The sequence below is a fragment of the Pleuronectes platessa genome, chromosome 2 (genome assembly GCF_947347685.1).
Source record: "Pleuronectes platessa chromosome 2, fPlePla1.1, whole genome shotgun sequence".
NCBI classification, from domain to species: Eukaryota; Metazoa; Chordata; class Actinopteri; order Pleuronectiformes; family Pleuronectidae; genus Pleuronectes; species Pleuronectes platessa.
In genome coordinates, this window is record NC_070627.1 from 2,466,448 (window position 1) to 2,597,263 (window position 130,816).

Sequence of the window (130,816 nt, forward strand, 5' to 3'; positions counted from 1 at the left end):
AAACTCCTGAAGTTCGCGGATGACACCACCCTCATTGGGCTCATCTCTGGTGGGGATGAGTCTGCCTACAGGTGGGAGATTGACCGTCTGGTGACCTGGTGTGAGCAGAACAACCTGGAGCTCAACGCTCGGAAAACAGTGGGGATGATTGTGAACTTCAGAAGGAACCCAGCCCCACCCACCCCCATCACCCTGAGAGACGCCCTAGTCGTCACTGCGGAGTCCTTCCGCTTCCTGGGCACCATCATCTCCCAAGACCTCAAATGGGAGCTGAACATCAGCTCCATCACCAAAAGAGGACAACAGAGGATGTACTTCCTGCGGCAGCTGAAGAAATTCAACCTGCCAAAGACTATGATGGTGCACTTCTACACCTGCATCATCGAGTCCATCCTCACCACCTCCATCTCCATCTGGTTCGCTGCTGCCACCGCTAACGACAAAAGGAGGCTGCAGCGGATCATCCGTTCTGCTGAGAAGGTGATCGGCTGCAATCTGCCATCTCTACAGGACCTGTTTGCCTCTAGGTCCCTGAGGCGTGCAGGTAAGATTGTGGCTGATCCCTCCCACCCGGGTCACAAACTATTTGAGGTTCTTCCCTCAGGCAGGAGGCTGCGGTCCATCAGGACCAGAACCTCCCGCCACAAGAGCAGCTTTTTCCCGTCTGCAGTTGGCCTTATCAACAAGGCCCGGGCCCCCATCTGACTCGGTCTTCTATTCCGCCCCCTCACACCAAGGATGTGTTAAATTAACACATTATATCATATCATATTATATTATACTGCATTCATTGCATATTACAATCGGACACTGTTTACTGTTTTGCATTTTGCATTTCACTTTTTACTTCACTTTTTATATCTTTTATCTTCTACATATTTTTATCCAGAAATGTTTATGTAAAAATAAATGTTACTTTGTATAAATATCGGAAAAAAGTGAGTAAATAAGAAGCAAACAGTGAGTAAATATATACTGGTTTTCTATTTTTTATTGCCTTTCCTATGTATGTTGTATTTATTGCGTTTTTATGTTATTGTGTTTTTATGTCCTATGTTTATTGTATGCACCTATTACCAGAGCAAATACCTTGTAGGTGTAAACCTACTTGGCAATAAAATACTTCTGATTCTGATTCTGATTCTACTGCTGAAGGCACGAGACATCGCTTTCAGATCAGGTGATGATCAGGCCTACAGTTCATCCAGGGCTGACCTGAAGAGGGGCATCAAGAAGGCCCAGCCCTGCCACACGCTAAGGATTGAGGAGCACTTCAAAAACAACTCCGACCCCAGACGTATGTGGCAAGGCATCCAGGCTTTAACTGACTATAAACCCACCAACACCACCCCCCAAAACAGTGATGCCTCCTTCCCTGACGAGCTCAACAGCTTTTATGCTCGCTTTGACAGGGAAAACCAGGAGGCGGCTATCAAGGCTGTGCTCACTTCAGACCACCAGCCCCTCACACTCTCCTCCATCGATGTGTGCAAATAGACAAACGCGCTGCAAATAAAGGAGAAACGACAACGGAAGTGTTTCCAGAGGACAGCTAAAAGTGATGGACACTGCTGCCACAGCAGACACAAAAACGTCCAATACACCATACAAATTCGGTTCCACACAGGGGTCGGCCACCCGCAGCTCTGGAGCCGAATGCGGCTCTCAGCCCTTCTGCAGTGTGTGTGTGTGTGTCTCAGTGTCTGTGTGTGTGTAGCGGGTGGACCGGACCCCGCCCACTCGCTCAGAAGAGGGGGCAAAATTTCTCTTCTGATAGTAAAGGTTTCAAACCCCTGCACACTAGTGACAATGCATTGCCTGACAAACAGGGGCTTGCTTGTTAGCGCTGTTTATTCAGTTTAATAGGAGAAGACGGCATGTCTCTAGATCGGACCATCTTCCGTGATCAGAGCTCAAGGCCAATGTATGCTTCTCCGTTTTGACGGACACGGACAGATAGGACCGCCTTCTTTGCCGTGGAACGCCCTCTCCGGGGCTCCTCGGAGAGCTTTTCGTGCAGCTCGGATTTTTACACGTCGGCATGGAGGAGAACCCATGGATAGCTCTTGGCTGTGATTGGTCCGCTAACGACATCATTTTCGGACCTCAAACTTCCTGTTTCATTCCCTAAATCACAATAAACCTAAATCACAACTACAACTCTATGATTAATGTGACAAGTGTGTTAAACCAGCGGCGTTGTCCGGCTGACGGTGGCTGGTTAGAGCACTTACGGCATGTGTGTACGGTCACATACGGATATAACAAACTTTGATAACGGGGATAGCGGGCTAGCCACCATGCTAACTGCGGTGGGAACAGCGCAAAAACCCGCTGACTTTAATCCCACGGCTCTCATGACACTGTTTCTCAAACACCGTCAGGTTAGAAGCAAACACTTGGTAGTAGTTAGTATCGGGTGTCCCTGCTGACTGTGTGTGGAAGCTGGGGGGAAGCTAGCTGCCTCCGTGTAGCTTCAAGCTGTTGCAGCTGTTGAATTAGCAACGCAGTTTGGAAACAAGACCGAGGTACTGCTGCGCTAAGACACGATAACATAAGCATTATGACTCGCTGGGTGTCACTTTATTTCAGCAAAAACTGTCGCGTCATCAACATCCCTTTTCTGTTGTCATCGTTCACTGTGTGTGAGGAGCCGGGAGGACGTTAATAAACCAGCGTGGATTTCTTTTCTTACTTTGCTTGTGTTTTCTTAAGTTGCTGTTCGTTGAGCTCTCAGGGCCACCGTACCATTCTCTTGGCATTGGAAAAAATAATATTGTGTTCCTGCTTTATCAAAACATTGTCAACAATGTCACTCTGTCCATAACAAGACAGGTGTGAGACCAACAATGTGATGCACACACATTTCTAGGTAATTTCAAGATTAAACACTAGGAAGGAAAAGGTTATTTCTAAATCATTTGTGTGAAGGCCATTTATCTGGCCCAAACTGTTCATGCCCCCACCTCCGAACTTTATTGCATAGAGTTCAATCAGACACAGACTAGATAACATTTTAATTCCTAACAGTATTTGATGAATGTGTTTGTGTATGTGAAACAATATTATTGACCTCATGGGCAATACGGTTTGACTTTTTATTGATGATGTCGTCAAAATAATTCATAAAAGGACAAGTTTAGGATTTGTAATTTTAGATTGTTGTTTTTTGTGTCAGTAACTTGTTTGTTGTGGACTTGCAGTTTCCTTTTTGTTTGAGTTTTGTGTATTTGGGTTTTTGGGGTTTGTCTTCGTCTGCTCTTTGAGTTTTTCATTACCTGATTTTCAAACTTCTTTCCTTCTTTGTCTCAGAATCCTTTTATTTCACTTTCTTCTTCTTTTATTTTTCACAGCATTCACATAATACTGAGCAAATCAGCTAAAGTTGCTAATTGTTGCTGTTACATTGGAGGTTTCAATGTCACTGACTCCATCAGGTTTGAGATTTCCCTCCAGTGACGGGTTCAGCATCAATCAAAGTAATAGATCTGCATGAAGATGGACCCATTGCCAGTGAAGATGGGAGAGTAGTTGTAGATGAGCGCTCTCTCTTCCTCCTCCTGACTCGGGAAACGATGGGTGCTCTTCCTGGCTGGAATGGAAGTGAGAGAGGAAGTGAACAAAAGAAAGAAAAGGACTTCAGCAGCTGCTGGTTTTTCCTTAATGTTCTGGAAAAGTTTGGAGCTTTTCTGCAACGATTACTTAAACAAAACGAAATTCAAATGAAGGAGTTACATGACAACTGTGTTACAGCCGAATACATGTAGAGAGTGAATCTCTCTGAACAGGTGGATCTAAATGAGATCCCTGGTGTTACTGTTACCTTCAGAGACGAAGAAGCTGCCAGAGTAGAAGGAGACTCTTATTGCAGCGGTGGAGTGAATCATCCCCGGTTTGTCGATCCACTCGAAGGGGGTTTTCTCCGGATGCCACTGTAATCCATAAATTGGATACTGGTAGGCTGGAAACCAGCAGAGACAATGTCAGCACACCTCACTCATGCACGGAGGAATTACAGTCAGTATTAAACAAAGAGTTATTTCTTATCAGATGATCGTCTCTCGATCTTCTAGGACTCGTTGTGGAGTTGGTTTCATTAAAGCTGTTTTCCAACATGAAACTGATTCATCTGCTCTGACCTTCGTGCTCACGGTCACTTTACATCAAACTACACTCAGATTACCGTGTCTAGGAAAGAAAGGTACCTTCGATAGTGGAGATGAATTCTAGCTTCCCATCGTGGTTCGTCGACAGGACCTTGTAAAACTCCTGTAGCCTGGAATTCCCGTTGAAGCTCTGAAATCCAAAGAGTTAACATCAAAAATCAATCAAATACCTTGGACGTCAGAACTACTACATTATCTTAGGAGGATGATGGCTGATCAATATCTCGAATATCTCAACCCAGTTCTGAAAACACCATCATTAATCAATGTCTGGATTAAAATGCTCTGGTCTCATAGATGAAAGAATCCAAGGGGATTTTGTAAATCCAATGTGTTTAACTCACAAGGTCAGATACGGGGTGGTGACCAAGTGGTAAGGCATTGATCTGGTAAACCAAAGATCATGGGTTTGATTCCCATTCATGCCTTTAAATTAGTGTTCACAGGTTTGTCCTTCACCTAATACATATTGCATATGAAGCAACGTCATCTGCGCCGCGGCAGATTTACTATGAAGTCAAAGTATTTATTTTCTTCATGTTGATTTGTTTGTGTTCACGATATTACACAATAACAAATCTTTCTTCTGCACAGGAAACATCTGTACCTCTCCTTTGCTCACTCGTGCCGACACATACAAACACACTTCTGAACTCAGACTGTGTTTGATTCACTGAATAAAATAATTGATTTGCTGCTGAATTTAGCACAACAGAGGCGTGGTGGCCAAGTGGTAAGGCGTTGGTCTCGTAAACCAAAGATCATGGGTTCAATCCCCATCCACGCCTTTGAACGGTGCTTCTATAAGCTGTATATCTTCTATGGAGGACCATACATGACTTAAGTAGAAATAAATAAAAAAGGAAATAAATAAATATGTTAATAACAATAGAAATGTCTTAAATATATTTGCACATTTATTTATTTATACTTAAGTCATGTATGGTCCTCCATAGTCTTCTACACTACTTTCAAGATAAAGAAAAAATGTGTTGTATTCAGTCTTTTTTTGTTTACAGGAAATGATACCACAACTTAATGAATAATGAATAAGGTGAGATTTACACTGTCAGGTTATTCTAAGTAGAAGGATGAAGAGACAAATGTGGAAAACCAGTAAATGACCAGTAGGAAATACCTCGGCGGACAGACTCCACTTGTGGAAGTGGGGGCAGATGTTTTCCTCGGTCAGAGACCTCACCACATCTTTGGGGAAACTCTGAAACAGACGGCTGGAACGGGCCACTGCAGGACGGACACAGATTTGTGGTGAGGCAGGAGGATCTGTTAAATCCTGGACTCTAACATCATTGGACATTTTGACTGGAGTCAGTGAGGGACAGCCAAGGTTCCTTCAACTCAATGAGATCACATGTGGAGTTCAATGTCACAGCTGTTGCTGCGGAAAACTTAGTAGAACTGAAAATGTGACTTTACATTGATTATAGCTGTAAGAGTGAAGGTGTGTCTCATTTGCATTGGCTCCGCCCACATCATACAACACCAAACACCATGAATGAGGAGGCTGGGGATAGAACACAATAACATTTTGAATCCAGAATTTTATCAGGATAATTTGCTCTTACAGATATTTTTCCAGCAGGATTCCTATAGGATTCCTTCTCCTGGGTTCAGTCTTTCAAACCCGTTTCTTGCTGGACCTGAGTATCAATATAGATTTGTACACACTGTATGTAAATGTACTCAGAAATTCAAAACCCATGGGTATAGTGTCCAAGTGGAAAGTTTTTGCTCCTGTGAACCAAACATTATGTGTTCAATCCCCATCATCCCTTTAAATTAGATCACTTTACAGAACTGTTCATATCATTCAACATTTTAGACGTATGTCGTCCCAGAGGACGTGTGAAGTAGTTTTTCTAAGAGAAGTGAAGAAAAGAAGAACCATAAAAAGAATTCCGCATCTTCCCACAGACTTCAAAACATGTTTCCATCAAATAATCAGAAAGGGAAAAGATTAGGTCATTTTAAAACATGTTTAACCAACAGGGGAACTGTCCAAGGTGTTGGTGTTCTATTCTAAAGGTCATGGGTTCAATTCTCATCCATGGCTTTAACTTGTGTTCAGCTCAAATTAGAACTGTCCATATCATCCCTCATGATATAACTTACAAGTGAAAAGTCTTATAAATCAAGGCATTGACTTCACGAAGGACGTGAGACGTCCCTCGTGTAGGAAAAACAGAAGAACCCTTCATGATGTGAGGTCGCTCAAAGAGAGAGAGCAGAGGACAGGGAACATTACTTGGTGTGAGGTCGAGCGGCAGAGCCACAGCCATGGTGTCAGTGAGCGAGAGCAGGTGTTCCTTCGCTGTTAAGACAGTCAGCATCTCGAAGCCAAGACAAGATCCCAAGATGGGGAAGTAGTCTGAGGCATCGTTGGCCTGCAGGAGGAGAGAGAGAGGAGAGCGGGAGGTGAAGATGAGGGAGGTGGAGTGACATTTAAAACTTTTCATGATGATTTGATGCTTGCAGTTTTATCCATTATTTATAAAGTTCTTTTTAACTTCAATCTCAAACTGTTCAACATATTCACCAAGGGATCTTCCCACTGCAGCAACATTCTTACAATGTTCTTAAGACCAGAGTCATTAGTCAAACAAATGTGACAGAATACATAGGAAAAGAATGAGAGCTCTAAGTTTGCAATGCAAGAAATATAGGAAAAGCTCAATGCAGATTTGCATTGCAATAGCAAGGATTGACTGATGACAACTGGGTTGAGGCTCTGATTGGAATCTTCACCGCAAAGGAAGGAAGTCACTTCACCTGGACTCAAATCAGTTAAACAGGTTTGATTGGTTTACCCTCAGAGCCAAGTTGAACATTATACCGGCGGCTCGACTGTAGGGCGACTCCAGCAGATCGGAAGATCCTCCCGGCAGCACAAACCTGCAGGGAGACCGGGTTCCACATTTATCCTGAACAGATCCTTAGCAGATGATGTCACTCAGAGACACTTCACATGTGTCTAAACACAATTCATGTAGATTTCACATGAGTAATAACAATGAGGAGCATCTACAAACATACAGAGAGCAGAGCAGTGGTTAACTCACCCGTTTATTGAGTTGAATATCTTAGTATATTCTTCTTCTGAGAGATTTAATCTGATGAAGAAAAAATATGTTTAAACATTTAAACTGGTCGTCCACATCACAACAATTTGTTTTTGTTGTAATTCACATGTTGTGTTAAAGCAAATGATTTGTTTAAAAGAGGAGGAAACAGAAAAAGAATGCAGTTGAAATCTGAATCTCAGGAACAAGCCATAAAACTGAACTCTCCGGCAAAGAGTGAAGTCATGAGTCTGATTCTTCTTGAGTTGTTCTACCTGACCGGTACGACTCTGGCCCCGGCTGCCTCCAGGAATTTCACATAGCAAGCAGGGATGTAGGAATAGCCCCTTGTAGCCTGACTCTCTTTACTGGCTTCATCTGCCAACACCCCTACAGAGAACAGGAGACAGTTAACGCACATACACAACTATCAGAGAGAGAGAGAGAGAGAGAGAGAGAGAGAGACACACACACTTTTTCTAGGATTTTGGAAAAAAGGGCAGGTTTGATATTGGTCTATAATTAGCTATGGATCAAGAGTGAGGTTTAATTACAGCTGTTCCAGCTAGAGTCATCTGCAGGCATCTGTTTACCAACAAATATTTAGCTGGAAATAAAAACCTTCTACTTCCAACTTCTATTACTCTATGCCAATAGCACCTACTGTGATTCTGACTGTTGGGGTCAAAAACTCAGAGTGTTACCTTTTTCAAAAGAGACCAAAAACCATGCATATTCTCCAAAAGGTTCAATAACTGCTTTCAATTTACTTTGGGTATGCCTTACATGCGTGTTTTTAGAGGAATTTCACCAGAATTTAAACAGGTTAACAGCTTGTGGTATGTGGCCAAGTGGTGGCCAAGCGGTAAGGTGTTGGTCTCGTAAACCATGGGTTCAATTCTCATTCATGCCTCTAAATTAGTGTTCATGTGGTTTCCTCTCACCCAATACACACCTGGTAGTATCATGGGGGTTTTATGGTGTTATCTCAAGTGAACAATTTAGGAACCAGTATGATCGCAAACAACACCTTCAAACAAAGAACACCTTCAGGGTGAATAAATATCCTTCCAGGGCTCATATGAAGGAACTTCAGCTGACGTCATCTGAGCCACTTCAGAATTACTATCAAGTCCAAGTATTTCTTTTCTTTGTTTGTGTTCACAATAACAAATCTTTCTTCTGCACAGGAAACATCTGTACCTCTCCTTTGCCTTTTTCAGAAGAGACCAAGACCATGCATGTACTCCAAATGGTTCAAGAACAGCTTTCAATTTACTTTGGGTATGCCTTAAATACCTGTTTTTAGGGGAATGGTAAGGCGTTGGTCTCGTAAACCAAAGATCATGGGTTTGATTCCCATTCATGCCTTTAAATTAGTGTTCACGTGGTTTCCCTTCACCCAATACACACCTGGTAATAACATGGGGGTTTTATGGTGTTTTCTCAAGTGAACAATTTAGGAACCAGTATGATCGCAAACAACACCTTCAAACAAAGAACACCTTCAGGGTGAACAAATATCCTTCCAGGGCTCATATGAAGGAACTTCAGCTGACGACATCTGAGCCACTTCAGAATTACTATCAAGTCAAAGTATTTCTTTTCTTTGTTTGTGTTCACAATAACAAATCTTTCTTCTGCACAGCAAACATCTGTACCTCTCCTTTGCCTTTTTCAGAAGAGACCAAAACCATGCATGTACTCCAAATGGTTCAAGAACAGCTTTCCATTTACTTTGGGTATGCCTTAAATACCTGTTTTTAGGGGAATGGTAAGGCGTTGGTCTCGTAAACCAAAGATCATGGGTTTGATTCCCATTCATGCCTTTAAATTAGTGTTCACGTGGTTTCCCTTCACCCAATACACACCTGGTAATAACATGGGGGTTTTATGGTGTTTTCTCAAGTGAACAATTTAGGAACCAGTATGATCGCAAACAACACCTTCAAACAAAGAACACCTTCAGGGTGAACAAATATCCTTCCAGGGCTCATATGAAGGAACTTCAGCTGACGACATCTGAGCCACTTCAGAATTACTATCAAGTCAAAGTATTTCTTTTCTTTGTTTGTGTTCACAATAACAAATCTTTCTTCTGCACAGCAAACATCTGTACCTCTCCTTTGCCTTTTTCAGAAGAGACCAAAACCATGCATGTACTCCAAATGGTTCAAGAACAGCTTTCCATTTACTTTGGGTATGCCTTACATACGTGTTTTTAGGGGAATGGTAAGGCGTTGGTCTCGTAAACCAAAGATCATGGGTTTGATTCCCATTCATGCCTTTAAATTAGTGTTCACGCGGTTTCCCTTCACCCAATACACACCTGGTAATAACATGGGGGTTTTGTGGTGTTATCTCAAGTGAACGATTTTGGAACCACTATGATTGCAAGCAATACCTTCAGTGTGAGCAAATATCTATGTGGCCGGTTGACAAAGACTTACCTATTATATATTTTTTTTTTCACATTATGTTGTGTTTACTGTGTTGTTTATTGTTGTGACTGAAATTTTCACGGAAACTGGCACTAGAATTTCCTACGGGATGAATTTATTTATATACAGATTCCTTTCATGTGTGTGTGTTAGTGTGTGTGTGTGTGTGTGTGTGTGAGGATAAACATAAGAGAAATCCCATGACCCAAAATGATACAATGTGCATTGAGTATAGTGGTAAATTAAATTAGGACATACTAGTAAGATAGTAAGATAATAACTCAAACACTCACCTTCTCTCGAACCTTCTCCATGATAAATGACATAAGAACCAACAGAATCCACCACCGCTCCCTGCCCGGACACCGACACACAGACGCACATGAAGCCGAGTCTTACCGATGATGGGTCGGCTGTTGAGCGGCTGGTCCATCGCTCCTCACCAGAGAGCAAGAAAACAAGCAAGAAGAGCCACCACAGCTGGAACAGGATCTGGGAGGTGCTGCCTGTCTGACATGACTGTGGTGACTGGGTGCTCACGAGAGGCGTGACCTTCCACGCTGGACCTTCACTCATGAGTCCATGATGATTCGTCTTGATGCATTTCAGAATCGTTATTATTGTAATTGATATTACAAGTATACTGTAATTTATCAAGGTTTTCAATTCAATAATCAGACTACATCCATAAGTCTGGTCACTGCTTTCACATTTATTCACTTTAAACTCCGGTTACAGCCTTTTCTGTATCAAGGTGGCTTCCCTGCCCCCTCGGGCCCCATGAGTAGCACCACTGCCCTGAGGCAGACTTAGTGCCGGACAGTCTAGTTAAGCCAACAAGCTTTTCTTCCGTTCTTTAGAACGTCAGTTAGGGGAGGAGGGACTGAGTAGGAACAGGTTTTACTATTTAAGTAGCTCATGGTTTTGCACCACCTGCTGCACCAACTCATTGGTCATCACCATGAACTAACCTTCATACAATTTTATTTCACCAGTTAATGTTACTGCTCATTGACAGTTATTCAAAGGCATGGATGGGAATCGAACCCATGATCTTTGGTTTACGAGACCAACACCTTACCACTTGGCCACCACGCCTGCATCTGTGGAAGTCTCTAATCATGTTTAGCTAATATTTACAGTTATCCTTTGTGTTGAACACATTTTGTAAAGTTATTGAAGGGAATTAATTGTCACCACAATATCCCCATATATGATTTTGTAAAATAATATCTGATCAGAAGTAACACATCCACCAGTCTCTAAAACAGAATATTATTTGTGATTGTTTTCTTGAGCATCAGACTGTAAGCAACGTCTCATTGTTAATTTGAGTCACATTAAGTCAACCAAAATCATTATATTTAGTAATTTGAGAAAGTCTTCTGTAGTTAAGGAGGTCCTGACATCAGCGGTTTTATCTGCAGCCAATCAAATTAAAACTGGCGAGAGAAGCAATGTCTCTTTACCAACGATGAGGACACAACAAGCAAGGACTGAAGGTGGCTGCAGGGAAACCACTGATGTCAGGGGTCTAAATACAAAAGACTTTCCTCAAATGATTAAATATGATGATTTCGGCTGACTTACTCTGACTCAAATTAACAATGAGACGGTCAGATTGTTTAACGGCTCATCTATGTAATTATTGATTTCTCCTTTTGGTTGAAGGACATCGTTACAAAATGAAACTTCAAAAACCATATCCCATGTTCTCTGCGCTGTCAGGAATAAAATGCTGCATGTTTCATTAATACTGGTGATCAGATTATTTTACACTTTTAAACGGATAGGGGATATTGTGGTGAGAATGAATTTCCTTCCATACCTTAACAAAATGTATTTAACACACATAACTGTAAATACGGTTTAATGATAATTAGAGGTTTTATGGAGACAGGCGTGGAGACAGGCGTTGGTCTTGTAAACCAAAGATCATGGGTTCAATTCCCATCCATACCTTTAAGTAAGTGTCAATGTGGGTTCCTGGAAAGCACTCAGATCTGTACACCACATTCCAAACTTGTCTGGGTTATTATCTGTAAAGGCTGAATTATACAAACACACAAAGAAGAGACGTCTTCTCCTTCGTCGACTGTTTATTTAGATCGCCACTCCGGCTCCTCATAGCCTATTTCTCGCGGACAAATCAGTCAGTGACAGGTTATACAAGTGGTCATACTTTCGGATCTCTTCTGCCAAGTGCTCATCTATTTGGTCCATATTCGTTCTTCTAAATCTTCCGTGATTTCCACGTATTGTGGGGCATGAAACCGGAAACTAGACTCCAGACGGGATGTAGTAAGCAGACTAGTCTACAGACAGTCTACAAGACTTTGTCGTGTAGTTAGAAAAATTGCCGGACGCATGCAAGCCGCCAGAGGGCACGAGAGGGGCGTGTTGCGTGTCTTGCGTGGATGCGTGCAACCCGACTATAATTCGGCCTTAACACTGTGAACCCTGGACGACCTCAAGTTTCTTGGTGATTGGTATGTGATCACGATATCATCACCGATCACCACATAACGATTTATACTTTAATTAAATTGCTCAAATCTTTCTTTTGCACAAGACTCATTCAGTCTCTCCTGACTCCCTCTCCTGAATAGTTTTACTTTTTTAATCACAGTATCCGGAGTCTTATGGATGTATGTTATGTTAATAATGTTATTTTTCGAACATTACACTTTTATTTCACTTTTCTGCTACTATTATTTACCACTGCATTCACATATTACAGAACTGTCGCTGTTCCATTGGAGGTCTTTACGGTCGGTGACTCCATCAGGTTGAAGATGTTCCCCCAGTGACGGGCTCCTCACCTCCATCAATCAAAGTAGTAGCTCTGAACGAAGACGGAGTCCATGCCTTTGAAGACAGGACAGAAGTTGTAGATGAGCGCTCTCTCCTCCTCCTCCCGACTCGGGAAACTGTGGTTGTTCTTCATGGCTGGAAGGGAAGTGAGAGAGGAGGTGAACAAAAGACAGAAAAGGCAGAACGTAGTCAGGAGTATGTGTTTGTGTTTTCTTTCATGTCTTTTTACAAAGACTACTTGAACAAAACCTCAAATGAGGGAGACACACGACCCTTAGTGTTGCTCAGTCTATTCTACGAGTGAAACTCCACGAACATCTGCAGGGTTGTTTGGATTCAGTCTTAATTTAACTTCACAAGAAAATGGTTCTGGGAATTATTATCAGTTTCACATGGGCGGAGCTATATTCTTATCAGATGAGTTAAAGAAGAAATTATTGGAGTGATACTGGTTTGCAAACCAGTCCTAATAAATAATACCACAACGCCATACAAAGCAGACGTCAAGGTGGAATCACCCTCAGTTATGATATGGTGGCATGGTCGGAAAACGGTTAGGTCGCAGGTGAAATCAAATCATCTGTTGTCTAGGTTTGTGTAAGTTTACGTAGTGTTATTAAAATGTTAAAAACAATGGATTATATAACAGTTTTCAACCAATGCCATAGAAATATGGATATGTTGTGAAAAAAGCTGACAGAGATCCCTGGTGTTACCTTCAGAGACGAAGAAGCTGTTAGAGTAGAAGGCGACTCTTGTTGCAGCGGTGGAGTGAATCATCCCCGGTTTGTCCACCCACTCAAAGGGGTTTTTCTCCGGATGCCACAGAACTCCATAAATTGGATACCGGTAGGCTGGAAACCACCAGAGACAATGTCAGCTGACCTCACTCATGCACGGAGACATTACAGTCAGTATTCAACCAAGAGTTATTTTCTATCAGATGATCGTCTCTCGATCTTCTAGGAATCGTTGTGGAGTTTGTGTCATTCAAGCGGTTTTCCAACATGAAACTGATTCATCTGCTCGGACCTTCGTGCTCACGGTCATTTTACATCAAACTACACTCAAGGTACCTTCCATGGTTGAGATGAATTCTTGTTTCCCATCGTGGTTCGTCGACAGGACCTTGTAAAACTTCTTCAGCGTGGGATTCGCGCTGAAGTTCTGAAATCCACACATTTAACATCAATAGAGTTTTAGTCGCGCTTTGCTCCTTTTGTGTGAATGAATACATGCACTTTAAACATATTGAATCCCTTTTGTTTTAAGCAGGAACATACAATCACGTGAGGCTGGCAGTGTGGTGCAATGATTAGAGCTCACAGGTCATAGACGATGTGTTTGAGCCTGATAACTGTGGTAAAAGTGGTAACCAAAATACTGACGATTCATCATCGAGAGACTAATTTGATTCCATAACAAGTCACAATCAGTGGTGTGGTGGCCAAGTGGAAAGGCGTTGGTCTCGTAAACCAAAGATCATGGGTTCAATCCCCATCCATGCCTTTGAAAAGTGTTGGGTGTGTAATCTGCCTTGGGGAAGAACATCCACACAAATTCAATGTTCTCATCTTGTGAAGAGCTTTGGTTACATTTACCTTCATTTAGGTTACAAGAGAAATACTTTGCCTCGATACCACAACTACAGGAGCTAGAAAAGGAAAACCAGTAAATGACCAGTAGGAAATACCTTGGTGGACAGACTCCACTTGTGGAAGTTGGCCGTGATGTTTTCCTCGGTCAGAGACCTCAGCACATCTTTGGGGAAACTCCGAAACAGACGGCTGGAACGGGCTCCTGTGGGACGGACACAGATTTGTGGTGAGGCAGGAGGATCTGTTAAATCCTGGACTCTAACATCATTGGACATTTTGACTGGAGTCAGTGAGGGACGGCCAAGGTTCCTTCAACTCAATGAGATCACATGTAGAGTTCAATGTCACAACTGTAGCTGCGGAAAACTGAACTGAAAATTTAACTTTTATATTGATTATAGCTGTAAGAGTGAAGGTGTGTCTCATTTGCATTGGCCCCGCCCACATCATACAACTCCAAACACCATGAATGAGGGGGCTGGGGATAGAACACAATAACATTTTGAATCCAGGAATCCGAATAACACGCCCTCTATGTTGGAGGCAGAGCTCGAGGTTGATGGTGTTTCGTCGTCAATTTCCCTGGTGGAGGTCACTGAGGTAGTCAAACATCTCCGCAGTGACAAAGCCCCAGGGATTGATGAGATCCAGCCAGAAATGCTAAAGGCTTTGGGTGTTGAGGGGCTGTCATGGTTGACACGCCTATTCAACATCGCGTGGGAGTCGGGTACAGTGCCAAAGGAGTGGCAAACCGGGGTGGTGGTTCCCCTGTTCAAAAAGGGGGACCAGAGAGTGTGTGCCAATTACCGGGGTATCACACTTCTCAGCCTCCCTGTTAAAGTAGACTACTACTTTACCAGAGGCTACTCCAAGGTGCTGGAAAGGAGGGTTCGGCCGATCGTCGAACCTCAGATTGAAGAGGAACAATGCGGTTTTCGCCCCGGACGTGGAACTACGGACCAGCTCTTCACTCTCGCAAGGATCCTGGAGGGGGCCTGGGAGTATGCCCATCCGGTCCACTTGTGTTTTGTGGATCTGGAGAAGGCGTATGACCGGGTCCCCCGGGAGAAACTGTGGGAGGTGCTGCGGGAGTATGGGGTAAGGGGGTCTCTCCTCAGGGCCATCCAATCCCTGTACTCCCAAAGCGAGAGCTGTGTTCGCGTCCTCGGCAGCCAGTCAGTTTCGTTCTCAGTGGGAGCTGGTCTCCGCCAGGGCTGCGCCTTGTCACCAATCCTGTTTGTGATATACATGGACAGGATATCGAGGCGTAGTCGTGGTTGGGAGGGGTTGCAGTTCGGTGGTCTGAGGATCTCGTCACTGCTTTTTGCAGATGATGTGGTCCTCATTGGATCATCGGCCTGTGACCTTCAGCACTCACTGGATCGACTGGCGGCCGAGTGTGAAGCGGCTGGGATGAGGATCAGCACCGCTAAATCTGAGGCCATGACTCTTAGCAGGAAACCGATGGATTGCTTACTCCGGGTAGGAAATGAGTCCTTAGCCCAAGTGAAGGAGTTCAAGTACCTCGGGGTCTTGTTCGCGAGTGAGGGTACTATGGAGCGTGAGATTGGCCGGAGAATCGGAGCAGCGGGGGCGGTATTGCGTTCGCTTTACCGCACCGTTGTAACGAAAAGAGAGCTGAGCCGCAAGGCAAAGCTCTCGATCTACCGGTCGATCTTCGTTCCTATCCTCACCTATGGTCATGAGGGCTGGGTGATGACCGAAAGGACGAGATCGCGGGTACAAGCGGCCAAGATGAGTTTTCTCAGAAGGGTGGCTGGCGTCTCCCTTAGGGATAGGGTGAGAAGCTCAGTCATCCGTGAGGAACTCGGATTAGAGCCGCTGCTCCTTTACTTAGAAAGGAGTCAGCTGAGGTGGTTCGGGCATCTGGTAAGGATGCCCACTGGGCGCCTTCCTTGGGAGGTGTTTCAGGCACATCCAGTGGGGAGGAGACCTCGGGGAAGACCCAGGACTAGGTGGAGAGATTATATCTCAACACTGGCCTGGGAACGCCTCGGGATCCCCCCGTCAGAGCTGGTCAATGTGGCCCGGGAAAGGGAAGTCTGGGGCCCCCTGCTTGAGCTTTTCCCCCCGCGACCCGACCCCGGATAAGCGGACGAAAATGAGAGATGATGATGAATGATGAGATCCAGGACTTCATCAGGATAATTTGCTGTTACAGATAATTTTCCAGCAGGATTCCTATAAAAGGAATCCCTCACTAACTGTGTCAAGTAAAACCTTCAAGATCTCCTCCAAGGACACTAAGTGGTGGAAAGTCTTTAAAAAGAAGTCTTACTGAATCTGCGTATCAATGTAGATTAGTAGACACAGAGACTCGTCAACCAAACATCAGGGTTCAATCTCTATTCATGCCTTCATTGTGAATATGGTAATTATGCCTGATGGTTAATATAGATTTGTAACAGTATGACACAGTCTAAATTCACTTATGGGTTCAATCCCCATTCATCCCTTTAAATTAGTGGAATTGACAGGATAACTGTTCACATGCCAGAGGACGTGTGAAGTCGTTTTTGTGAGAGAAGTGAAGAAAAGAAAAGCGTCCTGATGTGAGTAAGTTTAAAAAAGGAAGATTCAGATCAGTCTCATTCATTTTGGCTCCGCCCACATCATACATCACTAGACACCATGAGTGAAGAGGCTGTGGATTGAACACATATACTATTTGAGTCCTGCAGGTATGTAGGATAATTTTGCTCTTTATGATAATTTTCCAGCAGGATTCCTATAAAAGGAATCCCACATCAAATGTCCAAAACAAAAAACATCATTGTGCTACGGTTGTTTTGCAATAATATTCAAGATGCCATGAAAAAGACATCTTAACTGATTGAAATGGGTTCAAGTGTTAGTCTCACAAAACCAAGGATGTCTATAAAAACGTGTTTCCATCGAATAAGGACGTGTGAAGCTCCTCATGTGGGAACAGTAGAGATGTGATGATGTGAGGTCGCTCAAAGAGAGCAGAGGACAGTGAACTTTACTTCGTGTGAAGTTGAGCGGCAGAGCCACAGCGTGGGTGTCAGTGAGCGTGAGCAGGTGCTTCTTCGCTGTTAAGACAGTCAGCTGCTCGAAGCCCAGACAAGTTCCCCAGACGGGGAAGTAGTCCGAGGCATCGTTGGCCTGCAGGAGGAGAGAGGGAGGAGAGAGGGAGGGAGGAGAGAGGGAGGGGAAGATTTGAAAACCTTTTAATTACCCAGGATATGTTTCCATTGTCTGGCTTCTTTGTCTTCAACTGTTCTCGTCATGTGACAGAGGCATTAATGAGGAGGATTATCAGATTACATGTCAGGTATAAACAAGCCAGATTGAACCCAAAGAAAGAAACTGACAATCTGCACAGTGCACGATATAAACACTTACAAACACCGATCAGAGACATGTCACGTACCAGCCTGCTTCAAAACCTCCACCATCATCCCTGTCCGCAAAAAAACCAAGATCGCTGGACTCAACGATTACAGACCAGTTGCCCTGACCTCTGTGGTGATGAAAGCATTTGAGCGCCTCTTGCTGTTCCACCTCAAAGCCATCACTGACCCTCTCCTGGACCCCCTGCAGTTTGCCTACAGAGCCAACAGGTCTGTAGACGATGCAGTCAACCTGGCCCTCCACTTCAACCTCCAGCACCTGGACTCCTCAGGAACCTACGCCAGGATCCTGTTTGTGGACTTCAGCTCTGCCTTCAACACTATCATCCCGAATCTGCTACAGGAGAAGCTCTCCCAGCTGAGTGTGCCTGACTCCACCTGCAGGTGGATCACAGACTTCCTGTCTGACAGGAGGCAACGCGTGAGGCTGGGTAAGTATGTCTCTGAATTCAGATCCATTAGCACCGGTTCCCCTCAAGGCTGTGTTCTTTCACCTCTTCTCTTCTCCCTGTATACCAACAGCTGCACCTCCAGTCACCAGTCCGTCAAACTCCTGAAGTTCGCGGATGACACCACCCTCATTGGGCTCATCTCTGGTGGGGATGAGTCCGCCTACAGGTGGGAGATTGACCGTCTGATGACCTGGTGTGAGCAGAACAACCTGGAGCTCAACGCTCGGAAAACAGTGGGGATGATTGTGGACTTCAGAAGGAACCCAGCCCCACCCACCCCCATCACCCTGAGAGACGCCCTAGTCGTCACTGCGGAGTCCTTCCGCTTCCTGGGCACCATCATCTCCCAAGACCTCAAATGGGAGCTGAACATCAGCTCCATCACCAAAAGAGCTCAACAGAGGATGTACTTCCTGCGGCAGCTGAAGAAATTCAACCTCCCAAAGACTATGATGGTGCACTTCTACACCTGCATCATCGAGTCCATCCTCACCTCCTCCATCTCCATCTGGTTCGCTGCTGCCACCGCTAACGACAAAAGGAGGCTGCAGCGGATCATCCGTTCTGCTGAGAAGGTGATCGGCTGCAATCTGCCATCTCTACAGGACCTGTTTGCCTCTAGGTCCCTGAGGCGTGCAGGTAAGATTGTGGCTGATCCCTCCCACCCGGGTCACAAACTATTTGAGGTTCTTCCCTCGGGCAGGAGGCTGCGGTCCATTAGGACCAGAACCTCCCGCCACAAGAGCAGCTTTTTCCCGTCTGCAGTTGGCCTTATCAACAAGGCCCGGGACCCCCACCTGACTCGGTCTTCTATTCCGCCCCCTCACACCAAGGATGTGTTAAATTAACACATTATATCATATCATATTATATTATACTGCATTCATTGCATATTACAATCGGACACTGTTTACTGTTTTGCATTTTGCATTTCACTTTTTACTTCACTTTTTATATCTTTTATCTTCTACATATTTGTATCCAGAAATGTTTATGTAAAAATAAATGTTACTTTGTATAAATATCGGAAAAAAGTGAGTAAATAAGAAGCAAACAGTGAGTAAATATATACTGGTTTTCTATTTTTTATTGCCTTTCCTATGTATGTTGTATTTATTGCGGTTTTTATGTTATTGTGTTTTTATGTCCTATGTTTATTGTATGCACCTATTACCAGAGCAAATACCTTGTAGGTGTAAACCTACTTGGCAATAAAATACTTCTGATTCTGATTCTGATTCTACTGCTGAAGGCACGAGACATCGCTTTCAGATCAGGTGATGATCAGGCCTACAGTTCATCCAGGGCTGACCTGAAGAGGGGCATCAAGAAGGCCCAGCCCTGCCACACGCTAAGGATTGAGGAGCACTTCAAAAACAACTCCGACCCCAGACGTATGTGGCAAGGCATCCAGGCTTTAACTGACTATAAACCCACCAACACCACCCCCCAAAACAGTGATGCCTCCTTCCCTGACGAGCTCAACAGCTTTTATGCTCGCTTTGACAGGGAAAACCAGGAGGCGGCTATCAAGGCTGTGCTCACTTCAGACCACCAGCCCCTCACACTCTCCTCCATCGACGTGTGCAAATAGACAAACGCGCTGCAAATAGAGAAGAAACGACAACGGAAGTGTTTCCAGAGGACAGCTAAAAGTGATGGACACTGCTGCCACAGCAGACACAAAAACGTCCAATACACCATACAAATTCGGTTCCACACAGGGGTCGGCCACCCGCAGCTCTGGAGCCGAATGCGGCTCTCAGCCCTTCTGCAGTGTGTGTGTGTGTGTCTCAGTGTCTGTGTGTGTGTAGCGGGCGGACCGGACCCCGCCCACTCGCTCAGAAGAGGGGGCAAAATTTCTCTTCTGATAGTAAAGGTTTCAAACCCCTGCACACTAGTGACAATGCATTGCCTGATAAACAGGGGCTTGCTTGTTAGCGCTGTTTATTCAGTTTAATAGGAGAAGACGGCATGTCTCTAGATCGGACCATCTTCCGTGATCAGAGCTCAAGGCCAATGTATGCTTCTCCGTTTTGACGGACACGGACAGATAGGACCGCCTTCTTTGCCGTGGAACGCCCTCTCCGGGGCTCCTCGGAGAGCTTTTCGTGCAGCTCGGATTTTTACACGTCGGCATGGAGGACAACCCATGGATAGCTCTTGGCTGTGATTGGTCCGCTAACGACATCATTTTCGGACCTCAAACTTCCTGTTTCATTCCCTAAATCACAATAAACCTAAATCACAACTACAACTCTATGATTAATGTGACAAGTGTGTTAAACCAGTGGCGTTGTCCGGCTGACGGTGGCTGGTTAGAGCACTTACGGCATGTGTGTACGGTCACATACGGATATAACAAACTTTGATAACGGGGATAGCGGGCTAGCCACCATGCTAACTGCGGTGGGAACAGCGCAAAAACCCGCTGACTTTAATCCCACGGCTCTCATGACACTGTTTCTCAAACACCGTCAGGTTAGAAGCAAACACTTGGTAGTAGTTAGTATCGGGTGTCCCTGCTGACTGTGTGTGGAAGCTGGGGGGAGCTAGCTGCCTCCGTGTAGCTTCAAGCTGTTGCAGCTGTTGAATTAGCAACGCAGTTTGGAAACAAGACCGAGGTACTGCTGCGCTAAGACACGATAACATAAGCATTATGACTCGCTGGGTGTCACTTTATTTCAGCAAAAACTGTCGCGTCATCAACATCCCTTTTCTGTTGTCATCGTTCACTGTGTGTGAGGAGCCGGGAGGACGTTAATAAACCAGCGTGGATTTCTTTTCTTACTTTGCTTGTGTTTTCTTAAGTTGCTGTTCGTTGAGCTCTCAGGGCCACCGTACCATTCTCTTGGCATTGGAAAAAATAATATTGTGTTCCTGCTTTATCAAAACATTGTCAACAATGTCACTCTGTCCATAACAAGACAGGTGTGAGACCAACAATGTGATGCACACACATTTCTAGGTAATTTCAAGATTAAACACTAGGAAGGAAAAGGTTATTTCTAAATCATTTGTGTGAAGGCCATTTATCTGGCCCAAACTGTTCATGCCCCCACCTCCGAACTTTATTGCATAGAGTTCAATCAGACACAGACTAGATAACATTTTAATTCCTAACAGTATTTGATGAATGTGTTTGTGTATGTGAAACAATATTATTGACCTCATGGGCAATACGGTTTGACTTTTTATTGATGATGTCGTCAAAATAATTCATAAAAGGACAAGTTTAGGATTTGTAATTTTAGATGTTGTTTTTTGTGTCAGTAACTTGTTTGTTGTGGACTTGCAGTTTCCTTTTTGTTTGAGTTTTGTGTATTTGGGTTTTTGGGGTTTGTCTTCGTCTGCTCTTTGAGTTTTTCATTACCTGATTTTCAAACTTCTTTCCTTCTTTGTCTCAGAATCCTTTTATTTCACTTTCTTCTTCTTTTATTTTTCACAGCATTCACATAATACTGAGCAAATCAGCTAAAGTTGCTAATTGTTGCTGTTACATTGGAGGTTTCAATGTCACTGACTCCATCAGGTTTGAGATTTCCCTCCAGTGACGGGTTCAGCATCAATCAAAGTAATAGATCTGCATGAAGATGGACCCATTGCCAGTGAAGATGGGAGAGTAGTTGTAGATGAGCGCTCTCTCTTCCTCCTCCTGACTCGGGAAACGATGGGTGCTCTTCCTGGCTGGAATGGAAGTGAGAGAGGAAGTGAACAAAAGAAAGAAAAGGACTTCAGCAGCTGCTGGTTTTTCCTTAATGTTCTGGAAAAGTTTGGAGCTTTTCTGCAACGATTACTTAAACAAAACGAAATTCAAATGAAGGAGTTACATGACAACTGTGTTACAGCCGAATACATGTAGAGAGTGAATCTCTCTGAACAATTTGGTGTGGATCTAAATGAGATCCCTGGTGTTACCTTCAGAGACGAAGAAGCTGCCAGAGTAGAAGGAGACTCTTATTGCAGCGGTGGAGTGAATCATCCCCGGTTTGTCGATCCACTCGAAGGGGGTTTTCTCCGGATGCCACTGTAATCCATAAATTGGATACTGGTAGGCTGGAAACCACCAGAGACAATGTCAGCACACCTCACTCATGCACGGAGGAATTACAGTCAGTATTAAACATAGAGTTATTTCTTATCAGATGATCGTCTCTCGATCTTCTAGGACTCGTTGTGGAGTTGGTTTCATTAAAGCTGTTTTCCAACATGAAACTGATTCATCTGCTCTGACCTTCGTGCTCACGGTCACTTTACATCAAACTACACTCAGATTACCGTGTCTAGGAAAGAAAGGTACCTTCGATAGTGGAGATGAATTCTAGCTTCCCATCGTGGTTCGTCGACAGGACCTTGTAAAACTCCTGTAGCCTGGAATTCCCGTTGAAGCTCTGAAATCCAAAGAGTTAACATCAAAAATCAATCAAATACCTTGGACGTCAGAACTACTACATTATCTTAGGAGGATGATGGCTGATCAATATCTCGAATATCTCAACCCAGTTCTGAAAACACCATCATTAATCAATGTCTGGATTAAAATGCTCTGGTCTCATAGATGAAAGAATCCAAGGGGATTTTGTAAATCTAATGTGTTTAACTCACAAGGTCAGATACGGGGTGGTGACCAAGTGGTAAGGCATTGATCTGGTAAACCAAAGATCATGGGTTTGATTCCCATTCATGCCTTTAAATTAGTGTTCACAGGTTTGTCCTTCACCTAATACATATTGCATATGAAGCAACGTCATCTGCGCCGCGGCAGATTTACTATGAAGTCAAAGTATTTATTTTCTTCATGTTGATTTGTTTGTGTTCACGATATTACACAATAACAAATCTTTCTTCTGCACAGGAAACATCTGTACCTCTCCTTTGCTCACTCGTGCCGACACATACAAACACACTTCTGAACTCAGACTGTGTTTGATTCACTGAATAAAATAATTGATTTGCTGCTGAATTTAGCACAACAGAGGCGTGGTGGCCAAGTGGTAAGGCGTTGGTCTCGTAAACCAAAGATCATGGGTTCAATCCCCATCCACGCCTTTGAACGGTGCTTCTATAAGCTGTATATCTTCTATGGAGGACCATACATGACTTAAGTAGAAATAAATAAATATGTTAATAACAATAGAAATGTCTAAATAAATGTCTTAAATATATTTGCACATTTATTTATTTATACTTAAGTCATGTATGGTCCTCCATAGTCTTCTACACTACTTTCAAGATAAAGAAAAAATGTGTTGTATTCAGTCTTTTTTTGTTTACAGGAAATGATACCACAACTTAATGAATAATGAATAAGGTGAGATTTACACTGTCAGGTTGTTCTAAGTAGAAGGATGAAGAGACAAACGTGGAAAACCAGTAAATGACCAGTAGGAAATACCTCGGCGGACAGACTCCACTTGTGGAAGTGGGGGCAGATGTTTTCCTCGGTCAGAGACCTCACCACATCTTTGGGGAAACTCTGAAACAGACGGCTGGAACGGGCCACTGCAGGACGGACACAGATTTGTGGTGAGGCAGGAGGATCTGTTAAATCCTGGACTCTAACATCATTGGACATTTTGACTGGAGTCAGTGAGGGACAGCCAAGGTTCCTTCAACTCAATGAGATCACATGTGGAGTTCAATGTCACAGCTGTTGCTGCGGAAAACTTAGTAGAACTGAAAATGTGACTTTACATTGATTATAGCTGTAAGAGTGAAGGTGTGTCTCATTTGCATTGGCTCCGCCCACATCATACAACACCAAACACCATGAATGAGGAGGCTGGGGATAGAACACAATAACATTTTGAATCCAGAATTTTATCAGGATAATTTGCTCTTACAGATATTTTTCCAGCAGGATTCCTATAGGATTCCTTCTCCTGGGTTCAGTCTTTCAAACCCGTTTCTTGCTGGACCTGAGTATCAATATAGATTTGTACACACTGTATGTAAATGTACTCAGAAATTCAAAACCCATGGGTATAGTGTCCAAGTGGAAAGTTTTTGCTCCTGTGAACCAAACATTATGTGTTCAATCCCCATCATCCCTTTAAATTAGATCACTTTACAGAACTGTTCATATCATTCAACATTTTAGACGTATGTCGTCCCAGAGGACGTGTGAAGTAGTTTTTCTAAGAGAAGTGAAGAAAAGAAGAACCATAAAAAGAATTCCGCATCTTCCCACAGACTTCAAAACATGTTTCCATCAAATAATCAGAAAGGGAAAAGATTAGGTCATTTTAAAACATGTTTAACCAACAGGGGAACTGTCCAAGGTGTTGGTGTTCTATTCTAAAGGTCATGGGTTCAATTCTCATCCATGGCTTTAACTTGTGTTCAGCTCAAATTAGAACTGTCCATATCATCCCTCATGATATAACTTACAAGTGAAAAGTCTTATAAATCAAGGCATTGACTTCACGAAGGACGTGAGACGTCCCTCGTGTAGGAAAAACAGAAGAACCCTTCATGATGTGAGGTCGCTCAAAGAGAGAGAGCAGAGGACAGGGAACATTACTTGGTGTGAGGTCGAGCGGCAGAGCCACAGCCATGGTGTCAGTGAGCGAGAGCAGGTGTTCCTTCGCTGTTAAGACAGTCAGCATCTCGAAGCCAAGACAAGATCCCAAGATGGGGAAGTAGTCTGAGGCATCGTTGGCCTGCAGGAGGAGAGAGAGAGGAGAGCGGGAGGTGAAGATGAGGGAGGTGGAGTGACATTTAAAACTTTTCATGATGATTTGATGCTTGCAGTTTTATCCATTATTTATAAAGTTCTTTTTAACTTCAATCTCAAACTGTTCAACATATTCACCAAGGGATCTTCCCACTGCAGCAACATTCTTACAATGTTCTTAAGACCAGAGTCATTAGTCAAACAAATGTGACAGAATACATAGGAAAAGAATGAGAGCTCTAAGTTTGCAATGCAAGAAATATAGGAAAAGCTCAATGCAGATTTGCATTGCAATAGCAAGGATTGACTGATGACAACTGGGTTGAGGCTCTGATTGGAATCTTCACCGCAAAGGAAGGAAGTCACTTCACCTGGACTCAAATCAGTTAAACAGGTTTGATTGGTTTACCCTCAGAGCCAAGTTGAACATTATACCGGCGGCTCGACTGTAGGGTGAGTCCAGCAGATCGGAAGATCCTCCCGGCAGCACAAACCTGCAGGGAGACCGGGTTCCACATTTATCCTGAACAGATCCTTAGCAGATGATGTCACTCAGAGACACTTCACATGTGTCTAAACACAATTCATGTAGATTTCACATGAGTAATAACAATGAGGAGCATCTACAAACATACAGAGAGCAGAGCAGTGGTTAACTCACCCGTTTATTGAGTTGAATATCTTAGTATATTCTTCTTCTGAGAGATTTAATCTGATGAAGAAAAAATATGTTTAAACATTTAAACTGGTCGTCCACATCACAACAATTTGTTTTTGTTGTAATTCACATGTTGTGTTAAATCAAATGATTTGTTTAAAAGAGGAGGAAACAGAAAAAGAATGCAGTTGAAATCTGAATCTCAGGAACAAGCCATAAAACTGAACTCTCCGGCAAAGAGTGAAGTCATGAGTCTGATTCTTCTTGAGTTGTTCTACCTGACCGGTACGACTCTGGCCCCGGCTGCCTCCAGGTATTTCACATAGCAAGCAGGGATGTAGGAATAGCCCCTTGTAGCCTGACTCTCTTTACTGGCTTCATCTGCCAACACCCCTACAGAGAACAGGAGACAGTTAACGCACATACACAACTATCAGAGAGAGAGAGAGAGAGAGAGAGAGAGAGAGAGAGAGAGAGAGAGAGAGAGAGAGAGAGAGAGAGAGAGAGAGAGAGAGAGACACACACTTTTTCTAGGATTTTGGAAAAAAGGGCAGGTTTGATATTGGTCTATAATTAGCTATGGATCAAGAGTGAGGTTTAATTACAGCTGTTCCAGCTAGAGTCATCTGCAGGCATCTGTTTACCAACAAATATTTAGCTGGAAATAAAAACCTTCTACTTCCAACTTCTATTACTCTATGCCAATAGCACCTACTGTGATTCTGACTGTTGGGGTCAAAAACTCAGAGTGTTACCTTTTTCAAAAGAGACCAAAAACCATGCATATTCTCCAAAAGGTTCAATAACTGCTTTCAATTTACTTTGGGTATGCCTTACATGCATGTTTTTAGAGGAATTTCACCAGAATTTAAACAGGTTAACAGCTTGTGGTATGTGGCCAAGTGGTGGCCAAGCGGTAAGGTGTTGGTCTCGTAAACCATGGGTTCAATTCTCATTCATGCCTCTAAATTAGTGTTCATGTGGTTTCCTCTCACCCAATACACACCTGGTAGTATCATGGGGGTTTTATGGTGTTATCTCAAGTGAACAATTTAGGAACCAGTATGATCGCAAACAACACCTTCAAACAAAGAACACCTTCAGGGTGAATAAATATCCTTCCAGGGCTCATATGAAGGAACTTCAGCTGACGTCATCTGAGCCACTTCAGAATTACTATCAAGTCCAAGTATTTCTTTTCTTTGTTTGTGTTCACAATAACAAATCTTTCTTCTGCACAGGAAACATCTGTACCTCTCCTTTGCCTTTTTCAGAAGAGACCAAAACCATGCATGTACTCCAAATGGTTCAAGAACAGCTTTCAATTTACTTTGGGTATGCCTTACATACGTGTTTTTAGGGGAATGGTAAGGCGTTGGTCTCGTAAACCAAAAATCATGGGTTTGATTCCCATTCATGCCTTTAAATTAGTGTTCACGTGGTTTCCCTTCACCCAATACACACCTGGTAATAACATGGGGGTGTTATGGTTGTATCTCAAGTGAACAATTTAGGAACCAGTATGATCGCAAACAACACCTTCAAACAAAGAACACCTTCAGGGTGAACAAATATCCTTCCAGGGCTCATATGAAGGAACTTCAGCTGACGACATCTGAGCCACTTCAGAATTACTATCAAGTCAAAGCATTTCTTTTCTTTGTTTGTGTTCACAATAACAAATCTTTCTTCTGCACAGCAAACATCTGTACCTCTCCTTTGCCTTTTTCAGAAGAGACCAAAACCATGCATGTACTCCAAATGGTTCAAGAACAGCTTTCCATTTACTTTGGGTATGCCTTACATACGTGTTTTTAGGGGAATGGTAAGGCGTTGGTCTCGTAAACCAAAGATCATGGGTTTGATTCCCATTCATGCCTTTAAATTAGTGTTCACGCGGTTTCCCTTCACCCAATACACACCTGGTAATAACATGGGGGTTTTGTGGTGTTATGTGAACGATTTTGGAACCACTATGATTGCAAGCAATACCTTCAGTGTGAGCAAATATCCTTCCAGGGCAGGTTAACAGCTTGTGGTATGTGGCCGGTTGACAAAGACTTACCTATTATATATTTTTTTTTTCACATTATGTTGTGTTTACTGTGTTGTTTATTGTTGTGACTGAAATTTTCACGGAAACTGGCACTAGAATTTCCTACGGGATGTATTTATTTATATACAGATTCCTTTCATGTGTGTGTGTGTGTGTGTGTGTGTGTGTGAGGATAAACATAAGAGAAATCCCATGACCCAAAATGATACAATGTGCATTGAGTATAGTGGTAAATTAAATTAGGACATACTAGTAAGATAGTAAGATAATAACTCAAACACTCACCTTCTCTCGAACCTTCTCCATGATAAATGACATAAGAACCAACAGAATCCACCACCGCTCCCTGCCTGGACACCGACACACAGACGCACATGAAGCCGAGTCTTACCGATGATGGGTCGGCTGTTGAGCGGCTGGTCCATCGCTCCTCACCAGAGAGAAATGCTGCAGCACAAGCAAGAAGAGCCACCACAGCTGGAACAGGATCTGGGAGGTGGGAGGTGCTGCCTGTCTGACATGACTGTGGTGACTGGGTGCTCACGAGAGGCGTGACCTTCCACGCTGGACCTTCACGCTGGACCTTCACTCATGATGAATGATGAATCATCATGAGTCCATGATGATTCGTCTTGATGCATTTCAGAATCGTTATTTTTGTAATTAGTAATTGATATTACAAGTATACTGTAATTTATCAAGGTTTTCAATTCTCTGTTGAGAATGGTTTTCAATTCTCTGACAGTGGTCACTGCTTTCACATTTATTCACTTTAGACTCCGGTTACAGCCTTTTCTGTATCAAGGTGGCTTCCCTGCCCCCTCGGGCCCCATGAGTAGCACCACTTAGTGCCGGACAGTCTAGTTAAGCCAACAAGCTTTTCTTCCGTTCTTTAGACTGTCAGTTAGGGGAGGAGGGACTGAGTAGGAACAGGTTTTACTATTTAAGTAGCTCATGGTTTTGCACCACCTGCTGCACCAACTCATTGGTCATCACCATGAACTAACCTTCACACAATACAATTTTATTTCACCAGTTAATGTTACTGCTCATTGACAGTTATTCAAAGGCATGGATGGGAATCGAACCCATTCGCGCTGAAGTTCTGAAATCCACACATTTAACATCAATAGAGTTTTAGTCGCGCTTTGCTCCTTTTGTGTAAATGAATACATGCACTTTAAACATATTGAATCCCTTTTGTTTTAAGCAGGAACATACAATCACGTGAGGCTGGTAGTGTGGTGCAATGATTAGAGCTCACAGGTCATAGACGATGTGTTTGAGCCTGATAACTGTGGTAAAAGTGGTAACCAAAATACTGACGATTCATCATCGAGAGACTAATTTGATTCCATAACAAGTCACAATCAGTGGTGTGGTGGCCAAGTGGAAAGGCATTGGTCTCGTAAACCAAAGATCATGGGTTCAATCCCCATCCATGCCTTTGAAAAGTGTTGGGTGTGTAATCTGCCTTGGGGAAGAACATCCACACAAATTCAATGTTCTCATCTTGTGAAAAGCTTTGGTTACATTTACCTTCATTTAGGTTACAAGAGAAATACTTTGCCTCGATACCACAACTACAGGAGCTAGAAAAGGAAAACCAGTAAATGACCAGTAGGAAATACCTTGGTGGACAGACTCCACTTGTGGAAGTTGGCCGTGATGTTTTCCTCGGTCAGAGACCTCAGCACATCTTTGGGGAAACTCCGAAACAGAAGGTGTGTCTCATTTGCATTGGCCCCGCCCACATCATACAACTCCAAACACCATGAATGAGGGGGCTGGGGATAGAACACAATAACATTTTGAATCCAGGAATCCGAATAACAGGCCCTCTATGTTGGAGGCAGAGCTCGAGGTTGATGGTGTTTCGTCGTCAATTTCCCTGGTGGAGGTCACTGAGGTAGTCAAACATCTCCGCAGTGACAAAGCCCCCGGGATTGATGAGATCCAGCCAGAAATGCTAAAGGCTCTGGGTGTTGAGGGGCTGTCATGGTTGACACGCCTATTCAACATCGCGTGGGAGTCGGGTACAGTGCCAAAGGAGTGGCAAACCGGGGTGGTGGTTCCCCTGTTCAAAAAGGGGGACCAGAGAGTGTGTGCCAATTACCGGGGTATCACACTTCTCAGCCTCCCTGGTAAAGTCTACTCCAAGGTGCTGGAAATCGGCCGATCGTCGAACCTCAGATTGAAGAGGAACAATGCGGTTTTCACCCCGGACGTGGAACTACGGACCAGCTCTTCACTCTCGCAAGGATCCTGGAGGGGGCCTGGGAGTATGCCCATCCGGTCTACATGTGTTTTGTGGATCTGGAGAAGGCGTATGACCGGGTCCCCCGGGAGAAACTGTGGGAGGTGCTGCGGGAGTATGGGGTAAGGGGGTCTATCCTCAGGGCCATCCAATCCCTGTACTCCCAAAGCGAGAGCTGTGTTCGGGTCCTCGGCAGCCAGTCAGTTTCGTTCTCAGTGGGAGCTGGTCTCCGCCAGGGCTGCGCCTTGTCACCAATCCTGTTTGTGATATACATGGACAGGGTGTCGAGGAGTAGTCGTGGTGGGGAGGGGTTGCAGTTCGGTGGTCTGAGGATCTCGTCACTGCTTTTTGCAGATGACGTGGTCCTCATTGGATCATCGGCCTGTGACCTTCAGCACTCACTGGATCGGCTGGCGGCCGAGTGTGAAGCGGCTGGGATGAGGATCAGCACCGCTAAATCTGAGGCCATGACTCTTAGCAGGAAACCGATGGATTGCTTACTCCGGGTAGGAAATGAGTCCTTAGCCCAAGTGAAGGAGTTCAAGTACCTCGGGGTCTTGTTCGCGAGTGAGGGTACTATGGAGCGTGAGATTGGCCGGAGAATCGGAGCAGCGGGGGCGGTATTGCGTTCGCTTTACCGCACCGTTGTAACGAAAAGAGAGCTGAGCCGCAAGGCAAAGCTCTCGATCTACCGGTCGATCTTCGTTCCTATCCTCACCTATGGTCATGAGGGCTGGGTGATGACCGAAAGGACGAGATCGCGGGTACAAGCGGCCGAGATGAGTTTTCTCAGAAGGGTGGCTGGCATCTCCCTTAGGGATAGGGTGAGAAGCTCAGCCATCCGTGAGGAACTCGGATTAGAGCCGCTGCTCCTTTACTTAGAAAGGAGTCAGCTGAGGTGGTTCGGGCATCTGGTAAGGATGCCCACTGGGCGCCTTCCTTGGGAGGTGTTTCAGGCACGTCCAGTGGGGAGGAGACCTCGGGGAAGACCCAGGACTAGGTGGAGAGATTATATCTCAACACTGGCCTGGGAACGCCTCGGGATCCCCCCGTCAGAGTCGGTCAATGTGGCCCGGGAAAGGGAAGTCTGGGGCCCCCTGCTTGAGCTGCTCCCCCCGCGACCCGACCCCGGATAAGCGGACGAAAATGAGAGATGATGATGAATGATGAGATCCAGGACTTCATCAGGATAATTTGCTCTTACAGATAATTTTCCAGCAGGATTCCTATAAAAGGAATCCCTCACTAACTGTGTCAAGTAAAACCTTCAAGATCTCCTCCAAGGACACTAAGTGGTGGAAAGTCTTTAAAAAGAATTCTTACTGAATCTGCGTATCAATGTATATTAGTAGACACAGAGACTCGTCAACCAAACATCAGGGTTCAATCTCTATTCATGCCTTCATTGTGAATATGGTAATTATGCCTGATGGTTAATATAGATTTGTAACAGTATGACACAGTCTAAATTCACTTATGGGTTCAATCCCCATTCATCCCTTATGTGAGTAAGTTTAAAAAAGGAAGATTCAGATCAGTCTCATTCATTTTGGCTCCGCCCACATCATACATCACTAGACACCATGAGTGAAGAGGCTGTGGATTGAACACATATACTATTTGAGTCCTGCAGGTATGTAGGATAATTTTGCTCTTTATGATAATTTTCCAGCAGGATTCCTATAAAAGGAATCCCACATCAAATGTCCAAAACAAAAAACATCATTGTGCTACGGTTGTTTTGCAATAATATTCAAGATGCCATGAAAAAGACATCTTAACTGATTGAAATGGGTTCAAGTGTTAGTCTCGCAAAACCAAGGATGTCTATAAAAACGTGTTTCCGTCGAATAAGGACGTGTGAAGCTCCTCATGTGGGAACAGTAGAGATGTGATGATGTGAGGTCGCTCAAAGAGAGCAGAGGACAGTGAACTTTACTTTGTGTGAAGTTGAGCGGCAGAGCCACAGCGTGGGTGTCAGTGAGCGTGAGCAGGTGCTTCTTCGCTGTTAAGACAGTCAGCTGCTCGAAGCCCAGACAAGTTCCCCAGACGGGGAAGTAGTCCGAGGCATCGTTGGCCTGCAGGAGGAGAGAGGGAGGGGAAGATTTGAAAACCTTTTAATTACCCAGGATATGTTTCCATTGTCTGGCTTCTTTGTCTTCAACTGTTCTCGTCATGTGACAGAAGCATTAATGAGGAGGATTATCAGATTACATGTCAGGTATAAACAAGCCAGATTGAACCCAAAGAAAGAAACTGACAATCTGCACAGTGCACGATATAAACACTTACAAACACCGATCAGAGACATGTCACGTACCAGCCTGCTTCAAGACCTCCACCATCATCCCTGTCCGCAAAAAAACCAAGATCGCTGGACTCAACGATTACAGACCAGTTGCCCTGACCTCTGTGGTGATGAAGGCATTTGAGCGCCTCTTGCTGTTCCACCTCAAAGCCATCACTGACCCTCTCCTGGACCCCCTGCAGTTTGCCTACAGAGCCAACAGGTCTGTAGACGATGCAGTCAACCTGGCCCTCCACTTCATCCTCCAGCACCTGGACTCCTCAGGAACCTACGCCAGGATCCTGTTTGTGGACTTCAGCTCTGCCTTCAACACTATCATCCCGAATCTGCTACAGGAGAAGCTCTCCCAGCTGAGTGTGCCTGACTCCACCTGCAGGTGGATCACAGACTTCCTGTCTGACAGGAGGCAACGCGTGAGGCTGGGTAAGTATGTCTCTGAATTCAGATCCATTAGCACCAGTTCCCCTCAAGGCTGTGTTCTTTCACCTCTTCTCTTCTCCCTGTATACCAACAGCTGCACCTCCAGTCACCAGTCCGTCAAACTCCTGAAGTTCGCGGATGACACCACCCTCATTGGGCTCATCTCTGGTGGGGATGAGTCCGCCTACAGGTGGGAGATTGACCGTCTGATGACCTGGTGTGAGCAGAACAACCTGGAGCTCAACGCTCGGAAAACAGTGGGGATGATTGTGGACTTCAGAAGGAACCCAGCCCCACCCACCCCCATCACCCTGAGAGACGCCCTAGTCGTCACTGCGGAGTCCTTCCGCTTCCTGGGCACCATCATCTCCCAAGACCTCAAATGGGAGCTGAACATCAGCTCCATCACCAAAAGAGGACAACAGAGGATGTACTTCCTGCGGCAGCTGAAGAAATTCAACCTGCCAAAGACTATGATGGTGCACTTCTACACCTGCATCATCGAGTCCATCCTCACCTCCTCCATCTCCATCTGGTTTCGCTGCTGCCACCGCAAACGACAAAAGGAGGCTGCAGCGGATCATCCGTTCTGCTGAGAAGGTGATCGGCTGCAATCTGCCATCTCTACAGGATCTGTTTGCCTCTAGGTCCCTGAGGCGTGAAGGTAAGATTGTGGCTGATCCCTCCCACCCGGGTCACAAACTATTTGAGGTTCTTCCCTCGGGCAGGAGGCTGCGGTCCATCAGGACCAGAACCTCCCGCCACAAGAGCAGCTTTTTCCCGTCTGCAGTTGGCCTTATCAACAAGGCCCGGGACCCCCACCTGACTCGGTCTTCTATTCCGCCCCCTCACACCAAGGATGTGTTAAATTAACACATTATATCATATCACATTATATTATACTGCATTCATTGCATATTACAATCGGACACTGTTTACTGTTTTGCATTTTGCATTTCACTTTTTACTTCACTTTTTATATCTTTTATCTTCTACATATTTTTATCCAGAAATGTTTATGTAAAAATAAATGTTACTTTGTATAAATATCGGAAAAAAATGAGTAAATAAGAAGCAAACAGTGAGTAAATATATACTGGTTTTCTATTTTTTATTGCCTTTCCTATGTATGTTGTATTTATTGCGTTTTTATGTTATTGTGTTTTTATGTCCTATGTTTATTGTATGCACCTATTACCAGAGCAAATACCTTGTAGGTGTAAACCTACTTGGCAATAAAATACTTCTGATTCTGATTCTGATTCTACTGCTGAAGGCACGAGACATCGCTTTCAGATCAGGTGATGATCAGGCCTACAGTTCATTCAGGGCTGACCTGAAGAGGGGCAGCTAAGGATTGAGGAGCACTTCAAAAACAACTCCGACCCCAGACGTATGTGGCAAGGCATCCAGGCTTTAACTGACTATAAACCCACCAACACCACCCCCCAAAACAGTGATGCCTCCTTCCCTGACGAGCTCAACAGCTTTTATGCTCGCTTTGACAGGGAAAACCAGGAGGCGGCTATCAAGGCTGTGCTCACTTCAGACCACCAGCCCCTCACACTCTCCTCCATCGATGTGTGCAAATAGACAAACGCGCTGCAAATAGAGAAGAAACGACAACAGAAGTGTTTCCAGAGGACAGCTAAAAGTGATGGACACTGCTGCCACAGCAGACACAAAAACGTCCAATACACCATACAAATTCGGTTCCACACAGGGGTCGGCCACCCGCAGCTCTGGAGCCGAATGCGGCTCTCAGCCCTTCTGCAGTGTGTGTGTGTGTGTGTCTCAGTGTCTGTGTGTGTGTAGCGGGCGGACCGGACCCCGCCCACTCGCTCAGAAGAGGGGGCAAAATTTCTCTTCTGATAGTAAAGGTTTCAAACCCCTGCACACTAGTGACAATGCATTGCCTGACAAACAGGGGCTTGCTTGTTAGCGCTGTTTATTCAGTTTAATAGGAGAAGACGGCATGTCTCTAGATCGGACCATCTTCCGTGATCAGAGCTCAAGTCCAATGTATGCTTCTCCGTTTTGACGGACACGGACAGATAGGACCGCCTTCTTTGCCGTGGAACGCCCTCTCCGGGGCTCCTCGGAGAGCTTTTCGTGCAGCTCAGATTTTTACACGTCGGCATGGAGGAGAACCCATGGATAGCTCTTGGCTGTGATTGGTCCGCTAACGACATCATTTTCGGACCTCAAACTTCCTGTTTCATTCCCTAAATCACAATAAACCTAAATCACAACTACAACTCTATGATTAATCCGGCTGACGGTGGCTGGTTAGAGCACTTACGGCATGTGTGTACGGTCACATACGGATATAACAAACTTTGATAACGGGGATAGCGGGCTAGCCACCATGCTAACTGCGGTGGGAACAGCGCAAAAACCCGCTGACTTTAATCCCACGGCTCTCATGACACTGTTTCTCAAACACCGTCAGGTTAGAAGCAAACACTTGGTAGTAGTTAGTATCGGGTGTCCCTGCTGACTGTGTGTGGAAGCTGGGGGGAAGCTAGCTGCCTCCGTGTAGCTTCAAGCTGTTGCAGCTGTTGAATTAGCAACGCAGTTTGGGAACAAGACCGGGGAACCGCTGCGCTAAGACACGATAACATAAGCATTATGACCCACTGGGTGTCACTTTATTTCAGCAAAAACTGTCGCGTCATCAACATCCTTTTTCTGTTAGTTGTCATCGTTCACTGTGTGTGAGGAGCCGGGAGGACGTTAATAAACCAGCGTGGACTTCTTTTCTTACTTTGCTTGTGTTTTCTTAAGTTGCTGTTCGTTGAGCTCTCAGGGCCACCGTACCATTCTCTTGGCATTGGAAAAAATAATATTGTGTTCCTGCTTTATCAAAACATTGTCAACAATGTCACTCTGTCCATAACAAGACAGGTGTGAGACCAACAATGTGATGCACACACATTTCTAGGTAATTTCAAGATTAAACACTAGGAAGGAAAAGGTTATTTCTAAATCATTTGTGTGAAGGCCATTTATCTGGCCCAAACTGTTCATGCCCCCACCTCCGAACTTTATTGCATAGAGTTCAATCAGACACAGACTAGATAACATTTTAATTCCTAACAGTATTTGATGAATGTGTTTGTGTATGTGAAACAATATTATTGACCTCATGGGCAATACGGTTTGACTTTTTATTGATGATGTCGTCAAAATAATTCATAAAAGGACAAGTTTAGGATTTGTAATTTTAGATTGTTGTTTTTTGTGTCAGTAACTTGTTTGTTGTGGACTTGCAGTTTCCTTTTTGTTTGAGTTTTGTGTATTTGGGTTTTTGGGGTTTGTCTTCGTCTGCTCTTTGAGTTTTTCATTACCTGATTTTCAAACTTCTTTCCTTCTTTGTCTCAGAATCCTTTTATTTCACTTTCTTCTTCTTTTATTTTTCACAGCATTCACATAATACTGAGCAAATCAGCTAAAGTTGCTAATTGTGGCTGTTACATTGGAGGTTTCAATGTCACTGACTCCATCAGGTTTGAGATTTCCCTCCAGTGACGGGTTCAGCATCAATCAAAGTAATAGATCTGCATGAAGATGGACCCATTGCCAGTGAAGATGGGAGAGTAGTTGTAGATGAGCGCTCTCTCTTCCTCCTCCTGACTCGGGAAACGATGGGTGCTCTTCCTGGCTGGAATGGAAGTGAGAGAGGAAGTGAACAAAAGAAAGAAAAGGACTTCAGCAGCTGCTGGTTTTTCCTTAATGTTCTGGAAAAGTTTGGAGCTTTTCTGCAACGATTACTTAAACAAAACGAAATTCAAATGAAGGAGTTACATGACAACTGTGTTACAGCCGAATACATGTAGAGAGTGAATCTCTCTGAACAATTTGGTGTGGATCTAAATGAGATCCCTGGTGTTACCTTCAGAGACGAAGAAGCTGCCAGAGTAGAAGGAGACTCTTATTGCAGCGGTGGAGTGAATCATCCCCGGTTTGTCGATCCACTCGAAGGGGGTTTTCTCCGGATGCCACTGTAATCCATAAATTGGATACTGGTAGGCTGGAAACCACCAGAGACAATGTCAGCACACCTCACTCATGCACGGAGGAATTACAGTCAGTATTAAACAAAGAGTTATTTCTTATCAGATGATCGTCTCTCGATCTTCTAGGACTCGTTGTGGAGTTGGTTTCATTAAAGCTGTTTTCCAACATGAAACTGATTCATCTGCTCTGACCTTCGTGCTCACGGTCACTTTACATCAAACTACACTCAGATTACCGTGTCTAGGAAAGAAAGGTACCTTCGATAGTGGAGATGAATTCTAGCTTCCCATCGTGGTTCGTCGACAGGACCTTGTAAAACTCCTGTAGCCTGGAATTCCCGTTGAAGCTCTGAAATCCAAAGAGTTAACATCAAAAATCAATCAAATACCTTGGACGTCAGAACTACTACATTATCTTAGGAGGATGATGGCTGATCAATATCTCGAATATCTCAACCCAGTTCTGAAAACACCATCATTAATCAATGTCTGGATTAAAATGCTCTGGTCTCATAGATGAAAGAATCCAAGGGGATTTTGTAAATCTAATGTGTTTAACTCACAAGGTCAGATACGGGGTGGTGACCAAGTGGTAAGGCATTGATCTGGTAAACCAAAGATCATGGGTTTGATTCCCATTCATGCCTTTAAATTAGTGTTCACAGGTTTGTCCTTCACCTAATACATATTGCATATGAAGCAACGTCATCTGCGCCGCGGCAGATTTACTATGAAGTCAAAGTATTTATTTTCTTCATGTTGATTTGTTTGTGTTCACGATATTACACAATAACAAATCTTTCTTCTGCACAGGAAACATCTGTACCTCTCCTTTGCTCACTCGTGCCGACACATACAAACACACTTCTGAACTCAGACTGTGTTTGATTCACTGAATAAAATAATTGATTTGCTGCTGAATTTAGCACAACAGAGGCGTGGTGGCCAAGTGGTAAGGCGTTGGTCTCGTAAACCAAAGATCATGGGTTCAATCCCCATCCACGCCTTTGAACGGTGCTTCTATAAGCTGTATATCTTCTATGGAGGACCATACATGACTTAAGTAGAAATAAATGTAGAAATAAATAAATATGTTAATAACAATAGAAATGTCTAAATAAATGTCTTAAATATATTTGCACATTTATTTATTTATACTTAAGTCATGTATCGTCCTCCATAGTCTTCTACACTACTTTCAAGATAAAGAAAAAATGTGTTGTATTCAGTCTTTTTTTGTTTACAGGAAATGATACCACAACTTAATGAATAATGAATAAGGTGAGATTTACACTGTCAGGTTGTTCTAAGTAGAAGGATGAAGAGACAAACGTGGAAAACCAGTAAATGACCAGTAGGAAATACCTCGGCGGACAGACTCCACTTGTGGAAGTGGGGGCAGATGTTTTCCTCGGTCAGAGACCTCACCACATCTTTGGGGAAACTCTGAAACAGACGGCTGGAACGGGCCACTGTAGGACGGACACAGATTTGTGGTGAGGCAGGAGGATCTGTTAAATCCTGGACTCTAACATCATTGGACATTTTGACTGGAGTCAGTGAGGGACAGCCAAGGTTCCTTCAACTCAATGAGATCACATGTGGAGTTCAATGTCACAGCTGTTGCTGCGGAAAACTTAGTAGAACTGAAAATGTAACTTTACATTGATTATAGCTGTAAGAGTGAAGGTGTGTCTCATTTGCATTATACAACACCAAACACCATGAATGAGGAGGCTGGGGATAGAACACAATAACATTTTGAATCCAGAATTTGATCAGGATAATTTGCTCTTACAGATATTTTTCCAGCAGGATTCCTATAAAAGGAATCCCTCACTAACTGTCTCAAGTAAAACCTCAAGATCTCCTCCAAGGAAACTAATTGGTGGAAAGTCTTGTAGTAGAAGAACCTTAAACTCTATCAATAGAAAGTATATGACTGAACAATATTTAAAGTATATGTTGTGTGAGAAGTTGAGACTTATAAGTATGTTTTAACTACTATTAAGCTTCTCCTGGGTTCAGTCTTTCAAACCCGTTTCTTGCTGGACCTGAGTATCAATATAGATTTGTACACACTGTATGTAAATGTACTCAGAAATTCAAAACCCATGGGTATAGTGTCCAAGTGGAAAGTTTTTGCTCCTGTGAACCAAACATTATTTGTTCAATCCCCATCATCCCGTTAAATTAGATCACTTTACAGAACTGTTCATATCATTCAACATTTTAGACGTATGTCGTCCCAGAGGACGTGTGAAGTAGTTTTTCTAAGAGAAGTGAAGAAAAGAAGAACCATAAAAAGAATTCCGCATCTTCCCACAGACTTCAAAACATGTTTCCATCAAATAATCAGAAAGGGAAAAGATTAGGTCATTTTAAAACATGTTTAACCAACAGGGGAACTGTCCAAGGTGTTGGTGTTCTATTCTAAAGGTCATGGGTTCAATTCTCATCCATGGCTTTAACTTGTGTTCAGCTCAAATTAGAACTGTCCATATCATCCCTCATGATATAACTTACAAGTGAAAAGTCTTATAAATCAAGGCATTGACTTCACGAAGGACGTGAGACGTCCCTCGTGTAGGAAAAACAGAAGAACCCTTCATGATGTGAGGTCGCTCAAAGAGAGAGAGCAAAGGACAGGGAACATTACTTGGTGTGAGGTCGAGCGGCAGAGCCACAGCCATGGTGTCAGTGAGCGAGAGCAGGTGTTCCTTCGCTGTTAAGACAGTCAGCATCTCGAAGCCAAGACAAGATCCCAAGATGGGGAAGTAGTCTGAGGCATCGTTGGCCTGCAGGAGGAGAGAGGGAGGAGAGAGAGTGAGGAGAGAGGGAGGAGAGAGGGAGGAGAGAGGGAGGTGAAGATGAGGGAGGTGGAGTGACATTTAAAACTTTTCATGATGATTTGATGCTTGCAGTTTTATCCATTATTTATAAAGTTCTTTTTAACTTCAATCTCAAACTGTTCAACATATTCACCAAGGGATCTTCCCACTGCAGCAACATTCTTACAATGTTCTTAAGACCAGAGTCATTAGTCAAACAAATGTGACAGAATACATAGGAAAAGATTGAGAGCTCTAAGTTTGCAATGCAAGAAATAGAGGAAAAGCTCAATGCAGATTTGCATTGCAATAGCAAGGATTGACTGATGACAACTGGGTTGAGGCTCTGATTGGAATCTTCACCGCAAAGGAAGGAAGTCACTTCACCTGGACTCAAATCAGTTAAACAGGTTTGATTGGTTTACCCTCAGAGCCAAGTTGAACATTATACCAGCGGCTCGACTGTAGGGCGACTCCAGCAGATTGGAATTTCCTCCCGGCAGCACAAACCTGCAGGGAGACCGGGTTCCACATTTATCCTGAACAGATCCTTAGCAGATGATGTCACTCGGAGACACTTCACATGTGTCTAAACACAATTCATGTAGATTTCACATGAGTAATAACAATGAGGAGCATCTACAAACATACAGAGAGCAGAGCAGTGGTTAACTCACCCGTTTATTGAGTTGAATATCTTAGTATATTCTTCTTCTGAGAGATTTAATCTGATGAAGAAAAAATATGTTTAAACATTTAAACTGGTCGTCCACATCACAACAATTTGTTTTTGTTGTAATTCACATGTTGTGTTAAAGCAAATGATTTGTTTAAAAGAGGAGGAAACAGAAAAAGAATGCAGTTGAAATCTGAATCTCAGGAACAAGCCATAAAACTGAACTCTCCGGCAAAGAGTGAAGTCATGAGTCTGATTCTTCTTGAGTTGTTCTACCTGACAGGTACGACTCTGGCCCCGGCTGCCTCCAGGAATTTCACATAGCAAGCAGGGATGTAGGAATAGCCCCTTGTAGCCTGACTCTCTTTACTGGCTTCATCTGCCAACACCCCTACAGAGAAGAGGAGACAGTTAACGCACATACACAACTATCAGAGAGAGAGAGAGAGAGAGAGAGAGAGAGAGAGACACACACTTTTTCTAGGATTTTGGAAAAAAGGGCAGGTTTGATATTGGTCTATAATTAGCTATGGATCAAGAGTGAGGTTTAATTACAGCTGTTCCAGCTAGAGTCATCTGCAGGCATCTGTTTACCAACAAATATTTAGCTGGAAATAAAAACCTTCTACTTCCAACTTCTATTACTCTATGCCAATAGCACCTACTGTGATTCTGACTGTTGGGGTCAAAAACTCAGAGTGTTACCTTTTTCAAAAGAGACCAAAAACCATGCATATTCTCCAAAAGGTTCAATAACTGCTTTCAATTTACTTTGGGTATGCCTTACATGCGTGTTTTTAGAGGAATTTCACCAGAATTTAAACAGGTTAACAGCTTGTGGTATGTGGCCAAGTGGTGGCCAAGCGGTAAGGTGTTGGTCTCGTAAACCATGGGTTCAATTCTCATTCATGCCTCTAAATTAGTGTTCATGTGGTTTCCTCTCACCCAATACACACCTGGTAGTATCATGGGGGTTTTATGGTTCTATCTCAAGTGAACAATTTAGGAACCAGTATGATCGCAAACAACACCTTCAAACAAAGAACACCTTCAGGGTGAACAAATATCCTTCCAGGGCTCATATGAAGGAACTTCAGCTGACGACATCTGAGCCACTTCAGAATTACTATCAAGTCAAAGTATTTCTTTTCTTTGTTTGTGTTCACAATAACAAATCTTTCTTCTGCACAGGAAACATCTGTACCTCTCCTTTGCCTTTTTCAGAAGAGACCAAAACCATGCATGTACTCCAAATGGTTCAAGAACAGCTTTCAATTTACTTTGGGTATGCCTTACATACGTGTTTTTAGGGGAATGGTAAGGCGTTGGTCTCGTAAACCAAAGATCATGGGTTTGATTCCCATTCATGCCTTTAAATTAGTGTTCACGTGGTTTCCCTTCACCCAATACACACCTGGTAATAACATGGGGGGTTTATGGTGTTATCTCAAGTGAACAATTTAGGAACCAGTATGATCGCAAACAACACCTTCAAACAAAGAACACCTTCAGGGTGAACAAATATCCTTCCAGGGCTCATATGAAGGAACTTCAGCTGACGACATCTGAGCCACTTCAGAATTACTATCAAGTCAAAGTATTTCTTTTCTTTGTTTGTGTTCACAATAACAAATCTTTCTTCTGCACAGGAAACATCTGTACCTCTCCTTTCCCTTTTTCAGAAGAGACCAAAACCATGCATGTACTCCAAATGGTTCAAGAACAGCTTTCAATTTACTTTGGGTATGCCTTACATACGTGTTTTTAGGGGAATGGTAAGGCGTTGGTCTCGTAAACCAAAGATCATGGGTTTGATTCCCATTCATGCCTTTAAATTAGTGTTCACGTGGTTTCCCTTCACCCAATACACACCTGGTAATAACATGGGGGTTTTATGGTGTTATCTCAAGTGAACAATTTAGGAACCAGTATGATCGCAAACAACACCTTCAAACAAAGAACACCTTCAGGGTGAACAAATATCCTTCCAGGGCTCATATGAAGGAACTTCAGCTGACGACATCTGAGCCACTTCAGAATTACTATCAAGTCAAAGTATTTCTTTTCTTTGTTTGTGTTCACAATAACAAATCTTTCTTCTGCACAGGAAACATCTGTACCTCTCCTTTGCCTTTTTCAGAAGAGACCAAAACCATGCATGTACTCCAAATGGTTCAAGAACAGCTTTCAATTTACTTTGGGTATGCCTTACATACGTGTTTTTAGGGGAATGGTAAGGCGTTGGTCTCGTAAACCAAAGATCATGGGTTTGATTCCCATTCATGCCTTTAAATTAGTGTTCACGTGGTTTCCCTTCACCCAATACACACCTGGTAATAACATGGGGGGTTTATGGTGTTATCTCAAGTGAACAATTTAGGAACCAGTATGATCGCAAACAACACCTTCAAACAAAGAACACCTTCAGGGTGAACAAATATCCTTCCAGGGCTCATATGAAGGAACTTCAGCTGACGACATCTGAGCCACTTCAGAATTACTATCAAGTCAAAGTATTTCTTTTCTTTGTTTGTGTTCACAATAACAAATCTTTCTTCTGCACAGGAAACATCTGTACCTCTCCTTTCCCTTTTTCAGAAGAGACCAAAACCATGCATGTACTCCAAATGGTTCAAGAACAGCTTTCAATTTACTTTGGGTATGCCTTACATACGTGTTTTTAGGGGAATGGTAAGGCGTTGGTCTCGTAAACCAAAGATCATGGGTTTGATTCCCATTCATGCCTTTAAATTAGTGTTCACGTGGTTTCCCTTCACCCAATACACACCTGGTAATAACATGGGGGTTTTATGGTGTTATCTCAAGTGAACAATTTAGGAACCAGTATGATCGCAAACAACACCTTCAAACAAAGAACACCTTCAGGGTGAACAAATATCCTTCCAGGGCTCATATGAAGGAACTTCAGCTGACGACATCTGAGCCACTTCAGAATTACTATCAAGTCAAAGTATTTCTTTTCTTTGTTTGTGTTCACAATAACAAATCTTTCTTCTGCACAGGAAACATCTGTACCTCTCCTTTGCCTTTTTCAGAAGAGACCAAAACCATGCATGTACTCCAAATGGTTCAAGAACAGCTTTCAATTTACTTTGGGTATGCCTTACATACGTGTTTTTAGGGGAATGGTAAGGCGTTGGTCTCGTAAACCAAAGATCATGGGTTTGATTCCCATTCATGCCTTTAAATTAGTGTTCACGTGGTTTCCCTTCACCCAATACACACCTGGTAATAACATGGGGGGTTTATGGTGTTATCTCAAGTGAACAATTTAGGAACCAGTATGATCGCAAACAACACCTTCAAACAAAGAACACCTTCAGGGTGAACAAATATCCTTCCAGGGCTCATATGAAGGAACTTCAGCTGACGACATCTGAGCCACTTCAGAATTACTATCAAGTCAAAGTATTTCTTTTCTTTGTTTGTGTTCACAATAACAAATCTTTCTTCTGCACAGGAAACATCTGTACCTCTCCTTTGCCTTTTTCAGAAGAGACCAAAACCATGCATGTACTCCAAATGGTTCAAGAACAGCTTTCAATTTACTTTGGGTATGCCTTACATACGTGTTTTTAGGGGAATGGTAAGGCGTTGGTCTCGTAAACCAAAGATCATGGGTTTGATTCCCATTCATGCCTTTAAATTAGTGTTCACGTGGTTTCCCTTCACCCAATACACACCTGGTAATAACATGGGGGGTTTATGGTGTTATCTCAAGTGAACAATTTAGGAACCAGTATGATCGCAAACAACACCTTCAAACAAAGAACACCTTCAGGGTGAACAAATATCCTTCCAGGGCTCATATGAAGGAACTTCAGCTGACGACATCTGAGCCACTTCAGAATTACTATCAAGTCAAAGTATTTCTTTTCTTTGTTTGTGTTCACAATAACAAATCTTTCTTCTGCACAGGAAACATCTGTACCTCTCCTTTCCCTTTTTCAGAAGAGACCAAAACCATGCATGTACTCCAAATGGTTCAAGAACAGCTTTCAATTTACTTTGGGTATGCCTTACATACGTGTTTTTAGGGGAATGGTAAGGCGTTGGTCTCGTAAACCAAAGATCATGGGTTTGATTCCCATTCATGCCTTTAAATTAGTGTTCACGTGGTTTCCCTTCACCCAATACACACCTGGTAATAACATGGGGGTTTTATGGTGTTATCTCAAGTGAACAATTTAGGAACCAGTATGATCGCAAACAACACCTTCAAACAAAGAACACCTTCAGGGTGAACAAATATCCTTCCAGGGCTCATATGAAGGAACTTCAGCTGACGACATCTGAGCCACTTCAGAATTACTATCAAGTCAAAGTATTTCTTTTCTTTGTTTGTGTTCACAATAACAAATCTTTCTTCTGCACAGGAAACATCTGTACCTCTCCTTTGCCTTTTTCAGAAGAGACCAAAACCATGCATGTACTCCAAATGGTTCAAGAACAGCTTTCAATTTACTTTGGGTATGCCTTACATACGTGTTTTTAGGGGAATGGTAAGGCGTTGGTCTCGTAAACCAAAGATCATGGGTTTGATTCCCATTCATGCCTTTAAATTAGTGTTCACGTGGTTTCCCTTCACCCAATACACACCTGGTAATAACATGGGGGGTTTATGGTGTTATCTCAAGTGAACAATTTAGGAACCAGTATGATCGCAAACAACACCTTCAAACAAAGAACACCTTCAGGGTGAACAAATATCCTTCCAGGGCTCATATGAAGGAACTTCAGCTGACGACATCTGAGCCACTTCAGAATTACTATCAAGTCAAAGTATTTCTTTTCTTTGTTTGTGTTCACAATAACAAATCTTTCTTCTGCACAGGAAACATCTGTACCTCTCCTTTCCCTTTTTCAGAAGAGACCAAAACCATGCATGTACTCCAAATGGTTCAAGAACAGCTTTCAATTTACTTTGGGTATGCCTTACATACGTGTTTTTAGGGGAATGGTAAGGCGTTGGTCTCGTAAACCAAAGATCATGGGTTTGATTCCCATTCATGCCTTTAAATTAGTGTTCACGTGGTTTCCCTTCACCCAATACACACCTGGTAATAACATGGGGGTTTTATGGTGTTATCTCAAGTGAACAATTTAGGAACCAGTATGATCGCAAACAACACCTTCAAACAAAGAACACCTTCAGGGTGAACAAATATCCTTCCAGGGCTCATATGAAGGAACTTCAGCTGACGACATCTGAGCCACTTCAGAATTACTATCAAGTCAAAGTATTTCTTTTCTTTGTTTGTGTTCACAATAACAAATCTTTCTTCTGCACAGGAAACATCTGTACCTCTCCTTTGCCTTTTTCAGAAGAGACCAAAACCATGCATGTACTCCAAATGGTTCAAGAACAGCTTTCAATTTACTTTGGGTATGCCTTACATACGTGTTTTTAGGGGAATGGTAAGGCGTTGGTCTCGTAAACCAAAGATCATGGGTTTGATTCCCATTCATGCCTTTAAATTAGTGTTCACGTGGTTTCCCTTCACCCAATACACACCTGGTAATAACATGGGGGGTTTATGGTGTTATCTCAAGTGAACAATTTAGGAACCAGTATGATCGCAAACAACACCTTCAAACAAAGAACACCTTCAGGGTGAACAAATATCCTTCCAGGGCTCATATGAAGGAACTTCAGCTGACGACATCTGAGCCACTTCAGAATTACTATCAAGTCAAAGTATTTCTTTTCTTTGTTTGTGTTCACAATAACAAATCTTTCTTCTGCACAGGAAACATCTGTACCTCTCCTTTCCCTTTTTCAGAAGAGACCAAAACCATGCATGTACTCCAAATGGTTCAAGAACAGCTTTCAATTTACTTTGGGTATGCCTTACATACGTGTTTTTAGGGGAATGGTAAGGCGTTGGTCTCGTAAACCAAAGATCATGGGTTTGATTCCCATTCATGCCTTTAAATTAGTGTTCACGTGGTTTCCCTTCACCCAATACACACCTGGTAATAACATGGGGGTTTTATGGTGTTATCTCAAGTGAACAATTTAGGAACCAGTATGATCGCAAACAACACCTTCAAACAAAGAACACCTTCAGGGTGAACAAATATCCTTCCAGGGCTCATATGAAGGAACTTCAGCTGACGACATCTGAGCCACTTCAGAATTACTATCAAGTCAAAGTATTTCTTTTCTTTGTTTGTGTTCACAATAACAAATCTTTCTTCTGCACAGGAAACATCTGTACCTCTCCTTTGCCTTTTTCAGAAGAGACCAAAACCATGCATGTACTCCAAATGGTTCAAGAACAGCTTTCAATTTACTTTGGGTGTGCCTTACATACTTGTTTTTAGAGGAATGGTAAGGCGTTGGTCTCGTAAACAAAGATCATGGGTTTGATTCCCATTCATGCCTTTAAATTAGTGTTCACGTGGTTTCCCTTCACCCAATAAACACCTGGTAATAACATGGGGGTGTTATGGTTGTATCTCAAGTGAACAATTTAGGAACCAGTATGATCGCAAACAACACCTTCAAACAAAGAACACCTTCAGGGTGAACAAATATCCTTCCAGGGCTCATATGAAGGAACTTCAGCTGACGACATCTGAGCCACTTCAGAATTACTATCAAGTCAAAGTATTTCTTTTCTTTGTTTGTGTTCACAATAACAAATCTTTCTTCTGCACAGCAAACATCTGTACCTCTCCTTTGCCTTTTTCAGAAGAGACCAAAACCATGCATGTACTCCAAATGGTTCAAGAACAGCTTTCCATTTACTTTGGGTATGCCTTACATACGTGTTTTTAGGGGAATGGTAAGGCGTTGGTCTCGTAAACCAAAGATCATGGGTTTGATTCCCATTCATGTCTTTAAATTAGTGTTCATGTGGTTTCCCTTCACCCAATACACACCTGGTAATAACATGGGGGTTTTGTGGTGTTATCTCAAGTGAACGATTTTGGAACCAGTATGATTGCAAGCAATACCTTCAGTGTGAGCAAATATCCTTCCAGGGCAGGTTAACAGCTTGTGGTATGTGGCCGGTTGACAAAGACTTACCTATTATATATATATTTTTTTCACATTATGTTGTGTTTACTGTGTTGTTTATTGTTGTGACTGAAATTTTCACGGAAACTGGCACTAGAATTTCCTATGGGATGAATTTATTTATATACAGATTCCTTTCATGTGTGTGTGTTAGTGTGTGTGTGTGTGTGTTTGTGTGTGGATAAAAATAAGAGAAATCCCATCACCCAAAATGATACAATCTGCATTGAGTATAGTGGTAAATTAAATTAGGACATACTAGTAAGATAGTAAGATAATAACTCAAACACTCACCTTCTCTCGAACCTTCTCCATGATAAATGACATAAGAACCAACAGAATCCACCACCGCTCCCTGCCCGGACACCGACACACAGACGCACATGAAGCCGAGTCTTACCGATGATGGGTCGGCTGTTGAGCGGCTGGTCCATCGCTCCTCACCAGAGAGAAATGCTGCAGCAAGAAGAGCCACCTACAAGCAAGAAGAGCCACCACAGCTGGAACAGGATCTGGGAGGTGGGAGGTGCTGCCTGTCTGACATGACTCTGGTGACTGGTTGGTCACGAGAGGTGTGACCTTCCACGCTGGACCTTCACTCACCTCATGAGTCCATGATGATTCAGATTTGAAAGCACAACGATGCGTCTTGATGCATTTCAGAATCATTATTATTGAATCAATTCAATAATCAGACTACATCAGTAAGTCTCTGACAGTGGTCACTGCTTTCACATTTATTCACTTTAGACTCTGGTTATCGAGGTGGCTTCCCTGCCCCCTCGGGCCCCATGAGTAGCACCACTGCCCTGAGACTTAGTGCCGGACAGTCTAGTTAAGCCAACAAGCTTTTCTTCCGTTCTTTAGACTGTCAGTTAGGGGAGGGGGGACTGAGTAGGAACAGGTTTTACTATTTAAGTAGCTCATGGTTTTGCACCACCTGCTGCACCAACTCATTGGTCATCACCATGAACTAACACAATACAATTTTATTTCACCAGTTAATGTTACTGCTCATTGACAGTTATTCAAAGGCATGGATGGGAATCGAACCCATGATCTTTGGTTTACGAGACCAACGCCTTACCACTTGGCCACCACGCCTGCATCTGTGGAAGTCTCTAATCATGTTTAGGTAATATTTACAGTTATCCTGTGTGTTGAACACATTTTGTAAAGTTATTGAAGGGAATTAATTGTCACCACAATATCCCCATATATGATTTTGTAAAATAATATCTGATCAGAAGTAACACATCCACCAGTATCTCTAAAACAGAATATTATTTGTGATTGTTTTCTTGAGCATCAGACTGTAAGCAACGTCTCATTGTTAATTTGAGTCACATTAAGTCAACCAAAATCATTATATTTAGTAATTTTAGAAAGTCTTCTGTAGTTAAGGAGGTCCTGACATCAGCGGTTTTATCTGCAGCCAATCACATTAAAACTGGCGAGAGAAGCAATGTCTCTTTAACAACGATGAGGACACAACAAGCAAGGACTGAAGGTGGCTGCAGGGAAACCACTGATGTCAGGGGTCTAAATACAAAAGACTTTCCTCAAATGATTAAATATGATGATTTCGGCTGACTTACTCTGACTCAAATTAACAATGAGACGGTCAGATTGTTTAACGGCTCATCTATGTAATTATTGATTTCTCCTTTTGGTTGAAGGACATCGTTACAAAATGAAACTTCAAAAACCATATCCCATGTTCTCTGCGCTGTCAGGAATAAAATGCTGCATGTTTCATTAATACTGGTGATCAGATTATTTTACACTTTTAAACGGATAGGGGATATTGTGGTGAGAATGAATTTCCTTACATACCTTAACAAAATGTATTTAACACACATAACTGTAAATACGGTTTAATGATAATTAGAGGTTTTATGGAGACAGGCGTGGAGACAGGCGTTGGTCTTGTAAACCAAAGATCATGGGTTCAATTCCCATCCATACCTTTAAGTAAGTGTCAATGTGGGTTCCTGGAAAGCACTCAGATCTGTACACCACATTCCAAACTTGTCTGGGTTATTATCTGTAAAGGCTGAATTATACAAACACACAAAGAAGAGACGTCTTCTCCTTCGTCGACTGTTTATTTAGATCGCCACTCCGGCTCCTCATAGCCTATTTCTCGCGGACAAATCAGTCAGTGACAGGTTATACAAGTGGTCATACTTTCGGATCTCTTCTGCCAAGTGCTCATCTATTTGGTCCATATTCGTTCTTCTAAATCTTCCGTGATTTCCGCGTATTGTGGGGCATGAAACCGGAAACTAGACTCCAGACGGGATGTAGTAAGCAGACTAGTCTACAGACAGTCTACAAGAATTTGTCGTGTAGTTAGAAAAATTGCCGGACGCATGCAAGCCGCCAGAGGGCACGAGAGGGGCGTGTTGCGTGTCTTGCGTGGATGCGTGCAACCCGACTATAATTCGGCCTTAACACTGTGAACCCTGGACGACCTCAAGTTTCTTGGTGATTGGTATGTGATCACGATATCATCACCGATCACCACATAACGATTTATACTTTAATTAAATTGCTCAAATCTTTCTTTTGCACAAGACTCATTCAGTCTCTCCTGACTCCCTCTCCTGAATAGTTTTACTTTTTTAATCACAGTATCCGGAGTCTTATGGATGTATGTTATGTTAATAATGTTATTTTTCGAACATTACACTTTTATTTCACTTTTCTGCTACTATTATTTACCACTGCATTCACATATTACAGAACTGTCGCTGTTCCATTGGAGGTCTTTACGGTCGGTGACTTCATCAGGTTGAAGATGTTCCCCCAGTGACGGGCTCCTCACCTCCATCAATCAAAGTAGTAGCTCTGAACGAAGACGGAGTCCATGCCTTTGAAGACAGGACAGAAGTTGTAGATGAGCGCTCTCTCCTCCTCCTCCCGACTCGGGAAACTGTGGTTGTTCTTCATGGCTGGAAGGGAAGTGAGAGAGGAGGTGAACAAAAGACAGAAAAGGCAGAACGTAGTCAGGAGTATGTGTTTGTGTTTTCTTTCATTTCTTTTTACAAAGACTACTTGAACAAAACATCAAATGAGGGCGACACACGACCCTTAGAGTTGCTCAGTCTATTCTACGGGTGAAACTCCACGAACATCTGCAGGGTTGTTTGGATTCAGTCTTAATTTAACTTCACAAGAAAATGGTTCCGGGAATTATTATCAGTTTCACATGGGCGGAGCTATATTCTTATCGGATGAGTTAAAGAAGAAATTATTGGAGAGATACTGGTTTGCAAACCAGTCCTAATAAATAAAACCACAACGCCATACAAAGCAGACGTCAAGGTGGAATCACCCTCAGTTATGATATGGTGGCATGCTGGGAAAATGGTTAGGTCGCAGGTGAAATCAAATCATCTGTTGTCTAGGTTTGTGTAAGTTTACGTAGTGTTATTAAAATGTTAAAAACAATGGATTATATAACAGTTTTCAACCAATGCCATAGAAATATGGATATGTTGTGAAAAAAGCTAGGAGATCCCTGGTGTTACCTTCAGAGACGAAGAAGCTGGCAGAGTAGAAGGCGACTCTTGTTGCAGCGGTGGAATGAATCATCCCCGGTTTGTCCACCCACTCAAAGGGGTTTTTCTCCGGATGCCACAGAACTCCATAAATTGGATACCGGTAGGCTGGAAACCACCAGAGACAATGTCAGCTGACCTCACTCATGCACGGAGACATTACAGTCAGTATTCAACCAAGAGTTATTTTCTATCAGATGATCGTCTCTCGATCTTCTAGGACTCGTTGTGGAGTTTGTGTCATTCAAGCGGTTTTCCAACATGAAACTGATTTATCTGCTCGGACCTTCGTGCTCACGGTCATTTTACATCAAACTACACTCAAGGTACCTTCCATGGTTGAGATGAATTCTTGTTTCCCATCGTGGTTCGTCGACAGGACCTTGTAAAACTTCTTCAGCGTGGGATTCGCGCTGAAGTTCTGAAATCCACACATTTAACATCAATAGAGTTTTAGTCGCGCTTTGCTCCTTTTGTGTAAATGAATACATGCACTTTAAACATATTGAATCCCTTTTGTTTTAAGCAGGAACATACAATCACGTGAGGCTGGTAGTGTGGTGCAATGATTAGAGCTCACAGGTCATAGACGATGTGTTTGAGCCTGATAACTGTGGTAAAAGTGGTAACCAAAATACTGACGATTCATCATCGAGAGACTAATTTGATTCCATAACAAGTCACAATCAGTGGTGTGGTGGCCAAGTGGAAAGGCGTTGGTCTCGTAAACCAAAGATCATGGGTTCAATCCCCATCCATGCCTTTGAAAAGTGTTGGGTGTGTAATCTGCCTTGGGGAAGAACATCCACACATCCATACCTTCATTTAGGTTACAAGAGAAATACTTTGCCTCGATACCACAACTACAGGAGCTAGAAAAGGAAAACCAGTAAATGACCAGTAGGAAATACCTTGGTGGACAGACTCCACTTGTGGAAGTTGGCCGTGATGTTTTCCTCGGTCAGAGACCTCAGCACATCTTTGGGGAAACTCCGAAACAGAAGGTGTGTCTCATTAGCATTGGCCCCGCCCACATCATACAACTCCAAACACCATGAATGAGGGGGCTGGGGATAGAACACAATAACATTTTGAATCCAGGAATCCGAATAACACGCCCTCTATGTTGGAGGCAGAGCTCGAGGTTGATGGTGTTTCGTCGTCAATTTCCCTGGTGGAGGTCACTGAGGTAGTCAAACATCTCCGCAGTGACAAAGCCCCAGGGATTGATGAGATCCAGCCAGAAATGCTAAAGGCTCTGGGTGTTGAGGGGCTGTCATGGTTGACACGCCTATTCAACATCGCGTGGGAGTCGGGTACAGTGCCAAAGGAGTGGCAAACCGGGGTGGTGGTTCCCCTGTTCAAAAAGGGGGACCAGAGAGTGTGTACCAATTACCGGGGTATCACACTTCTCAGCCTCCCTGGTAAAGTCTACTCCAAGGTGCTGGAAAGGAGGGTTCGGCCGATCGTCGAACCTCAGATTGAAGAGGAACAATGCGGTTTTCACCCCGGACGTGGAACTACGGACCAGCTCTTCACTCTCGCAAGGATCCTGGAGGGGGCCTGGGAGTATGCCCATCCGGTCCACTTGTGTTTTGTGGATCTGGAGAAGGCGTATGACCGGGTCCCCCAGGAGAAACTGTGGGAGGTGCTGCGGGAGTATGGGGTAAGGGGGTCTATCCTCAGGGCCATCCAATCCCTGTACTCCCAAAGCGAGAGCTGTGTTTGCGTCCTCGGCAGCCAGTCAGTTTCGTTCTCAGTGGGAGCTTGTCTCCGCCAGGGCTGCGCCTTGTCACCAATCCTGTTTGTGATATACATGGACAGGATATCAAGGAGTTCAAGTACCTCGGGGTCTTGTTCGCGAGTGAGGGTACTATGGAGCGTGAGATTGGCCGGAGAATCGGAGCAGCGGGGGCGGTATTGCGTTCGCTTTACCGCACCGTTGTAACGAAAAGAGAGCTGAGCCGCAAGGCAAAGCTCTCGATCTACCGGTCGATCTTCGTTCCTATCCTCACCTATGGTCATGAGGGCTGGGTGATGACCGAAAGGACGAGATCGCGGGTACAAGCGGCCGAGATGAGTTTTCTCAGAAGGGTGGCTGGCGTCTCCCTTAGGGATAGGGTGAGAAGCTCAGCCATCCGTGAGGAACTCGGATTAGAGCCGCTGCTCCTTTACTTAGAAAGGAGTCAGCTGAGGTGGTTCGGGCATCTGGTAAGGATGCCCACTTTCAGGCACGTCCAGTGGGGAGGAGACCTCGGGGAAGACCCAGGACTAGGTGGAGAGATTATATCTCAACACTGGCCTGGGAACGCCTCGGGATCCCCCCGTCAGAGTTGGTCAATGTGGCCCGGGAAAGGGAAGTCTGGGGCCCCTGCTTGAGCTGCTCCCCCCGCGACCCGACCCCGGATAAGCGGACGAAAATGAGAGATGATGATGAATGATGAGATCCAGGACTTCATCAGGATAATTTGCTCTTACAGATAATTTTCCAGCAGGATTCCTATAAAAGGAATCCCTCACTAACTGTGTCAAGTAAAACCTTCAAGATCTCCTCCAAGGACACTAAGTGGTGGAAAGTCTTTAAAAAGAATTCTTACTGAATCTGCGTATCAATGTAGATTAGTAGACACAGAGACTCGTCAACCAAACATCAGGGTTCAATCTCTATTCATGCCTTCATTGTGAATATGGTAATTATGCCTGATGGTTAATATAGATTTGTAACAGTATGACACAGTCTAAATTCACTTATGGGTTCAATCCCCATTCATCCCTTTAAATTAGTGGAATTGACAGGATAACTGTTCACATGCCAGAGGACGTGTGAAGTCGTTTTTGTGAGAGAAGTGAAGAAAAGAAAAGCGTCCTGATGTGAGTAAGTTTAAAAAAGGAAGATTCAGATCAGTCTCATTCATTTTGGCTCCGCCCACATCATACATCACTAGACACCATGAGTGAAGAGGCTGTGGATTGAACACATATACTATTTGAGTCCTGCAGGTATGTAGGATAATTTTGCTCTTTATGATAATTTTCCAGCAGGATTCCTATAAAAGGAATCCCACATCAAATGTCCAAAACAAAAAACATCATTGTGCTACGGTTGTTTTGCAATAATATTCAAGATGCCATGAAAAAGACATCTTAACTGATTGAAATGGGTTCAAGTGTTAGTCTCACAAAACCAAGGATGTCTATAAAAACGTGTTTCCATCGAATAAGGACGTGTGAAGCTCCTCATGTGGGAACAGTAGAGATGTGATGATGTGAGGTCGCTCAAAGAGAGCAGAGGACAGTGAACTTTACTTCGTGTGAAGTTGAGCGGCAGAGCCACAGCGTGGGTGTCAGTGAGCGTGAGCAGGTGCTTCTTCGCTGTTAAGACAGTCAGCTGCTCGAAGCCCAGACAAGTTCCCCAGACGGGGAAGTAGTCCGAGGCATCGTTGGCCTGCAGGAGGAGAGAGGGAGGAGAGAGGGAGGGGAAAATTTGAAAACCTTTAAATTACCCAGGATATGTTTCCATTGTCTGGCTTCTTTGTCTTCAACTGTTCTCGTCATGTGACAGAGGCATTAATGAGGAGGATTATCAGATTACATGTCAGGTATAAACAAGCCAGATTGAACCCAAAGAAAGAAACTGACAATCTGCACAGTGCACGATATAAACACTTACAAACACCGATCAGAGACATGTCACGTACCAGCCTGCTTCAAGACCTCCACCATCATCCCTGTCCGCAAAAAAACCAAGATCGCTGGACTCAACGATTACAGACTAGTTGCCCTGACCTCTGTGGTGATGAAGGCATTTGAGCGCCTCTTGCTGTTCCACCTCAAAGCCATCACTGACCCTCTCCTGGACCCCCTGCAGTTTGCCTACAGAGCCAACAGGTCTGTAGACGATGCAGTCAACCTGGCCCTCCACTTCAACCTCCAGCACCTGGACTCCTCAGGAACCTACGCCAGGATCCTGTTTGTGGACTTCAGCTCTGCCTTCAACACAATCATCCCGAATCTGCTACAGGAGAAGCTCTCCCAGCTGAGTGTGCCTGACTCCACCTGCAGGTGGATCACAGACTTCCTGTCTGACAGGAGGCAACGCGTGAGGCTGGGTAAGTATGTCTCTGAATTCAGATCCATTAGCACCGGTTCCCCTCAAGGCTGTGTTCTTTCACCTCTTCTCTTCTCCCTGTATACCAACAGCTGCACCTCCAGTCACCAGTCCGTCAAACTCCTGAAGTTCGCGGATGACACCACCCTCATTGGGCTCATCTCTGGTGGGGATGAGTCTGCCTACAGGTGGGAGATTGACCGTCTGGTGACCTGGTGTGAGCAGAACAACCTGGAGCTCAACGCTCGGAAAACAGTGGGGATGATTGTGAACTTCAGAAGGAACCCAGCCCCACCCACCCCCATCACCCTGAGAGACGCCCTAGTCGTCACTGCGGAGTCCTTCCGCTTCCTGGGCACCATCATCTCCCAAGACCTCAAATGGGAGCTGAACATCAGCTCCATCACCAAAAGAGGACAACAGAGGATGTACTTCCTGCGGCAGCTGAAGAAATTCAACCTGCCAAAGACTATGATGGTGCACTTCTACACCTGCATCATCGAGTCCATCCTCACCACCTCCATCTCCATCTGGTTCGCTGCTGCCACCGCTAACGACAAAAGGAGGCTGCAGCGGATCATCCGTTCTGCTGAGAAGGTGATCGGCTGCAATCTGCCATCTCTACAGGACCTGTTTGCCTCTAGGTCCCTGAGGCGTGCAGGTAAGATTGTGGCTGATCCCTCCCACCCGGGTCACAAACTATTTGAGGTTCTTCCCTCAGGCAGGAGGCTGCGGTCCATCAGGACCAGAACCTCCCGCCACAAGAGCAGCTTTTTCCCGTCTGCAGTTGGCCTTATCAACAAGGCCCGGGCCCCCATCTGACTCGGTCTTCTATTCCGCCCCCTCACACCAAGGATGTGTTAAATTAACACATTATATCATATCATATTATATTATACTGCATTCATTGCATATTACAATCGGACACTGTTTACTGTTTTGCATTTTGCATTTCACTTTTTACTTCACTTTTTATATCTTTTATCTTCTACATATTTTTATCCAGAAATGTTTATGTAAAAATAAATGTTACTTTGTATAAATATCGGAAAAAAGTGAGTAAATAAGAAGCAAACAGTGAGTAAATATATACTGGTTTTCTATTTTTTATTGCCTTTCCTATGTATGTTGTATTTATTGCGTTTTTATGTTATTGTGTTTTTATGTCCTATGTTTATTGTATGCACCTATTACCAGAGCAAATACCTTGTAGGTGTAAACCTACTTGGCAATAAAATACTTCTGATTCTGATTCTGATTCTACTGCTGAAGGCACGAGACATCGCTTTCAGATCAGGTGATGATCAGGCCTACAGTTCATCCAGGGCTGACCTGAAGAGGGGCATCAAGAAGGCCCAGCCCTGCCACACGCTAAGGATTGAGGAGCACTTCAAAAACAACTCCGACCCCAGACGTATGTGGCAAGGCATCCAGGCTTTAACTGACTATAAACCCACCAACACCACCCCCCAAAACAGTGATGCCTCCTTCCCTGACGAGCTCAACAGCTTTTATGCTCGCTTTGACAGGGAAAACCAGGAGGCGGCTATCAAGGCTGTGCTCACTTCAGACCACCAGCCCCTCACACTCTCCTCCATCGATGTGTGCAAATAGACAAACGCGCTGCAAATAAAGGAGAAACGACAACGGAAGTGTTTCCAGAGGACAGCTAAAAGTGATGGACACTGCTGCCACAGCAGACACAAAAACGTCCAATACACCATACAAATTCGGTTCCACACAGGGGTCGGCCACCCGCAGCTCTGGAGCCGAATGCGGCTCTCAGCCCTTCTGCAGTGTGTGTGTGTGTGTCTCAGTGTCTGTGTGTGTGTAGCGGGTGGACCGGACCCCGCCCACTCGCTCAGAAGAGGGGGCAAAATTTCTCTTCTGATAGTAAAGGTTTCAAACCCCTGCACACTAGTGACAATGCATTGCCTGACAAACAGGGGCTTGCTTGTTAGCGCTGTTTATTCAGTTTAATAGGAGAAGACGGCATGTCTCTAGATCGGACCATCTTCCGTGATCAGAGCTCAAGGCCAATGTATGCTTCTCCGTTTTGACGGACACGGACAGATAGGACCGCCTTCTTTGCCGTGGAACGCCCTCTCCGGGGCTCCTCGGAGAGCTTTTCGTGCAGCTCGGATTTTTACACGTCGGCATGGAGGAGAACCCATGGATAGCTCTTGGCTGTGATTGGTCCGCTAACGACATCATTTTCGGACCTCAAACTTCCTGTTTCATTCCCTAAATCACAATAAACCTAAATCACAACTACAACTCTATGATTAATGTGACAAGTGTGTTAAACCAGCGGCGTTGTCCGGCTGACGGTGGCTGGTTAGAGCACTTACGGCATGTGTGTACGGTCACATACGGATATAACAAACTTTGATAACGGGGATAGCGGGCTAGCCACCATGCTAACTGCGGTGGGAACAGCGCAAAAACCCGCTGACTTTAATCCCACGGCTCTCATGACACTGTTTCTCAAACACCGTCAGGTTAGAAGCAAACACTTGGTAGTAGTTAGTATCGGGTGTCCCTGCTGACTGTGTGTGGAAGCTGGGGGGAAGCTAGCTGCCTCCGTGTAGCTTCAAGCTGTTGCAGCTGTTGAATTAGCAACGCAGTTTGGAAACAAGACCGAGGTACTGCTGCGCTAAGACACGATAACATAAGCATTATGACTCGCTGGGTGTCACTTTATTTCAGCAAAAACTGTCGCGTCATCAACATCCCTTTTCTGTTGTCATCGTTCACTGTGTGTGAGGAGCCGGGAGGACGTTAATAAACCAGCGTGGATTTCTTTTCTTACTTTGCTTGTGTTTTCTTAAGTTGCTGTTCGTTGAGCTCTCAGGGCCACCGTACCATTCTCTTGGCATTGGAAAAAATAATATTGTGTTCCTGCTTTATCAAAACATTGTCAACAATGTCACTCTGTCCATAACAAGACAGGTGTGAGACCAACAATGTGATGCACACACATTTCTAGGTAATTTCAAGATTAAACACTAGGAAGGAAAAGGTTATTTCTAAATCATTTGTGTGAAGGCCATTTATCTGGCCCAAACTGTTCATGCCCCCACCTCCGAACTTTATTGCATAGAGTTCAATCAGACACAGACTAGATAACATTTTAATTCCTAACAGTATTTGATGAATGTGTTTGTGTATGTGAAACAATATTATTGACCTCATGGGCAATACGGTTTGACTTTTTATTGATGATGTCGTCAAAATAATTCATAAAAGGACAAGTTTAGGATTTGTAATTTTAGATTGTTGTTTTTTGTGTCAGTAACTTGTTTGTTGTGGACTTGCAGTTTCCTTTTTGTTTGAGTTTTGTGTATTTGGGTTTTTGGGGTTTGTCTTCGTCTGCTCTTTGAGTTTTTCATTACCTGATTTTCAAACTTCTTTCCTTCTTTGTCTCAGAATCCTTTTATTTCACTTTCTTCTTCTTTTATTTTTCACAGCATTCACATAATACTGAGCAAATCAGCTAAAGTTGCTAATTGTTGCTGTTACATTGGAGGTTTCAATGTCACTGACTCCATCAGGTTTGAGATTTCCCTCCAGTGACGGGTTCAGCATCAATCAAAGTAATAGATCTGCATGAAGATGGACCCATTGCCAGTGAAGATGGGAGAGTAGTTGTAGATGAGCGCTCTCTCTTCCTCCTCCTGACTCGGGAAACGATGGGTGCTCTTCCTGGCTGGAATGGAAGTGAGAGAGGAAGTGAACAAAAGAAAGAAAAGGACTTCAGCAGCTGCTGGTTTTTCCTTAATGTTCTGGAAAAGTTTGGAGCTTTTCTGCAACGATTACTTAAACAAAACGAAATTCAAATGAAGGAGTTACATGACAACTGTGTTACAGCCGAATACATGTAGAGAGTGAATCTCTCTGAACAATTTGGTGTGGATCTAAATGAGATCCCTGGTGTTACTGTTACCTTCAGAGACGAAGAAGCTGCCAGAGTAGAAGGAGACTCTTATTGCAGCGGTGGAGTGAATCATCCCCGGTTTGTCGATCCACTCGAAGGGGGTTTTCTCCGGATGCCACTGTAATCCATAAATTGGATACTGGTAGGCTGGAAACCAGCAGAGACAATGTCAGCACACCTCACTCATGCACGGAGGAATTACAGTCAGTATTAAACAAAGAGTTATTTCTTATCAGATGATCGTCTCTCGATCTTCTAGGACTCGTTGTGGAGTTGGTTTCATTAAAGCTGTTTTCCAACATGAAACTGATTCATCTGCTCTGACCTTCGTGCTCACGGTCACTTTACATCAAACTACACTCAGATTACCGTGTCTAGGAAAGAAAGGTACCTTCGATAGTGGAGATGAATTCTAGCTTCCCATCGTGGTTCGTCGACAGGACCTTGTAAAACTCCTGTAGCCTGGAATTCCCGTTGAAGCTCTGAAATCCAAAGAGTTAACATCAAAAATCAATCAAATACCTTGGACGTCAGAACTACTACATTATCTTAGGAGGATGATGGCTGATCAATATCTCGAATATCTCAACCCAGTTCTGAAAACACCATCATTAATCAATGTCTGGATTAAAATGCTCTGGTCTCATAGATGAAAGAATCCAAGGGGATTTTGTAATGTAATCTAATGTGTTTAACTCACAAGGTCAGATACGGGGTGGTGACCAAGTGGTAAGGCATTGATCTGGTAAACCAAAGATCATGGGTTTGATTCCCATTCATGCCTTTAAATTAGTGTTCACAGGTTTGTCCTTCACCTAATACACATTGCATATGAAGCAACGTCATCTGCGCCGCGGCAGATTTACTATGAAGTCAAAGTATTTATTTTCTTCATGTTGATTTGTTTGTGTTCACGATATTACACAATAACAAATCTTTCTTCTGCACAGGAAACATCTGTACCTCTCCTTTGCTCACTCGTGCCGACACATACAAACACACTTCTGAACTCAGACTGTGTTTGATTCACTGAATAAAATAATTGATTTGCTGCTGAAATTAGCACAACAGAGGCGTGGTGGCCAAGTGGTAAGGCGTTGGTCTCGTAAACCAAAGATCATGGGTTCAATCCCCATCCACGCCTTTGAACGGTGCTTCTATAAGCTGTATATCTTCTATGGAGGACCATACATGACTTAATTAGAAATAAATAAATAAATATGTTAATAACAATAGAAATGTCTAAATAAATGTCTTAAATATATTTGCACATTTATTTATTTATACTTAAGTCATGTATGGTCCTCCATAGTCTTCTACACTACTTTCAAGATAAAGAAAAAATGTGTTGTATTCAGTCTTTTTTTGTTTACAGGAAATGATACCACAACTTAATGAATAATGAATAAGGTGAGATTTACACTGTCAGGTTGTTCTAAGTAGAAGGATGAAGAGACAAATGTGGAAAACCAGTAAATGACCAGTAGGAAATACCTCGGCGGACAGACTCCACTTGTGGAAGTGGGGGCAGATGTTTTCCTCAGTCAGAGACCTCACCACATCTTTGGGGAAACTCTGAAACAGACGGCTGGAACGGGCCACTGCAGGACGGACACAGATTTGTGGTGAGGCAGGAGGATCTGTTAAATCCTGGACTCTAACATCATTGGACATTTTGACTGGAGTCAGTGAGGGACAGCCAAGGTTCCTTCAACTCAATGAGATCACATGTGGAGTTCAATGTCACAGCTGTTGCTGCGGAAAACTTAGTAGAACTGAAAATGTAACTTTACATTGATTATAGCTGTAAGAGTGAAGGTGTGTCTCATTTGCATTGGCTCCGCCCACATCATACAACACCAAACACCATGAATGAGGAGGCTGGGGATAGAACACAATAACATTTTGAATCCAGAATTTTATCAGGATAATTTGCTCTTACAGATATTTTTCCAGCAGGATTCCTATAGGATTCCTTCTCCTGGGTTCAGTCTTTCAAACCCGTTTCTTGCTCGACCTGAGTATCAATATAGATTTGTACACACTGTATGTAAATGTACTCAGAAATTCAAAACCCATGGGTATAGTGTCCAAGTGGAAAGTTTTTGCTCCTGTGAACCAAACATTATGTGTTCAATCCCCATCATCCCTTTAAATTAGATCACTTTACAGAACTGTTCATATCATTCAACATTTTAGACGTATGTCGTCCCAGAGGACGTGTGAAGTAGTTTTTCTAAGAGAAGTGAAGAAAAGAAGAACCATAAAAAGAATTCCGCATCTTCCCACAGACTTCAAAACATGTTTCCATCAAATAATCAGAAAGGGAAAAGATTAGGTCATTTTAAAACATGTTTAACCAACAGGGGAACTGTCCAAGGTGTTGGTGTTCTATTCTCATCCATGGCTTTAACTTGTGTTCAGCTCAAATTAGAACTGTCCATATCATCCCTCATGATATAACTTACAAGTGAAAAGTCTTATAAATCAAGGCATTGACTTCACGAAGGACGTGAGACGTCCCTCGTGTAGGAAAAACAGAAGAACCCTTCATGATGTGAGGTCGCTCAAAGAGAGAGAGCAGAGGACAGGGAACATTACTTGGTGTGAGGTCGAGCGGCAGAGCCACAGCCATGGTGTCAGTGAGCGAGAGCAGGTGTTCCTTCGCTGTTAAGACAGTCAGCATCTCGAAGCCAAGACAAGATCCCAAGATGGGGAAGTAGTCTGAGGCATCGTTGGCCTGCAGGAGGAGAGAGAGAGAGAGGAGAGAGAGAGGAGAGAGAGAGGAGAGCGGGAGGTGAAGATGAGGGAGGTGGAGCGACATTTAAAACTTTTCATGATGATTTGATGCTTGCAGTTTTATCCATTATTTATAAAGTTCTTTTTAACTTCAATCTCAAACTGTTCAACATATTCACCAAGGGATCTTCCCACTGCAGCAACATTCTTAAGATGTTCTTAAGACCAGAGTCATTAGTCAAACAAATGTGACAGAATACATAGGAAAAGAATGAGAGCTCTAAGTTTGCAATGCAAGAAATATAGGAAAAGCTCAATGCAGATTTGCATTGCAATAGCAAGGATTGACTGATGACAACTGGGTTGAGGCTCTGATTGGAATCTTCACCGCAAAGGAAGGAAGTCACTTCACCTGGACTCAAATCAGTTAAACAGGTTTGATTGGTTTACCCTCAGAGCCAAGTTGAACATTATACCGGCGGCTCGACTGTAGGGCGACTCCAGCAGATCGGAATTTCCTCCCGGCAGCACAAACCTGCAGGGAGACCGGGTTCCACATTTATCCTGAACAGATCCTTAGCAGATGATGTCACTCGGAGACACTTCACATGTGTCTAAACACAATTCATGTAGATTTCACATGAGTAATAACAATGAGGAGCATCTACAAACATACAGAGAGCAGAGCAGTGGTTAACTCACCCGTTTATTGAGTTGAATATCTTAGTATATTCTTCTTCTGAGAGATTTAATCTGATGAAGAAAAAATATGTTTAAACATTTAAACTGGTCGTCCACATCACAACAATTTGTTTTTGTTGTAATTCACATGTTGTGTTAAAGCAAATGATTTGTTTAAAAGAGGAGGAAACAGAAAAAGAATACAGTTGAAATCTGAATCTCAGGAACAAGCCATAAAACTGAACTCTCCGGCAAAGAGTGAAGTCATGAGTCTGATTCTTCTTGAGTTGTTCTACCTGACAGGTACGACTCTGGCCCCGGCTGCCTCCAGGTATTTCACATAGCAAGCAGGAATGTAGGAATAGCCCCTTGTAGCCTGACTCTCTTTACTGGCTTCATCTGCCAACACCCCTACAGAGAACAGGAGACAGTTAACGCACATACACAACTATCAGAGAGAGAGAGAGAGAGAGAGAGAGAGAGAGAGAGACACACACACTTTTTCTAGGATTTTGGAAAAAAGGGCAGGTTTGATATTGGTCTATAATTAGCTATGGATCAAGAGTGAGGTTTAATTACAGCTGTTCCAGCTAGAGTCATCTGCAGGCATCTGTTTACCAACAAATATTTAGCTGGAAATAAAAACCTTCTACTTCCAACTTCTATTACTCTATGCCAATAGCACCTACTGTGATTCTGACTGTTGGGGTCAAAAACTCAGAGTGTTACCTTTTTCAAAAGAGACCAAAAACCATGCATATTCTCCAAAAGGTTCAATAACTGCTTTCAATTTACTTTGGGTATGCCTTACATGCGTGTTTTTAGAGGAATTTCACCAGAATTTAAACAGGTTAACAGCTTGTGGTATGTGGCCAAGTGGTGGCCAAGCGGTAAGGTGTTGGTCTCGTAAACCATGGGTTCAATTCTCATTCATGCCTCTAAATTAGTGTTCATGTGGTTTCCTCTCACCCAATACACACCTGGTAGTATCATGGGGGTTTTATGGTGTTATCTCAAGTGAACAATTTAGGAACCAGTATGATCGCAAACAACACCTTCAAACAAAGAACACCTTCAGGGTGAACAAATATCCTTCCAGGGCTCATATGAAGGAACTTCAGCTGACGTCATCTGAGCCACTTCAGAATTACTATCAAGTCCAAGTATTTCTTTTCTTTGTTTGTGTTCAAAATAACAAATCTCTCTTCTGCACAGGAAACATCTGTACCTCTCCTTTGCCTTTTTCAGAAGAGACCAAAACCATGCATGTACTCCAAATGGTTCAAGAACAGCTTTCAATTTACTTTGGGTATGCCTTACATACGTGTTTTTAGGGGAATGGTAAGGCGTTGGTCTCGTAAACCAAAGATCATGGGTTTGATTCCCATTCATGCCTTTAAATTAGTGTTCACGTGGTTTCCCTTCACCCAATACACACCTGGTAATAACATGGGGGTTTTATGGTGTTATCTCAAGCGAACAATTTAGGAACCAGTATGGTCGCAAACAACACCTTCAAACAAAGAACACCTTCAGGGTGAACAAATATCCTTCCAGGGCTCATATGAAGGAACTTCAGCTGACGACATCTGAGCCACTTCAGAATTACTATCAAGTCAAAGTATTTCTTTTCTTTGTTTGTGTTCACAATAACAAATCTTTCTTCTGCACAGGAAACATCTGTACCTCTCCTTTGCCTTTTTCAGAAGAGACCAAAACCATGCATGTACTCCAAATGGTTCAAGAACAGCTTTCAATTTACTTTGGGTATGCCTTACATACCTGTTTTTAGGGGAATGGTAAGGCGTTGGTCTCGTAAACCAAAGATCATGGGTTTGATTCCCATTCATGCCTTTAAATTAGTGTTCACGTGGTTTCCCTTCACCCAATACACACCTGGTAATAACATGGGGGTTTTATGGTGTTATCTCAAGTGAACAATTTAGGAACCAGTATGATCGCAAACAACACCTTCAGGGTGAACAAATATCCTTCCAGGGCTCATATGAAGGAACTTCAGCTGACGACATCTGAGCCACTTCAGAATTACTATCAAGTCAAAGTATTTCTTTTCTTTGTTTGTGTTCACAATAACAAATCTTTCTTCTGCACAGGAAACATCTGTACCTCTCCTTTGCCTTTTTCAGAAGAGACCAAAACCATGCATGTACTCCAAATGGTTCAAGAACAGCTTTCAATTTACTTTGGGTATGCCTTACATACGTGTTTTTAGGGGAATGGTAAGGCGTTGGTCTCGTAAACCAAAGATCATGGGTTTGATTCCCATTCATGCCTTTAAATTAGTGTTCACGTGGTTTCCCTTCACCCAATACACACCTGGTAATAACATGGGGGTTTTATGGTGTTATCTCAAGCGAACAATTTAGGAACCAGTATGGTCGCAAACAACACCTTCAAACAAAGAACACCTTCAGGGTGAACAAATATCCTTCCAGGGCTCATATGAAGGAACTTCAGCTGACGACATCTGAGCCACTTCAGAATTACTATCAAGTCAAAGTATTTCTTTTCTTTGTTTGTGTTCACAATAACAAATCTTTCTTCTGCACAGGAAACATCTGTACCTCTCCTTTGCCTTTTTCAGAAGAGACCAAAACCATGCATGTACTCCAAATGGTTCAAGAACAGCTTTCAATTTACTTTGGGTATGCCTTACATACGTGTTTTTAGGGGAATGGTAAGGCGTTGGTCTCGTAAACCAAAGATCATGGGTTTGATTCCCATTTATGCCTTTAAATTAGTGTTCACGTGGTTTCCCTTCACCCAATACACACCTGGTAATAACATGGGGGTTTTATGGTGTTATCTCAAGTGAACGATTTAGGAACCAGTATGATCGCAAACAACACCTTCAGGGTGAACAAATATCCTTCCAGGGCTCATATGAAGGAACTTCAGCTGACGACATCTGAGCCACTTCAGAATTACTATCAAGTCAAAGTATTTCTTTTCTTTGTTTGTGTTCACAATAACAAATCTTTCTTCTGCACAGGAAACATCTGTACCTCTCCTTTGCCTTTTTCAGAAGAGACCAAAACCATGCATGTACTCCAAATGGTTCAAGAACAGCTTTCAATTTACTTTGGGTATGCCTTACATACGTGTTTTTAGGGGAATGGTAAGGCGTTGGTCTCGTAAACCAAAGATCATGGGTTTGATTCCCATTCTGCCTTTAAATTAGTGTTCACGTGGTTTCCCTTCACCCAATACACACCTGGTAATAACATGGGGGTTTTATGGTGTTATCTCAAGTGAACAATTTAGGAACCAGTATGATCGCAAACAACACCTTCAAACAAAGAACACCTTCAGGGTGAACAAATATCCTTCCAGGGCTCATATGAAGGAACTTCAGCTGACGACATCTGAGCCACTTCAGAATTACTATCAAGTCAAAGTATTTCTTTTCTTTGTTTGTGTTCACAATAACAAATCTTTCTTCTGCACAGGAAACATCTGTACCTCTCCTTTGCCTTTTTCAGAAGAGACCAAAACCATGCATGTACTCCAAATGGTTCAAGAACAGCTTTCCATTTACTTTGGGTATGCCTTACATACTTGTTTTTAGGGGAATGGTAAGGCGTTGGTCTCGTAAACCAAAGATCATGGGTTTGATTCCCATTCATGCCTTTAAATTAGTGTTCACGCGGTTTCCCTTCACCCAATACACACCTGGTAATAACATGGGGGTTTTGTGGTGTTATCTCAAGTGAACGATTTTGGAACCAGTATGATTGCAAGCAATACCTTCAGTGTGAGCAAATATCCTTCCAGGGCAGGTTAACAGCTTGTGGTATGTGGCCGGTTGACAAAGACTTACCTATTATATATATTTTTTTTCACATTATGTTGTGTTTACTGTGTTGTTTATTGTTGTGACTGAAATTTTCACGGAAACTGGCACTAGAATTTCCTACGGGATGAATTTATTTATATACAGATTCCTTTCATGTGTGTGTGTGTGTGAGGATAAACATAAGAGAAATCCCATGACCCAAAATGATACAATGTGCATTGAGTATAGTGGTAAATTAAATTAGGACATACTAGTAAGATAGTAAGATAATAACTCAAACACTCACCTTCTCTCGAACCTTCTCCATGATAAATGACATAAGAACCAACAGAATCCACCACCGCTCCCTGCCCGGACACCGACACACAGACGCACATGAAGCAGAGTCTTACCGATGATGGGTCGGCTGTTGAGCGGCTGGTCCATCGCTCCTCACCAGAGAGAAATGCTGCAGCACAAGCAAGAAGAGCCACCACAGCTGGAACATGATCTGGTAGGTGGGAGGTGCTGCCTGTCTGACATGACTGTGGTGACTGGGTGCTCACGAGAGGCGTGACCTTCCACGCTGGACCTTCACTCGCCTCATGAGTCAATGATGATTGAGATTTGAATGCACAACGATGCGTCTTGATGCATTTCAGAATCATTATTATTGTATTATCAATAATCAGACTACATCAGTAAGTCTCTGACAGTGGTCACTGCTTTCACATTTATTCACTTTAGACTCCGGTTACAGCCTTTTCTGTATCAAGGTGGCTTCCCTGCCCCCTCGGGCCCCATGAGTAGCACCACTGCCCTGAGGCAGACTTAGTGCCGGACAGTCTAGTTAAGCCAACAAGCTTTTCTTCTGTTCTTTAGACTGTCAGTTAGGGGAGGGGGGACTGAGTAGGAACAGGTTTTACTATTTGAGTAGCTCATGGTTTTGCACCACCTGCTGCACCAACTCATTGGTCATCACCATGAACTAACCCTAACACAATACAATTTTAAAATTGTATTGTACAAATTCTCTAATCATGTTTAGGTAATATTTACAGTTATCCTGTGTGTTGAACACATTTTGTAAAGTTATTGAAGGGAATTAATTGTCACCACAATATCCCCATATATGATTTTGTAAAATAATATCTGATCAGAAGTAACACATCCACCAGTATCTCTAAAACAGAATATTATTTGTGATTGTTTTCTTGAGTATCAGACTGTAAGCAACGTCTCATTGTTAATTTGAGTCACATTAAGTCAACCAAAATCATTATATTTAGTAATTTGAGAAAGTCTTCTGTAGTTAAGGAGGTCCTGACATCAGCGGTTTTATCTGCAGCCAATCAAATTAAAACTGGCGAGAGAAGCAATGTCTCTTTAACAACGATGAGGACACAACAAGCAAGGACTGAAGGTGGCTGCAGGGAAACCACTGATGTCAGGGGTCTAAATACAAAAGACTTTCCTCAAATGATTAAATATGATGATTTCGGCTGACTTACTCTGACTCAAATTAACAATGAGACGGTCAGATTGTTTAACGGCTCATCTATGTAATTATTGATTTCTCCTTTTGGTTGAAGGACATCGTTACAAAATGAAACTTCAAAAACCATATCCCATGTTCTCTGCGCTGTCAGGAATAAAATGCTGCATGTTTCATTAATACTGGTGATCAGATTATTTTACACTTTTAAACGGATAGGGGATATTGTGGTGAGAATGAATTCCCTTCCATACCTTAACAAAATGTATTTAACACACATAACTGTAAATACGATTTAATGATAATTAGAGGTTTTATGGAGACAGGCGTGGTGGCCAAGTGGTAAGGCGTTGGTCTTGTAAACCAAAGATCATGGGTTCAATTCCCATCCATACCTTTAAGTAAGTGTCAATGTGGGTTCCTGGAAAGCACTCAGATCTGTACACCACATTCCAAACTTGTCTGGGTTATTATCTGTAAAGGCTGAATTATACAAACACACAAAGAAGAGACGTCTTCTCCTTCGTCGACTGTTTATTTAGATCGCCACTCCGGCTCCTCATAGCCTATTTCTGACAAATCAGTCAGTGACAGGTTATACAAGTGGTCATACTTTCGGATCTCTTCTGCCAAGTGCTCATCTATTTGGTCCATATTCGTTCTTCTAGATTTCCGCGTATTGTGGGGAATGAAACCGGAAACTAGACTCCAGACGGGATGTAGTAAGCAGACTTTGGGTTAGGGTTAGACTTTGTCGTGTAGTTAGAAAAATTGCCGGACGCATGCAAGCCGCCAGAGGGCACGAGAGGGGCGTGTTGCGTGTCTTGCGTGGATGCATGCAACCCGACTATAATTCGGCCTTAACACTGTGAACCCTGGACGACCTCAAGTTTCTTGGTGATTGGTATGTGATCACGATATCATCAACGATCACCACATAACGATTTATACTTTAATTAAATTGCTCAAATCTTTCTTTTGCACAAGACTCATTCAGTCTCTCCTGACTCCCTCTCCTGAATAGTTTTACTTTTTTAATCACAGTATCCGGAGTCTTATGGATGTATGTTATGTTAATAATGTTATTTTTCAAACATTACACTTTTATTTCACTTTTCTGCTACTATTATTTACCACTGCATTCACATATTACAGAACTGTCGCTGTTCCATTGGAGGTCTTTACGGTCGGTGACTTCATCAGGTTGAAGATGTTCCCCCAGTGACGGGCTCCTCACCTCCATCAATCAAAGTAGTAGCTCTGAACGAAGACGGAGTCCATGCCTTTGAAGACAGGACAGAAGTTGTAGATGAGCGCTCTCTCCTCCTCCTCCCGACTCGGGAAACTGTGGTTGTTCTTCATGGCTGGAAGGGAAGTGAGAGAGGAGGTGAACAAAAGACAGAAAAGGCAGAACGTAGTCAGGAGTATGTGTTTGTGTTTTCTTTCATGTCTTTTTACAAAGACTACTTGAACAAAACCTCAAATGAGGGAGACACACGACCCTTAGAGTTGCTCAGTCTATTCTATTGGTCAAACTCAACGAACATCTGCAGGGTTGTTTGGATTCAGTCTTAATTTAACTTCACAAGAAAATGGTTCTGGGAATTATTATCAGTTTCACATGGGCGGAGCTATATTCTTATCAGATGAGTTAAAGAAGAAATTATTGGAGTGATACTGGTTTGCAAACCAGTCCTAATAAATAATACCACAACGCCATACAAAGCAGACGTCAAGGTGGAATCACCCTCAGTTATGATATGGTGGCATGGTGGGAAAATGGTTAGGTCGCAGGTGAAATCAAATCATCTGTTGTCTAGGTTTGTGTAAGTTTACGTAGTGTTATTAAAATGTTAAAAACAATGGATTATATAACAGTTTTCAACCAATGCCATAGAAATATGGATATGTTGTGAAAAAAGCTGACAGAGATCCCTGGTGTTACCTTCAGAGACGAAGAAGCTGGCAGAGTAGAAGGCGACTCTTGTTGCAGCGGTGGAGTGAATCATCCCCGGTTTGTCCACCCACTCAAAGGGGTTTTTCTCCGGATGCCACAGAACTCCATAAATTGGATACCGGTAGGCTGGAAACCACCAGAGATAATGTCAGCTCACCTCACTCATGCACGGAGACATTACAGTCAGTATTCAACCAAGAGTTATTTTCTATCAGATGATCGTCTCTCGATCTTCTAGGACTCGTTGTGGAGTTTGTGTCATTCAAGCGGTTTTCCAACATGAAACTAATTCATCTGCTCGGACCTTCGTGCTCACGGTCATTTTACATCAAACTACACTCAAGGTACCTTCCATGGTTGAGATGAATTCTTGTTTCCCATCGTGGTTCGTCGACAGGACCTTGTAAAACTTCTTCAGCGTGGGATTCGCGCTGAAGTTCTGAAATCCACACATTTAACATCAATAGAGTTTTAGTCGCGCTTTGCTCCTTTTGTGTGAATGAATACATGCACTTTAAACATATTGAATCCCTTTTGTTTTAAGCAGGAACATACAATCACGTGAGGCTGGTAGTGTGGTGCAATGATTAGAGCTCACAGGTCATAGACGATGTGTTTGAGCCTGATAACTGTGGTAAAAGTGGTAACCAAAATACTGACGATTCATCATCGAGAGACTAATTTGATTCCATAACAAGTCACAATCAGTGGTGTGGTGGCCAAGTGGAAAGGCGTTGGTCTCGTAAACCAAAGATCATGGGTTCAATCCCCATCCATGCCTTTGAAAAGTGTTGGGTGTGTAATCTGCCTTGGGGAAGAACATCCACACAAATTCAATGTTCTCATCTTGTGAAAAGCTTTGGTTACATTTACCTTCATTTAGGTTACAAGAGAAATACTTTGCCTCGATACCACAACTACAGGAGCTAGAAAAGGAAAACCAGTAAATGACCAGTAGGAAATACCTTGGTGGACAGACTCCACTTGTGGAAGTTGGCCGTGATGTTTTCCTCGGTCAGAGACCTCAGCACATCTTTGGGGAAACTCCGAAACAGACGGCTGGAACGGGCTCCTGTGGGACGGACACAGATTTGTGGTGAGGCAGGAGGATCTGTTAAATCCTGGACTCTAACATCATTGGACATTTTGACTGGAGTCAGTGAGTGACGGCCAAGGTTCCTTCAACTCAATGAGATCACATGTAGAGTTCAATGTCACAACTGTAGCTGCGGAAAACTTAATAGAACTGAAAATTTAACTTTTATATTGATTATAGCTGTAAGAGTGAAGGTGTGTCTCATTTGCATTGGCCCCGCCCACATCATACAACTCCAAACACCATGAATGAGGGGGCTGGGGATAGAACACAATAACATTTTGAATCCAGGAATCCGAATAACACGCCCTCTATGTTGGAGGCAGAGCTCGAGGTTGATGGTGTTTCGTCGTCAATTTCCCTGGTGGAGGTCACTGAGGTAGTCAAACATCTCCGCAGTGACAAAGCCCCAGGGTTTGATGAGATCCAGCCAGAAATGCTAAAGGCTCTGGGTGTTGAGGGGCTGTCATGGTTGACACACCTATTCAACATCGCGTGGGAGTCGGGTACAGTGCCAAAGGAGTGGCAAACCGGGGTGGTGGTTCCCCTGTTCAAAAAGGGGGACCAGAGAGTGTGTGCCAATTACCGGGGTATCACACTTCTCAGCCTCCCTGGTAAAGTCTACTCCAAGGTGCTGGAAAGGAGGGTTCGGCCGATCGTCGAACCTCAGATTGAAGAGGAACAATGCGGTTTTCGCCCCGGACATGGAACTACGGACCAGCTCTTCACTCTCGCAAGGATCCTGGAGGGGGCCTGGGAGTATGCCCATCCGGTCTACATGTGTTTTGTGGATCTGGAGAAGGCGTATGACCGGGTCCCCCGGGAGAAACTTTGGGAGGTGCTGCGGGAGTATGGGGTAAGGGGGTCTCTCCTCAGGGCCATCCAATCCCTGTACTCCCAAAGCGAGAGCTGTGTTCGCGTCCTCGGCAGCCAGTCAGTTTCGTTCTCAGTGGGAGCTGGTCTCCGCCAGGGCTGCGCCTTGTCACCAATCCTGTTTGTGATATACATGGACAGGATATCGAGGCGTAGTCGTGGTGGGGAGGGGTTGCAGTTTGGTGGTCTGAGGATCTCGTCACTGCTTTTTGCAGATGACGTGGTCCTCATTGGATCTTCGGCCTGTGACCTTCAGCACTCACTGGATCGGCTGGCGGCCGAGTGTGAAGCGGCTGGGATGAGGATCAGCACCGCTAAATCTGAGGCCATGACTCTTAGCAGGAAACCGATGGATTGCTTACTCCGGGTAGGAAATGAGTCCTTAGCCCAAGTGAAGGAGTTCAAGTACCTCGGGGTCTTGTTCGCGAGTGAGGGTACTATGGAGCGTGAGATTGGCCGGAGAATCGGAGCAGCGGGGGCGGTATTGCGTTCGCTTTACCGCACCGTTGTAACGAAAAGAGAGCTGAGCCGCAAGGCAAAGCTCTCGATCTACCGGTCGATCTTCGTTCCTATCCTCACCTATGGTCATGAGGGCTGGGTGATGACCGAAAGGACGAGATCGCGGGTACAAGCGGCCGAGATGAGTTTTCTCAGAAGGGTGGCTGGCGTCTCCCTTAGGGATAGGGTGAGAAGCTCAGCCATCCGTGAGGAACTCGGATTAGAGCCGCTGCTCCTTTACTTAGAAAGGAGTCAGCTGAGGTGGTTCGGGCATCTGGTAAGGATGCCCACTGGGCGCCTCCCTTGGGAGGTGTTTCAGGCACGTCCAGTGGGGAGGAGACCTCGGGGAAGACCCAGGACTAGGTGGAGAGATTATATCTCAACACTGGCCTGGGAACGCCTCGGGATCCCCCCGTCGGAGTTGGTCAATGTGGCCCGGGAAAGGGAAGTCTGGGGCCCCCTGCTTGAGCTGCTCCCCCCGCGACCCGACCCCGGATAAGCGGACGAAAATGAGAGATGATGATGAATGATGAGATCCAGGACTTCATCAGGATAATTTGCTCTCACAGATAATTTTCCAGCAGGATTCCTATAAAAGGAATCCCTCACTAACTGTGTCAAGTAAAACCTTCAAGATCTCCTCCAAGGAAACTAAGTGGTGGAAAGTCTTTAAAAAGAATTCTTACTGAATCTGCGTATCAATGTAGATTAGTAGACACAGAGACTCGTCAACCAAACATCAGGGTTCAATCTCTATTCATGCCTTCATTGTGAATATGGTAATTATGCCTGATGGTTAATATAGATTTGTAACAGTATGACACAGTCTAAATTCACTTATGGGTTCAATCCCCATTCATCCCTTTAAATTAGTGGAATTGACAGGATAACTGTTCACATGCCAGAGGACGTGTGAAGTCGTTTTTGTGAGAGAAGTGAAGAAAAGAAAAGCCTCCTGATGTGAGTAAGTTTAAAAAAGGAAGATTCAGATCAGTCTCATTCATTTTGGCTCCGCCCACATCATACATCACTAGACACCATGAGTGAAGAGGCTGTGGATTGAACACATATACTATTTGAGTCCTGCAGGTATGTAGGATAATTTTGCTCTTTATGATAATTTTCCAGCAGGATTCCTATAAAAGGAATCCCACATCAAATGTCCAAAACAAACAACATCATTGTGCTACGGTTGTTTTGCAATAATATTCAAGATGCCATGAAAAAGACATCTTAACTGATTGAAATGGGTTCAAGTGTTAGTCTCGCAAAACCAAGGATGTCTATAAAAACGTGTTTCCATCGAATAAGGACGTGTGAAGCTCCTCATGTGGGAACAGTAGAGATGTGATGATGTGAGGTCGCTCAAAGAGAGCAGAGGACAGTGAACTTTACTTCGTGTGAAGTTGAGCGGCAGAGCCACAGCGTGGGTGTCAGTGAGCGTGAGCAGGTGCTTCTTCGCTGTTAAGACAGTCAGCTGCTCGAAGCCCAGACAAGTTCCCCAGACGGGGAAGTAGTCCGAGGCATCGTTGGCCTGCAGGAGGAGAGAGGGAGGAGAGAGGGAGGAGAGAGGGAGGGGAAGATTTGAAAACCTTTTAATTACCCAGGATATGTTTCCATTGTCTGGCTTCTTTGTCTTCAACTGTTCTCGTCATGTGACAGAGGCATTAATGAGGAGGATTATCAGATTACATGTCAGGTATAAACAAGCCAGATTGAACCCAAAGAAAGAAACTGACAATCTGCACAGTGCACGATATAAACACTTACAAACACCGATCAGAAGGAGAACCGACAACCAACAGGACAATACATGAGAGGAAAAGGAAGACACTTATAATCTGATCTATATCAGATGTGACTTCATCATTAACACAGTTAAACAAGTTTAATTTACCTTCAGAGCCAAGTTGTATAAGATCTTGGCGGCACGACTGTACTGTGACGTCAGCAGATTGGAACTTCCTCCTGGCAGCAGCAACCTGCGGGGAGACCGTGCTCTGTTAGACCAGACTACGTGTGTTACCGGAGGATACCACTAGAGGGCACACTGGAGAAATCAGACCCTATAGAGATTCCAGATTTGCATGATGCAAACAATAAACATGCCGACCCTTGAGGAGGTTATTATACTGCTCATTCTGAGATTATCCAAATGGTCGTCGGGTAATCGAAGCAGCCATCACACGTATGTGTATTGAACAGCAAGTATATCTCCGGCTTTAGTGATTTATCCTGAACAAAATCATCTAAATACAATTTTGAAAGTTTCACATTATACATAACAATGAGGAGCATCTACAGACATACGGAGATCAGAGCAGTGTTTAAACTCACCCGTTTATTGAGTTGAATATCTTGGTGTATTCTTCTTCTGTGAGATTTACTCTGGTGGAGAAAAAATATGTGGAAAAACTAATTAAAGCCAAAAACCAATTAACCATCAATGACAATTCAAACCCGTATCAACGTATCAATGTGAATTTGAAACAGCAGCTGTAAGAAGGTTTGTGATCTCAACATGTAGAGGAAACTCAGGACCTACACGTTATAGCATATATATATTTATAACCCCACCCACATCAAATCACACCACCATGACTGACAGGTCTGTGGGCCAGGGACATACCCCAGTTAAACCAGTGTGTGAGTTAGGACGTTTAACTCTTTAAGTATTTATCCAGAAGGATTCCTATAAAAGGAATCCCACCTGATGATTGTGACAAATTAAATGCAGACATCTTATAGATGAAGAGTTATGGAAATACATCTTGAATTATACTCCATCATCAGGTTTAACCGCCGAAGAGAGAACGTAAACGAAACCCTAACATCAGATATGAGGACGTCCACTTCTTACTGAGTTAAATCCCCATAGGAGTTAATGCTGAATCAATAACCAGCTCAAAATTAATCTCTCCTGTCTTCTGACATCACTTGAACTTATTTTTATCTGTGTCACATCAGACAAAAATACTCAGTAGGATCCAGAATAAACTTTCTCCAGGTGTCTCTAGCTTTACACTTGAGTTATCGATATTTGTATCCACTGTTTATTCTACTTTTCACTTTGTTGAATTGTAGGTTTCAGATGTTGCACGTCCGGACATGTTGTGTCTAAGAATGCAGTTGTAGATCTGAATCTCAGGAACAAGCCAGGGAACTGAGCCCTCTGGCAGAGAGTGAAGTCATAAGTCTGATTTCTGATTGGTCCTACCTGACAGGTACGACTCTGGCCCCAGCTGCCTCCAGGTATTTCACATAGGAAGCAGCGATGTAGGAAAAGCCCCTTGTAGCCTGTTCGTCTTTACGGGATTCCTGTGCCAACACCCCTACAGAGGACAGGAGACGGTTAACGCACATACACAACTATCACAGAGATATACACATAGAGAAGTTGATGCAAACGTATGTTGCCCGGTATTTTGATGGTGATTAATGTTTCTTCCCAGAACCTGCGTCTGTGCCCAGAAACAAACATTGTGACTCAGGCTGAGACGTGCAGGTGACAGTGTGTAACCTCAAAGCCCCGAGGACACATTTAAAGTTGTGTGTAGTCTCTCTACTACTGAGACACACATCATGGAAAAACAAATCTCTTCATTTCTCTGTATCCACTTTATATTTTCAGTTCATTTACAACACACTATATCATTTGTTCCCCTTATCTTTAGTATATTGTTTTATTCACATTATGTTGTGTTTACTGTGTTATTTATTTTTGTGACTGTAAATCTTCAATCAAACTGATATAATGTGCATTGTTGTAAATTAAATGATGACATAATAGTAAGATAGTTACACACTCTCTATCTCTCTCTCTCACACACACACACGCGCGCGCACACACACACACACACACACACACACACACACACACACACACACACACACACACACACACACACACACACACACACACACACACACATCTTTTCTAGGACATTCTCCATGTTAAATTACATAAGAAAACCAACAGAGTCCACCACCGCTCCCTGCACGGACACCGACACACAGAGGCACATGAAGCCGAGTCTTACCGATGATGGGTCGGCTGTTGAGCGGCTGGTCCATCGCTCCGCAGCAGAGAGAAGCGGCCAGAGCCGCGAGCAGGGCTGCAGCCGGCCGACACATGTCCGACCAGGAGGAGGAGGAGGAGGAGGAGGAGGAGGACAACCAGGAGAACCCGCAGGAGGAGAGGGATGCGTCAGAGAGGAGGAGGATCTGTGGTTTTATACAGAGAGAAGATGATTCCTGTGTCTTCACCTCCCTGCAGGCTTCTGCTCAGTGACGTGAGGAGGACCTCTCTGCAGATATACGCCAGCAGGAGCCTCCTCCTCCTCCATCTCCTCCTCCATGTCACTCACATCTTCACTCCTCCTCCTCCTCCTCCTCCTCAGGTACAGCACAGGTAATATAGCTCCTCATAGAAAGAGTTAAAACATACATCGTTTTACAGAATAGACAGAGTAATAGACAGACAGACAGACAGACAGATAGATAGATAGATAGATAGATAGATAGATAGATAGATAGATAGACAGACAGACAGACAGATAGATAGATAGATAGATATATAGACAGACAGACAGACAGACAGACAGACAGACAGACAGACAGACAGACAGACAGACAGACAGACAGACAGACTGATAGATAGACAGACAGACAGACAGACAGACAGACAGACAGACAGACAGACAGACAGACAGACAGACAGACAGACAGACAGATAGATAGATAGATTAATAGATAGTGTCTGGCGTGTTGGTTTATCCAAAATATGAGAAGATGAGCTGAACTCGGTTTGTTCAATCAAGTATTTATTTAGGAAGCAATGAAAGGTATCAATCAGCAAAGCAATGGGCCTCCAACAAGTCGCATCAGAACCCGAGACCCATCAGAACACATCAAACAGCCGGCGCCTGTCTATTTTATAACAGTAGGTCTTGGTTCTTCCTCCTTGAAAGTGCGCACGCGTATCCCTTCTTGGTGTGTTGACAATTGGAGAAAAGATTATTGTGTTCTTGCTATATCAAAACAATGTTCTGTTTGTACAGACATTCAAAACAATTTAACCAAAACAACGAAACAAAACTGTGACGCACACACAGTTTTGTTCTAATTTTCAAGATTAAACACTTGGAAGGAAAAGGTTATTATTAATCATTTGTGTGAAGGCCTTATCTGGCTCAAACTGCTTCAATCTTTATTCATTTAGAGTTGAGTTAGACACAGACTATAGTTAAAATATTGAAATCCTGACAATAGCCAGATAGATAGATAGATAGATAGACAGATAGATGGATGGATAGAGGCGTCGTCTCTTCTTTGTGTTTTCATTGTTTTTAGCTCACACTGTATTTTTGTAAACTTGAACTCTTCTTCTCTTCTGGAAAGACAAGTACAACTACATACTGTGTGTGTACTTGTACCTTTGTTAGAACCAGTGAGCAAAGACCCTATGGAGACAGGACATTTAGGTCGGTCCTCACTTTCAATGGGCTGTTTGAGGGTTAACACTTGGTGTCAGGGCTAGAATTAAGTTTAGATTAGAGTTAGGCCTCTACAGCCTTAAAGTATAAGTACAAATGTGTGTGTGTGTGTGTGTGTGTGTGTGTGTGTGTGTGTGTGTGTGTGTGTGTGTGTGTGTGTGTGTGTGCGTACGTGTGTGTGTTTGTGTGTTCCTCTTTCAGTGCTGCAGTATTCACTGTCCAATCTCTCCTCTGCTTTAATTTGTCCTCAGTGTAACATCTGGTCACTGGACGGTGACAGAACAGAGCGAGCTTGATAGAGGAAGTGATATGTGTGTGTGTGTGTGTATGTGTGTGTGTGTGTGTGTGTGTGTGTGTGTCTGTGTGTGTATACGAAAGAGAGCGAGAGAGAGAGAGAGAGACTGTGTGTGTTTAAACTAGTGTAGAATGAATACTGCAAGGTGAATGTGTTTTAGATTGTCTGTGTGTTAATTTGATGAAGTCAGCAGTTTGTAATGCAGTGAACTTCACACTGTATTGCAGTGTGGGGGGGGGCTTTACACTGTACCTCCAGTGACTGAGCACAAGGGGTCACACTCTTCCCAGTTTCATGTTCTGTGTGAGTGTGTTTCTGGCTTCGGCTTTTACATCACATCTCATCACACATCATTTAGCTGTTCAGTCAGGCACGAGGGTTCAAAACCGAGAACATCATGGCTTCTTCCTCACTGCAGTGTTTCCTGTTCAGGTCGACCTCCTCCCTCACACACACTCCCAGTGGATTCCTCCTGGAGCACCGCCCTGCACCGCTCACTGGGCCCATCAGAATCCAGTATCAACAGCCACCTATTAACCCCCCCCCCACTCCCTCTGTCCTCGACACCGAGAGGGTTAACAAACACTGTGCATGTCGCCGGGTGCGGCTGAGATGTGATCCGCTTGTTGTGTGTTTGTTAACGGTCGTTAACTGGTTCTTATTGGGCTGTAGTTTGTGATCCTCTTCACTTCATTGTGCTGCTCACCCAGACTCCTCATGTGGATTCACCAGGCCTGAAGGAGGCCGGCCTGGATGGAAGTTATTTTGTTTATCCCAACAGAATATTCTTTTGGTCTCTCTTTTTGGGGGGCCATTAGATTGTGCCCTACTTGTTGTCTTTTTGCGTTGATCATTTTCATTTGTTTTCAAAATCAATAGAGCTCAGTCTAAAAAGGCAGCTTTGCTCATTGTGTGTCTTCAAGAGACTTTTTGGGGACTTTTGAATGTGAAGTTTCTAAGTGTTTGAACTTTGTTTTGTGTATTTGATTTGTTTAGATTTGTCTTTGTCTCCTCTTTGAGTTTTTCATTTCTTGTTTTATTTCCCAACCTCTTTAAGCTGCTTTCAAACATGCACCGGACTCTGCTGCTCCTCTGTATGTTCTCCTGAGGAGGTGCATGTTTCTATGATCTTTCTCTAACTGACAGCTCCTTGTATAAAGTCTGTAAAAATCCAGTCCGGACCCGAGCAGCATCGTTTTGAATCGGTACAAACTGAGCTGCCCTGAGGCGTCGGAAGAGCCGATTTCAAAACAGTACATCAGATTTAAAGCTGAGACTTGTGAGCTGGCACATGTATCAGTTGTTCTATGTCAGATTAAATGTCCTGAAACTCAGAGCCTAAAGAAAACTGGTCCAGATACGTTTGCACTGTTTGTGAACCGTGTGCTGAAAGAATGACCCTTCAAGCTCAAATCGATCTCCATCGGAATGAGCTCTGGACTCGGACTCTGCATCCATCCAGCACAGACTGCTCAGAATGTACTCTGAATACTTTAGAGGACATGTAGAGTGTGTGGGATTGTGTGTATTCAAATGTTCTGGTCCTTCGCCTCAGGGCAGTTCTGTTTGCTCTGGTGAGACGGTTTTAATTGTGCTGTCGCCAAACGAGGGAGAACAACCCATTCCACCTTCTCCTCTGGGATTTCACACTGATGTTCTGCAGAGCTCCTCACAGACGGAATGAGAGAACGTGGACAGTGGAGCTTCCACGGGTTGTTGTCCTGGGCTCTGATCTGCTGTGGAACGTTCATGGGAAGGAGGAAGCTTCAGAAACCAGTAGGTTTGTTTTGACCTCAGATCAACGTGCAGCGACGACTCCTCATCGCAGGTTCAGCAGCTCTGCGGCTCAGGGAGGAGCGTGAGGACCAAACACGGTAGATAAAGATGAATGACCCCTTTCGACTTCTGCCCTTTGTACAAAGCTGTGACCAAAAAGACTCATCCTGAAACCTAGGCACAGTCACATCATTTTCATATTCAACCCCTTATTGCCTGAATTAATTTCCAATTATATAAAAAATGTATTATTGGTGTTTTTGGCTGTCAATATAGCATATACAATAGATATACATTTTTGTATGAGGCAAATTAGCGACATTAGGCATAATGGGGCATAACCTTAATTTAACAAATGTTGGTATGTAGATTATTATATTGATGCTGCTTTTGCTTGAAATTGAATAACAACATATGTTTCTGTACAATCATTGCTGTTCCATCATCACAGTATTTCAAATACAGCTTAATACCTCAAAATAACTTCCCAAGGGGCTAGTATGTATTTCCCACTGTGACCACTAGATGGCGGCAGAGTGCTTCCAATACATTCCTTGGTATGTGTAGTATTTGCACCATCAGGCACAGTCGTCACCTCGGTGGCATTAAGACCGGAATGGGGTTTGAGGCTAATTCGCGACATTCGTCTACAAGGGGTTAATTCCCTCATCATGTTTGGGATCTAGGTTGGTAGGTTTAATCCACAGATGTAGTCACAGCTGTTGGTAAGAAGTCTTCAGGTGCATTCGACTCATTGCAGTAACGTGCAGCTCTGACTCAAAGTGATGCACATTGACCCGGCTGCAGTCGGACAGATGTTTTCCTCCAGCAGCAGCGCCTTGGGGCCGCCTCTGTGACGACACAAGTCTGCTCTGATTGGCTGAAGGCTTCAGTGACACGTGTCTTGTGTTGTTATTCTAAGAATTTAACGGATGTGTGTTCTGCTCTTTATATCCATAAATGAAACTTGTTGAAAACTGAACTCTCTTTTAGCGCCTGAAAAGGTCCTTTACAGGGACATTATCAACATCTTACCTTGTAATTAAAACTTCACACAGGGATATATATTTGATTGTTTGGAGCTATATAAGTAATATAGTGTATATCTGATGGTCTCTCCCTTTTTGTTATTTTATTCATGTGTGCAAAAAAGTTGTCAGTTTTCTAATTTCTTTCCAAAGAGGATGTGATGGTTTTCATCTCCTTCTGTCAGTTACTCTGAGTATTTACACCTTGTAGTTTTCATCTTCAGCTCAAATAAAGATCTCCGTCAATTGTGTTGTTCTTTGTTCTTCTTGCAAAGAACACCTGGATTTCCAAAACATCTGTTTCACTCGCAGTCAAAAAAGCTAAATCTGTGAGCTCGTCTCCCTGACGCTGTGAGAAGAAGGTGTCGGACTTGACGTCTGTGTTGTTTCCACTCCACCCTGCAGCTGCTGGTGGATTGAGTCGGACCCAGTCGGACCCAGTCGGACCAGGTCCATGTTCTGACAGCAGAGAGCAGGTCACGACCCCATGTGGATCAGAATCACTAACAATCAAAGCTTTGAGTTTTAACTGGACAGAGTAAATATGAAACACACCAATTTGTTTAATGGGGTCTTGGACTCACAGAACTTTTACTATGATTACCTGTCAGTCAGTCTGTCAATTTCCTCCACAAGAGACGTCAGCGTGACAGATAATAAAAAGTAGAAAGGGACACGACCCAGAGGCTGGTCCGATGGAGCAGTGTCTCTCTGCTCAGTGTCGACCTTTGTATTGATTTGATTCTATTTCAAGAGAACACACAGGGAATTTGTCCCGGTGACACTTTGGTAGAAACTCTGACAACTCAATTAACTAAACAAGCTCCGGTGCCGTCACAAGGTCGACCCCCCCCCCCATGCACGGCAACAATCAGGAGCACTGTGGCTCGACACTCACTGAGCTCATCAGGTTCAGTTTCTATACAGCGCACAGTGGGGGGGGGGGGCTGAGATAAATGTTCAGCCATTTATCTCCACGTATGTGTTTATAGACATAAATACACTTTCATATTTGAAGGTATCTTCTTTACACATGTTTTCTTCTCCTCCTCGCAGCTTATGAGCGAACAGGAGCAGGAGGTTCACGTGGCTGTTTCCTCAGTGGGGACTGGACCTGAGTGACGTGTTGTCATTAATTGCACCGGAAGTGTGACCTCAGGTCATTATACGAGCAGAGCCCAGCCCCCACTGCACCCTGAGCACGTGACCACCTCACCTGTGCTCCTGCTCCTTCTGCTTTTTATTCCACAGGAAGTGGGTTTTATTCAGAAATGTGCCCCCATGTGAAATATGTGCCTGGATGGGAAATAACCTCTGAACTGGTGATGAACCAGGGGTGAGAGAGAGAGGGGGAGAGAGAGAGAGGGGGAGAGAGGGAGAGAGAGAGAGAGAGAGAGAGAGAGAGAGAGCATTGGTGCCGCAGCGGGACCGACTGTCACACGGACTGTCAGCGGGGTCGTTACCGGAGAGAAGCGACAGACTCACCGGAGGAGAGGGACCGAGAGGAAGAAGAGGAGAGAAGGAGCACCAGGGGGAAACCTTATATTTGCTGCGTGTCATCACCTCCGCCGGACAGGATCTACTTCTTCATCATCATTACTCCTCTTCATCATCCCTCCTCATCTTCACCCTCTTCCTACAGACCTCTCCTCCTCTTCCTCCTCTCCTTCATCACCATGCCGGGCTGGCGGAGGAACCTCACTTTCTGTCTGCAGCGGATGCAAGAGGAAGGTAGGAGAGCAAAGTCAATTCATATGCGCACATGTTTGAGAATGCAAGTCAGAGTGTGTGTGTGTGTGCTTGCATGAGCGTGTGTGTGTTTGCAGATAGTGTGTGTTATAATCGGGGCTGGAATGTGCGCAGCTTGTTGATGGAGACACTTTGAATCTTTGCGTTTTCCGCTTCATGTGTTTGGAGTTTTCCGGATCACTAGAAGTGCGTGCGTGCGTGTGCGCGCGCCTTGGATGCGCACGTTCTCTCGGGCTGATTGAGAAGCACCTGCAGCGTTGGTAATTGCGTGTGTAGGCTATACATGCGTGTGTGTGTTATTGTTGTTGTTGTGTGTGTACGTGTGCGTGTGTGTGTAGTCAGTGGACACGCTTGGTCTGCTGGAGCTGCGCGCAATGCGCACACGTGTCACCACAGGTTTGTTCCGCCGTTTTTGCAGAGCTCGTGCGTGCGAGGCTACTGATGCTTGCAGGTCAGCCTGCGTGTGTGTGTGTCAGTGTGGCTGCGTGTTGGTCCTGCAGCATGAACACAGAGGGGAGGGATGATGTTGGTGCAAGTGCGTGCGTGATAATTCGGATACATGGATGTGGGCAACTGAGAAAGTGTGTGTGTGTGTGTGGCAGAGAGAGATTGTGTGTATGTGTACGTGTGTGTGTGTTTGTGGCAGAGAGAGACTGTGTGTGTGGCAGAGCGAGACTGTGTGTGTGTGTGTGTGTGTGTGTGTCAGAGGGAGAGTGGTGTTGACAGTAGATGAGACTTTCTTGCTCCACATTAATAATCTGGACCCTGTGTGTTTGGATAGGTCATGTGTGGATGGAGCTGAACTCAGACGAGTGCTGAGGCAGATTCGCTCTATAGATTTATTATTGTCTGTTTCATCAGGGAAAAGAACCAAAATGATGATTATATATGTATGTGCTGATATAATCAATATTTCACAGTAAAAAACTAAAATGTTTGTTAAACACCTGGAGTATGATTGAAATGTGTTTAACAGTATTTTTTAATCGACTGTTTCCATTGTTGGACGGTTTGATTATTTCAACCTGCTCGTGTGAAGCCTTCACTTCATCTCTTCTTCATTTCAGTCCAAACGTCATCTTCACTCTCATGAAGCTTTCACACGTTTCTCTGAGCTGTGAATTACTGTGATTTCTCACAGCAGAAAAACTACTTGTGAGTGTGAAACACGTTTTTAAAACCAGAGTCAAAACCATTTCATCTTACCTCAAACAGAACATTACCAGTTATTATCTGTGGGAGTGACGGGACCTTTTTGATTTGTACAGGGATGTTTCAGTGGATTTTGTGGCCACCGGGCCAAAGAGAGATGGGGCTCCGTAGATACTGAAGCAACCCCCCCCCCCCCCCACAAAGTGCATATTGTGCATGTATGTAATAGTAAAGTATTGAAGGTGAATCCACACCAGCATCCCAGACACACACACATTTGGACGCCTTTTAAAATGATGAACCTTTTGTCAAAACTTTGTTATTTGGGGGGCCCTCTCTCTACTTGTATTTCTGGGTTCGCTGTGGAAGAACCCACTCTGCCCGCCCCCCCCCCCCCCCCCCCGACTTCAGCCCCGTCCAACATGTTTCTGCAGCAGCAGAGGAAAACCAACAGCGAGCCAAACCTTATCACAGGACATCAGTGGCCGATCTCACTAAAGCTCTGAATCCCTGCAGACTGCATGCTTCCAGAATCTGTGGGAAGCCAGAGGAGCTCCTGTCTGTACCTGAGGGGGTGAATGAGACTTTGAATAATAACATGGGGGGGGGGGAGACATGCAGAGGGTATCACACTCAGATAGTGTGAATGATAGAAGCTGCTGCCTTTACTAGAACAGTTAAAGAGCCTCATGTCAGACCATGTTCCTCCTGACGCCTCCCACTGAAAATCACTGGAACTAAATCTGTGTGTGTGTGAGAGAGAAAGACGTCGTGCAGGGCAGAGCCATGTGTAGGACGGACGCTAGCCTGTGTGTTAATGCAGGTGTGTTAGTGTGTATGTGTTCGGCTCAAGATGGGTGTATGTGTATGTGTGAGGGAGAGAGAGACGGAGAGAGATGGGATAACACAGAGCGAGAATGGTGTTTGTGTCTGTTTGGTGAACAAGCTTCTTGTGAACTGACATCAAGATCTGGCAAATTAAAAAGGAGCCTGTATCAGGGACACGTTCCAGTGGCATCACAGTGCTTAATCAATATAAAAATGTGATTATAGGATGTAACTTTGTTTGGAGATGGATCATAAACCATGCAGAGATGTCAGCAGAGGGGAAGATGCACACGTGTATGTTGTCTGTTAATAGAAGGTTTGTGTTTTCTTGATGTGAGGAACTGAACCAACTGCTTGACTGTCTGTTCCACACAGGAGCCTCAGCTGTGTGAAGTACGAGCCCTTGTGGTGGGATTTGGTATTGAAAACAGCCGGTTGGCTCACTGGTTGAGTGGGTGCCAGGTGTACGGAGGTTTGAGTCCTCGGCAGCAGCCTCTCACGCTCTCCCCCCTCTCACGCTCTCCCCCCTCTCACGCTTAAACTCTGTCCAATCAATAAAGGCTTTAAACTCAATATACGGATTCGACCGGTTTGAACATTTTGACTCTGAGAGGATCTGATGCTTATTGTGTGTGTTTGTGTGTGTGTGTTTGTGTGTGTGAGGGATTTTAAATCAGTATTCTGGACACACAGTGACCCTGCTGTCCGAGGCCTTATGGAGCCACGAGAGGCTGCTCGAGGCCCTTGATTGTACCAGTCCTTGATTTTTAATGGAAGGGGGGGCACTCCACATAATGCGCTTCATTAAAATCCGCGTGGAGAAGGTGAACGAATCCTCTCTGCTATGTAGAACACGATGCCTGCTTTTGAGCAAGGCATCAAACCCCCTGCTGTTCAGCCCAGCAAGAGCACATCATTGGTTCAAGGTGACGTGTGCAGATTGTGACGATGATGATTGTAAAATATAAACCATCACTTTCACTTTCCAGTCATAAATAAATCAGACTGTGGATAATAAATCATCACGTTCTGCTCGATAAAGAATAAAATCACAAAATAAACCTAAGAAATTGGAATTTTGCTTTTGTGCAGGTAGACGATCCCCTGAATGTCTGTTATTTAGTTCTTACACTCGACTCTAGATAGAGTTCATGTTAACCTGCAGATTTCAGATCTGTTTGTTTCATGGTGTTAAAGCTGTTGACGCAGTAGCAGCCCCCAGAACGTGACTCATTCTAAACACGTTCTGAGGTCAGTTGACACCGAGCACTCGCATGAACGCGTTTCTTAAATGTCGTGACGACAACAACCAATCACACGTTCCCACTTGGGACACGCAGCCACTGCTAAAGGGAACTACTGTGGGAACTAACCTCCACAGATGAGAACGTCCCAGGATCAGGCAGCTGTCACATCGCTCCGACCTCTGCTGGAATTAAAGGGATTTGATTGGCGAGAGCCCGCGTTTGATTGTTGGTTTAAATGCATTTTGATTGGCTGGTGCCTGTTCTGCTGCAGCCTCTGTTTACGTGGTGAATGCAGAATAGCAACGTGAGACGTCACACACACTCAAAGTGTGTTACAGGAGCATTGTTTCATTTAAATCCTGCAACTTGCACGTGTGTGTTTTTTTTTACGTTAAGGTTGGAGTGAGTCTCCAGGTAATCACTGTGTGTGTCCTGTCCTCTGAAGTCATGTAGATGTGACTGTGTGTGTGCAGTTAGGAGGAAATGACCACAACTGTCTAATGCATTTATAAGTAGCTGCTGTGTAACAGTTGTTTGATCGTCAAACTATCTCATTCCCCCCCGTTGAAGGACAGATAATGGATACGCAAGTGTGTGTGTGTCTGTATGTGTGTGTGTGTGTGTGTGTGTGTGAGAGAGAGAATATTTGTGCGTGCGGCAGTCATCCATCACAAAAACGATAGGGGGGGAAATTTAAGGGTACAAATAGCGATGGCGTCCGTGATCTGCATGAACGGTCGGTAAAGAGATGAGGGGATGAATAGGCAAATGAAAGAGAGAGAGAGAGACCATGAGAGGGGAAGCCATTGGAGCAAAGATAAAAAAAAAAGCAGAGGAGAACGTGAAGGAGAAAGATAGAAGGCCCCAGTTCAGAGTCCTTATCAGTTGAAGGAGGAGATCCCATTAATCAGGAGGCGAGGAGATCAAATAATGAGCTGGTTAGTGGAGCACAGGCGTCGATTGTATATGTGAGTGTGTAATAACTTGTGAGTGTGCGTCGGAGCTCCAACTCCTTTTTAATGAGGGTTTAGTTGTGTTATCGCTGATGGAGGGGGGGCAGGAGGCGAAGAGGAGGTCAGAGGGATGAAGATGATACAGACAACATTAAATATATAATGTATTAACCAGTTATTTAATCTTTTATTATCACGAGAAACTAACAACACAATCGTTTTGCTCAAGGCTCTACTGGACTGTCAGGCTCCGCCTCCGACTGCTCTGTAGTGGACTTCCTGTTTAGTTTTGGTGATGTCACTCAGCTTCCTGTCAGGTTCTACTTCCTGTTCCCTTGATTCAGACTCACCTCCACCTGATGAAGGATCTGAATCTTAAATCTTCTTAAAGTTCAACCTCAAACTTCCAGCTTCCTTTTCTCTGTGAATAGATCCTCTACTTCATTGACTTGACAGATATTTGTGTGTAGTTGCTGTTGAGCTAAGTTCTATTCCCCGTCAATGCCTCAGTGTCATTCAGATGCAGAACCCCGTGCCAGCAGTTTACCCGAGGCGTCGCACACCTTTCACATTTCACATTTTTCTCCAGTACACATAAAGTTCAAAGCGTTTGAACTTTAAAACTGCCGACCTTTCAAAAAGGCTACGTCTGACCGAGACGCCCCCGAAAACAAACAGTCCCTCTCTGACTCCTGGAAGAAATGTGCAGGTTTGTGGCTGTTTGAGTAGATTTGTGTCATTGATCCAGATGTTTACGAGGACGTGTGTCCCCCCCGAGCCGGAGGAGGGTGGAGCTCACAGCCCCCGTCAGGTCGCAGCAGCCCAGAGAACATGGTTCCATCACGTGTGTCCCTGTAGCAGCTTGTCCATGCAGTTCCCTGGATGTTCTACATGGCACATATAACAACACATTGAATCTCATGTCTCCGATCAGAGGAAAGTTCATATCCACACAATGATGGATACTTGTTCTTTCACCTTTTCTCCACCATGTGAATTGGGGCCATGTCTGCAGATGTTAAGTTGCAGCAGCAGCTGTTCTCCTCTTCCATTCTCGTGATTCTTTACCATGTGGTGCGTCGTGAGCACAAACCTGAGCAGGCCTGAGTTTCCCCGTTTGACTCGATCTGTGGTTCTCTTCCTAATGTTTGAGAATCTCTCAAGAAACAGGATCCGACCCCGACGGGACAAACCAAACATCTTTAGAGTTTTTATGGAAACTGAATCCACCACAGGTTCTCCTTCATGTTTGGAAATGAGGTGAGGGGTGTTCAGCTGCAACATGAACCTTCACCACTAGATGTCACTAAATTCTACACACTGAACCTTTTAAAGGAATGTTAAAGTGGAAGAAGAAAGTGTCACAGGGAGAACTTTTAATGGGCCTTCTGTGTCTGAGGATTTCCATTTAACATCTGCTGTAACCCCCGCGAGGATTAAAAACCTAAACAGAATGCATCTCTGTATCGTCAGTTATCATGTAAACATATTTAATATTACCAGAATCAGAAAGTAGTTATTGCCAAGTAGGTTTACACCTGCAAGGAATTTGCTCTGGTGATTGGTGCATACAATGAACACAGAAACATAAAAACATAAAAAAGCAATAAATACAACACATAAGAAAAGCAATAAAAACAAACCATATATATTTACTCACTTTTTACTTCTTATTTACTCTATTTATACAAAGTAACATTTATTTAGACATAAACATATCTAAATAAAATATATATAATAGATAAAAGATATAAAAAGTCTTTCAATAACTTAATAGCTCCTTTATGACCTGATAGAAAATGTTTGATTTCAGCAAATTGCTTTTACACCCAGGGGCCCGGTAAAGGAGTTTATTGTCGTCATAACCAGTTTGCTCCGCACTTAGAGAAGAATCATTTCCACGGGTGTTAATCTGTTTGCAGCTCCTCACATTGATGGTGAGGTTCAAGGGTTAGAACACAATGCAACTGAAGGAGCTTCGTCAAACGCTCTTGAACAATGCATAGTCTGTGAATCGTGTTAAAGCTGCTTCCTCTGTCTCTCCTGACGGGAGAAGAATCAGGGAATGTCCCGGTAGAAACAGCAAAGACAAACCGTGCACGTGATGCGTGTGGAAGGCATGTAGCCGGAGGTTAGCAGTGGGCGAGAGCGGTAACGCTGCCTCAGTCATAATAGGATCTGACGATGACTCATGCAGAGCAAAAAACAACAAACGCTCTTCTCTTCCCTCCTCTCATCCCTTCCTCCTTTTCCCCCCCGACTCATCTCAGGCTTCCCTCGCGTCTCCCTCGATTCCTTGATTTTCTTCTTTTCCTGTCGTCGCTCCTTTGTCGTCTCTCCACCTCCTCATCTCTCTCTCCTCCTCCTCGTATCTCACCATGAATCGGTTCCTCCTGCTTCTCTCAGTTTTGCCTCCTCTCTCTCTCTTTACTGGAGCGATTCGCCCTCTTGCTGTTTTCTCTCATGTTTCCTCGCTTGTTTCCTCTTCTCATCATTCTCTGTATTACTGTATCATCATCCCCCCCCCCCCCCCCCCCCCCCTGTTATCACTGTAATCACCCTATCTCTGTAATGTAATAACTCTCCTGGCCACAGTACATAGCGGCTGTTTTGCCACTTCATGTATTTTGCCAGCCAATCTCATTTTGGGGAATTAGGAAAGAACGTCCAGATGACGCCCCCCCTCCCCGTCGCTGCGAGAGTGTCAGATGGAGTCACTTAATGTTTCCAATGCGAGACCAGTGATATTTATAATAATAAATAAAGCAATTATGGGTTATTGCGAAACAAAACAGTTGTTTATTCTACTATGTGTTCAAAAGAAATGTGTTTGCTGCTGCTCCCTGCATCGTGAATACGTGTGAATCCAAACGTTTGTAGATAACATCAGTCCGACAACTGTGCAGTCACATGACAGACTGTCCTGTGAGTTATATGCTTTATATCCAGTAAACTATCAGTGCATCTAAACTGAGATTATATACATTTGCTCCTTAAGGCTGCTGCCACCACAGATTCTATTAAAAGTAGATGCATAGACAGGAAACGAGTGGAAGCTCCTGTAACCTTTAATTTGTCAAATGAGCCTCAGAGAGGAGCTAGTCTATGAAAATGACTCAAGTTCTGGATTATTTATAATGAAACATTTTCTTCAATATCAAATGATGTTAGTTTTTTTAAATGATGGGAGTCAAATTGATGATAAAGCCCTGTATGCACCATGTGATTGACAGCTAGTAGCGTCCAATGAGTTCAGGTGTAGGTGGGGCAGGGGATCATTCTTGAACTCTCAAACAGCCTCCACCCCCCCTTGCTCCTCCAAATGTGGTTTCTACTGGTTCCTAAAGACCAGTATGACGCTGGACCAAACCAATGGGTCTGTTTCCGATGTTCATTCACTCATGAGACACTTCTGCTGTTACGTCAGCACATCTCACCCCCTGCACACGGCTGTTACCTCACAGTGTTGTGTCAGAATCGTTAAATATTCACCACCGACTCCACCGCAGATTGTTGTTTTCCACACACACACACACACACACACACACACACTCAGTTGATGCAACAGTGCGACTGACCCACTCTCTCTCTCTCTCTCTCTCTCTCTCTCTCTGTTGATTAAAGCCTGTTGTGCTCGTGCTGGCCTGATTGCTTTCTCAGGCACTTCTCCGAGCGGCTGAGCTGCGAAAAACCTCGGAGCCCGAGAAAAGAGCAATTTGCAATTTCGTTGATTTCTTTCATGATCCTCAGTCCCTGGAAACCCGTTTGAGTCAAGTTGTCAAATCGCACACACTTGGCACTTTTCTTTATTCCTCGAAAAACCAAATGGCTTTTTGCAGAGGTGTGTGTTTTCCTTTGCCAGCAGCACTCAGATCAGCCCCGTCCCCGCAGACAAGAGCCTCCAAACGAAATGGGTTTTATTGCATGAACACGATGGAATATTTTTAAAAGCAGCGTAAAGCATCAGTCCACGACTAAAGTAGGAGTTTTATCGTGATTCACAGACATTTTAAATGTGCAGATCAGGGTCGGACTCGCTGCTACATTCTCGATCCTGGTAAATTCCAAGTTCCCTTGTATCTCCAGCGTCTGCACCACCGCACCAGTCCATTTGTAACGTATAGGCTAGCTCTGCTAATATTAGCCTAGTTAGCTCCGTTAGCTCTGTAGATACCTGCAGGGCTGGCATGAAGCTCGTCTGCAGCTGCCTCCTCTTCTTCCTCCTCCGGGACATTCTCTTCATCAGCCGCTGAACTGAATTTCCGTTTTTCCGTGATCTATCCTTTTAACGTCAAGTGGCCAGCGGCAGGCAGTTCACATTATTCTTCTGTTCTCCTACAATACATGTATTCCCACGTTGCCGGTGGCCTTGTGGCCCGCTCCTAGAACACGCCACCCCATCTGCCATTTTCCCATATTCACCAGACTGCCAGTCTGAGCCCGGTGCAGACCGGGGGCCTGTAAAAGACCCTGGTTTATCACCAAGGTCATCGACTTACCAATCTCACAACCTCATCTCTGCTCCTCTGCTTCTGTCTGAGCTCCTCCACTGTCTCTTTTCCATCCTTTCACATAACCATGCAATTAAGTGTGACAGAGAGGAAGCGGGTGACATTCGACAAAGGTTCTCGGGGGTGGTGGAAGGGGGGGGGGGGGGTCGTTGAGTTCACGTGGCTAAGCAGAATAAATGGTAAGTCGGGAGGATGCTTCCGTTTAATCAGACCTTCAATATTATATGTGTGTTGTTGCTGCACTACTTTTCTTCCTCATTCACACACTCCAGTGCACTATACAGTGTGTACTTTACAGTGTGTATAGTGTCCCCCTCCAGGTTGTGTGTTCCTTTCTACTGCATACGCACAACAAACACACACCGCTCTTTGTCCTGAGCTCGCTCCCCTTCACACAAACGCACACATTCAATCCCCCGCTCTCCGACACTCTGTGTGCTTTCCAGTGCGTCTCCGTCCCTCCTGTCATCACCTGCCTGCAGAGGGAAGACATTTGTCTCCAGCCGGTTGTTTCATCTGCGCTACCTAAATTTAAATTGCTGAACGCCCTCCTACACTGCCCTGCTTCACCCTCAATGTTCTGAGTCTGTACAACACAACACATGCTCTGATCCTCCAATGTTCTCCCACGTCCTGCTTCCACATCCTCTAATTATCTGATAAACCTCCTGTTCTGCTGTAGGTTATAAATTGTTCTGCTTCTAATCTTCTGTGCTGCTGTGGTCTGATGCACCCGCCCGCTGGTCCACTGTGTCTCTCTCACAGCAAACGCTACACTTATTGGATTCTAACATGTGTAATGCATGCTGTTTGATGAGCGCCTCGAAGTTAAACGCTGGTTGGGATTAAATGGTGAAGATCTCGGGGAATTTTAATGAGTCGACGGCTGCGCTTAATGGTTTTTAACGATGAGGGATAAATGAGGAATGAAAATGTTCGACTGAAAGACGGCCCTTAAATCAGAAAGTGGGTCAACTGGTCCAAGTTTGCAGGTCTGAGTTTGGATGTGGACTCAACATCTGGAGTCAAACTCAACCTCTGCATCTGCACTGTCAGCCAGTTGAATACTGAAGAGGCTCAACTCTTAACACAACAGTTTGTGAGCTTATTCCACATTTTAACCAAAGCTGTGATGTTTCCCTAGAAAGTCTCAGGGTTTCCCCCAGAAAACTTGCTAAGCCTGGAGGTAGGGCCGCTAGAGAAGCCGACCGGCGGCCGACAAAAAAATGTTAAAAGTTGACAGGAATTTTGAAATTATGACAATCGTTATTTTAAGACATTTATTAACAATGCTTATTAATATTACATAATACAGTTTACAAAAAATAATAAATAAAATAAAAATAAATATTATCAATTAGTAAAATCTAAATGAATCTAAAAAAACTAGCCATTTCTGGTCACATTTAAAAGTAAAATAAATTAACATAAATAAAAAAGTGCAAACATGGCCAAGGGGGAACAGGGAACTCAGGGCCTGAAGAGGTATGCTGTGTGACCTCTTTTACTTCTTGCAGAGGGAGCAGGTTGGATCACTGCAAGTGATCCGTCTCGGCTTCTGAAAGAACTCCTCCAGAGCCTTACTGTAGTCAAGATCAGCCATAGAGGGACCATTTATTGTTATACAGAGGCAACCTGTTCCTGAGGTCTTTGGGTTAAATCCGCTACTTGGATGTTTCCCATCGCGACTCGCAGCAGGCTGCTCCGACGGGCTAACATCCGACGTGCTAATATCCGACATGCTAACATCCGACGCGCTAACATCCGAAATGCTAACATCCGACGCGCTAACATCCGCGCTAACTAGCTCTGGCTCTGCCTCATCATCGAGCCCACGGCTCGGTCGGCTCGCTGGCGATGCTCTCCGCTTGGCCTGGGGCTGAACGAGCGGCCTCCCCCGACTCCGGAAAAAGAAAGAGTCCAAGGTTTTTGTTACCCTTTCTCCGTGACATGTCGCGTGAAAGTTGTTGCGTGGTAGAGACGGGTCGTGGTTTTGGAGGTTCAGGTGATGGAAAATAAACCTGACCTCTTACCTTATGGGTTCACATACTGACCATAAGATGTCGCCATTGCGGTTTCAACCGTATCACCAGATGCGGTTACAAGCGACGCTTAGCCTGGCGGGGGGGGGAGAAAAGCCTGGCGGCCCGCCAGGCCTATAAAGCACTGGGGGAAACCCTGAAGTGTAACCAGAAGTTTAAACCTGAACCTCAGTGTCTAACTCCATCACGTGTGAATATCAGAGCTTCAGTCAAAGATGCTGCTGCAAGTTTCCTCTGCTCGGAGGAAAGTGCTTTGATGAATAAACGGTTCGATCTGTTCAGACGACGACTTTCAGCCTCAGTGGACGGATCCGTAAAAACTCTCCGTGACACAGTTTGTAGAATAAATGTCCGGGTGTGAGGGAACGTGTGAAGAAACATTTACTTCTGCTCGTCCCTGCCGCTGCTCGGCTGCATCCTCTCCATCACACTCCCAAGTCCTGCTGCAAGTTCCACTACATAAGGCCGAGCTCAGCAATATCTCACAGGGTAAGAGAAGTGTGTGTATGTGTGTGTGGTGGTGGGGGGGGCTAAAGCTGTGGGTGAGATGGTAAAATCCAATGAACTCGAGATGAGACCGAGAAAGTTGTAAGGCCGTGAGAAGGGGAAAGAAAAAAAAAGGATAATTGAATCTTGTAGGAGTGTTTTATTGATTCCTCAGCAGAACCACAGCCGCATTTCAATTGGTCCAATCACAGACCTGCACCAGCCGGGTCCTCTGACGTGTTCAGCCTCGACGGAGACGAGGAAACAGATCCACAAACTGTGAAGTGAAAGGAAAACAGAGGATAGAGAGGAGGGAGGTGGAGAGCTGTGTCTCTCCCAGCAGCTGCAGACGAGGTCTCTGAGCAGGGATTTGAACCCCAAACCTCCAGTGGAGCAGGTTGTGACCACATGAGTGGAACAGCAGCTTGGTGCTGGGAACACGTGGTCAGTTTGCTTCAACATCTCAAACCTCTGAACTCCCAGAGGCCAGAACTGAAGCTGCATCAGACCATCGCTGTCAGAAACTCAACTGTCAAGTTTTTATGAATCCGTTGTTTTCGAAGCAAACTTCAAATTTATCGGGAGTTCAGTCAGTTACAAAAAAAAACAAACATGGTTCCATTCATTTATAAATCGGGACAATAGGAAAAGCACATATTTTTCAATTTGTACAAATTTGTCTTCAAGTTATTGTGTTACTTTTTTGAAAGACTCACTTTGAGAAAATCTTTACAGAATGAATTGTTATAAAACTCCACTCAGAAGATTCTGTATTCTTTCTACTTTCTTATATTTGTTATATGTTGACTTTTGGAACTGATGACAACTTTACAGTGAGTCGCGAACTATTTATCAAATGTTTACACAGATGTAATCTATTAACTAGAAATGGATTTTAAGAACTGACGATTCCTTATAACTATCAACTCTCTACAAATAACATTTATACACAAGTAAACTGCTACAGTAAATACTAATTGTATTAATTTATAAACTGAATATATCTGTGCATAGAACTTTAACATCTGATTATTTAATATGTGACCGTTATTGAAACAATCACATCTAATTATAAAGTTAACTTCAGGGTTTTATCCTTATTCCAGCAGAGAGTTCATTGAAGAACTTCCTCAGTCTGGTTCCTTGTGATAACGACGAGAACAAATGAACACGTCACAACGACAGATGGAAGAAAACCAGTCAGAGAGATTTTCACTGTTTCACTCCAGCTGCCAAATAATGTGTAATAGTGTTGATGTTGAATCGGATCAGCGCCCGTTAGGAAACATACATCAAGACAAATAGGAAAAACCTCCGAGGAATAAACTCCCCCTGGGAATGATGAATTTACATTCTGATAACGTCGGCCATATTTCATCTGAGAGGAAAACACATTTACTATTTATGATACTAATGTCTGAACTGATGGCTGAACACGAGGGAAGAGACACACACACACACACCTCTAGAAGATGATAACACAAAGAGGCCACGGGCACTTCTCACTGCTCACACGGCCCAATGCAACAATCTGTCACATGCAAATTACTCACAACAACTTTTTATTATATTTTATAAAGCGTTTTTATTTGTTTTAAGGGTAATGGTGGTTTTAATAAGCAGTTTAATAATAGTTACCAAGCAAGAACGCAGAAGAATCGAGAGTTTTTGTAGAATAAAGATAACAAATGATAATAAATTGAAATAATACATTGAATTTAATTAATCTACATTGATGTATGAGTATCTTGTACTCAAAAGTTTAAGTGAGGCCCACAAGATAGAATATAGCTACAAAGAAAATATGCTCAGTTAAGGCATATATTAATAATATTAAATAATATCAACAATTTATTTTGTTCGGTAAAAGTACGAGTTAGCATGTTACAACGCAATTATAAAAGATAATCTCATATGAAGTGAATATATGTTTATATTTATAAACTCTATTTCTGTAAAACTATATAAAAGCATATATAAGTACAGGAATTTTGTAGGAATCCAGAAATGCTCTGGAGAAGAGCTCAGAACGTGTGGACGAGCTTTTCATATCCTCAAATGTCCCTAAACTGTTTGTCAGTGGCTGTTAAGTAGCGTCCTCACTGTCTGTGCATGAGTGTGTGTGTCTGTCGCTCTGTGTGTGTGTGTGAGCGTGTGTGTGTGTGTGTGTGTGTATGTGTGGCCCCTTCTGCTCTGCAGTTTGAGCTGGCTGACCTACAGACAGACAGGGCAACTCCGCCGAGAGTTTATGGTTTATGGCCTTTTCTGCAACACTGAGTGTGTCTGTGTGTGTGTTTGTGTGTGCGCCTGTGTATATATTTTGCATGTCTCATGGTGAATGCACAGCCATGGACGTGCTGTTGAGTTTTTTTATCTCTGCAACTGTAGGTTTGTGTGTGTATGTATGTGTGTGTGTGTGTGTGTGTGTGTGTGTGTGTGTGTGTGTGTGTGTGTGTGTGTGTGTGTGTGTGTGTGTGTGTGTGTGTGTGTGTGTGTGTGTGTGTGTGTGTGTGTGTGTGTGTGTGTGTGTGTGTGTGTGTGTGTGTGTGTGTGTCTGTGAGAACCTGTATCTTTACGAATCAGTGGATGTGTGTCTTGACAGCAATATGCACAGATGATGCACGTGATTTTGTGTAACATCTCTGTAACTATTGGTTTGTGAGTCTTCCCATCTGGTGTGTGTGTGTGTGTTACCCTCTGAGTGTTCACCATGTGTGTATTTGTGTGTACACATGAAAACTCACTTTCCCCTCGATACGACTTCATCCTAAAGACACAACACACTTCCTGTGTAACATTTGTTTTCACCATCTGCTTGTCCGAACAGAATCACGTCACGCACAGTTAGTTTCATCCACTGGTTTCTCCTGCCCACTGAGGAGCTCGGCACTGGGAGCACTTGATCCCAGTCTCGTGCTCAATCACAGCCTCGAGCAAACAAACAAAACATGAGTCTGTAGAGTGAAAAGAACATTTCCTGATACTAGGTTCTGCTTTTAAATCCCCCTCCTCCATGACCACATTTAATCTAATTGTGTAAAATCCTGCACCGAGCTTTTCCCATGTGTCTCCCACCGACCTGGACACAGGTGCTGCTGGTATCTGCAGATGTTGCCAGCAGCTGGATCCTGGTCTCGGCTCAGTGCTGCTGGTGTGCAGCTGCATCATCAGAGACTCTTGATCGTTATCTGTGTTTTATTCCTTTATTGTGTTTCAAACAAATCAAGAAAAAGTTGTTTTTACTTTTCTCTAATGGGAATGTTTAGGTTTTCATTGAGGACAAGTTGTTTCTCAGTTGACGGCCTTTGGAACCTCAGCTTGCTATCGCCTTCATGTCTCTGTATCTACAGTTGATTCACCGTAATCGATATTTGAAAGAGATTCAGGTTAAAATGGTGGTTTTGTCATTGTCATGTTTAAATTCCAGCTCTTTGCAGGATGACAAAGACGGTTCATAGTTTTGTATTAAGTGTAGATTTCGAGGCTACACATTGAGTCGCTGGATGTGATTCCACCACGTGGACACTGTGATTGGTCGACTTCTTGTTTCCTGTTTTCCTGAAGCTCGTACAGATTGAACTTATGAAAGTCTCCTGCAGCCATCCTGCTCCCTGTGGTCCCAACACTCTAAACTGGTATCATAATCTCCTAGTGTCACAGAGGAGGTGAACTTTTCCATTGTTGCTCTGCACAAATAATTTTTATAATGAATTCAATATTTTCATATTTTCTTTCTTTCTACTGTTATTTATTTATTTATTAATTAGGGTTAGGGTTATTATTATAAATTATGAATGTGGACAGATGTGTGTGTTCTATTCAATAAGAGCTGAGGAACCAAGAGGTGGATCAACTGGGAGGGGAAATATTTTAACATTATGATTAAAATGCAGAACAGACTGTCTCTAAAGGCTCTTCCTTGAAAAAATAAATAAAACTATTATACAAGCTATGACTCATCGTCTCCCCGTCAAGGTGATCAGAGAGATCTGGATTCAAGGTGATTAATCACACGTTGTTTATTTTTGCTCTTACCAGCGATGAAGACGTCGATGATCATAACACGCTAACACTCTTTAGTGTGCAAGCTGAATAAAACAGTTTGATCCACTTCCTGGTGTCGTACGTCTGTTTCCTCTTCATGGAAACTTCCCTTTGGTTTTTTTAAATGCCTGAAAGGAAACGTGAGAATCTGTGCAGTGGAAACATCAACATCTCAAGAATCACTAACCAACCTGTAGAAATGAGCAAACTGAAAGGACTCCTCAGTGCAGCGTGTCGGCAGCAGGTGGATCCAGGAGCCAGTTTATCTTTAGAGTGTTTATAAGTGATAGTGTGTTTGTTTCATCAGGAGTCTATAAAAGGAAGCCTCTGCTGTGGAGGCGGCCTCTCGTTGGTTGGGCTTAACTGCTCAGGCTCATTCTCTGGCAGTCGCTTAATTAGTTTTCAGTTAATTGCACGCCCACGTGCAGCTTATAAGTCGATTACAGGCTAAACTGATCGTGGGCTGGGAAAAGGAGGAACACGTGCACTTTTTCGTGCACACACAGACACCGAACAACTCTGCCCCCCCCCCCCCATGTCTCAATGCCTGCCTCCCCTCGACTTCCATGCACACTGCCAAACTAATCATTTCCACGGTGTTGAATGTGAAATGAGGTTGTGTCTGAGTGTGTGTGTGTGTGTGTTTATTTCTTTCTTTATTAAAACGGTGGATGATGCAAGCGGCTCTTTTAATTACCAGAAGTCTAATAACAGTGCATTTAGATATAAAGGGACTGAAAATTAAATGTGAGAACAAACCTGCACGACTGTGTAACATGTGGCACTTTTCACTTATACTTGCCAAATAAATACTAATGGTTTTGAAATTTAAACAATCGGAAAAACATAAAACAAATAAAGTTGAATTATTGTGTAAATTCCTCTTCTGAGCAGTTTTACATCTGTTGTTTTTATTCCTGTCACCATCTGTTGTCCCCAAGCGTTTGTGTCCCTGCTGAGTCGTACAGATGGCAGGTACCATGATAGTATAAATACTTTTTATATTGTAGTATATTTGTGTACATATCGTCCAGAGAATAAATGTGGATGCATGAAGATATTGATCTTCGAGAAGGATGACTCAAATATCTCTGTAGCAATAGCCAGTAAAACGTTTCCTTTCTTTAAATCTTTAAAACAATAATCTGCAAGTTTCCTGAAGTCATTAAGTACTTTGTGTAGTTTGGAGGTGATCGGCTTCCGTCACATGAGATCCACCTCAGAAAACTACAGTTATTTCTTATGAGGAGAAATATGAAAAGAAAACATTTCTACCAAAGCAGTTGATGAGTTTCCAAAACTCTGGCAAAACACCCAACAGCAGCGGCTCGGATTCCTCCGGCGGAATTTAACGGAAACCAGATAATATCAGAATCCAACAATCATAAGAGGCATCACCTCAAACCCTAATTTAAAAAAGATCTGAATCTTTGTGAGAGTTTCCGCTCCCCGGGTTCCAACACAGGAACTTCAGATAACCTCCTGCTGAACCCATCACAGCCTCCTGATCCCCTCACAGTGTGCTGCTGTATCAACGTGAGCAGGAAGAGGTGTTTGCTCCTCGCTGTGTGTCAGAGTCTTATCTGCTCAAGGCCTGATGTTATCTTCCAGCTGTAGCTGCTCTGCTCAGTTCACTCGATGGTTTGGATCTTTGAACCGAAGCTGAAAATTAGGGATAAAATAAATAGGAACCTCTACGAGTGTGTTTTCCTGCTGAGGCTCATTCAGATCTGTCTGGTTGGTTCTGTAATGAGTTGGGGTTCAAACACCGATCTTCACACTCCACCAGGTGATGGTGTGATGCACCCAGTGGGTCACTAGTGGGATATGTGAGAGGAGGGAAGCAGGGAACACGGTGATTTTCATGCTTGCAGCTACAGGTGATAGTCCGACACGCTCGGCTGTGTCTACAACATGGATTTGTTGCTGGAGCCGCTGCTGCACACCTCCTCCTGCTGATGGGCTGTGAAGGAGTGTGTGTGTGTCTGTGTGTATGTTTGTGTGTGTGTGTGCAGCTGCTCGGTCTTGCCTGTCATCACCCTGTCAGCTCTTCTCCTCACACCTCACATCTTCCCCATAAAGGACAGAATATCCAGAACATCGGCCAATGCTTCATATCAAACCTTTAAAAGTTCACTTCCATGGATTTCTGATCCACCGAGAGAAGATTAATTTCCCAGGAGGTCACACAAACTATTTTATACCTCTTTAAACCCAGTTAACATTCATGTCCCTAAAGCATTTAGCTGATTCACTGACCAGTATGACAGTCAGTGGTGTAGCTGTGTCTGTAGAAGTGGATATTCTCTTCTTTTATTCCACTTTCTTACCTGCACCACAGAGGTAAAGTTTCCCTCCATCACTCGGTTTGTTTGTTTGTTTGTCGGTTTGTTTGTCGGTTTGTTTGTTTGTTTGTCAGCAGGATTTTCACCAATGTCCAAAGGAATCATTCATGGATGTAGATTCAGATCCAACAGATTATAAAATGGTTTAATCTTCTGCTCTGAGGATCATTCTCAGTTTTAAAGTCGGCTAAACGAGCAAAGCACAAACACATTGTGATATTTAGCTGCTTCTGGTATATTTTAGCAAAAGATCATAATCATTTCATCAAATTATTCCATGAGATGACATAATTAGTTTTGTTATTATCGAGGTAACCCGACAGATGTGTAGATCACTGGTGATGTATGTTTGCCTCCTTATGGTGAAGCTGTGGAACAACCTTGTCCTGTTTCCCTGATGAATTAATTTGTCACATTGGAAATATATTAAATGAAAGTTTACAGAATTTGATTTCAAACAATGATCAGTATCTTAACCTTTTATTCAAAAAGATGTGATTTGACTTTATTTGTCTGCGTTAACTGTGCCCAGCGGAGCCGTGACATCACAGCAATGTCACTCACTGTAATATTTAATTCATAAATCAGGATTTATCAGCTGCTGACGAGGCTTTTCATGATGCAGCTTCAAATATCAGAGTCACAATGACTCAATTTACCAAACCAGTGACTTACTGGTGCCACACACTGACACACACACACGATGCAATGATACACCATGACAGTGTCGGACACCATCCTGAGTCATAATTGATTTAATGTTAGAATTGAACACATTACACACACTACTTGTCAGCGATTGGCCCGTTGGATTGCTTTGGTTTCACTGACAGAGACGTTACACTGCTGACAAGCCCTTTGTGTGTCTGTGTGTGTGTGTGTGTGTCTGTGATGGAATGTGTGTGAAGTGGAAGACGGTGTCTGTGTCAGTGTTCATAACGGCCTGTATTTGCTTGTTCATGCGTGAGTGAGTGTGTGTTCATTTGAGCCAGTGGGCAAATGAGTGTGTCGGTTTGCGTGTGTGTGTGTGTGTGTGTGTGTGTGTGTGTGTGTGTGTCTGTATCTGTGTGTGTGTATGTGTGTCGTCTCTGTTCCAGTTCAGCTCTGTCTGGGTTCACTCTTGCAGTTCACCTGTCCACTGAACCATGGACACAGACTTTTTTTCAATGCCAATTAGACGTGGACACTTGGAAGCTGCTGCTCATGCAGCATTGATGCTGTGGAGCGTTGAGAGATGAGCTGAGGGAGAGAATCAATCCTTCTCCTATAAACTGGATCTGTTTACAGCCACACCCCCGTCAGCTCCTCTCACCGGGGATGTGCCGGATCATGGTGTCACCGCAGTCTCTTTGCCAATCATTTTGCCAATTTAAGGGAGTCTTCAGAGAATTGTTGTTGATGTGGACCCATCCGCTGTTCTTGGGAGGAAGCTCTCAGATCTCTTTACAGACCCCATGGTCTAATTCTGAAGATGTTATATATCAAAGTAAAAACCTAAAAGTAGCACAGTGTTGCTTTCAGGTTCTGGAACCATCATGGTCTTCATTAATACAGGAAACTGACTTTACATGGGCTTCAGATCCGGACAAAGACTTTCCATAGCAGGGACTGGGACTCCAGCTGAGAGGAGACGACACCTCGGCCACTAGTCGCACACTTTCCTCCATTAAAGTCATTTTAGCTGCAGCTTTTATCCACAGCGACTCAGCACCAGGCTCCATTACAGCTGTGAGCCACAGCTGGAGCTGCTTCCTTTGAGATCTGCCACAGCTGCTGTGCTGTGACCAGTGGAACCGGGATCGGGTTATTCCACCGGCACCAAGATCCTCTTCATGTCGTGCATTAAAATAATCTGAAATGTATTGAAACAGGTTTTTAATTTTGCCTATCAGTGAATAGAGTAAAGATAAATATAAACTAGGGTTGTTATTCTGCCTCATCTGCTCCAGTTGCCTTTTAAAAAATCACAGTGAATCACATATACACATAATCATAGTATTATTCTGCATCATACTATTATTCTGCATTATCAGAAGTCAATACTGATTGACAATATTTTTGAATTATAGCAGAATATAATCATATTTTGTTAAAGGCTTACAACATTTTGCATATTCATGTTAGATGACATACAATATGTGCTTTCTTACACATTTCAGATATTTGTAATTCAAGATCTAATATATATAATATAGTGACTTTTTTTCAGGGCTCAACTAATAGATATTGAAAATAAATAATTGCCAAAGACACTTGTGGGTTTTCTGTGATGTTTTGGTTGAAAAGATAAAAACCTATAACCAAACAGTTTCAGTATTCTCCTTGAAAAACTCTGGTTTGAGCTCGGAACCAGAACTCTTTGCTCATTTCACAGCAGAAATCCTTTCCCCCTGTGGACGTGCAGTTAATCACAGAAGAAGAGACGCAGCTTTGTCTTCATCCGTCCGCCTCCATCTCTCCAGTCGAGACACCTTATCAGAATCCATCCCCGGAATGAGAGAGCTGTGAACGCAGAGCAGAGCAGACGTGCTTCATGGTGCTGCTCTTTGTCTGAGGAACTTTCTCTGACGGATCATTCATCCTCTGCAGGAGAGAATAAAGAGATAAGACAGTGTCCTCTCACTGTACTTATTAATCTGCACTGGGGCACAAGTTCTACCCTGTAAACAGAAGAAGTCACTGTCCGAGCTGAAGTGTCCGAGCTGTGGATGTTTAAAAGTACAAACTGTCTTTAGTTCTGAGATCAGATTGAGTTCAGTGAATCTCCAGGCAGGAGGCTATGTGACGCTGTACTTAGGTACATTAATATATATATATATATTTGAATACCAGTATGCTGAAGTTCTCACATTGATGATGTAGACATACTGATATTTAGATATTTAGTTTTTCATAAGGTTCAGCACAGAACAGCTGGTGGTGATGAACATGTCATTAGCTTTGCAGATATTTGGCTCTAAACTAAAGCACTAGATTAAGATTAGATTAAGATTTACTTTACTGTCCCAATAAAGGTCATAAATGGGAATACACCATGCATCATAAAACAAACATACATACAACAAACATCATACAATAACAATTATTGAAATCAATTTAAAAGGATTAAATTAATACATATGTATTAACAAGCTGGAAGAATACCAGTGCAAAAAAACGCAAATAAGGACTAATGCAACCATTTATCTGCCGCTACTTAAAAGCTTTATAGATACTTGGATAAATTAATTTTATAAATCTGTTGAATCTTCTGCGACAGACTCTAAACCTACGAGAGAGAAGCAGCAGCTCAAAGTCTGTGAGCAGAATATCAGATGTGTCTTTAACCTGCAGTTATTGAGATATCTTTATAACTGGTTCTCATTGGTCAGTCTGACTTATTAAGGTGTGTGTGTGTGTGTGTGTGTGTGTGTGTGTGTGTGTGTGTGTGTGTGTGTGTGTGTGTGTGTGTGTGTGTGTGTGTGTGTGTGTGTGTGTGTGTGTGTGTGTGTGTGTGTGTGTGTGTGTGTGTGTGTGTGTGTGTGTGTGTGTGAATGCATCGTGCTAGACCACCGTGATATGTGGAGTCATGGTGTGTTTTCCAATGAAACCACCTCAATTATCGATAAGTTCCCCTGTTGCCATTTATCAGACAATAGCTGAGTTTGTGTGTGTGTCTGTGTGTGTGTCTGTGTGTGTGTGCGAGTGTGTGTATTTAATTTTCCCTTTCCAGAGAGGAAGTCGATAAAAACCGATCCCTTCCCCCCACCTCTGCTTCTCCTCTTTTCACTCACTTCTATCGTTCTTTTCTCAATCATCTCTCTCTCTCTCTCTCTCTCTCTCTCTCTCTGTTAGACCTGGTCAATAATATACTTCACACACTGGAGTCACTCTCCTCTCTCCTTCTTTCATCTTTGTGTCCTCACGCTGTCTTTTAACTTTCAGTCTCACCGTGTCGTCCTCTTTCTTTTCAGTCCCCATTTCCACGATTTCTTTTTCTTTCCTCACATTTGTTTTTTAAAGAACTTTTCTGATGAACTCAACCGTTTTACCAGCGAGGAGTTATTGTGTTGATGAGCAAAAAAAACCCTGATGTGTGCAACCCTGAAGTCAGTCCCCCTGGAGAGACAAGTTTCTGAGAAGGTTCCATGCAGCGTGTTTCCTTCTCTGAACGTCTGTCCTGTTAGATGACTTGTGTGTCTCTCTGTGTGTGTGTGATCTCTCTGGGTCTCTCTCTCTCTGCACTGTGATGTTGCAGTGTGCGATTAATGCTTTGTCACGGAGCTGCAGAGGCAACATGGTGTCATTGAATTATTTTCACTGTGCTGGAGTTCGTTAATGGAGCCGATGACAGAAGTTTCCCTGGTGCTGCAGGGGAGGAGAACAGAGACACACACAAAATGTTGTCATCGGGCTGCTGGGTCCTGTGTTGACAATGTGTCAGGTGCACAATGGAAGTGGACTGATGTGTGTGTGTGTGTGTGTGTGTGTGTGTGTGTGTGTACCTGGTTTACTCGTCTCTGTTTGCTCTGCAAGAATAAACTGTTCAACCTGAGGAGCACATTTCTCTGGTGGATTTCAGTGTGGAGGAGTTTAATGTCTGTTATCTTACATTAAAACTGACGTCATGGTTTTTTAAATGCAACATCCTCGTATGTTTACATTCTGAAACATGCAGAAACCGAATATATGATGTTGAGTCGGAGGTGGAATCTTCCTCCAGTGCACCGGGGTCTTATCCTTAACCAATCAGAAGAGGTCAAGCCCCCGTGTGAGATTTGAGTGTAAGTGTAGAATGTAAAGAAGGAGAGAATGAGGTTAGAGCGAGAGAGAGAGAGAGAGAGAGAGAGACCAACGTCTCTGCTGGACAGTCAGCACTGAAACGGAATAACTAAACAGATATTGATAGTTTCATACTTTATATTTAACAGCTGCTTAGGTGCTGGTCCATTTTTCTATAGGTTTATATTCAGAGTTTCTTTGTTTTATTACATAATTTCCTTTGGAGGAATGAGGGGAACCATATTTTCCTTTCGCCGCATTAAGAAAAATAAATAAATTGGAAGCAAATCAAAGTATAATATCCAGATGATAAGAGTAAAAGTGAAGGTTTCAGAGTGAAAGTACAAATTGGAGACCGGTTATTATGTGACCGATGCGTAAGGAAAGAAGATCCTCAAGAATGTGTTTGTGTGTGTGTGTGGTGAATGTGTGTGTTTGATTTGTATTGGTCCTGAATAGCAGTGGACAGCAGCTTTCAACAGCAGCAGCCGTCCGATTCAGTCCCTGCATGAATTCACAGCTGCAGGGAAGACACACACACACACACAAACACACACACACACAGAGACACAGGCGCGTAAATACAGCGACAAACACACACACGTGCAGATTCAGACACACGCAGGGATGCATGCAGAGGACTGGCTTTGAATCAAATGAACACAAACACCCACGTGCACTGACACAGATACACACACACTCACTGGGACATGTAGTGTGGCTCTGTGTGATGATGTTAACAAACTGCAGCAGCAACAGAGACTGAAAGGGTAGAAAGAATAAACAGTGTACTGTAACAGGAAAGGTGCATCACACACACACACACACACACACACACACACATGTTTATGAACATGAAAGACTAACAGGTAATGACCACTCGGAGAAAGACAGGAAGGAGGTGGGAGGCAGATTTCCAGCTGTAATGTGACATTTTGTCCATTTACCGACACGTGCACAGCGTCCTTGGGTCTTTTTGAAATGCACTTTATGAATTCAAGTTGTTATTATGATTTCATATGGAGGCTGCTAAGTGTATGGATGATAGCATTCAACTCAAAGTGCACAAAGTACAAAATAGGAAAATGACAACTGAGCAACGTTGGACAATGTCAGACTGAGTCTGAACAAGGTTCCACTCTTCATGCAAACATAAGTATTTCTCATAATAACATCCCTGTGAGCATAGACTGTAAATAAAGAGGGACGACACGTCTCCACTTCCTCCCACTCTACGGAAGTGAAGTGAAAATATCCCCCCCCATCTCATCTCTGATGGTTTAGAGTCTGTGCAGCACTGGTCATGGAATGGAGCCGTGGTATTTCGGTCTATCCAGTAAATCAAACTTCAGGAAGTCGCGTTTTTTAAAACTATAGAAAATGACAGAAACAACCTGAGAACAAACTTATATGGCATCTACTTCATCTATGTCCCATAGGTTAACATGGCAGAGGCAGAGTTTGTGACCAATAATAACCTGGGTGGGTGATCCAGAAATTTTGGCTGAACTTTGGAGCAGCTCTCAGTTCATCAATCTTCACACACAGTGAATGATGCCCGAGCTGAGCCTCATGAAAAGAGTTGATTCCTCAAATGGTCCAATAGAGAGTCGACTGATGCAGAATGTCAATTTGTTGTTTGTGTCGCGGAGACAATTATGATTTAATAACGATTGAACACTGTGAATATTCTCTTCTCTTAGCCCCGGGATTTCATTTTTTGCAGCCTCAGTGGAGAGGAGTCGTCTCTTAATCTTTTCTTAAATCAAACCCTCGTGGAGACATTTGCTTTATTTCTACGTCCAATTATTTTTGACTGCTCTTTGGTTTTGTTCCATAAAATCTGCTGCTACTCCGAGAAACTCACTTTATGAAACAACAGAGGATAACAGAGACATTTCCCAAACCAACCTGATGAATATTTGATCACATTTTAACAGGTTTTACATTAAGTGGCAATTATGACTTTATTAGCTTCCACAAGGACGATGAGGGAGGAGAGACTGGGAGAGAGGAAACACACTGGAACTGGTTTCCCTGTCTTCTTCAGCCCCTTGTAACCAAAACTAATTCTACCCTGAACCCTGAAGAGACCGTCTTTACCTGTGGGGGCTTCATGTTCCTGTCCCCACAATGACACGAGTCCCCGTTGGGTTAGTGTGTAGTCAGGCAGGAGATCAGAACAAGCTCACAATCACACACACACACACACACACACACACACACACACACACACACACACACACACCATCTAACCCTTATCTTGTCATCCGAGATGTGTTTGTACTTCCTCTCTTTTATCTTTTGTTTTTCCTCTTATCTGTATTTGTTGTTCTCTGATCTCCGCAAAGCACTTTCTGACAAACCGGTTTGATAAAAGCACTTTGGGACTTGATGGAGTTTGGCTCTCGGGACGGATGGAGGGATGAGGAGAGACGGAGACTGAAGGAGGAGAGATGAGATCAGATCAGATGAGATCACAGGAGAATGATGAGACGTCTTACAACGAACAACAAGTAGAAGGATCTTTGGATTTGTGTCCATAAAGACTGAAGCAGGATATTAAAACAGTCAATTTTCTTTTCAATGAGCCTGAGCAGCACATTTGAAAAAAGCCTCAATCCTCTTTGTGTGTTTGTATGTTTGTCTGTTTGTGTGTTTGTGCTCATTTCCTGCAGTTTCCTTAAGCTTCTGAGTTATGTCTCACATTTGGTGCAGCACAGGTTGTCATTTCATTTCTTTTAAAAGTCTCAAATTCAACTTTTAATTGACATATTATGAAATTAATATCAGATATGCCAGCATTATTTAAAACTACGGTATAAACATAATAATAACACAGATTAAATTCACTACATCTTGATTTTTATTTGAATCTGCACCAAATTGCTCAAAGTTATAATCATCAGTCCTCTAATTATTCTTTATGAGGCTGATTTGTTTTCATAAAGATCCAAAATCAATGAAGATATTGACGAAAGTGTAAATCCATGCACATGAAAATGTAAATGTTCTTCCCTGACCCACATGACTTCCTTCCTCAAAGTTATTGGTGTTTTTTGTGTAATCTTACTAAACAGATCAAACCAGGACTTCCTCTGTGGTGGTTTTAATGAACCCATTGGAACCTGCAGGGCAGCTCCGCCCCTGAGCAAACATTAGTCCTCCTGAATCTCGGTGTCAGTGAGTGTCACGGTCCAGACGTTCCAGTGGAGCCGATCCACGGCTGACAGGTCGGACGCTGCAGCAGAACCAGGCCGCTCCCGGGAGCCGGCGCTGAGTCAACGTGAAACCAGATGGTGCAAGGAAGAAAAAACGATTTCCCAGGATCATATTTTATAATGAGTGAATGAAGTTTCATTATGAATCCTCAGAGTTTAGCTGCTGCTCGTGTTCGGGGCCCGAGCACCAGAGGAGGTTCAAGGTTTGAAGGAAAACGGAAGATGATGAAACTCTGTGTCTGTGAATCCACAGGAGATGGAGATGGATTGTTTTGGTTACACACACGTGAGCAGGATGAAGAAGTGTGTGTTTGTGATGGAGCAGCAGAGTCACACCAGCTGTGTGTGTCTGGGAGCACGAGTGTGTGAAAGAGGGATTCAAACACAAATCAGTGGCTTGAATGAGCCGTCGTGAACATTATAGCCAGGAGCTCCATCTCTATCTCTCTCTCTCTCTCTCTCTCTGTCTCTCTCTCTCTCTCTCTCTCTCTCTCTCTCTCTCTCTCTCTCTCTCTCTCTCTCTCTCTCTCTCTCTCACACACACACAGGCTAATTAAGAACCAGTCATCAGCCTGTTGCGTTCCGACTAATTTGTATTTTCATTGCCGTCCTCGTCCAATACACATGCCTGGACAATTTGTTATCACTTAAAGCAGAAGCATGGAGCCTGTGTGGTGATTAAAGTGAATAGAGCACAAGCAGAGATCACATGTTGTGAATTACTCGATCACTTTTTCCTCTCATCAACGGTGAGAGCTGGAACAAGACTGAAAAGTACTTCACTCTATGGACTTGACAAATTAGTCATTCTGAAGGTAATTGTCTAACAGCCTAAATGAAAAACAACATACAGTAAATCTCGTGGTACAAGTTTCATATATATATATATATATATATATATATATATATATATATATTATCCTTAGAATAATACTGATACAATATAGTTTTGTAATGAGGAAAATTATTGTTTTTCCTGATATTTACCTAAACTGGCGTGGTCATCAAGACTAGAAAGCAATATATAAATAAACAGCATTTACCATATATTTACCTTAATAAAATAAATGTAGAGCTTTTTATCATAAAAAAATAATATTAAGCTACCTAAATCAAACTTAAATCTAACAGCAGAATGAAGCAGCAGGAAATGTTGATTTGTTTCCCTTCATCTACTTTCTGACAGATTTAGGACGTTTGTTAACCAGGTTGTGCGTTGAGTCATCAGCTCGAGTTCACTCTCACGTGTTAGTTTGTGTAACTTCACTCGGATCCCAGCAGCTACTTCATCACATGGAGGTTGTGTGGTGTTATTGTCGGAGGCCGTGTTCATCTCATCCTGGGCTGAAATGCTTCGTCAGCTCCTCCTGTCAGGGCGACCGGTTCAGTGAACATCCAGCTCGGACAGTTTGTCACTATCTGACACGACTGTCACAACTAAACAAGTTTGTGTTCTCACAGGAAACCTGCTGTGTGTCATTCTTCATGAAGAGGAAAGAATGGAGCCCGGGTGATATGGATCTTGTGGGGGAGTGAATTTCCTACTACTGATTGAAACCTTATGAAAAAAGGAGATGTAGTGGAAGCTTCACATTTTACAGCTTAACTATGAAGTAATATGTACAGGAAACAAAAATGTTTTAATGTTATTTATAAACACTGATTATTAAGATCTCTGTTTTCATATTGTTTTATGTCAGCAAACTGATATCTCTGTGAAAAGTTCATAGAATAGAAAAGAAAATAATAGAATAGCATAGAAAGCCTTAACTTTCATTGAACAAGAGGAAGTAGTACAACAAAGGGGTGCTACTTCTAAAATAGATGATAAAAAACAAGTTCAAAAATCAGATAAAAGACACAAAATAATATATACGAGTCTAATTAATACTTTAAAATAGAGTGTCTCTCTAGCTGGGTGATTTTAATCAGCCCTTTGTAAATCAGTGGAGCTCCAGAGACTCTTGTTCTTTTTGCTTTGATCTAATTAGGCTTTTCTGTGTTGCAGCTAAATGTTAAGTTTATTAAAACTTTAAACCCTCGTCTTGTATTTTAGAAAAACAGTTTGCAAGGAACAGAATAATCAAAGAGACAGAGCAGATTCGAACTGAAACAAAACTCGAGAAGTCTTCACAGGAATTCATTTAAGTTTTTATCATCTTCAGTTGCCGCTTGAAAAAGTTCCAACTCGTTTTCTTTCTCGTGCCAGAATTTGACGGTTTTTCTTCAGTGATTGACTCAAAGTGTTTATGCAGAAAGCAACATGATGGTTCACCACTGTGGGTTAGGGTTAGGGTTAGGGTTAGTTGTGCAGGACGAGCCTCAGGCCACATTAACACCAGTGATTCATCTGGAGGATCAGGTTGCAGCTCTGTCCAGGAAACGGTTGATCTATATGCAGATTGTGTTTCGGTGTGAATCATCCCTTCTGGGCCCGAGTCGCTGTTCCATATGTTTCATCATCTGTTCCACTGCTGGTGTCGGATCAAACCATTAGAACACACAAACAGTCGCACTGGACTCTCTGCCCTCAACGTGATATTTCAGTTTTGCAGGATCTGCTCGTTTGTTTTTCTAAAAGATGATGTTTTCTGACTGATGCAGATTAAATTACAGGACAAACACACACGTACTGTTATTGTGGAATCAGTATCAATCAGGATGGATACTGAGTAGAACTATGTTGAATTAATAATACGATTTATATGCAGTACAAAATAAAAACCAGGAGTTCGAGGTGCTGATCTTTACTTCACTGACATCCATGGATCCTCTGTACGTATTTATTATTTATTTATTTAACGATAGTTCAACTCAAACAAAAGTCGTTCATGTTTTCTAAATGGCTGTTTATCGTCCTCTTGGCACAAAGCAGCTGAATGCAAGTGTCTGCTCAGATCAGTGCTGGAACATGATTGACAGGTGGGACTGACTTGTGATATTTTTTTTACCCAATTTGAAGCGTTTTACAGTTATGTCACACGTGGGGTGGTTTGCTCGTAAAGTGAAAGTACCCAGCATGCACCTTGTGCTTGAGGCCTTTTGTTTAAAACAGCTTTTCTGTCAAGCGGCCTCATGAAGCGACTAGTGACGGACTCGTGTGTACAGACGAGTACATACTGCATATCCTGTCCAGTTTATATGAAAAGCACCAAAATGAGAATCTGCTGTGTGTTTGAAAAGTGTCTCACACAGCACAACCCCTCCTCATCATCTGGACTGGAGCTTCTCTGTGGCTGGGGGTGAGGGGGGGGGGCGGGGGGCGGTGTGGATGTGGGACTGAGGTGAGAACATCTGTTCACGTCCGGCATGAGGCGCTCTGCTGATCTCCGGCTGTGCTCAGTGTCTCAGAAGAAGGTTGGAGCCGAAACCCAGAGAAACAATGATCTCTGATGAGGTCTGTGATAAACGTCTGATGCTAATTTAACAGAGGCACAGAAAAAAAACTTGTTCTCTCTCAATGGATTTGAAATACACTTTGGCTTCTCCAGCACCAGGTACATTCCAGGTACTTCCAGAGGACTGTGTGTCTCCAGACCTTCTCCATCTGGCCTCACAGTATAAAGTCTGTGGAATGTTAGAAAATATCACAAATATCTCCTGGTGAAAAAGGGGAGTCATACACGTAGAAGACACAGACAAAGAAAGTCACATGATCTCCATGTCTCCACCTCTCGCCTGAATAATGTGGAGGGGTTTGTTGCTGTTGTGCACGAGGCAGAAAACCTCAAGCTGTGTTGTGTATGTGTGAGAAGCAAACTGCAGGTCAAGTCCAGACCTGATTCTGGACAAGCTGCAAATCTGTGTGTTTATTGTGAACGTGCCTATGAAAGCACATATTAGTTTGTTAATATCCCCTTAAGATAAAGGTGAATCACTACGTCACTGGTTTAGGTTCTCGTCTGGTGCAGTGCAGTAGCTTTCCACATTCCTCAGGTTGAAATGCACCTGATCACAGGTCAGTGAGACCGACACGCTCGTGGACACCAAGTGCTTCTGCACTGGACGGGAAAAAACGACAACTGCATCGGTGGCAGAAACGTTTAGTGGAGCTCGGCTCTGCTTTGCACCGGTTGTGAGAAAAGGGCGTTTGGTCTAATTGTTCTGGTTTGGATCCAAGTGGGACTGCTGCGTTGTCATGGGGCCAAACGGACCGAGCTGAAGGTGAAAGACACACAACTGCTGGAGACACAACAAGGAAACACAACGATGAAACACTCCCAGCAAAGGAAACACTGAATCTGTGAAGACGGCAGCAGGGGACATGAGAGAATAGAACATTTCTTTATGGTTCCATCGATGCAGGTTGTTTGTAAGAATATGATTCAGCTGCAGGGAGAGGAAACATCTGGAAAGAACGGTTGTGTCTTCATGGTTTCTAACTTTATTCTCTGACGCTGCCGTTGAGCCGCATTTCTTCATTTGTCCTCCTGAGCGTTTAAGAGAGAAAGTTATATTGATCTTCACTTGTTTGTTCCTCTGTAGGATTTGGAATCACTTTACCTTTTCAGCTTTTCTGCTCTGTAACGATTTGCCAACATGTTGTAATAACATAATTACCATTTTCAGGTCTGTCAGGTGGTTGAATAATTTATCATTTCAATATCTCCTTTTTTTTTCCAATTTCCAAGAAACCAAACGGAGGTAGAATGGCCTCACGTTAACCCACAGATACAGAATATCAAGAATTAATAAAAGGATGAAATAAGGAAAAGACTCCACCTGAAAAACAGATTTAATTTAAACCAGTTTTCATGTTAACGTGACCTGAACATCATTGATTCTCCTAAATTCTCCTGCCCACTAAAACCCATCCAGAGAGACAGTTGTTTCAAACCCAGACATTTAGTTTCTCCCTCAGACTGAAGCTCATTTATCATAAAAACCCTGAACTGTCACGTCTCCATTAGTTTGTTCTCTATGTTTATTAATACACGGTGAAACGCTGAGAAGAGAATCACATTCATGGTGTTTTATGAGATTGGTTTTCATTCTCTCTCTTCGTAACGACAAAATTAATAGTTGAGAAAAGTGCTGGACGAGATTCACACAGAACATGTGACCTACTGTGTAAACACTGTGTGAGATGGTGACACTGGAATCAAAGGCCAGATCAAACCTATGAACATAGTTTCTCTTCTAATGAAAAAGGTCAAAACTCTGTTTCTGTTTTCAGGGTTTTTATTATTTTGGTCACAGTATTAAAATCACATCACTCGGCTGCTGTTGAATAAACACTTTTACAGACAGAATCATTTTGGCTTCATCACATCAAACAGACAAATGTTCATATATGTTGGATTATTTCACATGTGAACAGACTTTATGTGATTAAACATGAATCATGTCTCATGTGTGAGTTTTAATAAAGTTTGTTGAATTTCAACAATGATCAGCTGTTATTGATAAATGTGTTTTTTTTGTGGATCTTCATCAGTTTGCTCGACTTCATGGATCCACACAAAATCTAAATGATAGAAAACTTTTTCCATGAAAGTAAAAAACAAACCGAAGATAAAGATCAGAAAATAATCAAATATTTTTACACACGTGGAAAAGTCGAGAGGAGAAATAAAAACGAGTGAGAAGTAAAAGGAGAAATAAACAAAGCTTTAGAATAACAAGTTTAATATTTAAATTCAACAGATTTCTCTTGAAGAAATAAACATGATGAATAAAATCTTTATCTCTAACGGCTCTGATCCAGAGTCACAGAGACTTTCACAGGTAACAGCTTCAATGGATGATGATCATCTATAATGTGAAAGTATGGAAACATCTTCTGAGTGAAAGTGTGTGTGAAGGTGTGAATGTGTTTGTTAGTATCAAGATCAGAGAACGACAGTTCTCCTCTGTTCCAGTCCAGTTTCACTCTGATCCTCTGGATCTTCTGCACAGAGAGAATATATTCTCTTGATGGTGACTGTGCTGAGTATTCATCTTCATCAAACCCTATTACCCATGATTCAGACTCTTCCTCTCCCTTCCTCTTGACAGGCTCTGCTGACACACCCAGTGTCCAGTTTGTACTGTCTCTAACCAGGACGTCCCAGCTGTGAGTCCCTGAGTTAAAACCCTCAGATCCCAGGACTGAGATGTATTCATCAAATCTCTCTGGATTGTCAGGAAGCTTCTGTTTCTCTCCTTCTCTCAAACTGGTCAGATCTTCAGACAGGATGAGCCATGGATTAGCAGAGTTTGGGTCCAGAACCACAGGACTGTAGGAGACCAGGTCCTTCATGTTGTTCCAGATGCTGAAGCTCAGGTTGCCCAGATGTTTGGCCTTGTCTATCAGAGCTCCTGAGGCCAGCTGTGGATCATCCAGCAGGGGGCGCTGCTGGACTCGTTCCACTGCAGCCTTGTAGTTGAGCAGGAACGAGACGTCTTCAGCTCTCAGCTCGTCCTCTGTGGTTCTGATTGTGTCTGAAAGAGACGTTATGTCTCTGCTCAGAGCCTTAATCCTCTCCTTCATCATCCGACTCTTCTGCTCCTCTTCCTCCCTCAGGGCAGCCATCCTGGCCTCCTCTTCCTCCTCCAGAAACTGATGAAGCTTTTTAAACTGTTTCTTGATTTGCTTCTTTGTGCGTCGGGCCTGGACCTTAATGTGTTCTGCTGTTTGTTCAAACTTTACTTTCACACGTTTAAAACACTGTAACTTCTTCTTCAAGGGCTCCAGAGTTTTCTGAAGCTGCTTCTTGTGTTGCTGTGCAGCTTCATCGATGGGTCTGAATCTGTGGCCGGTGTGTTTCTCTGAATCTCTGCAGACGAGACACACTGGCTGCTGATGGTCCAGACAGAAGAGTCTGAGTTTCTCTGAGTGCAGACTGCAGAGAGCAGGTGAAGAGCTCTGATCTCTCTCCAGTACGAAGGCCTCACACAGGTTCTTCAACACCAGGTTACAAGGTGGTTTACGCTTTGAAGATCTACTCTTACAAAGTGGACACACTTTTACTTCTTTGTCTTTCCACCAGCTCTTCACACAGTCTCTACAGAAGCTGTGGCTACATGTTAGAATGACAGGATCTCTGAAGACATCATGGCAGACGGAACAGCAGAGATCCTCTTCTAATCTGGAAGCCATTGAGTCTCCAGGTGAAGCTGAAAACAGTCAGTCAGTCACAGCTCCAAGAACTTCACTGAGGTTCACTTCCTGTCTGAGTCGAGGTGTTTGTTAAACTCACGGTCAGTGTGTGGAGCGTCGGCAGGTTGTAGTTTCACTCTTCTCTCCTGTAGCTGGACTCACTCAGGACGTTTGGTCTGGTTTGGTTCAGTTTGGTTTGGACGGTGAATGTGATCGTCTGGTTTCCAGCCTGCGTCTCTTCAGGGAGGAACAGAAGCTTCCTGGTTTCTCACGTGCGTCAGGACACGATTGTAAAAAGTTATCCAAGCCTTGGATTTGATAACTGGTCAAAAGTCATTTGGCAGCAATAAGCTCACACAGACAAGAGACTTGGTTGTAAAATTCAGCCTCGTTGCCAAATTCAGAGGTTGGTGAAAGTGAAAGTTAAACATTAACAGGAAGTCGGGGTGGGGGGGTGGGGGGGGGGGGGAGGAGTCTGTGACGTAACTGCAGAGCTGAAGAATCATTAAAGAGACAGAAGCAAATGGAAACAATGTCAGAAAATTAAAAGATGGTTTTATAAATTCAAATCAGATCAAGTTTGCTCATTAATTTGTGTGAGTGCAGTAAAAAGTCTGATATCATCAAATGATTGTACATTTTGTTGTGATTATTATACCTTAAGTGTGACACCGCTATATGATGTGACTTTGGGCATTCAATAAATGTGTCTATGAGAAACATATTTAATAAAAAAAAAATCAGGACTGCAAAGCAGCACTGAGCGGGCCCGGACGACATGCATTTTGAAGTGTTGCATCGTTTTGACTGAAAAAATTAATAATGACAGGAAATATTGACACATAACACGTTCCGGGAGTCTCGGGGGGGGGGGGGGGGGGGGGGCACCATTGAGACATTTTGCCATGCCCATTGAAAATTCCTCCAGCATATGTACAATTTCACCACTTTCTAACTTTCTGCAAATTTTGATCAGAAATTGAGCATGCCTTCAAAAAGCCAATTCATTTGCCTGAATAATAATAATAATCATTACAATTTCAATAGGGCCTCCCACTGTCAGTGCTCGGGCCCTAATAACTGGGAGGAGCTGGACATGTAGTTGATCCTCTGTCGTTTTGTCAAGGTTGATTTAGTCCGTGTGTCGTTCAGCTGCACTGACGAGACACTGAAGAGGCTCCGAGCCGATCAACACATCAATGTTCTGTCTCTGCTGCATTCTCCACTGCTGTCAGAACATATTGACACAAACAGCCACACAAACACACACACACAAACACACACACACACACACACACACACACACACACACACACTCACACACACACAAACTAGGGAATGCATTTACACACACGGTTTGAGCCATAAATGCTGCACAATACATTCATACTATAAAAGAAGTATATATGAAGGTCATGTATAAAACCACCCACACACACACACACACACACACACACAGACACACTGACACACTCAATGCTGAGCACAAACATCTGTAAACACAAGAGCATATAAATGTATAGTGAACACAACGTTACACAAACTGTATACACACAAAACAAACGTGCACAGATGCACCCTCACTACAACTTAGTATACAGTAATTGTCAGTCCCACACACACACACACACACAGACACACACAAACTCTCACTGTGTTGTTGATTGGCAATGGCCCCTGCATTGACGACAGCCACCCCCGAGTCATTTACATAACTCACAGGGTCGGAGCTCCTCTCGCTCGCCCGACTCACCGGGACCATGATTGGCAGCCAGACGCCGTCACATGACTCGGCTGAAACCGGATTCAAAGGAGCCGCCGGCCCCGGTGGCTCTGAGGGTTACCGACCTCTACTCAATTCCACCTTTTGCTTAGATCCAATTTTTTTGACTGACGTTTCTGAATATGACCCAGATCTGATCTGATGTCAGTGTGATGTCAGTGTGATGTCAGTGTGACGGACGCGTCCTGAAATGTATTCATCATGTATACAGCACCAAATAATAGTTATCTCCAGGTATAGAGCAATCAATAAGACAATTGTTAAAAGCTGTAGATTCAAATTCATTCTCTACACAAGATATTTTCTCCTCTGGATTCTTCACAGCTCATTCTTCCTCCTCCTTCCTGTCTCAGCTCCTTGTGAACAATAATCCTGTAAACTGAAAATACACCAAACACCTTCCAATACATTCAGAAAGGGACTGAAACAGTGTGAGGCGGCGTTTATATATTTATTTCTGAATGTTACATCCCGGCTCTGAGCCCCCGGGGGGGGGGCTTCATTAGCATAATAATTAACCCGGCCCTGTAATGCACTGTTTGTTCATACGGCGCTGCAAACCACAGCTGGGTTTGAGGTCTCAACCCCTGCACACACACACACACACACACACAGACACACACACAGACACACATAGGCACACAGACACACAGCTCACCCGCCCCTATCCGAGAAATTACCATGCATTGAGACAATGGAGTGAATTAACAGAGAGCTAATTCCTCCCTGACTCCTCTATGTGTGGCTGATTGTCTGCAGCACGACTACACCTCTGAGACGGTGTGTGTGTGTGTGTCTGTGTGTGTGTGTGAGTGTGTGTGTGTGTGTGTGTGTGTGTGTGCAGCGCTCCTCACTTTCTCATTACATGCAGTGATTGACTCAGAGAGAGAGAGAGAGAGAGAGAGAGAGAGAGCAGTGTCAGATAGAGGAGACAGAGAGGAGGAGGAAGAGAGGGGAGTAGATTGGGAAAAGTCTCATTATGAAATTGAGAATGAGGATTCAATCAGTCCTCATTTAAAACTAATGTTGCTCTTCTCTCTCTCTCTCTCTCTCTCTCTCTCTCTCTCTCTCTCTCTCTCTCTCACTATCAGGGACGTTTGCGTGGACATGATTTATGCGCAGCGCCGTGAGAGCATAATGATGTTCCCCGGTAATGAATTGATTAGCATTTAAATAGCCAGGAGGACGGGGTTAAAGTTCAGAGAGGTTGTGATTTTGATTCTCGTATTCCTCAGGTTCTTCCAGGTTCAGGGTCAACGTGGGATTCATTCCTCTGGTTGCTTTCGGGGGTAAAGGTAGAAAACTGATTATTAGATGTTGGAAGTATCTTCTGAAGTTGAAACTGATCTGAGGTTCACCACAGGAGCTTAATTAGATCTGATGGATCAGTCAACCTGAGTCATTGGTAAAACAAAGTCGTTCCTTGTTTTTAATTCCACCAGGAATTCAGTCAACACGATATAATCTAAGACGACAGAATGAATCACCTCAATGAAAAATATGAATATAATATATTTTTCTATATATTTATATTACACTAATAGAATTATTAATAAACTGCCGAGGTTTCTATCTGCATCACACTTTGTTGTCTTCATTAGTGATAATAATAAATTTCTCCTTTCAAGAAACCAACTTCTTACTGTATCTGCTCAGTCCAGACACTGTGTGTTTTTACTCCAGCTTCAAATAAACAGCATATTGCATTATAATAAACTATCAAAAACACTATGAATTACTTCAAGCTAATGTTCTGAAACTAAGTATTATGAACAGTAAGTGCTTTAGTTGTTAATATTCAGTCTAAAGAATAGATTTGAGAAATATTCTTTGCCAGACGTCTCTAGAACAAGCAGACTTCACCTGATCAAGAAAACACTGCTCAGAATATATAGAGGGAGCGCCACCCCCCCCCCCCCCCCCGCTGACTTGAAGCTAGTTTCTCGTCTCAATCTGTGTGTGTGTGTGTGTGTGTGTGTGTGTGTGTGTGTGTGTGTGTGTGTGTGTGTGTGTGTGTGTGTGTGTGTGTGTGTGTGTGTGTGTGTGTGTGTGTGTGTGTGTGTGTGTGTGTGTGTGTGTGTGTGTCTGTGTGTTTGTGTGTGTGTTCCCTCGAGCAGAGCAAAGACGGCTCAGCTTGTAATTCTCTCTTAATAACAGTAATCTTGCCACAGCTCTGCTCTGCATCAATAGTCATTGTGTTGCCGTCCTGAAGCCTCGGAGGGCGAAGGACCAAATGACGGCGAGGAGAGTTGAGGCGAGGGGGGGGGGGGGGGCATCGTTTCCCCGACTCGATATATCCTCCTGTTTGTCTTGTCGATACGACCATGAGGTGATTTCATTGATTACCAGTCTCTCTCTCTCTCTCTCTCTCTCTCTCTCTCTCTCTCAACAAACACAAACTTCCTGTCGTTCGTGCTCATGCCTGCATTCACTTAACTCTCTCCACACACACACACACACACATACACACACACACACACTGACTGAAAAACAACCTCAGTCTTTGTTTTTAAAACTTGAACGCTGAGTCTCTTCCACACTCTCACTCTCCTGAGCATCGTGGCCAGATGTCGGATAATTATAATAATTGTACGATAATGTTTCCCTCAGTACGATAAATAACGCATGATGTATGATCATTTGATCATTTTGTAGACACTTTGTACTCTGGATAGTAAAATATGGATCATGCTGTGTTTTTGCATTGCTGTGTTCTTGCATCTCTTCTCTTCACGTCTCATTAGCTTAACACAAGTCCTTCCTGTTTCATGTTTCAAAATAAGAGCCTTGTGCCTTTAAAAGCATCGTTTCTGTTCAGTAAATCGTTTCGTAATCTCGACACAGCTTTGAAATGTCGGTATTGAACGTTCCATCCCATCTCGGGTCATGTACGATAATTCTGACACGATGCTTCAACATTTTCCATCGGGTAACTCGGCTCCAGAGGAAGCCCTGCTCATTTAGGAATCCAGGAATTATGAGATGGACCAGCAGGTATTTTACTGTAACGTGTCAGGAAGTCTGTTTCCCTTCTATTCTGAATTAAATTCATGTTACACACCCTTTGCCACATACTTGACAAACTGTTTGGTTTTATAGTTTTAATTTGAGAAAGAGGTCATTCTAATATTAAACCAGTGAGAGGAGAAGAAGATGGAATCGGTCAAATGAAAATAGATGATCTCATTAACACCGTCCACTCATCACTTGGTTTTCTAACAAACCACACGACCACTCACACTCGTCTGATAACAATTAACTCGGCTCCAACGAGTCAGCAAAGATTTTTCCTCGATTTCTGTCAATGGACATTTTCTTCTTGCTGATGTGAGCACTCTGCTGTGAGAGAACTGATGTGAGCGTCTGGAATGCTGTGCGTCTCAGGGAGTGTCGGCCTATAACTCTGTGTGTGTGTGAGTGTGTGTGTGAGTTTGTGTGTGAGTTTGTGTGTGTGTGTGTGTGTGTGTGATTGCGTGTGTGAGTTTGTGTGATTGCCAAGCAGCTGAGGGATGTGGCAGCATGTCTGTCTCTGTTAGCATCTTCACTTTGCCAAGGCTGTCCTGGCTTAAGCCGTATACAGCCCCCCCCCCCCCCCCCCCCCACACACACACACACCCACACAAACACAAACACACACACACAGACACACACAGAAATATATTAACACACTCTGGTGTAAAGATATCAGCACATGCACAGTCTGACCTCAACAATCAGTTGAAATCAGCGTTGGAAGAAATATTCAGATTCTTAACTTCAGTAAAAGTATAAATACTCCAAGTAGACGAGTAAATGTACCTTGAGAACAATTCAATTAGATTCAAAGTACAAGAGTATCAGGAGCAGAATCTGGTGAAAGTACTGGTTTGTCTTTCTGATTATCACATCATGAGATTATTAATTCTGATGCGTCAGGATGTCATGGTCCTTGTTTTCATGCTGAGTTTGTTTTCTTGTTTTCAGATTCACATGCGTCAACGTCTGTGAATCCTCCAGATGCATTTCTCATTTAAGTAACCAGTCTTCTCCTGCAGCCTGCACATCAACAACACACAGATACATTTTAAAACCAGAGGTTATTTAGACTGTACTGGTATCGCCGCCCTACAGCTGAACTCACATTTACTGGAACGTGGATTCTCCGTGTCAGAGGATTTGATGTTCCCAGTGAATGTGGTTTCAGACCTGACGCTCACTGTCAGTGTCGGCTCCAGAGGATGTGATTGTTATAAGAACAGGGATTAGCTGGAGCAAAGCCTCGGTGCGGCTCTGTGACAATGGGCTGCAGCATTCAGAGTAAAGCTGCTGGAAACCAGGCAGCGGCATCTACCTCACCTGAACCCGGATCCTGGTCCACACACACACAGGTTCACGGGACTGGAACCAAAGATACGATCTGGATCAGTTACAACAAAACAACTCTCAGATTTTAATCTTTTCTGTCGACTGTGAATTACCTGATATCTAAAGAGGGAAAAGTTTAAATGGTGGAATGCAACTGTTTTGAGTTTCATCTTTGTTTCCTTGAGGCAGGACCAGGTTCTGGGTTGGATCAGTGAAGAGCTGGGGGAATGGATGTCTAATAAAACACACAACATACTAAACTCTGATAACTTAGTAAGTGTTAGAAATATTGATATGTGCTATAACTTGTGATATAAAACTGAATACAGACTACGGTTTATTCATTGATAAATAACGATGCTGATTCTCTTCGTTGTGGTTATTAGTCATAATCATGTCAATCATTTGATGTTTATCAGACACAACATTTAAGTTAGAAATAAATCAGAGGGACACAACAATGTGGAAGTGAAGTCAAATCAGGCAACATTACCTGTGTGTCTCTGGCCAACATGTGTCTGTTGGGACGTCACTGTGTCTGTGTGCGTCTCTATGAAAGGAAATGTGTGTTTGTGTGTGTGTGTGTAAGGGATTTACGTTGTGTTGTGTGTTATTCATTGTCTGGGCTGCTGCTGTGTTTGGAGGGTGAAATAGCAGGAACACGTTCAGGTTATCATAATGTGAGCTCCCCCCACTGCACCCAGAGCTGCAGTGTGTTCGGTGTGTGTGTGTGTGTGTGTGTGTGTGTGTGTGTGTGTGTGTGTGTGTGTGTGTGTGTGTGTGTGTGTGTGTGTGTGTGTGTGTGTGTGTGTGTGTGTGTGTGTGTGTGTGTGTGTGTGTGTGTGTGTGTGTGTGTGTGTGTGTGTGTGTGTGTGTGTGTGTGTGTGTTTGCAACCAAATCTGACTTCAGTGCCCTGGTATACTGCAGTAGTCATTCCTGCCAAGATACAGCTTTATTCCTGTGTTTGTGTTTAGGTCTGTGTGTGTATGTGTGTGTATGTGTGAAAGAAAGAGAGAGAGTGAGAGAGAGAGAGTGATACAGAGCAAATGAAGAACATGTGTAACGGACAAAGTAATGAGGGAAAACTTTAGGACTAGGAGAGAAAATGAATGTATACGACAAAGTAAGAGAGGAAGAGAGAAATGGACATTGTGTTGTTTGTGTGTATGTGTGTGTACAGGAGAAGATTATTCCTCTACTGCAGAGGCTACACACAAACACACACACACGTACACACGTACACATACAGCCTGTGCCTGTATATATGTGTGTGTCTGTTTGTCTACGTGCTTGTGTGTGTATTTCGTTTTTGTTACCTCTATGGGACCTTTTCCAGTATAAACACTAAGCTTGTCAGGACCAGTCCACCTCATGGGAACCACAGCCTGGGCTAAATTATAAGGAAAGGAGCTGCAGTGCTTCCTAACTTATCTCCTTTAGCAAAGGAAACATCGGAGCATCCTTTCTGAAAGGAAAGGAGAAAATGCCGTCCCACAAGTCACAAATGTACCTTTAGGAATTCTAGGATGCAATTGTCAGATTGTATGTCCTGTGATCCTTTGACCCTTTAGGTATGTTTAAATGAAGTGAATCAAGGTTCAATCCTCACTTGGTTTACTTGGTTCACTAAGTTCCCCCGGTCATTACTTTGCTCTCTGGATGCAATTTGCTTTTTGAATTTCTCTGACCTCAACGAAAGAATTACAGAGAAACATGTCGTTTGAATTTGTGAGGGATCTCCTGCAGGAGTCTGAAAGGAGAGGAATCTCCCGGGTTAATGGTGGAAAGGAGCCAATCGTTTTCAAGATCAAGCTCAAGAAGAGGATGAGGAAGAGCGGACCTGGTCAAACTGAGCCGGTCACAGGTGCTGCCTCCTCTGAAGAGCAGCCACAGGTGGAGGTTGATCCTTCATCCATCCAGAGCCCCGAGGAGGAGCTGCAGCCAATCAGCAGCCGGACTGACTCCACTCCTCATGTGAAGACCTCCGTCACAGAGGAGGAGGTGGAGAAAAAAGAGGAAGAAACACAGACCTGGTCAAACCAAGTCAGTCGCTGGTGCTGCCTCCTCTGAAGAGCAGCTACAGGTGGAGGTTGATGCTTCATCCACCCAGAGCCCTGAGGAGGAGATGAGGTCAATCAGCAGCCAGACTGACCTCACTTGTCAAAGGTAGCATCAACATATCAAGCCTCTTAAATTAACTTTATTTGTAAAAGATTTCTTCATTAACAACAACGTGATTAAGTACAAATTAAAAATGAAGGTTTTTTCCCTGATCATATATTAAAACATCCTTTAGGCAAAATGTTCACTGATCATCAGAAAACTTTACGTTGGTGGGTTCAAAGACTCGCTGCAGTGCATTGTGGGACACAGCAGCTAACATCAGAGAGGCTCATGGGATGGTCCATCATCTTGACACTTCTGGCATCAGAGAATCACAGAGAAAGCAAACTATAAGTGTGTGTGTGTGTGTCTGTGTGTGTCTGTGTGTGTGTGTGTGAAGAGACAAACTGTGCCTTTAGGATTAGTTCTGGTTACATCTCAACAAATACTGGAGGAATGAAAAGCTCTGAGGGAAAGTTACCGTGAACATTTCCCTCCCAGAAAATCCCTGGTTCCCCAGCGAGTGAGGAGCCGGAGCCGGAGCTCTGGATTCAGCTCCACACACAACACTGCTCCACCTATTACACAAAGATGTGAAAAGTGCATCAGTTAGTAAATGACTGAATGAATGAAGCTGTGTGTGAATAACGGTGACACAACACTGACGGAGAAATACACAATACTTTGCATCAGGTCTGAAATCCCATCACATGAGGAGACACAGGACACAGAAGCTCTCACGACTCTGAGGAGATAGAGGAGCAGCAAATCTACAGATCCTGGGTTGAGGGTTCAGATCCCTGTGCAGTTTCACATGCAGCAGCGCAGCCCCCCCCCACGAATCCCGGGATATAAGCCCCCAAGAATTGTCCCATTATCTTGAGTCAAGGTAGCAGAAGGAAAAAAGCAAAATGACAAATGTGTCCCTGGGAACTGAAGTCTTTGATCAGCACACCAAGCGACAGGGAGAGAGAGAGAACGGAGGAAGAGGAGGAGGAGGAGGAGGAGGAAGAGGAGGAGGAAGAGAAAAGGAGGGAGAGAGAAATAGCTGAGGTTGGTTCTAATTGAAATGCAAACCACCAAGCAGACTGTAACGTCAGGAGGGAATGGTAAGAGAATAAACGGAGGGAGAGGAGAAATGAACGGAGGGATTGACGTCCTTCATCACCATATAGAGAGGGAAAGATGGAGGGAGCAGAAAATGGAAAAAGAAAAAGAACCGAGGGGTTTGCGTCATTGAAATGCAAAAGCCTGAATATAACATTAACCTGGTGCTGAGTTTAAAACAGTTCAGCGAAACAGCAGAAGTGGATGAAGTGATCAATGAAATGGGAGAGAGAGAGATAGACGGAGGGAAAAGGGTCAAATCGCCAAATATGCATCAAGATGATCAACAAAGAAGCGAATGAATGCAGAAATGAAAGAAGAGAAGAGGGAGAGAGAGGGCGAGGCAGAGAGTGGGTCAGTGGCAGAGACAGGAATATTCTCCCTGGCCAGTGATCCTCTCCACAGTGAGACAGAGGAGCAGGAGCCAGGAGCAGCTCAACCTCATTGAAATGCAAAAAACAGAACCGCGCTAATGAAACTGGATTTAAGACGCGTCTGACTCTGCGCTGCTCGAGCGCTCCTTCTAATTGGCTGCTAAATAATTTTTAAACGTTAATTATGTCCCAGATTTGATTCAGTCTCATTGTTTAAGATCGTTTAATTCAATTTATCACTGCGTCTCTAGCGAGGACAATAACGAGACGTCCACCAGTCGTCATGAAGTGAAATATTAATCTTGATCCGGTGAATGTTTCTCTGTAAACAAGTTAATTTCAGATTGATGAAAGCTTTGATTATTTGCCGTCAAAGATCCATTGTGTTGTTAGATTTCAGTTTATTAAAATGTTTTTCTTGTATTTGCTGATTCTCCCTTTTTGTGAAGTGTATTTAATGAGTTTATTAATTAGCTGCGACATCCTGCAGTGTTGCATTATCTCTCTGACTCAACAACAATAAGCTGCTGAAACCATGAATATATGATCAATGAGCCACAGGGGAAAGGACCAGAGAGTCCAACAGTAAAAACTAATTCTTCAGCACAAATAGTTTCTCCAGCTTCTCCTCTCAAACTGTGATGTCAGCTGATTCTCCTTTCATTCAAAGTTACAGCACAACACATTCTGATACTTCTAGAAAATGACACAATAGAATAATCCCTTCACGATCCATTAATGAACCTCAGACTGTTCTTTTTCTGTCTTTGTGTTTTGTCGTTGAGAAGCTCTCAGGTGTTTGTGGAAGCTGTCATCCTGTGTTACTGATCCTCACACCTTCCTTGTGAGTGAATGAGCAGTGTTGAGCAGAGTGATGCAGACATACACTCTGTCTCATTAATTATGGATTCACTGAGCGATGAGCCCTGTGTCTGTCTGGCCTGCGTGAAGGTGTTACAGTTTGTGTTGAGTCTCATCACACGTCCTGCACGCTGATGTACACGCCATGAATAATTCATGAGGGGTTTCAGTCCCCGTCCCACATGTGTTTCAATGTGGTTCGACTGGTTTCCACTGAGGCTCAGACAGGAGCTGAAGGTTTAATACCAGTTTTACATAAAGCTTTGGATAAATAACCGCAGAGGACATTTACATCACATGTTTAAACTTTTCGAAAGAATTAGGATTTTATATATTCATAGATAGATAGATAAAGATAAAGATAGATCCATTATAAAAGAGTGATGTGAATGGTCCTGAAGAAAGACAGAAGTATTCATGTTCCACTATGACACAGTCATTCTGCCTGTATATAGAGAGAAAGAGAGAGAGAGAGATAGATAGAGATTTAGATAAATAGAAAGATGGATAGACAGATAGATAGATAGATAAATAGATAGACAGATAGATAGATAGATAAATAGATAGATAGATAGATAGATAGATAGATCCATTATAAAAGAGTGATGTGAATGGTCCTGAAGAAAGACGGACGTATTCATGCTCAACTATGACACAGTCATTCTGCATGTATATAGAGAGAAAGAGAGAGAGATCGATAGAGATATAGATAGATAGATAGATAGACAGATAGATAGACCGATAGATATTTAGATAGATAGATAGATAGATGGATAGATAGATAGATAGATAGATAGATAGATAGACAGATAGATAGATAGATAGATAGATAGATAGATAGATAGAATTTAAACGTCACACCAGCAGTAACACAAAGTGCTGTGGAAGTCGAACACACTTAAATACTATATATAATTATATTATAGATAGATAGATAGATAGATAGATAGATAGATACATAGATAGATGCATATATAGATAGAGAAATAGAGAGATAGAGAGATAGAGAGATAGAGAGATAGATAGATAGATAGATAGATAGATAGAGAGAGAGAGAGAGAGAGAGAGAGAGAGAGAGAGATAGATACTTTATTGATCCCGGAGGGAATTTAAACTTCACACCAGCAGCAACACAAAGTGCTGTGGAAGTCGAACACACTTTAATACTCATAATTATATAATTATAATATGACACATAAATAAGGTGCAAGGGATGTTGTGATACTGGTGGTGACAGCATTCTGATGAAATGATGATAATGTTCAGAGTAGAACGGTTCATCAACAAGAACCAGAGGCTCCAGCTCCTCAGAGGATAAGTGGTTTATATAATGGATGTTTAGAAAACTGTCTTCAAAGAAGTAATAAACATGCTACTACTAATTATAGTGATGCACAGGGAGATCATAGCAATAATAATAATAATAGTAGTGTTTTGAAGCAGATATAGAAAAGGAGCGAAGAAGATGGAGACTGGATCATCAAAACTATATCCACCTGAATCCCTGTGAGGTCACACGCTCTTCAAACAGAAGGTGAGAAGGAACAAAGGGAGGGAGGGAGGAGAGTTAGGGGAGAGGAAGATAAGGGATGTAACGAGGAAGAGGAAAAGAAGAAGAACTGGATGGAGGGTGGAAGCCGAGCAGGTACAAAGATGAATAAACGAGTTGAAGATACAATGACAGTGAGAGGATGACAAGAGAGAGGAAGGAGAAGAATACATCTACGCGGGAGATGAAGAGAAAGGGAAAGGATGAATCCAGCCTCAGTCTGTGTATTGAAGAGGACAGAGGTTGGGTGAATGATGGAGGGAGGGATGGATGGAGAGAATGTTATTGCTGCAGGTTCAGAAGCAGAGTGACAAAAGAGAGAGAAGTGTGAATCAAAGGAAAACGTAAAAGGAACGAAGGCTGAGGGCGCTCGGTGCTGCACATGTTTAACCTGGTTCCTCAATAAACCAGTGTCTCCTTGTGTCTGAGCCCGAGGCTGCAGTGGACATCACAGAGACATGTCCACAGAGACGTGTCCACAGAGACGTGTCCACAGAGACGTGTCCACAGAGACGTGTCCACAGAGACGTGTCCACAGAGACGTGTCCACAGAGACCTGTCCACAGAGACCTGTCCACAGAGCTGAATGGAGCAGCTCAGTCTGACTCTTTGTCTCGGAGGAATCTCTAAATGCTGCCATTCAATCTGCCTCAAGGTGAGCTGTACAGGAGGTACACAATGAGAACACACGCTTTAAAACACATACACACACACACACACACACACATACACACAAACTAGGGCTGGAGATTGTTCATAAATCGATCTAATACTTCCACAATTCTCTGTGTGTATGAGTCACGTGTCTCAGGAACCGTTCATCTTATTGGCTCTTGTGTCTCGTTAAGGGCCCGAGGAAGTTCAGTGTGTAATTTAGTGAGATTTGGACAAACAACACTTTCAATATTAAAGAAAAAAATGAATCAGGGGCAAACTAAATCAACAGCAGCATCAGAAGTTAAACAAACGCCTCCTCGCTGCTCCTGTGGTGTCGTCCACGTGTCCGGGAGCCAAACGGGTTCACATCTCACAGCAGGTGTATGGTACTGCATCACTGGAAGTTCACTGCATCACTGGAAGTTCACTGCATCACTGGAAGTTCACTGCATCACTGGAAGTTCACTGCATCACTGGAAGTTCACTGCATCACTGGAAGTTCACTGCATCACTGGAAGTTCACTGCATCACTAGAAGTTCACTGCATCAATGGAAGTTCACTGCATCACTGGAAGTTCACTGCATCAATGGAAGTTCACTGCATCACTGGAAGTTCACTGCATCACTAGAAGTTCACTGCATCACTAGAAGTTCACTGCATCAATGGAAGTTCACTGCATCACTGGAAGTTCACTGCATCAATGGAAGTTCACTGCATCACTGGAAGTTCACTGCATCACTGGAAGTTCACTGCATCACTGGAAGTTCACTGCATCACTGGAAGTTCAGTGCATCACTGGAAGTTCACTGCATCACTGGAAGTTCACTGCATCACTGGAAGTTCACTGCATCACTGGAAGTTCACTGCATCACTGGAAGTTCACTGCATCACTGGAAGTTCACTGCATCACTAGAAGTTCACTGCATCACTGGAAGTTCACTGTCAACTGGGAAGATGTTGAAAAAAGGCTGCAAACAGAAAAACCAAGTAAAATAACTTCAAATAGCAGAAAATAATGAACCACAGGTTTCTCCAAGGTTCCCAACACAAAGTCCCCCCCCCCCTCCTTTGTTTGTAAAATGACATAATTAGTTCCTCTGATGGGAATTGAGCAATTAGAGTAATTTGAATATTTCTGTCTGTGAAATCTGAATATATTTCCATTCTCAGCCCCTTTTATGATGTTTCTTTATTACTTAAACCATTTCATGTCTATTCGGGCCTTTTGTTCATATCACAGGATTCTCATGAATCTCAGCTGATGATGATGATGATGATGATGGAGAAATGTGATGATGTCATCAAAATCTCTACGATGGTGAAATAGATTTGAAGAAGCTTTTAGTGAGATTGTTTCCTGGACATGTGTTTCCGATCGATGACCTTTGAACCCTGATTAGATGATTATTGATCAGTGCTGAAATGAACTGTCTCTTTCTTTTTGATAGATCAACAGAACAGAGAACCACACATAATGTCTGAACACACACACACACACACACACACACACACACACACACACACACACATAGGGATTTTAATTACATCTTTCTATGTAAAGAGGTTCTCAGTGCACCAGGGACCAACACTCATAATGTGTGTTAGTACATGTCATGCTACTGGATATAGGCTGGTGGAGTGTGTGTCTGTGTGTGAGTGTGTGTAACATTGATTAAGACTGCAGCAGAAATAGAGCTTCTTATATGAATTGATTTCTACGCTACACTCTTCTCTCGGCACTCTGTCTTTATCTCTCTCTGTATCTTCCTCCCCCCTCCTCCTCCCCTCTCTCTCTCCTCCCCTCTCTCTCTCTCCCTCTGCAAACCTGCTGACGAGTAAAAACCCGGAGAACTCCTCGTATTTTAACTTTATTTAATCCGAGCAGATGCTGGTGAACGTATGCTCCCCTCCACACTTGTCTTTACATTTTATTGCCACATAAACCTGAAGCTGCTCTGGGCAGCTCTGCATGTTTGTGCAGATTGAGTCCGAGGCCGTGGAGCTGGAACCAACATCCGTCCTCAGAGAGCTCTAAGTTTATCAGTTCACTCTTGGCAGTAGGAAACTAGGACAGATTGGGGCCAGACTCCCAATGAGGTCTGAGGGATCGGACCTAGAACACGTTCTTGTTGCTTCTTCGCACTCCGCTTGTGATTGGTTCCCTCAGGACAGATGTGGACAGGGTCTGTGAGCTCCTGGAACTTCCTCCAGGGGGTTTTGTGCAGCAGGTCTTTCTTTGAGAATGTATATCATCTGTACCGTGTGTGATTCCAGGGTCTCGAACCCGATCCCAGTTGACCTTTGGGAACCTACACACAGATTACCAGTCCAGCACCGACACATAAAAACAAACAGAAAGCAATTTAGATTCTCCAATGAACCAGAGCTGCATGTGCTTGGACTGTGGGAGGAAGAAAACCAATATCCACTCAGAAAGGCCCAGGCCCGAGCACAGAACCACTGTACGTACCACTGTGCCACTGTGCCACTGTGCCGCACCAACCGGCTAAAATTAAACATTTAACAAGCACTTTATACCGGTTTGACGTAGGCTACAGCCAATCAGAGCGCAGGACTAGCACCGTGACATATTTGCATATTTGCACCATTGCACAAATTGCACTATTGTTGTTTAATTTTCTCTTCAGCTGTTTATATATATATTTAGATATATATACTTTATTTTCTATTTTATACTATTTTATTTTATTTTTTAGGTTGTAATTACTTGAGCATTGCTAGAAGAGAGCCTCTGACTCAAGCATTTCACTGCCAGCGACTGCTTAATGTTATTGTTGTGCATTTGATAATAAAAATCTTGAATCTTGAATCTTGAACAGGGTGCCAGTTGTGTAATCTGAACTCACAAAGACTGCCAGGCCCCAGATCAGCTGACAGCAGGTCCTGTGGTGTGAACCAGGGACAAGACGTCTCTTACACAACCTCACTAGACACAGATAATTGTGTTAACTTACGACTACTCAGTGCTATTTAGGTCTTTTTTTTATAACTTCCTTTGGGTGCAGCGATTGTCACGGCAGCCTCCAAACTCGACAACTGAATATCATAGAGCCCATGTTGCTCTTTTAATTTGGCAGTAGCGTTAATTGGTTTTGTGTCATTAGGGCCGTTATGTGAGCTGCGAGCGCTAATGGAGGCAGAGCTGGAGCGATTCCACTTCCACTGCTACGTTGGACACGGACGCCCCTTCTGGTCGATCCTCTTGTTTTCTAATTTTCAGCTCATAGCTCAGCGTGATGTTTGCTGCTGTAAAGATACAACAAAGTAAACAACTTCTTTATCACGTTTCATTGTTTACTCATAAGATGTTATTGCCATTTCAATTTTACTGCCATTTAAAGAGAAATTAGTGAATTGATA

The 130,816-nt window shown here is 43.4% G+C and overlaps 6 protein-coding genes, 1 long non-coding RNA gene and 12 other non-coding genes across 19 annotated transcripts; 10 read left to right on the forward strand and 9 right to left on the reverse strand.

Moving 5' to 3' along the window:
• Positions 1-3,204: 3,204 nt before the first annotated feature.
• Positions 3,205-10,134, reverse strand: LOC128461285 (gamma-glutamyl hydrolase-like). The gene is made up of 9 exons (XM_053446134.1): positions 10,087-10,134; positions 7,522-7,636; positions 7,247-7,297; positions 6,995-7,079; positions 6,433-6,571; positions 5,305-5,411; positions 4,206-4,296; positions 3,824-3,961; positions 3,205-3,592 (listed from the first exon to the last, which is right to left on the reverse strand). Exons 1-9 carry the CDS (start codon positions 10,118-10,120, stop codon positions 3,471-3,473), a joined length of 882 nt encoding a protein of 293 aa, XP_053302109.1. The 5' UTR covers positions 10,121-10,134; the 3' UTR covers positions 3,205-3,470.
• Positions 4,883-4,954, forward strand: trnat-cgu (transfer RNA threonine (anticodon CGU)). The gene has a single exon. It is a non-coding gene; the product is annotated as a tRNA-Thr (tRNA).
• A 579-nt stretch (positions 10,135-10,713) lies between the features above and the next one.
• On the reverse strand, positions 10,714-10,785 carry trnat-cgu (transfer RNA threonine (anticodon CGU)). Its single transcript has one exon. It is a non-coding gene; the product is annotated as a tRNA-Thr (tRNA).
• A 1,729-nt stretch (positions 10,786-12,514) lies between these two features.
• Positions 12,515-17,656, reverse strand: LOC128458264 (gamma-glutamyl hydrolase-like). Its single transcript, XM_053443046.1, has 6 exons — positions 17,603-17,656; positions 17,108-17,246; positions 14,195-14,301; positions 13,578-13,668; positions 13,218-13,355; positions 12,515-12,636 (listed from the first exon to the last, which is right to left on the reverse strand). Exons 1-6 carry the CDS (start codon positions 17,654-17,656, stop codon positions 12,515-12,517), a joined length of 651 nt encoding a protein of 216 aa, XP_053299021.1.
• On the forward strand, positions 13,939-14,010 carry trnat-cgu (transfer RNA threonine (anticodon CGU)). The gene has a single exon. It is a non-coding gene; the product is annotated as a tRNA-Thr (tRNA).
• A 3,589-nt stretch (positions 17,657-21,245) lies between the features above and the next one.
• Positions 21,246-47,329, reverse strand: LOC128458328 (gamma-glutamyl hydrolase-like). Its single transcript, XM_053443116.1, has 13 exons — positions 47,296-47,329; positions 40,124-40,238; positions 39,849-39,899; positions 39,597-39,681; positions 31,533-31,671; positions 25,559-25,673; positions 25,284-25,334; positions 25,032-25,116; positions 24,470-24,608; positions 23,342-23,448; positions 22,247-22,337; positions 21,865-22,002; positions 21,246-21,633 (listed from the first exon to the last, which is right to left on the reverse strand). Exons 1-13 carry the CDS (start codon positions 47,327-47,329, stop codon positions 21,512-21,514), a joined length of 1,272 nt encoding a protein of 423 aa, XP_053299091.1. The 3' UTR covers positions 21,246-21,511.
• On the forward strand, positions 22,924-22,995 carry trnat-cgu (transfer RNA threonine (anticodon CGU)). Its single transcript has one exon. It is a non-coding gene; the product is annotated as a tRNA-Thr (tRNA).
• Positions 28,712-28,783, forward strand: trnat-cgu (transfer RNA threonine (anticodon CGU)). Its single transcript has one exon. It is a non-coding gene; the product is annotated as a tRNA-Thr (tRNA).
• On the reverse strand, positions 35,800-36,691 carry LOC128456156 (uncharacterized). Its single transcript, XR_008341797.1, has 3 exons — positions 36,599-36,691; positions 36,217-36,354; positions 35,800-35,985 (listed from the first exon to the last, which is right to left on the reverse strand). It is a non-coding gene; the product is annotated as an uncharacterized LOC128456156 (long non-coding RNA).
• On the forward strand, positions 37,276-37,347 carry trnat-cgu (transfer RNA threonine (anticodon CGU)). The gene has a single exon. It is a non-coding gene; the product is annotated as a tRNA-Thr (tRNA).
• A 598-nt stretch (positions 47,330-47,927) lies between the features above and the next one.
• Positions 47,928-47,999, reverse strand: trnat-cgu (transfer RNA threonine (anticodon CGU)). The gene has a single exon. It is a non-coding gene; the product is annotated as a tRNA-Thr (tRNA).
• Positions 48,000-51,152: 3,153 nt separating this feature from the next.
• Positions 51,153-51,224, forward strand: trnat-cgu (transfer RNA threonine (anticodon CGU)). Its single transcript has one exon. It is a non-coding gene; the product is annotated as a tRNA-Thr (tRNA).
• A 6,666-nt stretch (positions 51,225-57,890) lies between these two features.
• On the reverse strand, positions 57,891-66,169 carry LOC128458375 (gamma-glutamyl hydrolase-like). The gene is made up of 9 exons (XM_053443203.1): positions 66,136-66,169; positions 62,223-62,337; positions 61,948-61,998; positions 61,696-61,780; positions 61,108-61,246; positions 60,001-60,107; positions 58,898-58,988; positions 58,516-58,653; positions 57,891-58,278 (listed from the first exon to the last, which is right to left on the reverse strand). The coding sequence occupies exons 1-9, from the start codon at positions 66,167-66,169 to the stop codon at positions 58,157-58,159; spliced, it is 882 nt and encodes a 293-aa protein (XP_053299178.1). The 3' UTR covers positions 57,891-58,156.
• trnat-cgu (transfer RNA threonine (anticodon CGU)) lies at positions 59,579-59,650 on the forward strand. Its single transcript has one exon. It is a non-coding gene; the product is annotated as a tRNA-Thr (tRNA).
• Positions 66,170-67,542: 1,373 nt separating the features above from the next.
• On the forward strand, positions 67,543-67,614 carry trnat-ugu (transfer RNA threonine (anticodon UGU)). The gene has a single exon. It is a non-coding gene; the product is annotated as a tRNA-Thr (tRNA).
• Positions 67,615-67,739: 125 nt separating this feature from the next.
• On the reverse strand, positions 67,740-75,803 carry LOC128455807 (gamma-glutamyl hydrolase). Its single transcript, XM_053439691.1, has 9 exons — positions 75,682-75,803; positions 74,859-74,973; positions 73,979-74,029; positions 73,539-73,623; positions 73,037-73,175; positions 70,140-70,246; positions 69,523-69,613; positions 69,163-69,300; positions 67,740-68,581 (listed from the first exon to the last, which is right to left on the reverse strand). The coding sequence occupies exons 1-9, from the start codon at positions 75,773-75,775 to the stop codon at positions 68,460-68,462; spliced, it is 942 nt and encodes a 313-aa protein (XP_053295666.1). The 5' UTR covers positions 75,776-75,803; the 3' UTR covers positions 67,740-68,459.
• trnat-cgu (transfer RNA threonine (anticodon CGU)) lies at positions 69,884-69,955 on the forward strand. Its single transcript has one exon. It is a non-coding gene; the product is annotated as a tRNA-Thr (tRNA).
• On the forward strand, positions 74,295-74,351 carry LOC128425793 (U7 small nuclear RNA). The gene has a single exon (XR_008333177.1). It is a non-coding gene; the product is annotated as a U7 small nuclear RNA (small nuclear RNA).
• Positions 75,804-112,737: 36,934 nt separating the features above from the next.
• Positions 112,738-115,096, reverse strand: LOC128452230 (zinc-binding protein A33). Its single transcript, XM_053435510.1, has 2 exons — positions 114,756-115,096; positions 112,738-114,672 (listed from the first exon to the last, which is right to left on the reverse strand). Exon 2 carries the CDS (start codon positions 114,653-114,655, stop codon positions 113,264-113,266), a length of 1,392 nt encoding a protein of 463 aa, XP_053291485.1. The 5' UTR covers positions 114,656-114,672; positions 114,756-115,096; the 3' UTR covers positions 112,738-113,263.
• Between the last annotated feature and the right edge of the window lie 15,720 nt (positions 115,097-130,816).

Excerpts from the sequence above, each read along its gene's own strand:
- LOC128461285 (XM_053446134.1), bottom strand. The coding sequence starts at position 10,120 with ATGGACCAGCCGCTCAACAGCCGACCCATCATCG. Across the intron at positions 7,080-7,246 it reads ATATTCAACTCAATAAACGG|GTTTGTGCTGCCGGGAGGAT; the intron begins GTGAGTTAACCA and ends GTCTCCCTGCAG. Across the intron at positions 4,297-5,304 it reads AGTGGAGTCTGTCCGCCGAG|AGCTTCAACGGGAATTCCAG; the intron begins GTATTTCCTACT and ends TTTGGATTTCAG.
- LOC128458264 (XM_053443046.1), bottom strand. The coding sequence starts at position 17,656 with ATGGCTTTGAGGTGGAACAGCAAGAGGCGCTCAAATGCTTTCATCACC. Across the intron at positions 14,302-17,107 it reads GCCGCTCAACTTCACACGAA|GAGCCCGTTCCAGCCGTCTG; the intron begins GTAAAGTTCACT and ends TCCGTCCCACAG. Across the intron at positions 13,669-14,194 it reads AGTGGAGTCTGTCCACCAAG|AACTTCAGCGCGAATCCCAC; the intron begins GTATTTCCTACT and ends TGTGGATTTCAG.
- LOC128458328 (XM_053443116.1), bottom strand. The coding sequence starts at position 47,329 with ATGGACCAGCCGCTCAACAGCCGACCCATCATCG. Across the intron at positions 39,682-39,848 it reads ATATTCAACTCAATAAACGG|GTTTGTGCTGCCGGGAGGAA; the intron begins GTGAGTTAACCA and ends GTCTCCCTGCAG. Across the intron at positions 25,117-25,283 it reads ATATTCAACTCAATAAACGG|GTTTGTGCTGCCGGGAGGAT; the intron begins GTGAGTTAACCA and ends GTCTCCCTGCAG.
- LOC128458375 (XM_053443203.1), bottom strand. The coding sequence starts at position 66,169 with ATGGACCAGCCGCTCAACAGCCGACCCATCATCG. Across the intron at positions 61,247-61,695 it reads TGTTCAACTTGGCTCTGAGG|GCCAACGATGCCTCAGACTA; the intron begins GTAAACCAATCA and ends CTCCTCCTGCAG. Across the intron at positions 58,654-58,897 it reads ATTCATCTCCACTATCGAAG|CCTACCAGTATCCAATTTAT; the intron begins GTACCTTTCTTT and ends GCTGGTTTCCAG.
- LOC128455807 (XM_053439691.1), bottom strand. The coding sequence starts at position 75,775 with ATGTGTCGGCCGGCTGCAGCCCTGCTCGCGGCTCTGGCCGCTTCTCTC. Across the intron at positions 74,030-74,858 it reads GCCAGAGTCGTACCTGTCAG|AGTAAATCTCACAGAAGAAG; the intron begins GTAGGACCAATC and ends TTTCTCCACCAG. Across the intron at positions 73,176-73,538 it reads TATACAACTTGGCTCTGAAG|GCCAACGATGCCTCGGACTA; the intron begins GTAAATTAAACT and ends CTCCTCCTGCAG.
- LOC128452230 (XM_053435510.1), bottom strand. The coding sequence starts at position 114,655 with ATGGCTTCCAGATTAGAAGAGGATCTCTGCTGTTCCGTCTGCCATGAT.